The sequence below is a fragment of the Lepisosteus platostomus genome, chromosome 4 (genome assembly GCF_059453375.1).
Source record: "Lepisosteus platostomus isolate fLepPlt1 chromosome 4, fLepPlt1.hap1, whole genome shotgun sequence".
Lineage (NCBI taxonomy): Eukaryota > Metazoa > Chordata > Actinopteri > Semionotiformes > Lepisosteidae > Lepisosteus > Lepisosteus platostomus.
Window position 1 is genome coordinate 61046605 of NC_142614.1, and position 126728 is coordinate 61173332.

Genomic DNA, 126728 nt, shown 5'->3' on the forward strand with positions numbered 1-126728 from the left:
GCTTGACAAAACTAAACCCGGTAGACCATCTTACTTCTAATGCTGTATCAGTGTTACTTCATGTAGCAGTACGGAAACAATAAAGAGAAGCAAACCAAACATTTGCGTGGCCTCAAGAATCTAGAGGAAAGTCAATAAAGAAAGGTGGGTCTTTGACAAATAACTTATAGCTCCAGTCCATTTGAAAACCAACATTATATTCTTTATCTCTGTGTGTCTAAAATATCTGAGTCCTTTCTGAGAACTATCACATTTTCTTAATTAAAAAAAACATTTCGACAACTTGCTGCCCACACAATGAGAGCACTTTGAACACTATACATTTCTTTGTTCCTCTGGTACAGAGCTTTGCCAGGGTCCCTGTAATTATTTGTCATTTACACTCTGATGCAACCACCCTTCAAAGCTTTTATATATTGTACTACCACATTATCATTGCCTGTTCTGTTTATTTAGCATGTGACAAATGCACTGGATGTTACCTGACCTAAAGCTTTTAATTTTGCCTCTGTTTTGCTAATTTATTTGAACAAAGAAAGATGCTGATAAAATTCTTATGATCATTTACAACCTTGAAACACAGTATATGAAAACAAGATAGTAGAAAATAGTGCTGTTGTGGAAGGAGAATGTACCAGTATTTTTGCTTATTGAGGTTAGTACAAAAAGAGCGTGTAGTCATATTAGACATTTGTCATGAGGTTAAGTGTTTTGCACAAAGATACCCACTTACCTTAAGGTCAGGGTTTTAAAACAGACGGCTGGCATTTGGGTGCAAGTAGTGAATTCCCAGGATGGCACAGATACCTGCAGAGGGGTTTCATGGAAACTGTTGACTGGAGGAGTTGTGACTGCCGAGATACAAGGACTATCCCGCCGCACTTCAGTTCTCTGGTTTTAAATGTAACACAGTTCTCCAACATGCCTTTTAATTGAATTGAATATCTCCCAGCTGGTGCTTTGTTGTGATGGCAATGTAGTGACAGTAGGATCCAGACCCGGGGTGCTATCTGCAGGGTTTCCTCCTACAGGCCCTGGTGTGAATGTGTCCGTCTCAGAATCAGAATTCTGAACAAAAAAATATTAAAAGCAGTTAAAATAAATTAAATAAAAACCGTGTTTGACTCATTGGATAGCACCGTTATGTTTATATTTATATGCCCTAATTTCTGCCAGTAAAGCAATCGTTTTGCTGCAATATCTTCATTATCCTAAACACACTATCCTGATGGTTACAGAGCGTTATAACCAGAAATGTGTGTTTCGTTACTAAACATATTTAATGTTTAATTTATACTAAACAAATATTTAATGATTTATTGTAGTCTATTAAAGACTGTGAACATTTTAATTTTCTTCATGCGACGTTTAGGCTAATTTCCCAAATTCAAGGCGTTTGGATCTTCCAAGTTCACCAGCAGTGTCAACTTCGTTTATTCGTGAACGCGCGTGCCATGTGGGACGCGCGTACCCGATTCAATGCTCAGTGCCGACTCCGCGCATAAGACCTCCTCTCTAGTTCCGGTGTGGTTATTTCAGGAAATCTAGATAGTTTCGAGGTTGGCTGACAACATGGTTTCTGTGGAGTGAAGACAGCAACATGGTGTTCGAGTCTGTGGTGGTTGACGTGCTGAACAGGTTTCTCGGCGACTACGTGGTGAATCTGGACAGCTCGCAGCTCAAACTAGGGATATGGGGAGGTAAAACTACATGATATGTAATCGTTTGTGTCCTCAGCGTTTCCAGAGACAGCTTCTTGCCAGCTGTCATTATCACTGCCGCCAATCGCAGTACAGTGTATAGCCTAACGAGTTGGCCACTTTTATTACTAAGTTTGTTTCACTCTGCATGTGCCCATTGTTCCCGTATTTTAACTGTTAATGTCAGACGATCACAGTGTGAAGTATCTTCCATAGATCCTTTTAAATCGGTATGCATTCTTGCTGTCATCATCACTAGTTAACATTGGGCACGCCTGTTTACGGTAGACCGTAATATAATGATAGCAGTGTCTACAGAATACATCTACTGTAGCTTTTCCAGCTCTTTACTATTTAAATGAAGGTTCACAGGATACATTTTGTAAGTGGAGGTGAAAATAAAATCAGAGTCCGAGCGTCTTGTCTTGTAATGCGAAGATGTGTTTGAGATCACGACTTTGAAGCCCGGGGAGTTAAGGTCACTGGAAATTAATTGCTCTGGTGGCCCGGGTGTTGAGCGAGGTACTGTAACGTGCTCGGGAGGAAAAGACGCCAAGTCACCGTCCGAGCCTTTGGCTTATGTTTTTTATTAAGGTTAACATGTTACTTTACACTTCCCTCGCCTATTTCGTCAGTGAATGGTTAGGCTAGTTAGGTTTGCATTCCTGGCTGGTGTTCTTCGACTGTCCATCCTAAATATATCGGGGATATACTGGGGGTGGGTCATTCTGCATGCTATAACCGCACCCTTACAGTGCGGTAGCCTCCTGTGTTACTTAAGCTACTTCACATTGTGAAACTGACAGTACATAATCCCTGTTTTTATGGATAACAGCCACAGAGTAACTGACATGTTATTGTATGCCCATCGCTACATTCTGTATGTAGTTCCTGCTTTATAGTAGTGGTAGTAGTCGGAGTGATGTTAAACTTGATCTTTTTAAGATTGCTATGTGTGTTATTATAACAATGGCCTTAGCAGTTGTGCTATTAATTACTTTGTATGTGGTTAAACATTGCACACTCTCTTTAAAATAGACGTGTGAAACAATATGTGCATTTGGAAAAATGTCCTTGATCTGTGAACGCAAAGATGCGTGCCTTCACATGTTTTGTTGGCATTGAGGGACGTTCTTTGTTTAGAGAAAAAGTGAAATATCAGGTAGAGTTTTTGAAGATTTGTCTTGGTGTAATGGAAGAAAAAACTTGTCCTGTTTAATATCCTATATTAAACAATTATCCTGTTGTTGTGTAGTAAACAGGCTTGAAAATGGACACACCACAGAGGCCGTTTGTGTGGCATTATCCGCAGCTGTAGGAAACGTAAATTGAGAGAGATGGATAGATTTTTACCAAGATAAGTAAAACAGAAAGTGTGCGAACATTATCAACATGAGTACTGCACATCCACTTCTCTGCGTCCTGTATGAACCAGAATGGAGAAACAACAGCACTGTTCCTGTTTAATTGGTATTCTTGTTATAGGTTGATTTTTTTTATGACAGTTAAGATGTTTGGTGTATTATGCTGTGCTGGGAAGCTGTTATAAAAGAGAGTGATTAGTCAACTTTTTGCATTAACTGTTAACTATTAACTGTTAATTTGTTATTTAATGTCTTAATATTTGCTTCCCAGCTGGTATATATAGGTTCTTGGATGATAGACTCTTGTTTTAAGTTGTGCTGCTTGTTTTAATACATGGTGCTTTGTGAACATGTCACAGTGCTTGCATTGTTGAATAATTAACAAGCTGTTTTTATGTAGAAACCTTTACAATTTAATGTTGGTGCTCTAAACAGCTAACTGCGTTCTGTAGGCAGACCGTGCTCAAGTATAGCTACAAGGAGACTCTGAAATCCTATCAGGCTGCATTAAAGAGGCCTAAAGCCAAGAGATTTCAATGGAATCAGCTTGGCGGTGTGCATTTATAGCACACCAGTTTCAAGTACATTAATTGATTCATCTAGCACAGGGCTAAGAAACCATGCTGGTGCATTAAATCTACCCTACTGTGAAATGCTGATGTTATTTAGATGAAGTATTTTATAACAGGACAGCTTCAGTCAGTTTTCTTAAGTGGTTCCTTCTGCTTTGGAGAAGAATTAACCAATACAAATTCAAATTAGCAAAATATTTGCTGAATACACTGTGGTGTGAATTACTATTTGTGGTTACTGTGTCTGATAACCCCAGTTGTTTACTCTGGTATATAATTCAAAAAGTGCGAAATGGAGTCTGTACATCTCGCTTTTGAACAGAATTGATCTTTCATTGTGAGTAGGCTCTATGAAACAGTTAGACGGTATTTCATTGCAAATGCATAAGTACTGTACCTTTCATAAATGGTAAGACTCCAAGAGATCTACAGCAGAAAATTGTTTTTCTTAGTTTTTTAAACCTGTAATTTTAACAAATGTATAGCTAAAATTATTTTCCTTTTAGTGACCACATTTTGCCAGCTGGTTAAGTGTTTATACAGTATATACTGTATGGACATATTTTGTATAGCAGTTAAATAATGTTTGTATTTTCACTGATTTTTAACAGGGCAAAGTGTTGTGCTGCACTGAATTAACACTGTTGTTTGTTAAGCTTTTACGTATTATTTTAAACTACATGAACAATTATCATTTTAAGAAATCTGCCATCATGCCTTGCAGAATTAAAGCATTTGCAACAGAGCCTAACGTGTACAACTACCCTCTTTATTTAGAATTACAGCTCTCCAGGTTCCTGTGCCTGTTCTCCCCGAGTCCATCCCGGGCTGTGAAGCAGGGGGATATTCAGTACTGTGCAGTGGGTTTGGTGCTTTGCTTGTTGCTCCTGTGCAGACTGGGAACTCTGAGCTCATGGCTCAAGTCCAGGGGTCCAGGCACTCTACAATGGCAATGTAGAGTGCTACAATAGCACTCTACAATGGCAATGCTAGACCTAGAAATACTGTTGATTTTCAGGGGTGCAACAGTAGTAAATCTCTGAGCACTGTGTCCCAAAAACTACCATGCAGTAAATTTAAGAAAGAGAAAACAAAGGGTGCTATTGTGAAGCTTAGAAGAAGTGAAGTGGTTAACCGAGCAGAGAAAAAGATATGAAACATTTGTCACTGTGGTAACGAAGCTTTCCCCTGTTGCCATCATATTTGTGTTTCTAAAGGGTGCTCACTTTGCTAAGGTAGGGATTCTGTCAGGAACATGAGTGTGGTGTGGAAAATAGCTGAGCCAAGAGCTACACAAGTATTGCCTCTGTTTTGACTCATGAGTATAATATAATACGTGAGACAGTTTCCCTGATAGGGTCCAGACATTAACTGGCTCCACTTAGCTGAAACACAGTACATCATAACTTAATGAAGTTGGGATTCAGAATGTACAGCGAGCGGGCGCCAGTGATATTTTACAAGATCATAGGAAGCTGGCCTTTATATTAACACCCTTAAAATTCATTTTTGAGTGACTTTCAACTAATCCTGTCAAAATAAAACAACCATGTATTTGATTGCTTATATACCAGTGCATTCTATTATATTTAAAAAACATTTTTTAAATATGACCTCGCTTAGATACTCCATACATGTTGTACATTCATGCTTTCTTAGTGCTGAGTGTACTCATCACGCAAAACACCAGTTTTTATTAAGTTCAAGCAGGTGCCTGAGTCAGCATGTGTAGGCTGGAAAGGAACAGGTACAGTTTTATTCCATGCAGAAAAGAAAAGAGACACTGTTTTGGCTGTGGAGGCTTCGTCAGGCGTGTCTTCTTCAGTGTCACACACCCTAAACTTTGTCTCTCTTTTCTTTTCAGCATGGAATAAACATTTACTTGTATTTATGTTTTATGTTGTTCATTATTTTCAGCTGCATTTGTCAAAACCATTTGTCATAAAAATAGAATGTTTATGTTACCTAAATTAAACATACAAACATGAGAAGGGATATAAGTGAAAAAGGTGGTAAGTACAGTGAGTCCAAACTACTTGGCATAGGATGTGGAAAGTTTTCATCTTCCCAAATTCTTTGGAGTACAAAAAGTACTCCAGTACTATAATTGGTTATGGTTCACTGCAATATTTTATTGTCACATTAGAATAAAATTTGTGTGCCTGTTATTCAGTTTAAGAATTTAAAGAGATAAACTAGCTTACAGTACTGTAGCTATGTTGTAGTGTTTTGAGGTCAGATTTCAAAGTTTCTTTTATGTTAATATTTTAGCATGTGCATGAAGGATGAAGATTTGTTTGATCACTTTATAAAAGAAATAGCATTTAAGCTCTTGAACATGGGCTTAAATGTGTTGTAGTTATGTGAACTTATATTAATGTTCTGAGTAGTATTGTTGAAATTCATTTTGACATACAAGTGAAAGAACCAAGGAACGGACTCATGTACATTTGAATATTGTTTGATAGAGATGTAACTTCCTACTCAAGCTCTACTCAATTTCTTAATTGTTTGGTAAATGTGTTCTGTGGTCTGTTACATTGTGTGTTTGGATTATTTACTACATAACTATATCTATTATAGCAGCAGTGCAGTGTAAAAAAGCCCTAAAAATAATAGAAACATATAACCTTGACTTCTAAGGGAATGAATGCACCCATACCAAGCCCGATCAATGCACTCCATAATATTATGGAACCTCCAGAACTATTCACTGTTGGAACCAAGAACCCAGGGCTGTGGAGCTCTTTAGGTTGGAGCTGCTTGCGCTTTGTCATGAACATGGTAGAGGAAGATGAATCTGATTCTACCTCTGTTCTCCACTGCTGGATAGTTCATTGCTAATGGACTTCGCACCATTGGACAAAAACTTGCATTGCCAAATGAGCTGGTTGTGTACTGCAGCCTGACTATGGTGTCCTGCTCTGTGGATTTCTTGAAGGACCATTGTTAATCCAACTGCCTACTCGCCTTGTTTTGCAGTCAGTTGATCTGCAGTTCTTCACCTGTTTTATCTTGAGCCTCAAATCAACCACACTATTTTTTTTCCCCCCAAAGTCCCTGAATTGTCTTCTTGGAAGCATACTAGCCATACTGTAATTGTGGACAATCAACCATCCAGTGTTTGTATACATCATCCTAAGAATGCTGGGATGACATTTGCTTTATTAACGCATGATCTTTGCCGGTGTAGAAGCCCTTACTTTGGGTATGTTTGCTTTTGTTGTCCTGGATTGGCTTTTCGTTCTGTCCTGTTTCTGTTTTTTTGTCCACTAGCTCAGTAGCACTTATTTGTAAATTATTATAGTTACGTCTTCTGTGTTTGATTATATTAGGTGTGCTGCTAAATGAAATCTGATGAATCATATGTTACCAGCATCGAGACCTTTAATTACAAATTGTGCACACCAGCATTTAAAAACATTCTACTCCACAGGTCCTATCTGGTGCAGTTTTCAGTACTGTAGCAGCAGAGGCTGACAGGACTTAAAGGCAGTAATTTTAGATTCTGGTTTTTGCTTGGCTAAGCAAACACTGTTGCCAGGCAACTAGATCTTGCTTTTCTTGTACATGTTTGCACAGTTTAGAATTTGTAACTGTGATTTTTTTTATAATTGGTGAAAAATGTTATAATCTTCTGGTTTTGTTAAGGACATAAGATTAAATGGTAGAATATTTGGCCTTGAAATGGACCTGGCTAATAAGGGATTTTTTAAGAGCTAGTCTCTGGAACTGATGTTTTGTTCCTATGCAATTAATAGTCCCCTCTTTATTCCCAGTTGAGATGGATAACTCAGTGTAGCTAAAATAAAAACAAATTTTGGAGAACAGATGATAATATAAGTAAAGCACCTTACTAAATCACTAGATTACATCCATAGTTTTACACGCGAAGCATAAGATTTACATTAATTAGGGGTTAGTATTTTAGTGAAAGAAATGTTTGCAGTTTGTAATAGTCGGTTATAGTCTTCATTCGAGTTTTCCTTCCCTCTGAACTGTGCGGAATTGTTGTTCAAGGTTGTTTATGGGATTTACAGCAACAGTCACAGACCTTGAGAAAGCTATCAGTACTGCACATTCACTTAACTTACTACATTATGGTGTAGTTTCAGTTTCATAAGGCTCAGATGCAAAGCATTTTGATTGGTAGTGATGTTTAGACATTCAAATGCTGCAGTATTTTAAAGTATTGTAAAATGCTACAGTATTTTAAAGGTGAATTAATGTGTAATAACTGTTACTTTTATAATTGTTACTTTAAGTACAGCTGGTAGAATACCATAAGCTCTGAAGTTTAAGCATGTACTGTATGTTTTTAGAAAAATAATACATTTTTATTATTATTGTATACAGATTCAGGATATTGATTAAATGGCTTTGGCTTAATTTTGGTTTAATTGATCTTTCATGACTGACTGGAATGTGTTTATTGTATAAGCATGAAATCACCTCATTAATGGTTAAACATTTGATTGGGCACTGGAGATGAGGTAACTTCACCTGCTGAAATGTCAAGACACATGAACTTTACAAAAGAAAATAACCAATATACCTCAGTTATCAAGAGAACGAGTCCATTGTATTTTCAGTACCTTGGAGAAATTCTTCAAATTGATTCATCTTTAGTTGTGCCATGACTTTTTTTTAAATGATGATGATCTGGCCAGGAGTGTCAAATCACTACAGAACTCCACTTGTAGCGATTAATTCTAGGCTGATTTTACAGCACTGTTTTGCTATCAGTTTCTGGTATCTCAATGGCTGCCCTTCTTGCCGGTGTATCCTATTGGGAAACCATGCAGTGCACATCCTCGTGCTGCTTGTGTAAAACCAGCTTCTTGCAAGATGAGAATATGACGGATATGCTCTGGATACCCCATTCATCAGACTTGAGTCTCATGGTAAATCTGTGAGGTTACGTACAGCATCTACTATAGGGCTCAGGGAGCTGTATACAGCTAGTGCTTGTCCAGGCTATAGAAGAGGAAGGTGATGGGACCTTACAAAACAACTTAACCCAGTGCAGAACAAGCTGTGCAGATGAGCAGCTTGTATGGCTTCTGCTAGCGGCCATACCCACACGCACTACTAGCCTGTAGTTTACACTGCTAGTCAATCCTCTTCATGAGAAAACATTTTTAGCAAATGGTAATCAGTTTACCAATGTCTGTTCAATAAAATGGCAGTGCACCTGTCACTTAAAAGATTTTTAATTTTCCTGATAACTTTATGAATTTGCTGTAGGTACAGTATAAACAATGTTTTTTAATAATACATTTTATTAGAAAGATGTCTAGCTCACAAATGTCTATATTGAACTCAAAAGAGGGCAGTGCTCTCTTGTGGCAATGTTGGTCTCTCCTCTCTCACAAAAAGTACAATTTCTGACTTGTCCTAGAGCTGTTACAGTGGAACAACTGTTTTGATTAATCCAGTCATGTATATTGTGTGACACTTCTTCTTACACATTTTACATTTTTTTTCCATTTTCTTTTTTTAGGTGATGCTGTACTCAAAAATCTTGATATCAAAGAAAATGCATTGGTAAGTGTTTAACAGTTTTGGAAATAAACAAAAATTGAATATTACACTAGGTCTTGTATTTGAATACACTTGTTGCTTTCTTTTGTCCCAAACAAGTAGATGTGTATAATTCCATAAGAAGTGTTCAGAAATCAAGTGAAACAAAGCAATATCTTTGTTTATTAGGTTTTACTCTGTGTGTCACAACCACTTTGACGATTGATGTATTTAATATTTAATTGTTTTAATTCTTGTTAATACTTTTCTGTCATAGTGACAAATGCTCTTTTTTGACAAAAAGAAAATCCCCCTTTTTTTTTCTTTCAGAGCCAATTGGATATTCCATTTAAAGTTCGAGCAGGACATATAGGTAAGATAGTTTGGTTGTCGGTAATGTTTTCTTCATCTTAATTGCTTTATATTAATTTTGTTTTGTTTTGTAACTTTTTTGCAGCTTACATTTGGTAAATTAGGGGAATGCCATTACTTAAAAAGTCTTAAATTGGTTTCAACTGTATTATCTGACTATTTGTTTTCTATATGATACATTTAAAAAAATGAAAAAAAATGTTTCTTTTCTTCTTTCAAGAAACATCTGAATATTATCCTCAGGTCACATCTCTTGCTAGCTAGGTTAAATGTCTTCCTACTGTTTGCAAACTCTTACATTCTTAACTGGTGCTGTTCTGCATCTTACTCATGGACTGTGTGTGATGTGTCAATTTAACACCTTTCTTGGTGTTAGACATTTTTTTTTGCTGGATTGAAATTTGACCTTTCAGGAGCATTGTGAATCTTCAGGGATCTGAGCTTAATAACTTTTTTAAATCTTTGATGTCTTGGCTTCTTTAAGGGAAAACACACTGGCCTATTCTAGATTTTAGTTCTTTATATATTATTTCATACCCAGCCAGTTGTTGGTTGGATTATAATCTGTCCATTTCCATTAAAAAAAATGTATTAAAACTGAAAAGTAGCAAAGCAAACAAACTTCACTGATCCCACAGAATGGTGTGTACCTCCAAAAAGATAAGTTGGGTTATAAATGGAAGGCCATTCAAAACATCTAGCCAGTTTGGTTCTGAGTAACCTATTTGTCTGTTTGTTAGGAAATGATTAATGAATGAATTCCACAACAGTGGAAAGTATGAAACTAGACCTCCGGCATTTGCAACACAGAACCCCCAGCACATGAATAAGTGAAATGTTAAGGCTTTTTTTTTTCCAGGAATATGCTAGAAGAAAAAATCTCTGAAAGTCAGTAAGACAAAAAAAGTACATTATAAGTTGTAAGTTTAAAAATGATAAATAGTAAAACAATAGCCGTTTATAACTTAATTTAGTCATCAGAGCACTATATTTTTCTCCTAAATGCTTATTATTAAAGAGGATCAGTGAAAATATGTTTGTGCCATTAATGCCAGTGTTTCAAAGAATATATTAAGAACATAAGACGGATTATAAACAAGGTTTCTGTTTATTTCATCTAGACAATTTTGTTGCTAGTGATGGATTGATCTCATCCAGACGTTTCTTGAAAGACACCAGCTTTTGATGATTCTGATCGATTGATTCATGTTAAGGTTAGGTTTAGTTCTTCTGCCTCTCAGTATAGGACATTTATTTAAGCCAAGTAAGCTGCAATATCTTTCCTTGTGAGCAGTAGACCAAAATAATGACTACAGATTTACAGAATATGCTTAATGGGGTCATACTAGTAAATTGTACAATTATCATAGAGTTTCTCGTTTTTAATTCTGAACGTTTAATCAAATATGCTAACATTGCTTGTCTTAATACTTCCTCTCATGAAGTTATCTTCATAAGTAAAAAGTAAACACAGAAAAAGTACTGTAACTCTTCAAGAGGAGTGTTTTCCATTTTGTATGTATTGTTTGTGGATTTACTATACTACATAACCTGTCCATAATACTCTACTTGTCTTCATTAAATGTAAGTCTTATTATTTTTATAAACTTCGTGAAAAGTTTAATTTACGACAGAGGTAATGTAATACTTTGAAATACATTTGGTACCCTGTTACTAACTATAGGGTTGGAGAACAATCTTTGTCCTTTATACTCCTCATGAGCCCTCTTGATATGAAGTTTAAGTAATCTTGCAACCTTGCAAAGTTTTATTCAAAGTTCAGAGTGTATGGGTGTTAAAAGGCGATAAGGTGTGATGCACTGTTGATCACCAATAAAAATCACATTACACACTTACTATTATTAGGAAAATAACAGGCAATAAAGAAAACTTGAGCTAAAAATTAAACTTCTACACTCTGCAGGCTAGCTTGCACAAATTACATTTCAGTTTATGATTTATTCATACTGCTTTATTGATTACAGCACTAGAAAATATTTTTAAATAGTTTTTATGTATTATGTGATACAGAACGTAGTGTGAGGTGTTTTCTCTCAGGCTTGCAGGTGTAGTAAATATCGCGATGAGGCTTCTCTGATTCCTGACTAATATGTCAGACTTGTTGCCTAACCCTCTGAATCCTCTGGGAACAACTCCTTAAATGAAGGAGACATTGATACTTGACACCTGTAAGAAATCTGCATTGCATCTAGTATTTCAAAAGACATTTCCATGGGTAGATGCTCTCTGTTTAATGATACACATTCATCATTTGAAGTGTACATTTGTGTGGTTGATTGAAGAAACTTTCACCTCAGGCTATTGACACTAGATTTTTCTTCTAGGATGCTGAAGAGGATGCTGTGTCACTTTTTATTAATAACCGTGTATAGTGTATTTCTAGTGATTAAGAGCGGTGTATGTTATTTTTTTAATAGTTGAAAAGATGAATAGAAGTGTTCGCCTAGCTTCTAGGTCTCTGCTATGTGTAATTTTTAATATGGGATTAAAATAGAAAAGGAATACATTAGATCATTTCAGAGTTTTAACACCTCGTGATCACTAGTCTAGGTACATGTAAATTAATGTTGGAAGATGCAGCACAGAAAGGTGGAGAGACTATTTAAAGCTGTGTAGGTTGCCTCCGATATTTATCCTGATCTTTTTAATGCATTTCTTAAAATAGTAAGGCATCCTTACAAAATTGGAGAAGTGGACAAATTACCTGCAGTGTGCATTAAAACAATGAAGAAATGCACATCAGAATTCTCCATTCTAAACATGGTTCAGCATGTTCCTTGTTTCTCATGAAAAGTTCCCTTTCTGATGACTATTGCAATTCTTATGCCTTTTGCTATTGTTATTAGGCTAGATATTTTGTTGCATAACTAAATCCTTCACACAACTTTTAAACGCTTGTTGTTTCTCAGGAAAGCTTGAATTGAAGATACCATGGAAAAATCTATATTCTCAGTCAGTGGAAGCCACTCTTGATGGAGTATACCTTCTGATTGTTCCTACTGCCAGTAAGACTTTGAATATAATATTTGTAAACTAATTTCATTTGGTGTCTGTGTGTCGGGAAGGGATTAGATCTGTTACCTTTTGTTTCCTGCACACCCTTGTATATTGTCAGGTTCTGGCACAAACCGGTTTCTCTGCACTTGATTTGATGAGTCTTATATTAGGAATGTGACAAAAACAAGACTTGCAAAAGAATGTACTTATGAGAAACCTTTTATTCTCTTGAAGTAAATTTATGCAAGAAGGTTGGGCTAATATGTGCCCTATGATTTACTATATTGCTGTATACACAAATACTTAAAATATTACTTTGTAAACAGTATTTCTTTCTTCTGGAGGGGATGCTCTGAAAAAATTAGCATTTACCCATTAACTGTTAAGCTTGATACCTCCATGCACTGTCTTTGAAAAGTCTATATGGAAAAATAAATTTCTTATAAAAATTGATAGCTTCCAAAGAATGGGATCATCAGATGACAAGTTTCAATTTATTTTTCTGAATAGGAGTTTCAGATGTATAATGTATAATGTATAAAGAGCAATCAGATAGTAAACTACATACTGATGTTTCAGTTGCTTTGGTACTAATCCTTATTTTTAATACCTGCCTCTTAGGTATAAAATATGATGCAGAAAAAGAAGAGAAACAGTTACAAGAGGCACGACAAAGGGAGCTGCAAAGAATTGAAGACACTAAACTGAAAGCAGCTGAACAAGGTAGATTTTCGGGCACTGAAGACTTGCTGATGTTTTGTGCTCTTTTCATTTGTTCAGCTGAACCTCAAACATGTTTAACGCTGACGATTTCTGGGGAGCTGTTTCCATGCTCGGTGAACCCAAGATATCAAGTAAAGCTTGTTTGAAGGCTGAGGAAATGCCTTTTAATATTGTGCAATTAATGAATGCATTTTATTTTGCATGCAGAAAATCCCAAATTAGAAAAACAGGACACTTTTGTTGAAAAGCTCGTCACTCAGGTAATTAAAAACCTGCAGGTGAAGATCTCCAACATCCATGTGCGATATGAAGATGATGTAAGTACCTGGACTGTATCTTTTCTAAAACAAATATTTTGTTGTTTTTAGTTTAAATAAGGGATAATTAAAACGCACATTCCTTTTTTTCAGATTACTAATCCCGGTTCCCCTTTGTCATTTGGAGTATCTCTTCAGAATCTCAGCCTTCAGGTGCTGTATGTTTACATTAATTATTGTAAGAATTGCTCTATATAGAAGCTTTAGGGAATCCTCTCTGGTTGGAATAGAATGCACAGATCCTTTGTGTATTCTTTATTTGGGATTTGGAGGGGGAGTTCAGTTTATTAGTAGGCATGTGGTATTTTGGGGTTTTAAATAAACTTCAGTGAAATGCACTGAAACATTGGTTTCTTATTGGTAAATAAATTAGATGCGACAATGTTACATTCAAAGTCGTAACAAGCTTAAAATTGCTTGTAACCCAATGTGTCGCTTGCTACACTTTTATTTGTTTCTTATGTTAAGAAAATAATACAAATGAAAATGATTCATTTATTTGATATTGTGAGATCCAACAAAAGGGTGTTCATAGGAATGACCCTGCAGTATTTACAGCCAGTATACAGGTTTTTCTTTCTTCAACAGAAACTTTGTTGGTTTAATACCCCATAGCTGGCTAGGTTTGTACAACTCATTCCAATATTAGATAAAAATCCCTTTCGAGAAATACCCACCGCTGCAGTGTAGGATAGTGGGATCAGGGCTCAGGACTAGTCAGTGAATGTTGGTGGGTGACTTAGATTGAGCCAGTAAAAGTCTCTCCTGTGTAAAAGGGTATAAATAAAAGTTGGATGAAAGTAACAATGAAAATAAAATAACACAGAAATTGTATATTAACAGTATTACAAAATGTTTTTGGAAGCCAAGGCTAAAGTCAGTGCCTCCCTGGCATTAGATGCAGTTTTCAAGTACGAAAATGCACCACAGTATCCCAAGAGTCTGACCTGCAAATTGGCTGCTCTCTTCTTTTCCTGTCTTCTGCCTAAGAATATATTGCATGTTCTCACTTACTGTGCCTTGTCCCTTCTTGATTACATACAAATATGTAGTGCTATAAATTTCTAATTCCAATAAATGTCCCTCTAGTTTTCTGGCAGTTAATTTTTTCTGATCAACATAAACATTAAAAAATACTTTCCTCTGTCCAAAGTTATTAAATTTACAGTAGAACATTTTAAAGAATGGTTTTAAGCAAGACACGTTATCCAATTCCTATTTCACTGGGGGTATGAATACATCTGGAGAGTATTGTATGTGATTTAATATTAGGATCTTATTTGCATTTCCATTTTCTTTCTCTAAATTTATGACAAGCAGTGTCTTGTCCCCTTAAAAGCAGTATTTAAGTCCCATTAAAACAAAGCAGTGTTGTAATTCAGCTGTCATCTTCCTGCAGACAGCAGATGAGAATTGGAACCCATGTCTACTGGATGAAAAAGCCAAGTTATTTTTTAAGGTGCAGTTGTCTTTTGTTGGTTGGTTAATTGAGCAATTTAATTTGCTTATTGTTATTTCCAGTATTAAATTGCTAAAATTTAAGTAAATAAAAATAGCCTCTAATAAGTCTTTTAATAAGAGATTCAGATTTTGAAAACAGCAAGTAAAAGAAAATTTTACAAAAACTACTTTGTTGTTTTTTCTCGTTTTGAATGGTACTGTTTAACATAACATATATATAGTTTCCAAACCTGTAACTGTAGTCAATAAGTCCTTTTTTAAATTAGATTTTATTTTTGTTCTCCGTGTGACTGCAGCAAGGATTACTTGTAACTCTTTCTGTAAAATACTGTAGATGTTTAATATGTTTATAATGTTAGATGGTGGTTTGTTTGCAGCTTGTTCGTCTGGATAATCTCTTTGCATACTGGAATGTAAATTCAGAACTCTACTCAGTTCACAGCCCTGGAGAAGCCCTGGTGAGTAATCAGTCACGTTGGCATCAGGTTTTGTTTGCTTTTCATGCAACAGATACCATTTTTACTAATAAAACAAACTTTTTTTCCTTTTGATTGTTTAGGATTTTTTTGCAGGAAGACAGGAAGTAGCAGATTGTAATTGTAGCCGCTCACTTTGCACTTTAAAAGAGCAAAGCAAGTTTCCGAACTTTGCACCTTCTTTTATGTTAGAGAACTGATAACCTAATAAATGGATTAAGGCACACAACTGGCAAATAATGACTAGATTATATACTACATTCTATACAGAAGGTGAAGACACCATTCATTTGTTCTTCATGCTCTACATGTGCCACTATTAAGATAATTTAAAATGTTCACAAATGAACAATTTCATGTGACTGAAAACTATTTCAGAAATCTGTGCTCTTAATGTTAAAGGTTCTGTTTCTAATTTCTTATTTGTTCTTTTTCTATTTAGAGAAGTTTGAAGACCAGCATTGCAATGCACAATTTGATACCACAGGACTATGATTTTAGTAAGAAACAGTATCTCTTCGAATTATAGATATACTCTAGTTCCTTCATGTAAAAGAAGTGGTTTGGGAGGCCAATATAAATTCAAAGGAAGGAGTTAGAGATATCCAGTACACCATGTGTCTTCAGGATACAAAGTATTGCAAATTGCCATCTTAAGTTGTCTTCATACATTTTTGCAGGATTATTTAATTATAGTTGGGTTGCAGGAAAAATTGGGAGGACACTGTAATTTGTTTGGGTTGCTTTATTTCTTTATTGCTTTATATATCTCAGAAATATATACTGATGGAAAAAAGCAACACAACCTTTTCTATAATGAGAATACTATTGTTACAGCTTATGTAGTTTCACAAAAAGCCCTCTGACCAGCAATATAGCAATACAGCTTGTGCAGTGAGTCATTGCAACTTGCCAATCACACAAAAGCTCGTTAGGTGAACTTTTACCCAACGAGGTCCAGGTGGAACAATGCATGATCAGGTGACCTTTAAAAAGGCCTTAATTCAAAGCTTAGATCACTGTGAGAAAAGGCCACACTCAGTCAGTTTTCTGTGCATTCCATAATACCTCGAATGTCACCAGAAGCCAGGGAGAGGGACATTGGCATGCTGCAGGCAGACATGTCGTGTGACAGCGTTACCAGACACTATGGAGTAAGCCAGTCCACTGTATCCTGACTGCAGAGAAGGTTTCAATAGCCCGGCAAGATAGATGACCTTCCATGATCTGGTCGCATTAGAGTGACTACACCGACACATCAGACTGGTCCATTTGAGAGATCGTTTCAGATCAGCTCCCTGTACAGCTGCTGAAACTGCCGGCGGACACAATGCCCTAGTGACAGGACAGTGAGGCTCCATGCTGCTGGCCTTAGAACAAGGCAACCTGTCAGAGGCCCTCAGCTCACACCTCCTAGACGTCACACCCGACTGGCTTGGGCCAGACAGAGGCTGCGACGACTCGTCAGCAGTGGCATCAGGTCCTCTTCATGGATGAGACACTCTTTAGCCTGTTCCATTCAGGCGGGAGGGCCAGAGTGTGGAGGAGGAGGTGTTGCGTTTCTTTTTTTCCATCAGTATATATAAAATCATCAGTTAATTTTAGAAATATTTTTCACTTCTTTTTTAAGCAATCAATTAACCAAACGATCCATTGCAAATACTGTTAGAACAAATTTTTTTTTCAAAATGATTTGAAATATTATTTGTTCGTTTATAGTATTTCGTCCAATATCGACCAGAGCTAAACTTCGTATGAATCCACGTGCAGACATTGACTTTTCCTCACCAAAAATGGACTTGGTCGTTAACCTCCCAGAAGTTGCCATTGATCTCAACAGACCTCAGGTAAGTTACTGTATAAGTTGAATTAGATTTAACGTTGTAATCAAATAGAAGAGGCTGAGTGCATAACAGATAGAACTATAGTCATTAACAGATAAAACTATAGTAAATATTAACTAGATTTGGAGGATTAAGTTCTGCTTCAATGGTTTAACTATGGTGAAGAATGTGCAGGGGGAATTCAACAAATAATGAATCTGTTTTTCATTGTTGAAATATTGTATTTCAGTACATAAGCATTTTGGAGCTTCTTGGATCCGTGGATATGATGTCAAGAAATTTGCCATACAGGAAGTACCGACCAGATGTTCCTGTTCACACAAATGCTTACCAATGGTATTCCAGTTTTCTAAATATATACAATACATATGCTTGCTTTCAGTGAAAGTTTTTTATTGCTGTATGCCAGTATGGTCATTTGTATTTCCCAACAGGAGATGTCTTTTTCAATTGAATGTAAATTCATGTTTTCTTTGCAACCAGGTGGCAGTACGTAATAACAGGAATATTGGAGGTGAATGTAAAGCCTGGTCTTCACATGTGGTCATGGCACCACATCCGGAAGCACAGACAGGAAGTGAAGAAGTACAAAGAATTGTATAAAATGAAAATAACCAGCAAGAAGCCAAGTGAGGATCTTTTAAAGAGCCTTGAGGTTTGTAATAATTGTATTGGTAATGCTCCTAAAATCAAATTAATCAAAAACTGCAGTTGATCGGATGTTTTTGTATCTTAAGGCTCTATGTATTGATCTGTTATGTCTTCTCTGCATTTTCAGCAACCTGAAAGAACATTGGATTTATTTAACATTACGCTGGCGCGTCAGCAGGCTGAAATGGAGGTGCGTTCCATACCTTGCTATCATATATATTGATATCGTTGACCTGTTTGGGTTCATCTTTTTGAAAATACAGTGGAATAACAGTCCATTAATCATGAATTACTTCAAGATGGTTTAGAGCAGTGGTTCTCACTGTGGTACACGTACTCAGGTGGTACACCCCCAGGTGGTACACTAGATGACCCTGGAATTTTGGTGTGTGCACTGAAAAATTGGGAATTATTATTATGTAAATTTTTCATCTGTAATTTACTTAATCGGTTTCAGAAAGCTTGAGACAGGTTTTCATATTTTCTGTTTTAATAAAATTAGTTTGTGTCAAATACGCAGCCTATGTACTTAGCTACGTCGATACAGCGCTTATACTCGAGTGTTCATACTCCTCTCGAGCTGTCGGAGACGCAGCTTAGCACCACATTTGCCAACAGAACAAGTGATAGAAAATGAATACTTCACAAAAATCAAGTATTATGTAATGGTTGAAAGGAATAGACGTCAAGAGTTCTGACGCCAGCTAGACTGACGCCGATAGATCATGCACACCCGTTGAGAACGAGGAGGATTATACATCGGCCACTAGGGTTACCATATTTGAACATAAAAAAAAGAGGACACCCTGAGGAACTTTCCTATTGCCTTATCTGGGAAGGGGGTAGGGATGGAGAGGGTTTTCAAAATATCTCACTTTTTATTTTCATTGGTAAAGTAAGTGTGATTATGTTTAATGGTTTGAAATGCATAAGTCCCCTCTGCTGTGATAACAGTATCCTCTGTTTTGCTGCCAGATTTGACTAAATAATCTGTTAATTTGGTTGACAGACTCTCCTTGAATTGCCTTCTTGTGTTTGTCTGAGTCAACATGAGCTTGCAAGTCAAGTACACCTTTATTTGCTACGGAGACAAAAGTACCCGGCTTACACACCAAACATTCAGTTTCCCAGTTTTCTCTGCCACTTCGAAAACACGGAAATTAATTTTTTAGTTGTGCTGTGAATTTGCGCTTTTGCTTTGGCATTGTGTTTGAGGGTAGGAAAACAAGAAACAAAATAGGGAGCCTTTCGAAGGAATGCTTCTGCACTTCACAGACTGAGTAAAGATGCTGATATTGACGCCCAATTTCGCTCTCACATTACAAAATCATCCACATACAGGATGAAAACTGAAAGACAATGTGGGTCGCGAAGCGAACTAGAGAAGTTAAGAAATTCTCTCTTTCTATCTTTATAACTTTTGTAATTATTCTTCATGGTGATGTATATATGGGGTCGAAAATCCGGACATTTTTAGATATTTGAAAATTCCCCCCGGACGGAGATATAAGGATCAAAATAGAGGACATGGCTGGGAAAATCTGGATATATGGTAACCCTATCGGCCACCAACACTAGCTCTTCTGCTGAACCTGACAAAGACAGCACTGCTAGTGTTAGCAAGCGTCGGAAAATGCCTACAAGGCAGTACGATCCAAATTAACTAAGTGCTCAGTGCTATTTTTATTATATATGTGTGTGAGTGTGTGTGCGCATGCACTCATGTTGGTCATTGAGATTTTCTGTGGTTCCTGATGACTTGGAGGTGGTACTTGGATGCTTTGGTTTGATCAGGGGTGGTACTTGGTTCAAAACGTTTGAGAACCACTGGTGTAGAGAACAGAGGCTTAGTGGCACAGAAAATAGAGAAATCTCTTATAGTACAGGAGGCTTTTTACTAATTAAATTATATTTTGAGATTTACTTCCACTTCACCACTGGGGAGTTGATGAGGTTGCAGAATGAAATGTATCCTCAGTAATGGTTTGTGTTGTGGGGAAATCTAATTTCCAAATGTTCCAAACGGTGGCACTTCTGTCCACAGAATTATTTTTAGTTATCCTCTGGAATTCAGAAATAGTCTTGATATTCACACACATGAAAGATCTGGAAAATTGAACACCCATCTTGCTTTTTTGTGATCAAAATGTCATTTTGGTCATTTGTAGGCTACTAAAGCGGGGATGAGGATCTACAGGCCGGGTGTGAAAGTGGAGGAACAAGAATCGGGTGGCTGGCTTGGGTGGATGTGGAGCTGGTCAGGAGAGAAAGAAACTCCCAAAAAAGAAGCCAAATCTGGAGGTAAGTTGCCTTATTGATCTGAGCGAGTCTGACACTCTCCAGTAAGGTTGAAGAAATGGGGAAAAAGTCTCTGTAATATACATAGTCTTCAAGAAGGGTCGTGTTGCTTTTTTGAATACAGCATTCATTAGAGGTACACTAATAATGGATTTAAGGTGGCACAGTTTATGGAATGGGTCTTAATAAATACTTGATCAATCTCATAATATTTACTGTAGAATCACAGCATATCCATTCAGTAGAACTGGAGTGTGTTAAGAATTCCTTTGGGAATGACCCAAAACACAGTACGAGGTAAAGTAGTAATAAAGATAAATATAGGAAGGAATATTGGAAGTAAATATAGTTGTTCATCGTTTCAGACATTGATAAAAGTTCTGCAAGGCAATGAATTATTAATGGTGAAAGATGATAGCAAGCATTAGCAGTACAGATTGTTATGGTTTAATCATGTAAATCTGAGGTATGCAAATGACCTAGTAACATAATTAAAATTTGCTAAGTGAAAGGAGAATTTTCACTAATCTGTCAGTAGAAATCCAGTCCCACGCCTGCATTAACAGGGCATTAACAGATTAAGTCTGACAGTCTTATGTAGTTCTAGTTGGAAAGATCTGATAAGAAATACATGCTTTGTCCTTATTTTGTTTGGCTTCTTTGTTCATCGTGGTAAACCAGTAGAATTCAAACACAATATGCTAAGAATCCTCCAGTCCTTTAAGTGTCATGCCTGAAATCTGTTATGTATTTTCTTTCTTCTCATTTTTGTCTTGGGAAAAGCAACAGTCTTGTAAGTGTTAAGGAATTTCAGTCTTTTAAATTAAGATTGAAATACCAAAGTTTTTCACTTTATAGCTATACTACGGTCTTTATTCAACATTTGTTTAACATTATTCCATTGTAGATTGTGCTCCATTTCATCCCATAAATTACACAACATAACATTAAATTTAGTGAGGTGTGCTTCTCATCCTTTTCAAAAGGATGGTTTCAACCAGGTTGCCATTACCGTCATAAACAGTTCCATTTTGAAAAAAAACAACAAATCAAAGATATTTTTATAACTCTGTTTCAGGGTTTGATGAGCTGATGACACCTGCAGAAAAAGCTAAACTGTACCAAGCAATCGGATACAGTGAAGCTGTTGTTGATCCCACCCTGCCAAAAGATGTGAGTTACTTTTTATGTATCGTCTTTGATTATCTGTTGTCATGAACAGATTTAAGAATATAATACAGTATATTTTAAATACCTATTGAAAACCTGGTACAAAATATCAGGTAACATTTAATGGCCATCTCTCTAAAAGCATTATTCTGTACATAAAACCTTTGTAGACAACTATGATATCATTGTGTACAAAAATTAGCAGAATAAAAGGAACGGCTTAACATTTTGGATCATTTTATTTTTTACAGTTTGAAGACAAGAAGATTTCTTTCCAGTTGTTGAACCTGTCCATTTCAATCAAAGAAAGTCAGAAAAAGGTGGACATCATCAAACTTGCTGTGACTGACTTAAGTGCAATGCTGACACAGAGGCCTGGTGCTCAAGCAATGAAGTATGTGTGAAATTCTCTTGTCTAAATTAGGCTTTTACATCTCATGTAATGATTTCTACATGAATTGTTTATCCAATTAAATGAACCAAACCATGCGAAATGTAGTTTTTTAGTAAAATCTGCAGACCTTAGGTTTTGATAGGGCGGAGTGGTGACTCTGTGGCTAAGGATATGCGCCTGTGACTGGAAGGTTGTCGGTTCAAATCCCGCGGCCGGCAGAGGAATCCTACTCTGTTGGGCCCCTGAGCAAGGCCCTTAACCCTAACTGCTCCAGGGGCGCCGTACAATGGCAGACCTTGCACTCTGACCCCAAGCTTCTACCTGTCTCTGTGTCTGTGTCTCCATGGAGAAAAGCTGGGGTATGTGAAAAGACAAATTCCTAATGCAAGAAATTGTATAGGGCTAATAAAGAAACATTATTATTATTATTAACATTATGATTCTTTTTAAATACATCTCTCGCACACTCAGTCGGTTTCTTTCCCTGGCACTAAACTACAGTACAGTAGATCACATTTTTTATGTTGCATGTTTATTACTCAAGATTACTTTATTGACATCCTGCACATTAATTACAGCCTCTTTAAGCATAACGTATGCTGGAGTGTATTTTCCTTAACTATTTACTGCATTACATTTATTAATGCAGATTGTTAGGCTGCTCTTTTTAACAATGCGTTTCCCAATTTTTTTCACCAGTCATCTTTCACAATGTGCTGTTCTGTAGAGTACAGTTATTGCCTGCAGCTCACCTTTGAAAAGGTATTAGACTAATAAGTATTTAGTGTATCCATTTGAAAACCACCATTTTGAATGGCAATGCATTTTACACACAGTTCAAATGAACAATTAAGGGTTTATTCCATGCTGAAAAGAGACACTTTTGGCTGTGGAGCCTCCTTCAGGTGTCTATGGTTCAAATGCTTCAATAGTTCAAATTATGCTACATTCAGAGTATTTCTGATGGCCAGTTACTTAGTTAATTTGTCACAATGTGCATTTTTCACCAGGATTTGCATATAGAAAGATAAAGTTCTGTTAGAAGTAGTGGGCAATCTGGTTGCTTGGTAGAAGCTTTCAGAACTTTTTTGTGCGCCAAATGTCAAGAAATACCCAATGTCCGTTGAGGTGTATTCCATGTTTGTTCCATGCTGGGTAAGCAACTTGGGAACTCATCTTGGTGTATTTCATGCTTTTTTCTTCTTAAGAAATGTAGAATTCTTCTTCATCGTCTTTATCTTTATAAGGTATAAATACCTTTATATTCTTAAGTTTAAGAATAAAATTGCTTTGATATCTGTATTTTGGAATTTATCCTTTTAGAATATCTGCAAAGTTGAGTTCATTTGAAGTCACCGGGTTGCCAAGGAACAAACTGGTGCCGACCCTGCTGTCGTCACGAAATGTAGCCCTAGAAAACAAGAATCCACTGCTGAGCGTCATGTTTGAGACCAACCCTGTCGATGAGAGTGCAGACCAGAGGTTAAGAATAGAGTCTCAGCCTCTAGAAATTGTGTACGATGCTGTGAGTATCTCTAGGTATATTTATTTGTATTAAAAAGAGGCTCACTCAACTGAATGAGTAAATTAAAAGGTTAATTGTCCTCCAGCACATACAGTACATTAAACATCATATGTTTCAAGAGGAAGTCATATTCATTTATAATGAACACTGATACTAAATGTCTTGCTTGAAAAATATATATACTTTTATTTTATAATCCTCATGAAGGAATATTTTCAATGCATGTTCCATGTATCATGCTAATCATGCTAATTTGTCCTTTTTTTGTTTCAGTTGACAGTGAACAGCATGTCAGACTTTTTCAGGCCACCTGAAGAGTTGCAGCTTGATGAACTGACTTCCGCCACTTTGATGAAATTGGAACAATTCAGGGACAGGACATCAACAGGTGAATGTTGAAAATGTTCAATTCTGAATTCCAGAGACTGAGGAATGATTTTGGTTGTGTTGTTTAACGTGAAGTTATATTTGATTCCTAGTTATGAGGTTAAGGATCAAAATGTGCTACCAAAGCTCTGTACATAATTGCTATTACTAGTCATGCTTTTGATAAACCTTAGACAAAATTAAGATCATATACTCTAGTTTAATGGCAGATGCGTTTTAGTAAAAGTTAAATGTAATTCCGTAGTGAAAAGTAGAAAGAAAATAAAACAGTATTTTGGCTTCAGAGACTATTTAGGTGTGCTGTTCATTCTGTCCATTTTCCTTCTGCTTTTCAGCATGAAAGTAATCTCTATTTGTTCCTCTGTAGCTTGCACACTTCCATAGCTCCGCTCTCAAATCTTTCATTTATACCCACTTTGCAGCTGAAGGTAGTGTAGTAAAAGAGTTACTGCCACAAGGAATCCATAATTATTTGGCTAGCCAATAGACTTCTTCTATGTGGTGAATTTTTTATGTTGAAAAGCACGAAAGGATAAAAGGTTATGAGCCCCAGGTCTCTGACACTTATCCATAAATTGATGACACACTGCTGGAGTCCTTTGAAGCTGTGAGAAGAGAAAAGATTGATGCTCAACCACTGATCTCACTCAGGATGAGGGCTGGATCAACTTCAAGAGCTTTCTACGTCATGTCGGTCGCTACACCACACTTTCTTTTCATTCTGTTGTACTGTATACGTCATCAGTCCCACACAGTGCCATTCATGGAATCTTTAAACAAGAAGTTTCTGGATAGATAAATTACTGTTTATGTTCAGGCCTTTTTGGATCATGTAGTTATTACTAACGGTAACGGTAATGGTCATCCAGCACATTTCTTGGTTTTTATGAGGGCTGTAGCTAAGAGCTGGTTTCGTTAAGCAGCTGATATAAAGCCTATTTGTCCTTATGCAAATTGTTTTTTTTCCTTTGTATGAGTTAAATGGTAGAAAGATTCAAATAAATTAACATGCATCAAACAATGTTCTTGCCTCTAGTGATTTACAGTATATTAAAAAAACAGTAGCAGGTTTGTTTTTTTTTTAATTCCTGTTGCTGTGTTAATGCTTTAGATGTACTTCTTTTGACATTTGATCGGATTTTGCCGTTGGCATTTAATGTAAATTGCTTGCATACACTTGTTACTGGATGAAGCAATACCACCAGTGCAATATCCACTTAATATAATGCAATATTTCCATGTTTGAGCTTGTTTTGTAGTTAGTACTAATGAAAGAAAAACCCAATTACCTTGGTATCATATTTATTTAGCATACATTTAGTAAAAATTATTTTCTATGGACAGTTTTAACTTCTTTGGGGTAAATATTGTGGGTTTCATATAAGATGTATTGTCTTTATCTTTAGGCCTTATGTATGTTATTGAGACACAGAAAGTTTTGGATCTGAAAATAAACCTCATGGCTTCATATGTAATTGTTCCACAAACTGGCTTCTATGATTCTTCTAAAAACCTGGTAGTCTTGGACCTTGGACATTTCAAGGTAAATGGGCTTCATTTTGTTTATCAGAAAGTTTTTAGGAGGTCTTTTCATGAATAATTGGTGTTTATATTTTTATATAGGTCATGTAATTGACTTTAGACATTGTTTAGATGGTTTATGGTTTATGTTGCTTAGAAAAGATAGATACTTTATTGATCCTGTGAGGGAAAAGGGAAGAGTTGTGAACAAATGTAGTCTCTCTAAGAATTAACTTTTCACCTCTTTTTTTGTAAAGGTCACCAGTAAAAGTCGCAAAGATCTGCCCCAGCTAACAGTGGGACAGAGCACTATTGAGGATATTATGTCTAGAGCCTATGACAGCTTTGATGTGCAGCTAAGCAGTTTGCAGTTGCTTTACAGTAAACCAGGTAAGTTTTTGGAAAGCATGCATTTATTTTTAAATGCAAATGCATATTCTATAGTATAAAACGCAGATCTTTGGTTGCAATTTGGTACACAGTTTTTTGCAAAGTCACTGGTGTGCTCATACTGTAAGTGTTTTCTGCAAAGAAATGATCCACTTTGACAGGATGTCAAAAGTGTTTAATGTAGGTTTTCTTATGCAGAGCTTTAGCTTCTCTTCTGATGTTACAAGGTTCATTCTTCACTATTCTAATTCCAGCTTATATAGTGACAGATCCTTCTCCTTATCTGTTGGGCTCTGGAACAAAATGCAGCAAAAAATGTTCCTCACATTGTCTCAAATGTTTGACTCGCCTGTGATCAAGACAGAATCTGGTCTCATTAGACCAAAATACCAGTAGTTGATGGTTCACTGTAGTTGAGCACAATCCTGTGTGAATTATCCCTGGATGCTTTGGCTTTGAAAACATTTTATATCCAGATTTATTTAACCAGGAAAAAGTGCAATATACCGTAAATCACATTCTGTCATAGCAAGTAAGCTAGTAAGGAACAATTGAAAAAATCATAAGCAAAAATGTATAGCATTAGCAACGTGGTCATACATAGTTACTGTTTATATCATTTACAGGCTAGTCAGATGTAAACTATATAATCACAAAGAAAATGTAAAGAATATGGGAATTCCAATATTGAAGTGCCCAAAGATATACTGTACTTCACACTATTTGATCTCAAATTGGGGATCTTGATCCATGGAGCAAAATAAACAGATATAATTACATGCTGTTTATGTAAGTGAACAGTAAATTACACAATTACAATTGTTTATTTTATAAATATGGTAAATAATAAGGTTTTCTTTTCAATCTTTTTAATAATTCATAAAGAGTACAGCTAGGGGACCACAGCTTAAGGATCTTCTGAAGTGCCTCTCAACGATAAGTGATACCTGAGCTGACTGTTTAGAAATTCCTGTTATATTTGGAATGACATTGCTGATTTGTACAGTTCACAAAAGGTCACTTCCAAGGTTATGAGAATATGGTTATATTGCCAGTGGTTTGTTTCTGACTGTACATGCAAAGAGGTCATGATGCTGATGTCCCACTTCCAAGCATCGTTGATGCAACTGCTAATGGCGTCATTACTTGCAATATCTACTATGACTTCTGCCATTGGTTTTCCAGTGTTTTGCACAACGTAAGACAGGGTCATTTTATTTATAATCTGATGTGGCACATAAAATTCACCAAAACATATACATTTTTTAATGAGTGATGAATGCATGCAAAGTGATCAATTAAAGGAGTAGAGACAAATGTAACATGACTGTCACAATCTGAATATTGATCAAAACGCAGAGTTTTACATACCAGTCATATCCAGCTTCTAGTCCTTGAGAACCAGAATATGATGCTGTAGAAAATTATGATTTTTGTGGACCTGTGATGGACTCGCATCTTATCCAGTTAGGGGTGCAAATGTGTGCTCTCGTTTGTCTTGTGCTCTATTCTTCCAAGATTTGGCTTCATGTTGCTGTCATGCTAAGTTCTTTGAATAATCATTGAGATCAAAGCAGCATTTCTATTTAACTGGGTTTCGGAAGTGTTGCTTATTTTGTTAACTGGATTAAATATTTTGCTTATCCCATGGGTAAATTAATGTTTTGTCCATGAGTTAATTTGTGATTGAATTGAATATGCATTATGTTCTTTAAGTGCCATGCACACACAATGTTGATCCACCATTTCAGATTGCAAGGTCAAAGGAAAATAAAAGCTCTCAGAATTTGTTTAAAAAGAACAGTCATTTTTCATAAGTTCTGATGTGAAAATAGTGCTTTGTAACCAGGTGTATACAGTACTTCTCCGTGTCTAAGTAAAATGTACGTTTTCAAGTAATTTTAGTAAATTTGCAGTGTACATATTTTTGTTTCAGATGAAAATTGGAAGAAAGTGCGGAAACTAAAACAATCTCCTCTTCACATTTTGGAACCTGTTGATTTGAAAGTGATCTTCAGCAGAGCTATGGTTGTAACAGATTCAAGAATGCCTAAGTAAGTTCTTACTTGGTGCACCCCTTACCATATATACATATAATTGTGTATGTAAATTAGACATGTAATCGTACTGAACATATCACTTTTAGTCTTCACTGTGTTTTTTTATGGCTAAAAATTTCTGAACATTATTTCAGACTTTTTACACACTTTAAATGTAGAGGTCCGGTTCTGCCACCTAGAATCCGAGTCATAGCACACATGTTTTAGCTCAAAATGATAGTGATAACAATATGGTGGCATAGTTCCAACCTTTGTTTGAATTTCTAAATTAAATTACAGGTATAAACTGGTCAGCTTTTGATGGGAGACATTTTCCATGTCTGACACTAACATGGAAAAATATGCTGTGTCAGTTATTAGTGAGTTAATTAAATGTCTTCAGGTTCTGTCAAAATAACTTAATGAAATCAAAACAATTGTGTTTCCGTTTACCAATGTGGTAAACAGTGTCACAGCTTAAATAAAAACTGGCAAAACCCCTGCCTTGTAAAATATGTTTTCTAACTTGTTTGCTTAGAGATTACAGATCATTTTGATGAATGCATTTTGTCTGCAATAAGGTCATATTTAAAGGTGGTATTTCACTGATATATTTAGTGTTATTTGGAGGTGTATATGAATAGACAACAATTCTATTGAATTCAGTAGTTTCAGTTTATATCTAAAAATCATTGGATATTATGAAACCATAAGGCTTTATAGTTTTGAGTTCAATTGAACCTTATAGTTCAATTGAACTTTATAGTTTATAGTTTTGGTACAATTGAACCTCAGGGTTCAAATATACCATAAACTATTGTGGATTGTCTTGTTGCTGCAGACTTGATCAAACATTCTTAGCCTGATTTGACGACTATGCATCTTTGCAGTTTGGTCTGAGTTTGTATTTCTCTTCCCTGTAGATTCAAAGTGTCGGGCGAGTTGCCCTTGCTTTCGGTTCGCATTTCGGATGAGAAGGTGAGAGGTGTGCTGGCATTAATTGATAGCATCCCATTTCCAGAAAGTCGTCCTGCCCCACGTGCCTCTACATCTCACAGTGCTCCCAAGGTAAACAGAGTTTTTTTGTGTGCTTTTAAAGTACTCCTACTTGCCCTGATATAACATTACAAGAGGTTATTGTCTTAAGTAGCATTATTCTACATGTTACACTGTTGTGCTACAATAGAAATTCTAAGGACCTTACAAGTTAAAAGTAGATTTAGGCTATTGTGTGAAATATTTTGTTTATATCCAGATTAAGCCAAGGTTTCTTTTTTATAACCTTACATTGCCACTTAGTGATCACATTGCACATGTGGTTGACCTTTCTTAAGCTATTTGGAATCCATTTTTTCCTTCAGATTATGTTTGCCTGTTTTGCTGGGGGCATACAGTATGTGTATTGAATGAATGACTTTAGAGACACTGATGTATTCATTAGGGTCTGTAAAATGATAGTGTGTCCTCTTCTTTCACTTTATTGCAGGTTGCCAAACAAACATTTACTCCTCAGTTAACACCAAGAAACCAGCCCATGGCTAGTCTTCGGTCTTCCATAGTTTTTGAGTCAGGTGTGGTTTCATTTTAACGCTGTTTTTCTTTTAAAGATATAATAAGTAATAATTCAGCCTATAGAAGTGATTGTTGTCTGCTTTATTTGTTCAGAGGTCATGCAAGTTGATATAGATTGGTTGGAATTTTTATTTTTATTTTTTAATGTGGTCTCCAGACCTTATTGTTTAAAAAGCATCAGTATACTGAAAAAATGCTGACCATTGCCTGTTCTCAGAATCTGAGGAAGAGTTTTATGATGCCCCAAGCTCTCCCGTTGAGGATTTACCATTTTTTGAAGCAAGAACGGGTTCTCTGGAAAGATCCGTTTCAGTGAAGAAGAAATCGGCAGTGAGGCACGATCCCAAGAAAAACATGACACAGTTCCAGATGTCCTTTGAAATCAATGAAGTATGTTTCTTTCATGTTCTGTAAATGTAAATGGAATTTATCTGCTTGAATTAATCTTAATGTAGATAATGTAGTTAAATTTTAACTTCCATTGCAGTGTGATCTTTTTAGTCTTTGAGAAATATTTAATTAGAGTACTTTTCCATCGGATGCAAAAATGATATAGAGCGGGTCTTTCATTAATGTATTAAGGTTATTACTTTCAGTTTTCTTTTAATGTGCATGGTGGACCTCAATGAGGTTTGTAATTATTGTTCTCTGTGATTTACGCAGCTGTCGGTACAGATATGCCGTCTTTCTGGAGACAAAGAGCTGACAGTCTTGCACCTGGACATCGAGGGACTTGGTACAGAACTTAATTTACGAACATTTGATATGACATCCAACACTTTTCTGAGAGAGATCTGCTTGAAATGTCCAGAATATATGGGTAGGTGAACAAAAGAGAATTGGTTTTCCTTTAACTCTCTGTTGTCTACAGAACACTTGAGGTGGATGTACTTTAGAGTAACCTGTGCCACTCATCACTGTTATTGACAGAATTGTATATAATGCTCAGCTTGGGGCAGAGCTCTGATCATACTTTCCTGAAAGATTTTACTAAGAAGATTGTGATCTTAGTGAAAATCTTACTTCTCTAAAAAATGAAGGTCAGAGGCACAAATTTGCCTGGTGTGTCCCTAGATGGAGAGAATTAGATCAATTACAAATGCCGGATATATGTTATTTGTGAAATTAACATATATGTTAAGGAGTGGCTTGGTGCTTAGATGTGGTGCCACACTGCTCTAAGATGCCGAGTTCAATTCTGGCTTTGAGTTTCTTTCGATATGGAATTTTCATAATCTTTCCAGTAGTCTCCATAATTTTTCCAGTGGCATTTCTACAGGTACTCTTGTTTCCTCAAAGTCCTCAAAACCCAGATAAGTTACTTTCAGTTGTCCCTCACAGGGTTCCATCCCTGGTGTCCAAGAGGAAGGGTGGTGAGCACCCTGCCCCATGAGGCTTTATGAGATGTGGCTCTGGTCATGATCAGGATGCTTGGGTTTGGGATACGTTTCCTTTAGAAAATTCCACACTTTGTGTTTTGAACACAATATCATGCTGGCGATTCTAAATGAAGATCCCACCTGACTCTTTCATAAATGCTATCGGGGTGTACCCACTACTTACAATATACAGGTTTTGGGAGTCTATGATAGCGAGCCTTTGAGTGTACGTATGTGATGAATGAGATTGATGCTAAGATGATGAATTCATTTTTGCATTTTTTATAGATACTGAAGATAAACCAGTTCACATTATCACAACTCTAGACAATACAGAGGACGATCTTCTCACCTTAGAGTATACTAAGGTATCCATCAAAAGTTATGTTGGAAGCATTAATAAGGCTTTTGATCAATGTTAATTTTATACTTACTGTATGGTACAGATAACTGCAAAGTATTGGAAAGTTTTTATCTGTAGGCACTAAACTGCCAAATACTGTAAGCATTTTGAAAATTAGATATTGAAAATTAGCAGTTTAGTTGTAATCTTAGAACTGTCCCAATCAAGCTATCATGTTTTATTCCTAGCATAAAAACGAAATGTGCTGGTTTCCTGTCAGCATCATCTAATACATTATCACTAAAAACAAGATAATATTGCAAAACTGTCTAGTTCAAGTGTCTTTGATCACATATTAGGAATAAAGTTAAACTGATTATTTTAAAGTTTATAAGACTTTTTATCTAAATTTATTTTGATTCAGTACGTTATGTTTTTCCAGTTTTATAGCAGGCTTTTCTGTTTCACTAAAAATGACATTTATGTTCTCTTTTTGCAGGCAGATAAGAATGGGCCAGAATTCAGAACTGCTTATAAAAATACAGAGCAGCTTATAAAGGTAATTCTACATAATTTATTACTTTTTTCAAATTTCCATTACCTGATAAACTGTGCAATAGTTCTACATCAGATTAGTTTTAGGTATTCATTTATTGCTGTTATCTAAATCTTAAAATCTTTCATAATACTTTTTATTCAGAATGAATACTGCTGTATTCTGCTGTATTTGTGAAACTACTACAAGGTGGTGGCTAGCTTTGGAACACAAAGGCATTTTTTCTTTTCAAATTAACCCCTCTGGACTGTAAATTAAGTGGAACAACTTTACAAGCTTCTTTATACAGTGTATTTTTAATACTAAGTTTAATATTAAATATAGTGTGTTTGACAAATATTTTTCCTTCCGATTTTTTAAGGTGAACTTTTCATCATTAGATGTGCATTTGCACATTGAAGCTCTGTTGAATAGCATTAACTTCTTGAACAACCTCCTACCAGTGTCAGAGAAGAAAGACACAATAGAAGAACCAGCCCTTGCTGCAGGAGAGGAGAAGAAAGAAGAGTCTAGTCTAGCCAAAAAACTGAGTATGAGCAATCACTGATTATATTGCCTGTATTGGGACAATGTAAAATGACATACTGTAGTTAGAAGGTAGAACATTCTGATTTTGTAGGTGTTGTTCAATTAATCTATATAAATAATAGGCAGGAAAAATGATATCTCCTTCACTAGTCTGCAGTGCAAGATTTCTGCTGAATACAGTCTTTCTGTTTCAGTCTTTTCATATTCAGTGCTGGATTTTCGTCAAACTTGATTTCAGAACTGCATAGTATGATTATGTGGGGAAATGCCTATTTAGGGCTATGATGGGAACATTATTTTATGTTCTGTTGCAGCGTAATAAACAAATAGATTGCATTAGTTGTTAAACTTAATTATTGTACATCAGTTATAGCACTGCTGTCTCACAGCTCTCTTTGGTTTTGATGCCAGACTGGGGTGCCTTCTGTCTGGCATATGTTCTGCTCATGTTTTATATGGATTTTCATCTGGCCCCTGAAAGTCTTGCTGGCTAGGTATGATTGGCTACTCTAAATTGTCCCTTTCTCTGTGATCCTGTGCTCAACTGGTATCTCATCCAGGGAAAGCTCAGTCATGTGATCTTAGTCCCCCTTCAGCCCCGTGCTCTCAGGATATGGTGTGGTTTTCCTAGACCTCACTAAGACATGAATGTGTCAATTATTTATTAATCTGCATGTGTGCCCAATTTCCTGGTACTAAGGTCCTGTGTTCTACCTGTAGCTACAATAGGGTGGATTATGAAAATGATTTCACTGTGAATTTTGTTTGCTTCATAGCTCCTAAGAAGTCCAAATTTGAAGATGTAATCAGTTTGCATGTCCGTGCAGACTTATCCTGCTTGAAAGTGTTTATCCGAGGACAGAAGGGACACATTTCGGAGATAAGTGTTGAAGGTATGGCAGCAGACTAAATGGTCAAGCACACCAATAACTGAATCATTAATAAAGCATGAACACTTGTTTTTTATTGACTGTTATTTTATGAATTCACATTCACAATCATTGCCAGTTTAAGACATCAAGATGTCTAAGGTAAACAGTTTTTTTATATGTTAATTTGAAATAAGATATACTGGTGATGGAATCTTACAGGTCTGAAAGTGTCTTTACTGCAGATGAACATTTAATAGGATGACTCGTCATACTGCGTCAACTACTGCTGCATGTCTGAACATGGCGCCGGAAAGTGGCGACGTGTTATGTGTTGCTCCTCGTCTGTGTCTTTGTCTGTTTTGTTTTGTGGAATTTGTATCCAGTCTGTCTTTTCAGCAATTATTTATAACCGACAAGTGGTTGTGGACATTGGATCAAGAATCGCTGATTTAAACACAGTAATATCCTATTTGGATCCAAATCTACTATCTTGGGTACCTCTGCATACGGACACCCCCCCCCCCCCCCCCACCTGACTCGGTGCAGAGACAGCGGATGCGACAGATGCAGAAGGACTTCAAGCGAGAGTGAAGCGCCGTGGCTACCGGACCCCACTCCCGAGTGTCTTCCTGGCTAACATGAAGTCCGTGGAGAACAAGATGGATGAGCTAAGGAGAAGGTTAGCCATCAGCAGGACATCAAGGATTGCTGTATTCTCTGTCTCACCGAGACCTGGCTGACCCCCAATACGCCTGACTCAGCCGTTCAACTTGTCGGATACTCCACCAATCTCATGGATCGGTCTGGTTCGGTTGGTAAGAATAAAGGCGGTGGTGTAGTCTAATGATAAACAACTCTTGGTGTTCAGACGTGAAAATTCTGAAGCGATTTTGCTCTCCGGACCTGGAATACCTTACTGTAAAATGTCATCCTTTCTACCTACCTAGAGAATTTTCATCTGTTATTATGTCGGCGGTGTATATTCCATTCGGTCGGACATGAAAACTGCACTCAGTCAATTATATGCCACCATTAACAGCTATGAAACTGTATCCGTTGTTGCGGGGGCCAACCTGCGGAAAGTTCTTCTGAAATATTACCAGCATGCCCAACAAGGGGTGCGAATACTCTTGATCATTGCTACACCGATCTCAAAGACGCCTACCGCTCCATCCCCTGCACAGTCGGATCATCTGTCAGTGCTTCTCCTGCCGGCTTGCAAGCAAAAGCTGAAGTGGAAGAATGTGTCCACAAGAACAGTTCAACACTGGACGGAGGAGACGGCTGAAGTGCTGCTGGACTTCTTTGAATCTGTGGACTGGGTTGTGTTTAAAAGTTCATCAGCAAACCTGAATGAGTACACTGCAGTCATCACTGATTTTACTAAGCAATGCGTGGATGACTGTGCCACAAAGACGGGAAGCTTCTTCCCCAATCAGAAACCATAGTTTAACATCGATATCTGAAATAAGCCGTGGGCACAATTGAAGGCCTTTAACTGGACCTTTATAAGAAGGCAAGGTATGATCTGCGGAGAGGTATCAGGGACACTAAAGGCAACGAGATAGAAATACAAGCTGCCTCTCCTGATGTGCGCCAAATTGGCTGGGTATTCAGACAATAACAAACCATGAAGCCAAAATAAGCAGTGTTACATTCACTGAAAGGGATTTCTCTCTCCCGGATAAGCTGAATGCCTATTACGCTCAATTTGATAAGGGAATCATGGAATTGCCGGTGCTCCTGGCCGCTGATGATACAGGCGTGTCTGTCACGGAGGCTGAAGTCAGGGCAACTTTCGGAGAGGTGAACACGCGGAAAGCAACCGGCCCGGACGGCGTTCCTGGATGGGTCCTTAAGTCTTGTGCAGACCAGTTGGCCACGGTTTTTATGGATTTTTTTACTTTTACAATCTTCCATTCCCATGTGTTTTAAGAAAACTACCATTATTCCAGTGCCAAAGAAAAATACTGCGACCTGTTTTAATGATTACAGACCGGTAGTGCTTACATAATGAAATGCTTTGACAGGTCATGAGGCACATTAACACAATTGTAACTGGGTGCTTAGACCCCCTGTAGTTTGCATACTGGTGTAACAGGTCCACTGACAACGCTATTTCCCTTGCTCTTCACACTGCCCTGGCTCATTTGAATGATTAAGATGCATGTATTTAACACAATAGTTCCTTCCAGACTAGTCAGGAAGCTTAATGGCATCAACACCTCTCTATGCAGGTGTATTATGGTTTTCCTGACTGGCAGACCACAGACTGTGAGGGTCGATGGAAAGCTTTCTTCCATGCTGACCATCAATAAAGGTGTCCCTCAGAGCTCTGTGCTTGGCCCCCTGCTGTTTTTCTTGTTTACCCACGACTGTGCGGCCAGAAACAGCTCCAACTTCATCTACAGATATGCTGAGGACACGACCATCATTGGCAGAATCGGTGCTAATGATGAGACAGCCTATAGGGATGAGGTCAGGAACCTGGTGGAGTGGTGCCTTGACAATAATCTCTCCTTCAATGTCGGCAAAACCAAAGAGCTGGTCATCAATTTTAGAAAGCAGGGTGGGGACCACACCCCTATATAGGAGGTAATCAGGTCAGCCCAGTCCATCATTGGAGTACAGCTCCCCTGTATTTTAGACATTTTCACTACTCGCTGTCTCAGGAAGGTTGGAAGTCTTGCTAAGGGTACCAGTTATCCTGGTTTCTCACCCCTGCCGTCTGGTACGCGTTATAGGAGCATAAAGGCACGAACGTCCCGCAAGCTGTCAGATTACTGAACACTACCTCTACCACTGGCTCACACTGTTTTTTTTTCTAAGACGTATGTTATTAAACTTGTTGTTGCTGTTCTGTTCTGTTCTGTTCTGTTCTGTGTTTGTTTTTTCATTAATGTCTTTGTATTGGAGCATACATGCAAATAAGCATTTCATTGCATTTGTGTATATGACCATAAACTGAACTGAACTCCTTCATATTAAATTCACCTGGAAATAAAATTGTAAAATACTGAAGTCTCAGTCTAATTGTTTACATCTCATGTGTCTTTTGTTTACTTTTAAATTTTATTAAGCTTAGGGAAATACCTAACGGAGCTTTTCGAAGCATCCTGTGGGGAAAAATTGTAAACTTTGCCTAAGTAAAGACAACAGCCAATGAAAAAAATATTTGGAGAGAATTGTATCTGAAAATTTCCTAAAACCTTGAATAAATACCTTAAGAAACTAGAAAAGCAAACAAAGTGATAGGAATAGAACTGAAGATTAGATTATTTGGTCCATTTTTTGCGTGTGGATAACAGACATTCAAAGATGAAAATGTATTGATTCTTTAAGCTAATGGATTTCCCTGTGTTAACAAAGTCACTGTAGTGCCATCTTCTGGAAATTTCTGGTCAGTGCTTATTTCAATGTGCAGCTTCATTAAATCTTGCTACTGTATCTTTTTTGATTTAACAGGTTTGGACTCTGAAGTTATGATGAGAAAAAAATCTGTAGAAGTACTGGCAAAGTTGAAGAACATTGTCATTTTAGATTGTGATAAAGAAGCTCTGTATAAAAAAGTAAGTTTTTTGTTTAAAAATTAAAATGATGTTCTTACTGTGCATGAAACGTTAAGTGTATAGTACTGAATTTGTTTCCTCTGTGTTCCTTGAAGGCTGTATCCATTGTTGGCAAAGAAGTCTTCAGCTTTCGGATGATCTCCCATGTTGATGCTACTGAAGGTGATGCTTACACAGATATGAATATAGTTGACAGCTGTGTCTCCTTAACTGTTGGGTGCATCCAAGTCATCTTTGTAAACAAGTTTGTCTCATCTATACTGGTAAGTGTTTTATTAAAATAATAATGAATCATTCCTTACACTTACATATAGCGCTTTTCTGGACACTCCCCTCAAAGCACTTAACAGGTAATGGGGACTCCCCTTCACCTCTACCAATGTGCAGCATCCACCTGGCTGATGCGACGGCAGCCATAATGCACCAGTATGCTTCCCACACACCAGCCATCAGAGTGATGAAGCCAGTTCATAGATGGGGATTATTGGGAGGCCATGATTGATGAAGGCCAATGGGAAATTGTCCCAGGACACCGGGGTAACATCCCTGCTCTTTTCAATAAACACCCTGGGATTTTTAATGACCAGAGTCAGGACTTCAGTTTTTCGTCTCATCTGAAGGGCAGTGCCTTTTTACAGTATAGTGTCCCCTTCACTATACTGGGGCATTAGGACCCAGATAGACCACAGGGTGAGCACCCCCTGCTGGCCCCACTAACACCTCTTCCAGCAGAAACTTTACTTTTTCCCAGGAGGTCTCTCACCTGCTTAACTTTATTGGGTTGTTAGTTGTGAGTTTCAGGGTGATATGGCTGCTGGATATATCAATTAAACAATTAAAGATTGTTTTAGTTATTTTTTATATCTTAGGTCGTCGTGGTGGCATTATGATTATTGCAGCCTTCTCATACAGTAACTTGAGTTCTGGTCTGCTTGAGATTGTGGTCTGGGCAATGGCCAAGGGTACACTCATTTGTGGACTTCACATGTGGGTTTTTACCAGGTGCTGAGGTTTCCTTCCACTATCCAAACACATTCTGTTCTGGTCAATGGCCTTCTGTACATGTGTTGTTTTTGCCTTCATGGTTAAGGGATTTTCCAAAAATTAATACATGGAGTTATAGTTCAAGACAAATATATAATGTTGTCTATGATCTACAGTATGCAGTATATATAATATATATAGATATATTATATATACTGTACAGTATATACTGTATAATTTTCCTAATGTAAATAATTACAAAAAACATGACAAATATCTTGATTTACAAATAGTGACACATTTGCTGTTGGCCATGAGTTTTATTTACCATAAAAGCCTGCCCATTAATATATGCTGATACACATGCATTATGCATTTGCTGACAAAAAAGGGATTTTAGTTTGTTTCAGGAAACATATTGGATAATTCACAGTACATTTTCTTTAAAAATATTAATAGATCTAATAAATATCATCAAACAAGATAATACATTATATATAATCTACTTGTAAGAAACGATATACTGCTTTAGCTTTGTTGATTTTTGCTGTTATGCATTATAAATGAACCTGTTGTTAGTTTAACAACTAGAGCATTAACTGTCAAAATCTGCTCACCTGACAATTGAACATTTTGTTTTGTCGGTTTTTCAGCCTATTATACAGGCTGTAGGAGCTCTGTATCCATTACTATGGACGTTTGGTCCTTTTGTGAACATTCAAAGCCTTCTTGCCTGTCTCTTCGATGAATGTAATGATTGCTTTCAGCTCAGATATCTTTTTTCATTCACGATACCATTTTAAAGTAGAAATCATAGTCCTATAATGAATGAAGTGGCTGTGGCTCTTGCCTCCACATGGCTAGTGATAGCCTGTCTGCAAGTGAGCACCTCACATACAGTACACATTGTATGTATTGTACATTATACGTGTAATTCATTTTTCATAATACTAATGCAGATACATTGTAGATGGCCCTCCAATTTTTCTAATTATGCTTATGACATTACGGGTTTGTATGATCTCTGACATTTTTGAGCTCTAAGTAGTTTGTGCAGGAAGCCTAAATGTTGTTTGTTTTGAATACAGGCCTTCATAAATAACTTCCAGACGGCTAAGGAGGCATTAACTGAAGTCACAGTTCAAGCAGCAGAAAAGGCTGCTACTGGAGTGCTGGAGCTTGCAGAGAGGAGCACACGGATTTCACTGGACATCGATGTGAAGGCTCCTGTTGTTTTTGTACCTCAGTCTTCAGTCTCGAGGAATGTGATAGTGGCTGATTTTGGTCTTGTGACTGTAAAGAACAGGTTTTCAATGGAAGAAACCAAATCTCAGTTCAAAATTCCACCAGTGATTGACGGCATGAAAGTTGGGCTCAGCAACCTAAAATTATACAGGTATGGTGTCTTTTTTTGTATCATTTTGTAAAGGCTAAATAAGAGCATTTGTTTGGAAGACTGAGACCTCCTGCTGACAAAGAAGGTGTAAGAATGTGCAAAGCCACCTGGAAGTATTCAGACCTTTCCTATGGTGTCCCATTTGATGCCTATCCATTATCCATTTTTTTAAATTAATGTTTTACTCAAGACCTGAATGTTCACACTGAAGACTTCTGATGATGAGATACGTTTCAGTAAATATCAGCATAAACTATAAAAAATGATACAATTTTGATTGCATAAGTATTGTGGCCTATGAATATTGGGCAGAAGCAGCAATTATAGCTGCAAGACTTTTTGAGCAGGTCTCTCCCAGGTTTGCTCACCAGCTTAGTGCTGTTTTTGCACATTGTTCTTGGCAGCTTTACTCAAGCTCCTTCAAGTTGTTTGATCACGTGTGGATAACAGCTTTTAAGTTTTTCCACATATTCTCAATAAGATTCAAGTCTGGACTTCACTGCCCTACTCAAGGACATTCACCGTCTTATTTTTAAGCCACTCCAGTGTAGCTTTATCCTTGTGTTTTGGATTATTATCCTATTAAAAGATGACTTTTTGCCCTTTTGAGTTTGGGTCTCAGGTAAACTTTTCTAGTACTTTGCTCCACCTACTGTACCCATTAGTCTTGAGAAACAGACTATACAGTACTAACCTGTATGATCGGCCCAATATGATATGCTGTGCTGGGCATTGGATCAGATATAACACATTCACATTCTTACTGAAACCTTTTAGTTTTGACTTGTCTGTCCATAAAACACATGTTTGCAGTATCACTTACTCTAGATGCTTTGTTGGAAACCCCATGTGGGATTTCAGATGTGCTGTTTTCAGTTCCATATAAGCCTGCTTTGTGAAAAGCCTGCTTCATCATGATCAAAGAGATATTAAGGGTCTTGATTTTTTTACCCTTCTGAGCTGCGAGTTTATCCTATATATTTTATCCCTGAGTTGTTTAGAAAGCTCCTTGGTCTTCAAGGTTGACACATGACTTCAAATTTGCTACCTGAGGGACCTTTGAGAGACAAGTGTATTTATTCAGAAATCATGTGAAACTCTTATTACTGCACACAGAAAGGGGGCACTTAAGCTCATTAAGGCAATTTTGTGCACCTGTATTAGATTTGCCAAAGCAGAGGGTTTGAATTTATGCAATCATGACTTTTCCATTTTCTATGTTTTCTGTTGACTTCTTTCTGATTTAAGCTTCAAGTGTGTAGAGTAGGTTGTGTATATAACAATATAAACTGCTGTTTCAAAGTGTCATGACTGCACGCTTTAAAACTTCCAAATGTTAAAACTGTACAAGGGTCTGAATACTTTTTAATGATAAGGGCATAGTGGCCAGACAGGAGTCTCTTGTTTCCTGAGGTCTGGCTGAGGTAGAGATAGCTGGAGGTTTTAGGTCATTGCTGACAAATGTACAGAGCCAATTGGCAATTGGAAAATTAAAATGTTTTTGGTAATTCTTGAGTCATTAGGTTCAAGATAAATCTTATTATAATTCCTTTTAAAGAGTCCAAAAGACTGTTTTGAAGGAGGTGTTATAAGGCTTTTTGTTTTTCGAATAGAACAACGTATGAGAACAACAATTTTCAGCATGAAATTCAGTTACTGAAGCCTGTAAACCTGGATTTGGAAATTGAGCGTAATTTGTCTGCATCCTGGTACCACAACATTCCAGACATCAACATAAAAGCTCACCTCAAACCAATGAACGTAAGTGAAAAAATCTTTGATATGTAGTATTACTATCTGCCGGTGTAACAGTATTTGAAATAGCTACATAATACAGTTGTTATTCTGGGCTTTAGGTGATGTGTTTTGACAGATTTTTTATTAATCAGTTGGTTAGTATAAAATATAATTTCTTTATACATTTGAACTGCTATACATTAAATGCATAATTGTCTGTACAAATATCATACTTTAATACTTGCATTCCTGTATGTACATAAATACATTAAATATTGTATATACTTATATAAGATGAACGAGCCTATTTTTACTGTTTATTTTTATTTGTTAGCTTGTACTCGGCCAGGATGACCTGACTGTTGTATTGAGAACTCTGAATGAAAACCTATCAGAAAGTCCTGACAACCCAGCTCTTCCAGGCCCAGTGGATAAGTCAGATACTGTGTCTACAAAGGATTCACAGATATCACAGAATTCTGGAGGTATGCTTTGTCACACCTTTTATGTATTTATAAAACTGGTCAAAGCCAGGTAATAACACCAAAAAGTGTCTGTAAATGAATAAAATAAAAAGGTCATTTAAAATCACTAAAGAGCACCTGTAAAAACAATGGTATGCAATTTTGACAAATTTTTAGAAAAATACAAAAATAAATTACAAATATTGTAACAGCAGCACAAGTAATACAAATCAGGACATGGCAGGCGTTTGGCAAATTGACAGCAGCAGTACTACCCTGTAGCCTGGTCTTGTCAAATCTCCAGAGCTAAAATGTTAAGGCAGATAGAGAGCAGACTGCATGGGGTCCCTCGATTCTAGGCATTTATCTTGAGTACTCAGGGGAGCAATGTAAGAACGCAGGGAAACAAATAACTGATTTCATAGGAGCCTTTAAGAAGGGGATAGATGGGTTTTTTCGGTTATTAAGCTATAGGCAACAACATTAGTATTATTAGTATTTTGGAAAAAAAGGTTCCTGTTTTATCATCATTCTGTAAAATGGAAGTTTGTTTCTAATACCTTATGTGTTGCTTTTTTCTTAATTGTGTTGTGTCATTTTTTTTTCCAGGGAATACAGTTGTTACTGCCGCTGTTGTGGAGTCACAAAAACCTACAAAATTAAAAACCACCCTCAGGCTGGATTTTAAATTTGATTCATTGACATTGGTATTATACAGCCCAAATGGAAGCGAGGTACCAGAAACATCTGATACAAGTTTGATATATGGATATATAAGTTTCTGGAGCATTAAGTGAAATTTAACTTTAATTTCTTGAACCTAGGTTCAGATATTGGATTCAAGAGATGAGCTCCTGAAACTGGCTGAGTTCAAGCTTGGATTGATTTCAACAGCTGTGCAGATGTTTTCTGATAGTTCCATGAAAGCTTCTGTCAAACTTTCTAATTGTCTTCTGGATGATAAGCGGCAGAGAGTAAACAAAATTACTCCAAGGTAAAGATGCTACCTTGTGGTCCTTTTTTTCAGTTGCTGTTTTTTCAGTTCTTCTAGAACAGTTGCCCTAAAAAGGTTTTGGCTTCTTCTGACAATCAGTTTGAAGTGTTGCAGTGTCTTGCAAAGGTGTGGACAAAAGTCCATTGAGGTCCCATTTGATGTACTGTATGAATGATGTACAGTAAAAGTGAATATTTTTAATTTAAACTTGAATTCTCAAACTGAATGCTTTTATAGATGGAAAGGTTAAATTTCAGAAAAGGCAAAATGTTACAATTTTGTGCCGTCTGAACATGAAACACTTTGCTATTTGTTTGCAGTAGTTAAACATTTGTATTCACTATTTGTAATTAAAAAAATAAGACATCATTGGACATGGATGAGGTACTGGTGCTGTGCTGTATGTTCTCATTATATAAAAGTGGGAAACACTTCTTGAAGCTCCTGCATAATGTCCCCCAACAATCACGCCTCTTTCAGAGTCTCTTAAGTCTCCTCTTGCTGCCAAGCTAGACATAATTATTGGCAGCTAGGCCTGTCCAGTATATTTATACATGATCCTAAGAATGATGGCTTATTACTTACTCAATGCATGAGCAACAACTATGTGGAAGTCCTTGCTTTCAATGCACCTGGTGCCTGTCATTTACCCAGCTGTTTCCTTTTTTTTACTACCTATACGTTTACTGAGATCGTCTAGAACCTCTGCATCCTTCATTCATGGTGGTTTTGAAATGTACGTCTTCAGTTTACCAAAACTGCTGTTACTTGATTTTAATGCGCGGTGTATTCTGTCCACTCCTGTTGAATCATTGCATCAAGTACCAGCAGGTACCATTTAAATATGTGTTGTGATATTTCATGTTCTCCAGGATGGTGGAAATGAAGGCCGGTGCTGAGAAGAATGTGATGGTGGAAGTCAACTACAAGCAGGGGAGGGAGGGAACAGTCCTCGACACCATTGTTCAAGACATATACCTCTGCGCTAGCATGGAGTTCTTACTCACTGTCGCCAACATCTTTGTCAAGGCCAGCCAGCAAGGTTTCTCCACACCACAGAAAACCAATAAGCAAACCACCACCACATCTAAAGAACCAGGTTAGCAAGAACTTCCCTCCATCCATTTTCTGTTCAGTCCCCTCCAGGGTAATTCGCAAGCAAATTTATGTCTATAATGAGACAAATTGTCATTTCTTGCATTTACTAAAACCGCAAACATACTGTGTTGTGGATTTTATAATGTAACATTCATGAGAAGCATTTACTTTCAAATGTGATTTTCTAAATGTTTAGTTTTTTTGTCTGCAAGGACTTTCTCACCATTTCACAGATTTATCCTGTAGTTGTTTGCACATAATTCCAGGTAATAATAATAATAATAATAATAATAATAATAATAATTGCTTACAGTTATATAGCGCTTTTCTGGACACTACACTCAAAGCGCTTTACAGGTAATGGGGACTCCCCTCCACCACCACCAATGTGCAGCATCCACCTGGATGATGCGACGGCAGCCATAGTGCGCCAGAACGCTCACCACACATCAGTTATTAGTGGGGAGGAGAGCAGAGTAATGAAGCCAATTCATAGATGGAGATTATTAGGAGGCCATGATTGGTAAGGGCCAATGGGAAATTTGGCCAGGACACCGGGGTTACACCCCTACTCTTTTCGAGAAACGCCCTGGGATTTTTAATGACCACATTAGAGTCAGGACCTCAGTTTTACGTCTCATCCGAAGGACGCCGCCTGTTTTTACAGTATAGTGTCCCCGTCGCTATACTGGGGCATTAGGACCCACATGGACCGCAGGGTGAGCACCCCCTGTTGGCCCCACTAACACCTCTTCCAGCAGCAACCTTAGTTTTCCCCAGGAGGTCTCCCATCAAGGTACTGACCAGGCTCACACCTGCTTAGCTTCAGTGGGTTGCCAGTTGTGAGTTGCAGTTATGAAGGTATGATGTCTGGTGATTAGAATATTGAAATAGATACAATGCCACTTTTAAGAAAGGTAAAATCTAATAAGCACAGATGTGCATTTGTTAAATATCCATTTTTTGACATGAGAATGAGTACTGAAGAATTGTGAATAAGGCTTTGGATGTTTGAAACAATACGGAGACATTTTCATGGTATCAGAAACCTACTTTTGTCTGATTTTTTGCTTTGATTCTAAGTAGAGCCTGCATTTCTTTTTATTTTGTTAGGGTGGCAATATTTCTTAGCATATACTGCATTTTATGTTAACAGCTCCTGCACAACCTCTGGCCAAAACTGAAATGAACGTGCTGGTGAAGAATCCAGAGATAGTGTTTGTTGCAGATCTGACTCGAGCGGATGCCCCAGCTTTAGTGATGACAGCCCAGTGTGAAGTCTGTATGAAGACTGATCCAGAAGTTCAGAAGATGACAGCCGCCATTAAGGATCTAAAGATTGTCGCATGTCCTTTTTTAAGAGAGATCAGGAAAAATAACATCACTACAGTAGGTTTCACAAAATCAAAATTCATGAGAGTTAGATCATAGAAATGTCGAAACGATCAGTTGATGAACAGAATTAAGATATTTGTTTCTTTTTCGGTTTTTAATTCTGCCGATTTAAACTTTGATTCTAAGGTGAAACACAAACTGATGTAATTAAGATTCCACTGGCTTGGGAATAAGTTACAGTTTTATGAAGCACTTTTTTCTGAATTCTTTAGGTTTTTTAGTATTTCCTTTTGTTTTAAGCTTGGGGCTACCCAAATAAAAATGTTTCTTATTAGAGATATACTAAGGAACTTGGCTTCATCTGGATTTGAGGTATTTTTACCGTAACACACACTCTTGAAACCTCCAATTGGTGTAGAACCTTCAACACCCTCCTGTATGAATTGCGGACAACGTTTGTATTTCCTGCTTTCTGATAGTTTGCTGATTCAATTTGTATTAATTATTAATCCTTCTACATAATTGCAAGGCATGTCTCACAACATAAGATAAACAAGACAATATTAAATATTTATTTATTGGAACTACTATACCTTCATCAAAACTGCAGTCTAATAAAATATTTCAAATAAAGACATTACATTATTGGTACAGGTGTTACTGAATCTGGTGAAGCGTGTTCTTCAGCACCCTTTTTTAAATCTCTTGTAATTAAACATTTCTTGTTTTAGGTTCTTCAGCCATGCGAAGTGTTTTTCCAAAGTGTACAGTCACCTTCCACACCACAAAAACTGGAACTCACCATACTGGCTCTTGCACTCAAGGCAAGAATATTCTTTGTTCCTTAGTACTTACTATTCTTAGTCCTTTCTCTTAATAAGCTAATGTGAGCTTTGCGAGTCCAAGCAGGTGTAATCTTTGTATCATTAATTTCCTTGTGAGATATTCATCAATTTGGTATACTGAACCTTAAATGTTCTCTCTGCTTTTGTTTACATGAGTTCTCCGTGACATTAGATTTCAGAAAAGTAAGGCATGTACCTCATCTTTGTTTTTATTGCTATTTTTTTAGGTTTCACCAATTATCATCAACACCGTAATAACAATTACTTCAGCCTTATCCCCCACTGCAGAAACTCCCCAGGAGCTAGAGAGCCCCGTCCCACCCAATCTGTGGGATAAGAAGGAATGGAAAGAGCTGAAACTTTGGTTCCTGGATGAGGAAAATGGTGATGACTCTTATTCTGTGACTCCTCTAGTTCCTCAGGGTGAATCCCTGCAAATGTCTATAAACTCAATATTACTGACTCTGGAAGCTGGAGTTGGACACAGGACTGTCCCTATGCTTCTTGCAAAGTCATCATTTTGTGGAAGTGTGAAAGACTGGAGTACTCTCATTAATCTCCAGAGTCATCTTAAATTAGAGGTAAGAGCCTTTTTGTGTTTGAACAATAATTGGTTCAATTGCCATAATAAAACCTGCTTATTAAAAGGGAACTGAAGTTCCCGTTTCTCAGACCGGTTCTGAAATTTTGGTAACAAAATAAATGTATTGATGTTACAGAACAAAATTAGAAAATGTCAAATTAAATACAAAATCATAAACTTTGTGAAAGTACTGTAAGTCGCCGTGTTGCCGCAAACTTGCATTCAAGTTCCCATGAACTATGACGTTCCTGCTCACTAGTCTCCATAAAGACTAATGCAATATCATGTCCGAGCAAGTAAATACAGGTTGTGCAACAGACATTTCACTGCAGAATTGTTCCAATGTGATCTACATGCAGACATCACAAGTAAGTAAATATTTCCTGGAGGATTGTGTTAATTGTTTAATTGTTGTGACCTCGATACGGGTTACATGAGATGTGTACCATGCTTATAGTGAAGGCAGAAAACGGGGTATGCTTTTAAGTATAAAATTTGAACTAATACCAAAGTAAGGTATGAATGAATTTGACCAGCATTGTGTTTTTAAGTAATTAAGTACTGAAATAGATAATAATAATAATAATTACAGTGCCTTGCGAAAGTATTCGGCCCCCTTGAACTTTTCAACCTTTTGCCACATTTCAGGCTTCAAACATAAAGATATAATTTTTTTATTTTATGTGAAGAATCACCAACAAGTGGGACACAATTGTGAAGTGGAACGAAATCTATTGGATTTTTGAAACTTTTTTAACTAATAAAAAAATGAAAAGTGGGGCGTGCAAAATTATTCGTCCCCCTTGCGTTAATACTTTGTAGAGCCACCTTTTGCTGCGATTACAGCTGCAAGTCGCTTGGGGTATGTCTCTATCAGTTTTGCACATCGAGAGACTGAAATTCTTGCCCATTCTTCCTTGCAAAACAGCTCGAGCTCAGTGAGGTTGGATGGAGAGCGTTTGTGAACAGCAGTTTTCAGCTCTTTCCACAGATTCTCGATTGGATTCAGGTCTGGACTTTGACTTGGCCATTCAAACACCTGGATACGTTTATTTGTGAACCATTCCTTTGTAGATTTTGCTGTATGTTTGGGATCATTGTCTTGTTGGAAGATAAATCTCCGTCCCAGTTTCAGGTCTTTTGCAGACTCCAACAGGTTTTCATCCAGAATGGTCCTGTATTTGGCTGCATCCATCTTCCCCTCAATTTTAACCATCTTCCCTGTCCCTGCTGAAGAAAAGCAGGCCCAAACCATGATGCTGCCACCACCATGTTTGACAGTGGGGATGGTGTGTTGAGGGTGATGAGCTGTGTTGCTTTTACGCCAAACATATCGTTTTGCATTGTGGCCAAAAAGTTCGATTTTGGTTTCATCTGACCAGAGCACCTTCTTCCACATGTTTGGGGTGTCTCCCAGGTGGCTTGTGGCAAACTTTAGACGAGACTTTTTATGGATATCTTTGAGAAATGGCTTTCTTCTTGCCACTCTTCCATAAAGGCCAGATTTGTGCAGTGTAAGACTGATTGTTGTCCTATGGACAGACTCTCCCACCTCAGCTGTAGTTCTCTGCAGTTCATCCAGAGTGATCATGGGCCTCTTGGCTGCATCTCTGATCAGTCTTCTCCTTGTCTGAGCTGAAAGTTTAGAGGGACGGCCAGGTCTTGGTAGATTTGCAGTGGTCTGATACTCCTTCCATTTCAAGATGATCGCTTGCACAGTGCTCCTTGGGATGTTTGAAGCTTGGGAAATCTTTTTGTATCCAAATCCGGCTTTAAACTTCTCCACAACAGTATTACGGACCTGCCTGGTGTGTTCCTTGGTCTTCATGATGCTCTCTGCGCTTTCAACAGAACCTTGAGACTATCACAGAGCAGGTGCATTTATACAGAGACTTGATTACACACAGGTGGATTCTATTTATCACCATCAGTCATTTAGGACAACATTGGATCATTCAGAGATCCTCGCTGAACTTCTGGAGTGAGTTTGCTGCACTGAAAGTAAAGGGGCCGAATAATTTTGCACGCCCCACTTTTCATTTTTTTATTAGTTAAAAAAGTTTCAAAAATCCAATAGATTTCGTTCCACTTCACAATTGTGTCCCACTTGTTGGTGATTCTTCACATAAAATAAAAAATTTATATCTTTATGTTTGAAGCCTGAAATGTGGCAAAAGGTTGAAAAGTTCAAGGGGGCCGAATACTTTCGCAAGGCACTGTATAATAATAATTGCTTACACTTATATAGCGCTTTTCTGGACACTCCACTCAAAGCGCTTTACAGGTAATGGGGACTCCCCTCCACCACCACCAATGTGCAGCATCCACCTGGATGATGCGACGGCAGCCATAGTGCGCCAGAACACTCACCACACACCAGCTACCAGTGGGGAGGAGAGCAGAGTAATGTACCCAATTCATAGAGGGGGATTATTAGGAGGCCATGATTGGTAAGGGCCAATGGGAAATTTGGCCAGGATGACTCTAGTGAAAAATGTGTTGTCTGTTCTGAACTTTCTAAACTGTTTTGTATGAAGTCTGTGTATCAGTGCAGTTGTAAAAGCTTGCTTCTTGCCGGTCTCAGGTCCACTATTACAATGAGGTTATGGGTGTGTGGGAGCCTCTGCTTGAGCCATTGGAGGAAGAGTCTAGTGACGGCTTCCGCCCATGGACCTTGGGGATTAAGGTAACTCCATCATCTGAAGAGTCTTGATAGATTTGTTTTTTAAAAGATACTTTCTGGTGAAATTGAATTTGTAAAGAACAAAAATAATCCTGTATTTTCAGCTTTGTAAAACCTTTCTGCCAATTAATAAAGACTTGAGACTAAAATGTTTATGTGCATTATTACTTTACAGGTGTTTCTGATAACTAAACAAGTTTGCTTCCGATTTGATCTTTGATCTTTGATCTTGATTTTTCAGATGGGTTACAAAACAGTTAGATTCACAATTTTCAGCTGCTGTTTCAAATGACCTTTAGTGTTAATTAAGATGTTTAAGGCTTTTTATAAGAAAAATCCTTTTAATAAGCTTCAAGATATTTTTACATCACTGACGTTTTCCTTATAGACCACACCATATGTCTACACGTGTTTTTTTTTGTATGTTTTAGATGAAAAAGAAGCCTGTCAAGTACACTGCAATATCTGATGAAGTGGATTATAATGTCCCAGATTATAAAACTGTAATCACCATCAATTCAAAAGATCAGTTGAACATTACTCTGTCCAAATGTGGACTGGGAATGCTTAGCAATCTCGGCACGGTAAGAAACGTTCTTTCATCAGCCGATATGGAAACCATTATTGGAATACTGGTAGCCAATGACTTATAAAGGACTGAAAGATAAAGGACTTCTAAAGACTTATAAAGGACTAAAAGAGGCAAAATGTTAACATGGGTTTATATACCATCATGAATATTTTCACCTGAAATTGATAATTTCTTCCAGGAATGGATAGATCTTTCTATTATTTATGTTTTGTTTTAAGGACATTGAAATTCTAAATGTAAAGACTAATGTTTGTATTGTTGTCCTAATGTTCCTTAAAAGATATTAAGTTAAAATCCTTTGTCAAATGCTGTGACTATTTCTAATATTGCAATGTCTTAACAGACTTTAAGTTATACTTAAATGTTATGACACTTTGTTAGGAGCAATCAGCTATGAGCAACCAACACTCAAATGAAATGAATGAAATACTCTTTCATTGTCTTTTTAAAACAGTGTATATATTTGTTGTCCTTTATTACAATGCAATGATAATTTTAACGTTTGCTTATTTCTTGAAGGCCTTTGCAGTAGCAGCTACACAAACAGCAGAAAACTTCCAGAAAGACCAAGCACCATTTGTGATAAACAACTGCTTGGGTCTCCCTGTGACAGTAGCGCATGGTGATGTTTTTAATGCGGTGGGCAAAGATTCAAGAAACAAGACTTTTGAGATGCAGGTCAGAGAGAGTGTTAACATGGATTATGCCAGGACAATGAGTGAACACGACCAGTTCACAGCTATGACCAGCCTGAGTGGAAAGAACTACTACATACAACCTAGTAAGATATTAACATAAATTGCACATACCATGGTTTGAATCTTTTAATGAAATTAAGTGTAGTGGAACAACAATAAGAAGAAAGGCTTGTCAATATACAGAATGCTGTTAATACTAAGTTATAGTAAGGCCTTTTTTGACCATTCTACTGATTCAAGTGAGTGTTTGTAAGGGTTCCATTGAAGTTAAATGGCTCTGGGGGGGAAAAAAAGCTACAAAAGAGAATGAACAACAGAGATTGTCTAATCCTTCAAGAGTAGATCAGTAAAGGTGTACAAATCAGTTAATGGTGCCAAACTAGACATTTGATCTGGTAAATATCAATATTTTAGGGAAAAGGTAACCTACAGTTGCCCTATCGGCGGGCAGACGATATCATGTAATATCACCAAAAAGTGTCTGCTGAAACCTACTGTAATTAAGATCCTAGACTGGGAAAGTTAAGGACCAAACAAGAGTGAAAATGATTAAACACCAGGGGTCTGTGCTTAGTCAGTTATGAAAAGCATAAACATGGCAAAATGCTGGAAATGCTGAAACTCCTGAAAAATGGGAATGTTACAGTATATCCATTCCTGTGTAACTCCATACAACATGCTCGAAATGACCCTGTCCATCTTACTTTATTTGCAGCTCCCCTTGGCCACTCTGCAGCCAGTAGAATTCCTCTCATCAAAGTAGGCCAAGGTCTGTACAGCGTCATGCACAAGGATTCGACAGTGATGCGCTTCATTGTTTGTCAGATCTATTCCGTGGAAGGCAGTAAGGTCATAACAATTCGTTCTCCATTTCAGGTGAGTTCATTTCAGACCGATGAATGTTAATGCATTGTAAATGTCATTAAAGAGCAATATTTCTCAAGCTTTTATAGTGATGGCATCTGTTTTTGTTTTTTTCTTTTGCTTTAGATCAAAAATCATTTTTCCTTGCCATTTCGTGTTTATGAAGGCGACATGTTTTTGGGAACGGCTTCACCTCAGGAAGATTTCTGCATTCCTTTACCATCATACAGGTATTTGTTATACATTGATTAGCGATGGGGTTGATTAGCAATGGGGTTTGTTTATTTTTTTAAATATTTCATTAAACAACATAGTTTTGCTGTGTTTTTGTTTTCAGATCAGTCCTTACTCTACAGCCCATAACCGAAGGTGAAGAAACCTATGAGAAATCTGAAGAATTTACTTACGAACCTGTCACACAACAAACTGGACAATGTGTACCAAAGAAATGTATTTGCTCTGGACACAGTGACCGCCTCATGGTCATTAATATGGTCCCAGTCCAAGACACCTTAACCTCCAGCAGCACAGAGGAGAAGTTTGATGAACCTTACATTTTACACTTGTGGCCTACGGTTCTTCTCCGGAATTTGTTACCTTACCCAATTACCTTCTCCCTTAAGGTTTGTTAATCAATCTATTTTATAACCAGAGCTTTTCAGCCTCCATTGCCATTTCTTGGGGAGCCAGCGGGTGCTTGTTTAAAGTGCTCCTGCCTGTCAGTTTTTATTTATTGTACCATTTTTGTGTATATATCAAGCATCTTTATGCAGCAAAAGCAACATTTCAATTTAGCACATTTAATTTATTTTGGCGGTGTTTTGGAATCATAGTGTTTAACATAATGTTACAGGCACTCATATCTGGTAATTCACTCGTACCCCGGTATAGGAATCTTCGGTATACGAATTTTCGCTTATCCAAACATGAAGAATTTGTATCTTGTAATTTGTTACAAGAACAAAATTTCTCTAATCTGTAGTTTGAAGTTCAAAAGTGACCGACTTTGGCCAAGAACCTTCTGCGAACCTTTGAATTCAGCATCAGCTGTTTGTTACCGCACAGGCTTAAGGACACAATGAGGCACCACTGCTTTGTTTACGATCACAGCCGAAAGCTTGTGATCTCATTTTCAAAGTGTTTTTTGTGTTTGTTTTGTAGTTCCTGTTCTTATCTTATCTCTTATGGTCCCATACTGTAGTTAGAGTTTGGAATGTGTTTTTAATTGCAGTGAAACATTTGGAATGGAAAGGATGGAAAGTTGTATGTAAAGGCTAAACTATGATATCTAATTGAGTTAAGAACCATTTTCAGGGATATTTCTTTCTTTGTAAAGATTAATGCAGCTCCAAAAAAGCCAAAAACTGTTGTAATTTCTCTGCCTTTTTACTTTTTCTCTTTAAGGAGAATGTAAACTCTTCCTCTACCATGCTCGAAGAGGGCCATTCTGCCCAGATTCATAATGCCATAATGGGTCGGTCTAAACTGGAGCTTCACTTGCTGGATTATCTTAATCAGAAATGGAAAGGGGAGTACTTTATTAGAAAACAAGAGGAAGAAATCAGCTTCATTGCTTTCAGCTCTGTCAATGAAGAGGAAAAGATGGAGCTTGATATTGCAGTGCATGTGACATACAACACAGGGCAGACCATTATCGGACTGTACTCTCCTTACTGGATGGTTAATAAAACAGGTCGGCTGTTGCAGTACAAAGCTGACGATGTCCATCGGAAACATCCAAAAGACTACAATAAACCACTCCTTTTCTCTTTCAAACCTCGTAACTTTTTTCAGAATAACAAGGTATAGCCTTACATGTTAATTTTTTTTAGAATTGTTTATTTCTATATTTTCTGAAAGGGTGGTATGAATTTTTTGACTTTACCTTTTCCACATTATAAGTTACTGTACATTTGATACTCTCTTAAAGGTGCAACTCATGGTGTCCGATAGTGAGCTATCTGACGAATTCTCGCTTGATACTGTTGGGAGCTATGGTGATGTGAAATGCAAAGGCAGGAATAAAGACTATTTGGTAAGATCTAACACTATTCCAGTAAAACTAGCAATCTGAAGCATTTCAAAATAAAACAATTCTTCACTGCATGACCTACCTTGCATTTTGCCTTGTTTTGTACTCACAAGTTTTTAGCAATACATTTTAAGACCTGAAAAATTGTAGAAAAAAAGTCTTCACCCTTTCCACTTTTAACTATTTTATTTATTTTAAAAAAGTATTGTACATCCAACCATGCTTATTTAGTAATTCAATCATTCATTAAAAAGGGAAATCTATGGAGTGCCGAAAATTAGAATTGCTATCTCATGTCTAAAATAAAATCAGCTAGACACTATTACTTGATAAGAGGAATCGGTGATCAGTAACATTAGGAAAGGTAACTTTGTTAAGGATATGAGCATTATTCCTTAAACTAAATGAATAATTAAAGTGTTGAAAATGAAGGGTGTCAATGCTATTGCATATGTGTTTAATTTGCTGTGCACTCACCTGTTTAATGTTTGTAATTATTGTAGGTTGGAGTGAAAATTGATGCCAGTAGCTTTAGCCTCACAAGGATTGTTACCTTTGTGCCATTTTACATGCTGGTCAACAGAACAAAGCACCACATTCAAATCACAGAAGAAGGTCAAAAGGAATGGACAGTAGCTGACCCTGATCAGGTAAGATTGATGGAAATGTTATCTACCTGTATAGTTACAGTTCTACTATCTTCAATGTAATGATGATTTCTATTCCACATTCCGCAAAACAAGGAATGTAGCAAAACGTAGGAGCCGTTCAGCATAATCCTATAATTCTCTTGGCTGCCCAATTAATTCTAGAATCTAAAGACTGTTCCTTTTGAAGATTCTGTCTTTTTTGTAAACGGCCATGTATTGTGTTTATTTTAGTATAGAAAACTATTAAAATCCTCTTTCTGCCGGTGAAAAGAATCATCTTAAACTGAATCTTACAGCTTCATTTAAAATAGGAAACATTTGCACTTGAGTTAGAATTGTGACTACTATTTGAAAATCCTTTTCTTTTTTTTTTACAGCAAGGTGTACCATTTTGGCCTGAGAAGGAGTCAAAAAAACTAATGATTAAAGTTAAGGAATGTCTCTCTCCACCACAAACAATAGATTTCCATAAGCAGGAAAACTGTCTACTATTGCACCTGGACAACAAGGTGAGAATTTTAAAGTAAATTAGCAAAAATATTGGAATCTGCTTTCTAAAGCATTTTTCTTTTAGCTTCCTGTTTCTTAGATAAAATATATACATTTGTAATGCAACAATCTTTTTAAAAGTCTTAATTTTTTTAGTTATGTTGTTATATATATATAGTATATACTGTAAATGTATGTTTTCTTATAATGTTTTATTCAGTGTTTCTTTTCATCCACAGCTTGGTGGCATCATTGTTGATGTTAACCTCACTGAACATTCCACTGTCATCAGATTCTCTGACTATCATGATGGTGCGGCACCATTTCTGATCATAAATCACACTAAAGCAGAGACTTTAGAATTCTATCAGAGGTGAGGTTTTATCTGATTGTACTAGTTATTGTGTATTCTAATATATGCCTGGATCATTATTCAGGTTTTCACATTCGCTATCAAGAAAGAACAGCGCAGAGAGTGAATAACATTGGACTGACAAGCATAGTGTGATGTCATATTAATTAATTAAAGATCTTGTTCAGTTTCTCCACACCTGTCCAGTGTTCGATGTGGAGAGCTGAAAGATTCACCCAGCTGGGTTACATGTGACCTTTTGGATAATGGACAATTTAAAAGAAATGAATGATAAAAGATGTAGGAACATAGGATATTGGCTATTTGCCTGCTTCTGATTAGTGGTCAGATGTTCAAGTAACAGATGGAAGATGGTATTGCCTCCCATCTACGGTGAAAGTAATACTCTGTAACACAGTACTGCCAAGCCATGGCAATGCTTTGTTCTTTCTCCTTATTATAGGTGTACTGCTGCGGATTCTTACACATCTGGAATATGGCATTCCTGTTTTTTCCTGATTCACCATAAGGCTCAAACAAGTGCTTACGGAGTCAGCAGTCACTGTTGTCACACATTCAGTTATCTTAATTACACAACTGTGCATAGTGTAGAATCTGGTGTCACAGCTCATGTTGCACACGAAGTGTACAGAAGGAAGTGGGGAGTCATTACTCTTCCCAGTCAGCCAAAACCTGGACATAATGTACATAAAACACTATCACAGACTGGTCTGGGCTGTGTAATCTAGTGTTGGCTGTAGTTTTGCTAGGGCTGTACAGTATGTGCTTCTTTCAGATCCAGATATCGATTTATGACCAGTCCATCTGTAATTGCTTTTTTAAGGAGTGATCCATTCTAGTTTTCAAAATACCTTCAACTGTATTTCCGTGGGCATCATTTTTATCTGAACTGATGTACTGATATCAGTTCTAAGAAGTCATGCAAATATAGTGCACATGCTGATAGAAATGCTGTACTTGCAGTTCTAGAGTTTAGTTCTTATTTGCCCTGCTTAATAACTGAAAAACCTTGTCAGTATATTTGGCAATGAACACAGTTGCACCATTTTAAATAATGGATTGTTTTTAAAAAAAATTGAATTGGCATTGATTTTCTCCTGTCACGCATTGCAGTACCCAGAAAGAAAAGGATGAGCTACAGCCAGGTAACGCTGTGTACTACACCTGGACTGAGCCAACTGGTTCACGGATTCTGAAGTGGAGGTGTGGAAAATACACAGGAGAACTGAAAAATGAAGAGGTGTGCACATAACTCGTTTTTCAGATTTGTTTGTTTTCTCTTTGTTTAAGTTTTCTTTTTCTGTTGTCCCCCTTTTGCTTAGCAATGGGGAGATAAGGCTTCTGTTCTAAATTGGAAAATGTTCTTCGAAAGTAAGAGTTATTTTTTTCCCCCTTGTAGGACAAACTGAATGACTTGGACAGTGAAGGAAAGCTTTTCTTGGTATCGTTCTACGAAGGACTGCAGCGCGTAGCATTGTTCACAGAGGACAACCATGTCTACAAGCTCCTTTGTGAAAGTGAAAAGGCTGAGCTTGCAGAGCAAGAAATCATTCTGTCCTTACAGAATATGGGAGTGTCACTGGTTAATAATAATACTAAACAAGAAGTTTCCTTCATAGGAATAACAAGGCAAGCTGAAACATATCTAGAGATGGTTCTGTACAGTTAAACATTTTCCCTGTTCAGATTCATTCAAGTTTGCAGAAACTATTATTCAACTATCCTTCAGAACTTATTTTACAAAATGAAAAGGTAGATTTTGATAATTTCGTTGCTTTACATAAGTTAACATTATTATTTTAATTAAAAAAATCTAATAGATGCACAAATATTTTTATATTTTAATTTAATTTTTATCTTCCTTTTTACAGTAAGAATAGGAATTATATGGTGGTAATTTTTAGTGTTAAAGTACAGTATTTGTTTGCTAGAAAAAACATGTTGAATATGTTTTGACTGCATGGAATTTAGTCACAAAATACAGGAACCTTTGAGTTATGTCCTTTACCAAGTGTATAACTAGCTATTTACTGACATATTTTTAATGTATCAATTCTACTGAACAGTTCTGACATTGTGTGGGAATCAAAACCCAAAAGCAAGTCCAGATGGAAACCTATGAGTATCAAGTACACAGAGTTGTTGGAGAAGACCTTTCAAGAATATATTGATAAAGGACCTGTTGATTGTCTTATTAAAGACTTGGACCCCAACCTTCAGGTTAGTTTTGAATGTCATGTTTGTTAGATCACAGTTCATTCTGCTTAGTTTCTGTCAAAAGCTTAGGTTCTGTATGTTCTATTTTTTTTGTAGGTTTATTTAACTCCAAATGGCACAGATATGAAAATGTTGGCTCCCCACGAAGCTCCAATCCGGAGAAACTTCTTGCCAGCTGTGAAAGTGGAATACAGTGTGTCTGCTCGCCAGAAAGCTTATAGAGTCCAGATTAACAGAATACAGGTGAAACAGTTTACAACTAAATTTTTAACTTTCAGAAATTAATAGTCTGGTGGGTCTTTGTTGCAGACATTACATTAGCAATCTGAACATTTCAACATAATATGAAATGCTTTTGTTAAACCTCATCTGATTGCATTGGCAAACATTCTGAAACCGAGTTTCAATCAAAAGTGTCATAATTGGGTAAAAAAAGCAATTGTTCTGATATGCACATGGATAATGTAAGCCCTACTTCACATAATGGCACATTCCTTTGAAAAATTAACACGATTTCACATAAATGTCCTTCTGAATATTAAAATTTATGTTGCTGGAACATTCCCAAAACAATAGTCAAACACGTTTGTATCATGCAACATTTTATCGTTCCCTGCAACACTTTTGGTGGAAATCGGCATCTTAACAGAAATTGTTTCATTAACCTGTGACTTCCCAGATTCAAAACCAGCTTCCCGGAGCCATCTTTCCCTTTGTGTTTTACCCCATAAAACCTCCAAAGTCTGTCACAATGGATTCAGGTCAGTAAAGGTTAACTCTGAAATATTTTTAATGTTATCTAAATCCCGCCAAGTAATGCACAACTATATTGATAGAAACAGCCGAGGCAAAATAAAGAAACCGCCGTAAGAAATGTGGCCATCGTAAAAGCAACAGAAAAGAAATTTGAGTACAAAAACATTTGTACAAAATTTGTACATTGAGTACAAAAACATATTTTTTCATTGTTACTCATTTTTATCATCTTTGAACATTTCTTCTTTGAATTTTAAATGCATCTTTACATAAGCCAGTATCTGCATTTTGACTTGACTGTTTTTGTCTTTTGCTTCAGCATAATCTAACGTGGGGGGTCATCATATTAGAATTTATTTAAATGGAAAAGAAAGAAAAAAGAGCCCCGATTTAAGGGAAATACTTTATTTAGACTTTTCTTGTTTATTTAGTTCAGGTCTAAGTAGTATAACTATATCATCCTAAAAAAAATAGATTTTTATATACCCTAAATACATTTTAATTTTACCATTTGTTGCATGTTTTGGTCTAAAAATATTTTCTGGATAGTGAAGTAGTTATGACAAAGAATGAATATGCTTTAATGAATTGGAAACCTGATTGAAATTTGCAAGCTAATTTTGACTGATATTTAATCTCAATTTCAGTCATTTTTCATTTTATTGAGCAGTTCTTCACCATACGTTGTTCTTATATATTTATTGTAATGTAAGGAATTAATGGTGTGATGAGCTGTCATGTAGACTTTTCATGCTTTGTGTGACGCCTTCAGCCAATAATATTTGTTTGAAAAGTCTGCTTGGGGTGTAAAAATAAACTAGAATATAGATCATTATGAAAGGTAATGTGGCTTTTATAGTTGAAAGCTAAAGTACTCCTTCCACCTTTATTTTACCTGATAAGAACTTCATTTGACATTCAGTTTCATTGTCTACCCCTTTGTACAGTATTTATAACTTAATCATCTTCATCTTTACCATGCCAACCTTTTTTATCCTCAGCACAATCACTTTTCTTGTTTTGTATTATTTTTTTAAATACTGTACATACTAGGAGAACTGGAGTTAACTTTGCCTCGAACACCTTCATGTGCACAAATATTCTCTCTTAAAATGAAGTAGCTGATTTTGTATACAGGTACACTATTGCAGTGCCATTAAACATTAAGCTTGGGAGACTTGTGCTTTATCAGTATGATCAGTATGTCTTACAATTGAATGTTTGTCGAGTGTTATACAGTATTTAGCTACATTTACTGTATATGCAGTATGAATAGACCATGGTCAGCCTGTAACAACATATTATTTAAAACAGTCAAAACCTTGGAAAAAATTAAAATAGAGTTTGTTTTCAGGTTATTAATTTGAATTTAGAAGCCTGATCTTAGGATAGTAGTCAATACAATCTGAGAACTATGCTTTATACAGTGTCATTGGTACTTGTATAATACAGATGAAACATTGGATTCACACATGGGCGATGCCCTCAATTGACCTCAAGAAAGCTGCTTGTCAATCAACAGTGGGAGTGTTGGTAGATTTGAATTTTAAATATATTAAAGGATCTGCAGAAGTTTGTAATGGAATTTTTCCAAATGTAAACCTATGAATTTTCTCTATTGTAAAAATTAGCCTTCTATTACTTTTGTAGGCAGAGAGCACTTACCAAAGCAACTTCTTCTTTCATTGTCTTAGTATATTTATGGTCATTAATGCACGGTAATAATTCATGTCTAGCTCTTATATGTAGTGTACAGTTGATGAATTCCATTCAAAGCATGAAGGCAGGAATAGACACAGGAATCTGTTCGTTTTCTGTTTCTTACCCATTTTCTAACGTTGTGCTGTTTTATACAGAACCTAAACCTCTGACTGATGTCAGCATTGTGGCAAGGTCTGCAGGACATTCTGATATATCTCGCATCAAGTGAGTTAGAATTTTTTTTCTTCATAAGGAATTTATATGTTCCTTCTAAATAAAGTATCTTGGGCCATTTTGTGAGGACAAAATCACATGCTTAGTATATAAAGGTACTGTAATTCATTGTGAACTTTGGGCTTGTTTAAACGTCTTTTTTCACACCTAAATTGCATCCAGTTGTACTTTTGATGGCCTATTTATGTCTGGAAGTCTTGGAACTACAACAAAACCCACAATTGCCAAATCTCACCAAAAATGTTATTAGCAAAATGAAAAAGACTCTAAAAGAGAAAACAATCAAAAGATGTAACCAAGATTTGCATTCTTTTTGTGCCTTCCTCCACGTGCTTGTTTAAATGTGTGCTTATGTGGTGATTAATAATTAATATCTTTATTGTGTCAGCTAGTAAAGGTTTGGTCCTTATTTGGGATTGGTTGGCCTTGCAAAATCAGAACCTCTGTTACATCTGGAATGCTTGCCGTGGCATCAGTGAGATATACACCCCATTCACTGTGGGTACTTGACTTTCTATACGATACTGCAGGGCTTGTGGCCTGTTTAAGGATCAGTGGCTCCATGAGGAGGCTGGTCAGAGGAGCTCGGTTACATTCTTTCATTTCCCTTGTATGGATACAGGGACCATCCTTGTGAGCTGAGATATTGACACAACTGGTGACTTTAAATCAGATAGGCAGTATTATTAAAAATAACTGATCATTCAAAATCTATATAAGAATATATGCAAGGAGTAATACACACCTTGGTGAGTTTGTGAAACAAAACAGATGCTTTTGAAAACTGATTAATTGCTAGAATTAATTCAGGGGCATATTTTCAGGTTGTGAATAGTTTTTTCTGGCCTGTACCGGTAATGAGAATTGTGTTTTTTTTCTTTTGTAGATATTTCAAGGTGTTGATTCAAGAAATGGATTTGAAGTTAGATCTGGGATTCTTGTATGCTATTTTAGATCTTTTTACCCAAGAAAATGCCAATGCAGTTTCATCTGAGCAAGAGGTAGGAATAAAGTGTTAGCTGTTTTAAACACCAGTGTATCTGGTCATCAAAAGTTCATTGCACAATGTCACAATTATCTTCAGCATGTTAATGCAATTGGAGTTGCTTATGACAAAGAATCTGATTACAAAGACTTTTTTTTAATTCAGTCTTTTTTTATTCATTCTTTCATAATTTGCATGACTATGGTTGTAGGTATATAAAACTTTGTATACAGTGCTGTGAAAAAGTAAGTACACCCCATGAAAAGGTGTGTATTTTCAACATATTTGCATGTATGGATATTTGATCTTCACTTTACCAATATTGATAGATATGGTTGATCTAATTTAACAAAAATGAAAATTATTCTTTGCAATCATTCATTCAACAAAAAAGTCAAAAATGCAATTGTGTGCTGTGGAAAAAATAGGTACACCCCCTACTTCAATGCCCCCTTTGGCAGAAATCACTTTTTGTAGGCGTTTCTTGTAATTGTCTATCAGTCTCCTACATCAAATGGGATAATTTTTTGCCCAGTCCTCCTTACAGAACTCCTTCAACTGAGTGATGTTTGAGGGCTTTCTTGCAAGTACTGCCCACTTCAAGCCCCCCACAGCATTTCTATGGGGTCAAGTCCTTGTTACGGTTCAGCTTCAGCTTTTTGACAGATGGCCTCATATTCTCCTGTACTCTCTGGTACACTGTGCAATTCATGGTTGACTCTAAGATGGCACACTGGCCAGGCCCTGAGGCAGAAAAGCAGCCCCAAACCATAATGCTTCCACCACAATGCTTTACATTTGGTATGAGGTTCTTTTGGTCAAAGGCAGTTTTTGGTTTTTGCCAAACATGACGTCTGGCATTGTGGCCAAGCAGCTCTACCTTTGTCTCATCCGTCCAAAGCACACTGTTCCAATAGTGCTGATCTTCACCTAGGTGTTGTCTGGCAAACTTCAGTCATGCATCTATATTCTTTTTTTGAGAGCACAGGCTTCTTCCTTCCTCACCCTGCATGCAGGGCAAAGTTGTGCAGTTTCTTTCGGATGGTTGACTTACAGTATGCACTTTGACATTGACTAAGGCAAGACTTAAATCCCTTGATGTTATTATGGGGTTCTTGGAGACTTCCTGCAGCATCTTTCGTTCAGCTCATGGGCTGAATATGGTGCGACGACCTGGCCTGCATAGTTTGCTAGTGGTTTGAAATTTTCTCCATTTGTAGATCTTTTGGACAGTGGAGTGATTGACTACAAATTGCTCGGAATGGCTTTAAAACCCTTCCCAGACTCATAGGCATCAACAGGCTTTCTTCTGAGGGCCTCAGAGAGCTCTTTTGATCTTGGCACGATGTTGCCACACACCTCAATTGCTAAGATCAATCCAGACCTCAGGTTTCTGATGTTTATATAAGGCAGTGTCCTCCAAGTTACTCTCTAATGATGTTCTAATCATTTGCCACCTGTTTTGGTGAACCTGATTCTAATGCCATTTGATGCAGTGATAAAGGTAGGGGTATACTAACTTTTTCCATGCAAGGAAATTGTATTTCTGTTAATTTAAACAGTACAAATTAGTGCAAAATGTAATTTTAAAATGTTATTTTTTTTAAATCAGATCACCTTTATTTATCAGTATTCTTGAAATGACGATCAAATATCCTTTTGTCCAAAACTGTAAAAAAAGACAAACCTTTTACTTTTTCACACCACTGTATACCCTGTATGTACTTGTGTATCCTGATAAGTACAAATTGTTTTGTATACAATATTAAGTACAATGTGCATTCTAGTTTTTTACTCTAGTTATTCTAGTTAATTACTGTTTTAATGAATATATGGTGTATTTTTTCCATATTCTGAAATACAATATACAAAAAATTTGTCAACTCTCCTAATGTATTTTGAATTGATTTTAAAAAATGCAAAACATTTGACGTGCATTTACATGAAGAGTAGTTTTCCAGTGATTCTGTTGTAACTATCTGTATGCACTAATTTCTTTGAATATCTGAAATGCTGAATGACATCTGTCTTAATTAATTTATGTTTCTTAGGTGGAGTTGTTTGGAAAGGATCTTGAGTACCTTAAAACGGAACTGAATCATGTATCGGCCACAGACACTTCAGCAATTAGTCTTTATGAGTATTTTCACATCTCTCCCATCAAAGTGAGCAGAATATTTTTAACTTCTGTTTTGATGGTCAATAGTATGATATTAACTTATGAAAACAAATCCCTCTGACAATAACTTTTATGATGGAGTGAATCAGGAAACCGTGATAATGACAGGGAAGAACAATTTCTTCTTTGAATCAGTTGTTTTGTATAATTACTTATAATTGTGTCAGTGTCTGTTCTGAAATGATTCGTTGCTTTGAAAATATAGTTTGATTTAAAAATCTCTGCTTTGGTTTAACAAAAACCTTAACATGATCATAAGAAAGGTTACCAACAAGATGAAGCCATTTGGTAGTTAGTATATGAAACAGACCTCCAAATGATTTGCATTTAAGGTTTTTCCAAAGAGAATGTTTGGATGTAATAAAGTACTAAATTATTTGAACAATTATGTATTTTGTAGCTCCAGAATGTGTAGCCTTTGATATTTTATGTCACTTATACTGTGAAACTTGCTTAATATTGTCACATTTTGTCTTCTAGCTACATTTAAGTTTTTCACTAAGCAGTGGTGGTGAAGATGGTAATAAAGAAAAGCGAAATTCAGAACTTATTCCCATTCAGTCCCTCAACCTGCTGCTTAAAAGCATTGGAGCCACTTTAACTGATGTCCAGGATGTTGTGTTTAAGTACGAAGTACTTTTACCTCTTACTTAGTGTGCTGTCATTGTCCTGTATGTATACAGTATATGTGGCTAAAATAGTGATTAATTTTTGACAGCATTCTGTAGGGCAGCTGTGTTTTTCTTACATATTTTGTAAAATGTATATATTTCTTTGCAATTAATTCAATTGTACAGTATTGCATTTTGCTAGAGTAAAGAATTTAATATTTATTAGACATATGTATAGATTTCCAAATATCAAACTGTTAACAATATATTGTCACAAGTCTATATGAAAAGTTGTATTTCATATTACATAAACATTATTAATTTGCTGCAAATATTAATCTCAGTCTTTCCTCTTAGACTAGCTTTCTTTGAGATGAACTTTCAGTTCTACACAACCCAGCAGCTACAATCGGGGGTCATCAGACATTACTCTAAACAGGTACAGTAGATCCCATTTCTACACTAATAAGACATTTTAAGGAAACAGAAAGATGGATAAGTGGGTGAAGTGCAGTTCTCTGAAAGTCTATACCTAAAAATGTATAGTGAAACTCCTTTAACAATTGTATAAAGATCCCCCATAATAATAATCATCATCATCATCCTGACACTTGCTACTTCCAGTAAATTTCTGTTTTCATAAACAAGAGATAAGTGACAGAGGGAGGAGATCAGAGGGAGAAAAGATAGGGAAGCTTGTTATAAAGAGAGGGAATTTTATCAGCCTCAGTCAGCCTTGCTGTACTTACAGTGTTTAACCTATTCTGCTGGTCACAACTAGCTAAATGATAAGCTCTTGCAACATACACTTTACCACTGAGCAAAGCCTGACAATAACACAAGATCAAGAAATAAATGAAACTTAGTTGGAAGTGAGACTTAGTTTATAATGTCTCTGGTGAGTCTGGTGCAAGTTTTCAATAAATAATTTCAATTGCAAGTTTTATAATTTAATTTAGAAACATATAAATGTTTATATTAAGGATTTTAAGATAAGTTATTGCCATCTGGGCTGCTCAGGTACATCCAGACACAGATGTTTGTCCCAAAACAATTGAGGGGAACTGTGAGAGTTGCAGGTCTCCATGACAGAGAATTTATAAAGTTATAGTTTCAAAAACAAACTAACCAGTAATACATTTACCAGATGTTGGTTATGGATTTATTGATTTTCCACATACATTTGGATGTACTGTATACTGTATATAATCTGTAAAACTGATACACATTTGAAGAATGTTTTTTTTAATTGCATTTCTTTTTTAAGGCAATCAAGCAAATGTACGTGCTTGTCCTTGGACTGGACGTCTTGGGAAATCCATTCGGGTTAATACGAGACTTGTCGGAAGGAGTTGAAGCTTTTTTCTATGAGCCCTACCAGGTTGTTATTTCGTTTTCATGCATTTTTGCCTCACACTTGGAAAAGAAATGATTTGGATAAGGCAAACAATGCATAATGAAAATGTGTTCCTCAGTGATGAAGTTTGGTGCAATTTAGGCTACATTGAACTGTGTTTTTATAATTCAAATGTGGCAGTTTACGAATTCAAGTCCTTTGTACAGATTAATATTATTTGATCCTACAGCTGTGGTTGAGCATCACATGGAAGACTTTAACTTGCCTTTTGTATAAATATTTCTGTGCTTTACTCCACAGGGAGCTATTCAAGGTCCTGAAGAGTTTGTAGAAGGAATGGCACTAGGAGTTAAAGCCCTAGTGGGAGGGGCCGTAGGTAGGCGTTCTGTTCTGATTAATTCTTTTGCATTTTGTATGAAGGGAAAATTACTGTTGATTTGATCAACATCCCCTACCACCACCACCCTCCCATCTGCACGTTTTGTGTTTACCAGTTTAGATTGCTCTAAATTGAAATATACAAAGATGACAAAAACCAGAGTGGAAGCACTGCATTTTACATCAAAGATCTGGAGTTCTGGAATCTCCATGTGTGTTTAAAGTGGGGCGCTCCTGGGAAGAGCTGACAGACTGCACTGTTGCTTCCCTCAGGCGGTATAGCTGGGGCAGCGTCCAGGATCACTGGCGCCATGGCGAAAGGGGTAGCAGCCATGACTATGGACGAGGAGTACCAGCAGAAACGCAGAGAGGAGATGAACAAAGAGCCAAGCGGCTTCCGAGAGGGTATAACCCGTGGAGGAAAAGGTTTGGTATCGGTAAGTTCTGCAACCATCTTTAACACTTCGGTGTATTTTTTACTGCCTGATCTGTGCTATCTACAGTACATGCAGTGAGTGCTTTTAATATATTTTTTTTATTTTCTTCAGGGATTTGTCAGTGGTATCACAGGGATAGTCACAAAACCCATAAAAGGTGAGAAATGCTCTTATTTTTTTCCCCTCATTTTTTGAATATTCAAAAATATTTAGGCACATTGTTTGAGAAACTTTTTTTAACAGTTTACTTTACAAACACTGGGGAATTATTTAAAAACAAGAAATATCACTCCATCCATTTTCTTACTGTTCCTTCCAGTTCAGGATCACACAGATGCCAGATCCCAGAAAGCAACAGGCGTAAGGCAGGATAAATCCTGGACGTGACGCCAGTCCGTTGCAGGGCAGACACACTCATATGCACACCAGGACCAATTTTTCCAAAAGCCAGTTAATCTACCAGTAGGTCCTTGGTCTCTGGGAGGAAATCAGAATACCCAAAGGAAACCCACGCAAAAAACTGGGAAAAAGAAATATCCAGTAAATAATCAATGAATATGTTCAGCACCTTTTCTCTCTGATTCCAATTGATTATACATATTTTGTACACACCACTGTTTGCTTCTTAAGTTTTCTGATCTGAGTAGAAAATGCATAAGTAGAAGAGTTTATTGCCATACATACTGTACACGTACTTTGGAATTCTTATTTGAGTCAATCTCTCAAGACATACACAGTAAAGCAGACGACACAGTAAGACAAACGCCACACAATGTAGACAGTACATTACAAACATATGTGATAGTGGGGGGGGGAGCCCAAACACATGGTAGTCCATGCAATCAGCGCATAGTGCAGAGGTGCATTGAGTTCTGAGACATTGCAGTTACCTGTTAGGGATGTGCACTGCAGTAGGATAGAGATGGTGAATGTGCAGTGTAATGCATACTGGTCATTTTTAATATGCTCCATATGCAGTAACTTCCTAACTTCTTACTGCAAAAATACATTTTCTGTTGAATTTTCAGGCAAATGAAGTGTGCATACCTGGGATTTCATTTAATTTTTACTACTTAATAATGCAAATTACAAATGAGTAAATTACTAATTAGTTAATTAGTCTTTCCAAGCTTCCCAAGGATTTAGAAATCTAATGATCAGTAATCGCACCTTGCAAGTGACAGAGTCTGTAGGAGCAGTTTATGGGCAGGGATGATGTGGATGTCCTCTGTGCAGGGGCTCAGAAGGAAGGAGCTGCTGGCTTCTTCAAAGGAATGGGCAAAGGACTCGTGGGGGCAGTAACACGACCGACCGGAGGCATCATCGACATGGCTAGCAGCACCTTTCAGGGCATTAAGAGGTACAAAGTGGTTTGTATTCCCACAGGCCCTAATACCTTAGGAGAGTAAGACGATGACTACAGACATTACATGCTCTTCTTCTTCTTCTTCTTCTTCTTTTGGCACAGTATGACATTTTTCAATAACAATCAAATGTATATAGAATTTAGTTACCATGAATTTTAGTAGAATTGGGTTGAATCTTTCTTTCCGTAAAAATACAAGACTTGCCTATCACCATACACAATAGTAAATCCCAAGTAGTAGATGGGGCCTGTTTAGTCCAGTTTTTCCTTTCTAGGTTTCAAACACTCAAAATATGAACAAACAAATCAAAGAATCAGGCTACGTTTTCAGTTTGAAAAGAGACACACTGTGAAAATGAAAACATTACCAAGCTGGATTTGATGTCCTTGAGTGTTAACCCAGTCCTTGCAGGTTTAACATCTGGATGTGAGCTGCCTCTGGACACCCCTCTGTGGTATATTCTAAACTGTTCTGTGTAGCTGCTGCCAGCTGGTGACGTTTGGCAGGTTCACTTTTAACACTGGGCACCTTGTATTTTTAAGAAGACATGATTTACGTTTGTTATTTCAAAAAACAGTACTACTCAGACTCAGCCAGTAAATCCGTATTGAATGTTTTTTTTCACTTGATGAGAGCAGTGTGATGAGGAGCTGCAAACTTAAAAGATAAACATTTATTCAAATTAACTATGAACTAAATGCATTACAGCACAGTCTCCCACACCCTTGGAAAGAGGTTCAGTGTTTGTCAGGATTATCAGAGTGAATTTTCTGATCCTGGCCCCCTACATCTGATTTATTACACCATCACGTGTTCTAGGTCTTAGTGCTAGACTTACAGTATATTTGGTAGGTAGTTGCAGAAAATAATAATAATAATTCTTTACACTTATATGCCGCTTTTCTGGACACTCCACTCAAAGTGCTTTACAGGTAATGGGGACTCTCCTTCACCACCACCAATGTGCAGCCCCACCTGGATGATGCGACAGTAGCTATAGTGCCCCAGTACGCTCACCGCACATCAGCTACTGTATATGTGGGTAGGAGAACAGAGTAATGAAGCCAATTCATAGATGTGGATTGTTAGGAGGCCATGATTGGTAAAGGCCAATGGGAAATCTGGCCAGGATGCCTGTGTAACACCCCTACGCTTTCCAAGAAATTCTCTGGGTTTTTCAATAACCACAGAGAGTCAGGACCTCGGTTTTACATCTCATCCAAAAGACAGCACCTTTTTACAGTGTAGTGTCCCTGTGGAGGTCTCTCATCCAGGTTCTGACCAGTCTCACACCTGCTTAGCTTCAGTGGGTTGTCAGTGGTGAGTTGCAGGGTGATATGGCTGCTGGCCATTAAACAACGTCCAACCTGATGTGGAGCTCTCCAACCTGCATAGCTGTCTAGACAATATAATTGCTCAGCCAGCTGTCTGTCCTTGCCATCTGGCTACTGGTCTGTAATGACTAAATGGTACAGAGTGTTCCAAGGCTAAAGTATGCTCCATATTTGTCTAACTAGTATAATCTCCAGGAGACAGCAATATTATTTGTAAGAACAGTAAAAAAAAGAACACGGGCAGGACTTCACCCTAAATTCCTTATGCAAGTACCTCCTTTTTTCAGTTCCGAACCAAAAAGTCCCAAAGTCATCTTCATTTCAGCAGTGTGATTCAGCTATATTAAAGTGCCTTATAGTTCTCATGTTATCCTGTGCTATGAGTATTGAAAATATTCCTGTTTTTTTTTTTTAAATGAGATAAATGTTTACTACTAGATTTCACACCTTTAGAATGCAAAAAGATCAAAATTTTCATTGGCTCTAGTCTTTAAGAATATTAATCTTTCCTGTCTACATTAATGCCGTCGTCTTTGTAAGGCTGAATTTTGAATAAGTCTGAGTTGTTAAGTTGTTAAAAATTCTAACATGTCCTTTAGTCTTGTTGGTTCATCACATCCTTTATGGAGCAAAAGGTCCAGAAGTGTAACATAACCAAGACTGCCACAGTGATGCAGCTTCACTTTTTTTCTGCATCACTTCCTTGGTTTTAATGCTTTATAGGGCAACAGAAACATCCCAAGATGTGGAGAGTCTGCGTCCTCCACGCTTCATCCATGAAGACGGAGTCATCAGGCCTTACAAGGAGAGAGAGGGGGTTGGCAGCCAGATGTTACAGGTGATTTCTTCATGTCCTTTTCCTGTGATCCAAGAGAGAAGGTAGGCTACTGTATATTATCCTCTTCGGGCACAAAGGAACCTGGTGCATTTGTCCAGTTGAACTGAAGGCTTTGATGCCAAAACATCATCAAGACTGCGAACTGTGGTGTGTTCTTTGGGCTGTCCATTGTAATTGGTAACATTTTGAATATTTGCACTGCTAGTGCTTGCTTTTATAACGCATGAGAAGTCTGAAAACAAATCAAGCTTACAACTACGTGTGTCCCTTGAATGATGTTCTTAGCAAGAATTAATACCATTGTTTATATTCCTTAAGTCATCTATTTGTCAAATTATGATAGCTGTTGTTTAAGGCTCCTCTTGTTCATTCAATAAAACATAATTAATATATTTAAGGGTTCAGTTTTTTAATTTAGTTTCTCCTAATTTATTAGGTATTTAGTAAGTCTTAACATCTGAAGCCAGTAATAAATCAGTTTTCACACATTTAAAGTGTTTAATTTTAGAACCAATAGAGCATTGAACTAAGTTTCATGTGCTGTAAGGATGGTGTGTGCTCATTGGCTAGTTCCTTCAATGTTTCCCTCCAAATGTAATGCCAGGATCATGCCTTTCACTGCTCTTGTGATGATAGTTCTGTGACTTTGTTTGCTTGCCATTATTAACTGATAAAGATGTCAGTAACTCTGCGTTGCTGTTGGGGGCAGCCTGTCCTTTATTGCTCCAGTTTCTGCTTTTAAATTGCATTTAAATAAAGCACCTTCACACGCAAACGGATCCCAGTGCTCAAATTCAGTACCTGGGTGATCCAGTATCAGAATAAATGATAGCAGTGTTCATTTTGGCACTTTTGGCATCTGATAGAAAATGGAGCAAGTAAATTAGCAACGTCCTACCATGCTCTGCTTACAGTATATCCAGTTTGTGCTGTGAATCAGCAAACTAAACTGCAAACAGAAAATAATTGTGTGTTAAACAAATCCTTGTTGCTCAGTTTAAAAAATTGCAAAAGTACCCTTTGCCTAGAAAACTTAAAAGCCCAGGCTTTTTTGTTGTTTACCAGCTTATTGTAGAAGTGAATTTTAAGGCAGTTAGCAAACAAAAATAAAGTCAGTGTTTCAAACCATACGGCATATTTTTATAATTTTCTTATTTACAAAAGGTCAAATATTTTGTTTTTAAACTGAACCCTTAAATAGAAATGTAATATAAAATGTATAACATTTCTGTTAATGTTTCTTTACTAATTGGCTATTGTTATTTTTCTCACCATATGTCATATATAATTTCATGTTGATTGAAAACAGGAGCTTAATTAACTTTCACTCAGTTGCCTCAAAGCTTTATTTATCATATCATCTTTAGGATAAAAATCATGTTTTAATCTTTGACCATTCTAAATGGCAAACTTTAGGAGCAAAATTTTAAAAAATTCCAAACCATTGATTATATGTATCTTCTTTAATGCCATTTGCACCCTATGACTGCAAAGCCCGCATGATTGAACTTACATTGGTTATGTTTTCTCTTTCCTCTTTTGTCATGCTTGCAGAAAAGAATGGCCTGCACTCAGTGGATTAGGACTGACAGTGATGATGATGATGAGGACAGCTAGAATAAGATTGCTAAGTGCTAGCGGTGCATGCATTCAACATAGCTTTCAGTGGTAGCTGTCACTCATACAGTCAGTTTGTGCTATCCATTGTATGATTGTAATGTCCTCAACTCTGCACCATAAAAGACTGCCAAGGGACTCTTTAACAGAGAATGTTAAGTGTCTGTTATAGATGTTTTATAAGAAAAAAACTTGGTTTGGAAAAAATTTTGGATTTGATCTACATAACATTTGTCATTTCCTCTGTAGTGAGTCTTTGTCTCCTATGATTTTTAAAGAATCCCTTTGCTTTTCCGTCACTCATTCTCATGTCACTTCTATGCCGTTTCCTTTTGGGCTGTAATTTTCTGCTCATGAAAACATTGATTTGTGAATTTAAACTTAATAAAATGCATTTTGAAACACTGCTTTTTAATTGTTTACTGTTTTCAGGACACAAATCTCAGGAATAAAGCTTTTATTTTTAAAAATGTTTTGAAACAACTATGGACACGCTGTTGTATTTTGTTTTTTGCAGGAAAGCCTGTAATATTACCTTTTAAGAATTTCTTAAATATGTTCTCACTACCAAGCTTTTTCCAAGCTGTCTGTTGTGTAAATAGATGTTTTTGTGATCAATGGTAGATTTGCTTTAGGACTCTGCTTATGGTAGTTTTGTCATGTAAATATGAACATAAAAGAAAAATGAACACTGGAGAGCAATGCTGAGCTCAGTCCTCCAAGAAGTTTTGGTTTGTTCAGAGACTGTTCATCAACACATTTTCATGAATGTGTTGAACAAGAGGTTACCTGTAGTTAGTAAGTGTTGGTGACGATGAATTATATTCAGACTATTCAATATGTTGTATCTGTAAACAGTTTAAACTGGTTGTGCCAGAGTATTCTGGAAGGTTTCAGATGTTGACATTAATCTTCTGAGCACATTTCTAATTTTCCATTGATGAAGACGAAGTACAGTTTTGTTTAACGTATGACTGCTTCATTGGATTATGTAGGACAACACACACACTACGCATTTGGCAGTGTCTCTCTATTTTCATCAGATCTACAGAGGTTCAGGTTTGTGTTCAGAAATAATTCATTACAGGTAAAAAATGGAAGGTATGATTTAATTATTACATGACTAATAATAAAACTAAAAAAATAAACACTATATAAAAAATCTTTTTACACTTCTTTAAGTCTGTTATAATAATATGTGATACTATTAAATTATGAGTTTAAAAACGTTTTATAATACTATTAAAAGGAGTAGTTGCCAAAATATAGAATAGATTTATATACATTTACTACAGCAGTTTTTAAAATGCAATTGGTATTCCACCACACCACTCCAAAGGGGACAATGTAGAACTTTTCTTACTATTCGTGTGTGTTCAGAATATAACTGATAAAAAAAATCCCTGTACACTCATCATGTCTCCATTTCCTTTCTTTAATTTAGAAAATAGAAAATGGAAGATTTGCCAAATATAAATACTTTGCTCATGCCAAGGTGAATGATTCAGACATTTTAATGATCACAAAAAGGTAATTGATTTTTTCCTCTTTGCTATGTAATTTTTTGCAGTATTTTCAGATGTAAACGAATATGTACTGTATAATGACATTACAGATATCAAAAATGAAATTACATCATTTTGTATTTCTTACATTACCTGTTTGAACATTTTTGTTATAAATTACTTTCTAAATTTAAGTATTCGAAACTACATTTGATTTACTTTTGATTAGCTGAATTTTTATTTCTGCTTTTCAAATGATGTTTTATATCCGTTTTTAATCAAGGCATGCACTGTAAATAAAATATTTTCTTCTGAAATTTCAAGATTACGTTTTGTGGATATCAACATCTCAACTATTTTTTTTTGTAGCTGCATATTCTTTGTGACAAAAGGAACGTTTGGACAGCTGACCTGCGAGTGGCAGTACTGCTTTGATGAATTTACCAAAGAGCCCATAATTGTTGATGGAAGGAGGCTGCGTATCGAAGCAAAGGTAATTATTGAGTTACCTTATGTATTTGTAATTTGTAAGTTACCTTACATATTTATAATTTCTTGAATGATGCTTAACATAAAAGTTTTCTCCTTTAACTGATAAATCAGTAGAACATTTTCTGTAGATTCTGTGCACCGCTAACAGAGTGGATACTCATAACTCCTTTACTATGTATTGGGGAAGAGAAACTGTAAAGGTGCATTTTGGTGAACACTGGAGAGATGTAAAATATCCCCATTCTCGATAACATCTTTAGTCAGGGTTGTTAAACTTGAGTAGAGTAGGATCTTTTGAATTTTATTATTTAAACCCTAAGTTAATGTATTTTCTTTTTAGCAGTTTAGCCCATTACAATTTTCAGAAGAATGCATTTGTTTCTGGGAGATGTACTTTTAAGAAGTTGAACACTGGCAAAAACTGTTCAATTTGTCCAGTTTGTCAGGCTGTTTTGCTAGCTCAATAACTGAGAGCTTGAGTTGAACAAGGCCAGAACACACTACAGTCATCACGCAGCTGAACTTGACAGTCCTTTTCTGGATTGTTCGGTGCTCTTTCTTCACTGTAGACTTTTCTCCTGAGTTATTGTCTGGTGTAAAGCAAAACATGTGTCCCTGAAGAGGTACAGCATCTTTACTGCAATTGCATGTGTCTATATAATACAAAACCAGTAGGTACAACACTAGTATAAGATCAGGTTTTATATTTGTTCTTGATATATGTAAGAAGTAATGTCACTATATAAACTTAAAATTGTTATTTAAATTTTTTAACATTTAAAAAAAAAAATCGTTTTCAAGGGTTTTGTAAATGGTACACGTACTTGTCCAAAGCACTGAATATCTAATGTTTCTGTTGTTTTTTTTTTAAAAATGCTACCTAGGAGAGAGTGAAATCTGTGTTTCATGCCAAAGAGTTTGGGAAGATAATAAACTTCAAAACACCTGAAATTGCCAAGGTATTTAGTTATTTCCTTACTTTATGTATTTTGTCCGATAGCAAACAATTTAGTGATGTCCTAGGTAGAGCAAATTAGAACTGATTTAAGAACTTTACACATGTACAGACTATATTAGTATAGAAATAGAATCATATATACAAGCAGGGTTTAAATACTACTTTGTATACATCTTAGAAAATGTGCCCACAACATTTTTGCATGTATTCCTAGTTATGTTGTCTAAATGCAGACTTTTTTAACAGTGGGTACTTGCCAAATTAGAAGATGCGAGAGAGAGCCTGCCCAAATGCTGAAAGCTCCCAGCAGAAGAGTGCTTGATGAAAAATGAACATCAAATCCACATTTCTCCCTTTTAGTGCCTTTGATGTTCCTGCATGAATGAGATGGATAACCATGCTGTGCAAAATGTTTAATGTTATACTTACTGAGTTTGTAAACAGTAAATTTTACTTAGTGCATTTTATTTCTAATCTGTTTATATGCGATTTCAGGAGGTTGTGCCTAATTTTCTAGTCTTCTTTGCAAAGTGCGCAGTTTCTTGGTATTAAAATGAATGGCCCTGGTGCTGTCACAACATCAACAACAGCACTATGGTTTCACATTGAATTTTAATAGCAGTCGCTCTTGACACTACCAGTTAATCAAGTGCCACACTTATTATTGTCCAGATGAAAGTGCCAGCAAATTTTCCCTTTACACCTCCATTTTTATTTTTTAAATATAATTCTGAAGTCTTTTCTAATTGCTGATGTTATGAGTAGCATTTCAGAGAGCTTTATCCCATTACGGATGTTTTCTATTGAATGTATTTCAATTTAATCCCATAAAGAGAAAACTCCTTGTTTTCATATCTGTTTAATTATTTTCTGTTAAGGCAAAAGTTCCTGCATGTTGATACTGTTATCAATAGCAGTATGCTATGTACAGAAGCATGTTATTTTTATAGCCCACAAGATGCATCTTTTCTTCTTTGGAGTTTTTACTGGTTTTGTTGTATATTGTTCCAATTTATCAAAAATATAACAATATCAAAAAGGTTCTTTTGGGTTTTCCATAGTACTATTGGACTGTACATTCAGTCCTAATTAAAAAATGTGTATATTAAGAACATCTCTTAAGTTGTAATTTACAAAGCTGTAAAATTAAAAGTGATAAGATTTAATCGGCTACTTCTCAGAGTTATACATTAATAGCCATAACAGACAAAAGTGTGTTATTTTTTTGTTTTTGTTCATTGAACCTAACAGTGGGGACATTTTTCATAAAGCTCATAATCGTTGAATGTTCCTTTGCTTTAAGTGTTCAGAAATAAACAGGCAAAGTGAAGTGTATTGTGTACTATAATGGTGATCACTGGTGATGTCTGGACTGTTCCCAACAATTGTTCCTTAACCTTGCATTTTTTAATAAAGACTGAATTAATCTATCGATCTGCTCTTCAATTGTTGTTTATACTAAAATGCATTTGTGATTGTTTACATTACAACATTTTCCAATTGCAACCACAATTTAGTTAAAGCCAGAAATGAACGAAAAAAACAACTTAAATTGCACTTAGGTAGTTAGGTAGTTTATAATAATAAACTATTATTATTATTTCTCCATTAATATATCATCCAAATTGTTATAGTCTACTAGACAAAATAAACAATTTAGCTGTCTGTGCCATCTGGTTAGTGGAGGGATTTGTGTAAAATGTTGAGTTAAACTGTTTTACGTTCTGAAACACAAGCAGCACAGTAACAAAATCCAAAACTAATGTTAACCGAGTGGCACTCTATTTATCTATTTCTATTGCACTCCAGGAATTTAAATATAGTATATCCACCTACAATTTCTATAATGCCATTGTCTGAAATTGAGGCAAATGGCAACACACTACATTGATAAAAAATCAACTGGACACAACTGTACGTTCTTACAAATACATTAAGACTGCATGCCAGACCTTTTATGTATAATAGAAAATGATGAGTCAAACAGTTATCATGTTTTATCATTTTACTGTAAAGGTATAGAATGACCATTTCACAGTTGAGACAGTTGAGATCAGTATCAGAAAATAGCATTTTATTCTCAAAATTGCAATTGCAAAATAGTCCTCTCGTCCACATTTAAGAAACAAGAGTCAATGTACAGTACATCATACTTCGGTAAAGAACTGTATCAGATGACAATATAGTAATATACAAATTAATTTAGAACTAACAGTATTTCAAGAATCTAGACAATTTAATGCAATACAGTATATATAGAAATACATATTTACATCTGAAATAGAAACAGCATACTACTGTTTACAGAAATTGCATCATTAAAGTCTCTTTTCACACAAAGTGTAAGCTATTATTTGGTACCATAACATTTTTTTTTGCAGATTCTGAGGTTAATCTTTTTAAACAGTTCCCGTTTATCCACTGGAATGTGCCTAAATTAACATTCAGAAAACAGACATTAAGACAACCACAGTAAGTAGACGCAAGCTCCCAACAACATGCCAATTTTATACTTTCTACCCTGAGTTCCTTTAACAGATATTAAGGAGTTTTCATGTATTTGTAAACTATACTGGAATACACCGTCATAACAGAAAAAAGTGAAGACCTGTAAAAATCTGTAATAAAACACAGTAGTTAATTTTCCGGTATTTTCTTTTCAATGGTACAAGGAGATCACCAGAAAAATGCTGATTTAGGATCTTATTGGAAGTGAAAGTATTACCTTTCTGCGCCCCACCTCAATTTTTAAATCTTGAACAACTAAAAACATCTTAAATGGCGGTTAATCAATATCTTAATTAACATCTCGGGTACAACAAAAATTTGGTTGCCGAGGAGCAGTGCTGAATTACCCTTACCCCAACCAAACACTAATCCAATCTCCTGTGTAATTACTGATTTAGTACAAAAAACAGCTGCCATTAAATTTAGAGTTATTGTTATTACTTTTCTGAAGAATTTTAATAATATTATTGACAACAGATCCAAATATCAATCAAATCTTTTTTTTTTACTTTCCACATCTGTAAAAAATGTTCTGCACTGAGCAAAAATTATAAGAGATTTGCCATTAAAATGCAACATCATTAATGAGTCAGGGTAATATGAACATGTCTAAAATTTGTCTTCCTCAAAGTGGAAAGAACTGTACCTACAGATCAATTCATTATTTTATGCCAGGGAGGTTAATTTCATAATGGAAGGTGGGAAGGGTAGAACTGAGTTTGGTCTGTGGAGTTTTCTTCAAACATTGTTTTTTACTGCACTTTCTAGCATAGAATTACCCTCTACTTATTTTTTTGTTGTTGTTGATAGCACAATGGAGCAGGTTTTCACACTAACCTATTATTATTATTATTATTATGATTAAAAATAATATTTTTTAATGTCGTATTCTTGCAGAGGGTTGCCCATCAGATCCTCAGACCTTTGCATTTCGTATTGGCCATTTCTGCAGCAGATACTTCTTTGCACAGAATTGATGGGATTATTTGGAAACAGCTTAAAGTTTGAGGGTGTTTATGCTTTGAGGCATTTAAATATATATTGTACATATAAATAAACATAAATATTCCTACATACCAAAGTTAGGAAAACCAGCTCACCAAAACAATAAAGAGTGTTTTGTAAACTAAAACTTTGTATTTCGTTTCAATAACTAATCAGTCTTTAGGACTTCATAAAATTATATTACTTTCATAATTCTACTTACAGTTAATTGACCAAGAAGAGGTAATCCTTATACATGTCTGTCCTTTTCAAGCATTTTTGCTATTTTTTTTTCAAAAAGAGGAAATTCTACAAAATTACAGAGCAACTGAGTTCTTCCTCACTTTAGAAAGAATATTTGGCTTCAGCTCTTAAGTAAAAAGCAAAGTAAAAGTTTTGCATTTGTTTTCAGTTTTTATACTTATATTTTAAATATTGAACAATATACCTACATTACAAAATGAGTTTAGAAAGGATAAAAAAGTAAACTTAGACCCCTCACAAGAGACCAGATTGAGTTTTTCTTCTTCCAGAAGTCAATATTGTTCTCAACCTTTTTTTGCAAAAACAAAGACAACTGGTGTTCTGGTGACAACGCAGCAAATGATTGCAATGAGTCGACAACTGCAGGAGCATATTTTGTACTTCTGTCTTCACTAGGCTCAGCCCAGGGCAGTGACTTTACACCAGGCTGAACTCTTTGAGGTTCTGCTGGAGGATCGTATCCTTAACAGCAATAAAGACAAAGCGAATGTTCTCTGTGTCTGTGGCACATGTGAAATGAGAATAGATAGCTTTATCTTTATCTGAATTTTGTTCCCGGTACATGCTCAAAATGAACTTTTTGGCAGCCTCAGAATCTTGCTTGGGACCTATAAATTCACAGAAAGCAAACACAATCATGTCACATGTCATAGTATTGTGTGCAGGTCATAATATTTCAGTGTTATTTTGTTAGATGCAGTTAGATTTGACCAGTTAAAAAATTTACATTTGTGTTAAATACAGTATTCTTCAATAGTATCATTTTGGCTTATTTCAGGCTGTAATGTCGGTTAATAACAGCTGTTTTTAGACTGGGTTTATGGATATGCAGCACCAAAACAGAAAATTACTAAATGGATACTGTTATGCATGCCAAAATGGAAAACAGTATGTAAACGAGCACAGATTACTTACCAGTAAACTCAGGAAAATATTCCACTATATGGGAGTAAATAATCTTCTCTTCAAGGATATCTGTTTTATTTAAGAACAGAATGACTGAAGACTGCTGGAACCAGGGGTAAGTGATAATAGTCTTAAACAGGGCTTTGCTCTCTTCCATACGATTCTGGAAAGAATCCATTATATACATCAAATAAGATGCAATGTTACACGATTATTTAGATTTATTGAAGATGGGTTTAACATTCCTGAGCATAATCACATTTATTGTCCTGGAGTGTTTTTTTCTTGTTATTTTCTTTACGTTTTCAATCACGTTGTCAGAATTGTTGTTATTCTCCACCTCATTTCTAGACACAAGATAGTATTATGAAAATAAAAGGTTATTTTCAAGCAGATGTAACTGAATATAGACACCTTGACAGTCACTCTAGGGATCTGTTATCAAGACTGAATTAACTTTTAACTCACACACCCAGTAGTGGTTAGCATTGCTGGGAGACTAAGCTGTAATAGACTAGTATCCTTTGTACAGGACAGTAATACAATCTGACTCCACTTCAACAGAAATGCTTAAGCTCTAGGCTTAGGAAAGAACTCCTACTTTTGACTACTGCACCTATATATAAACTAAACATTACACTTGCTTTGTTGTCCACATCTCAAACAGGATTATTTCTATCATTTCATACAAATACAGTTGTACAGATAGTTCCTCATTTGTGAGCTGATTGGGCTTAATTCTTTTGAAAATCAACAAAAAGGGACAGATAAAAATACAATATCTCACCTCATTGTCACATTCTGCTAAGACTTGGTCATATTCACTGAGTGCAACTAAGAAAATGATGGAAGTTACATTTTCAAAACAGTGAATCCACTTCCTTCTTTCAGATCGCTGGCCACCAACGTCCACCATTCTACAAGGTAAGACAATTTTACCCCACTCACGTTAATGAACATCAAACAATCCGCTTCAGGCATGCACAGGGGTGAAGTGTCAAAACGTGGCATAACAGTTGAAATACTGAAATCAAACTCAACCGAAGGTTCAGTTATAATGGAGTCCTATTTGAAGAGGACCTGTAATTATTTGTAAAAAATACATTGGAAACAGATTTACAGCTCCTAAAAGTTAATAAAAAGGGAACAATAAGGATAAGCGTGGAAGTACAGTAAAAGTAAAAATGCCCTTGGCTTAGGCAAACTAGGCAATTGCCTAGGGCCTGGTGGATACCAGTGGACCCCCTCGATGAGCAACACAACACATTTTTAATCAAGTTCAAGTATGTACAGTAGCTGCTTGACCACCGGCATCTCTTTCTGTTCTTGATCTGTTCATCTAGGCTGTTAAAGTTTGTTAGTGATAAATTATAATATTAACAGTTGCACTTACAGTGCCTTGCGAAAGTATTCGGCCCCCTTGAACTTTTCAACCTTTTGCCACATTTCAGGCTTCAAACATAAAGATATAAATTTTTTATTTTATGTGAAGAATCACCAACAAGTGGGACACAATTGTGAAGTGGAACGAAATCTATTGGATTTTTGAAACTTTAACTAATAAAAAAATGAAAAGTGGGGCGTGCAAAATTATTCGGTGTCTTCCTTGGTCTTCATGATGCTCTCTGCGCTTTCAACAGAACCTTGAGACTATCACAGAGCAGGTGCATTTATACAGAGACTTGATTACACACAGGTGGATTCTATTTATCACCATCAGTCATTTAGGACAACATTGGATCATTCAGAGATCCTCGCTGAACTTCTGGAGTGAGTTTGCTGCACTGAAAGTAAAGGGGCCGAATAATTTTGCACGCCCCACTTTTCATTTTTTTATTAGTTAAAAAAGTTTCAAAAATCCAATAGATTTCGTTCCACTTCACAATTGTGTCCCACTTGTTGGTGATTCTTCACATAAAATAAAAAAATTATATCTTTATGTTTGAAGCCTGAAATGTGGCAAAAGGTTGAAAAGTTCAAGGGGGCCAAATACTTTCGCAAGGCACTGTATCTTCACTGTAAGATGACAATATCAGTGTGGTTTCAGCTGCTGCTGCGTAGTTAATGTTGTGATGATCGATTTCATTAATCTTTCATCGCGTCAAACACGTAATGAAACATTACAAGTGACCCTTTCTTGCGTTCAAAAAACTATGTTGGAATGGTTTAAAATTAAAATTATGTAGCTGCAAAGGTACGTCGAATCATGTCACTGTAATAATGCACTGTATTTCATTTGGATTTCAGTCTGTCAGATCCATGTACTGTAACTAGCGAATGGTAGACAAGCCACATTTTCCAACTAGACACGTAAGCTACTTGAGTTAACAGTTTCACATTTCTCATTACTTCTTATACAGTTATACAGTTAATTTATTTAATAGTTCTAACCAGTTAAATAAGTTTGGGGTGGGAGCTGACAATAGTAGTGTATGCGCAAATTGTGACTTGGAGGGGCCCCCTTCCAAGATCTTGCCTAGGGTCTCCTAGGGCCGGCCCCGGATATGGGGATATGAGTTGAGGAGACTGCAGAAACATTTTCATGCCTACAAGTTTAGAACCACTGAAATGACACATCAGAGTAAAACATTATTTTAGTCTACCATTCCATCTCTGAAGAGCATAATGAAGGTAGTGACTCCCCAACATTTTTTTCTGTAAATGTTAGGATAGTTTTTAATGTACCTTAATATACTTTTAAAGTGCTGTAATAACAATTTGTAGTTAATGTCTATATTTTGTGTGAAAAGCTCAGAGACAAATGTTAAATGGCCTAACAGATGTGCACACTATAATATGTATATAGACACCAGTAAACTAAGCTAAAGTTTGGATATAACTTTGCATGCTATATGTGCATGCATGCAGGACTTAATACTACCTACAGATGTGAGATTATACCTGAAGATGACATTTTCTAGATCAAAGGGGTATTCTATGATTCCAGTTGTTGGTACTCTGACGCGTAGGATGTCCTGCTGTGTGGGCAAATATGAAGGATCTGAAATGCGGTCTAAGTCACCAAGGTAACTGGAAAACATAAGATAACAAACATTACAGTTCTAGAAGCACTTAATATAAAGAAATAATCTATTAGACACCAAGCAAAAATGCTGTGGTATAAAACATACTGTATGCACATTTAGCTAGACAAGGGAAAGGAGAATAAATAAAAATAGCTGTGTGCTTACTATTTAGCTGAATCAGACAACTGATATTCCCGTCTTCTGTCATAGCATTCCTGGATTCCAGGATCATTCCATAACTTTCTGACGGCTTCTACATGTTTTGTCTCTAATGTAATCACCTTGTCAACTTCAACTTCATCAATCATGTGTGCGTTTTGCTACACAGAAGAAAAAGATGCATTAACAGATGTTTTAATGAATAATGGGAATAAAGATTTTTGTTTACCATTACACAAAGCTTTAACATAGCAGACATATACATAGAGGGTCTTTTATTTCTAGATCTCATTTTTATTTTTTTCTTGACGTTTCAAACTGTACATACTATTATTATGAAAATGGATTTTTCAACACATAATTCCTTATCACTAGGTAAACCAAGAATACAGTACTTTACAGACTGCCAGAAAAGAGAGTTCCTAACTACTAATTCAACACTTAACCATGTCTAACTCAGGGAAAAAATTCTCAATACATTTGCTATGCAAATCTGACCAAGCTCAGGTGTTTGTATGTTTGATTTTACTGTGTTTCACTGTGTCATTACAGAGATATCTGCTCCTCAGGATAATCAACTCTTTACAGGAGTTTATATGTTACAAAACAAGACCTAAGATACCCAAAATATCTGAACCTGGTCACACAGAAGTGTGTCTGATCATTGGAAAATAAACCTGAAAAATGTTTGTAAAGCACTCAGGTTTGAGATGTACTGCCTTCCAGTTTTAGAGGACAGAGGTAATTGTGGCTCTGCAGGACCAAGTTATTTACAAGCCACTCAAACCACATTCTGACACAAACCACACTTGAGGAACTGAGACCTCTGTAATGTTTTTAGGCAACCACAATTTATTTCTTACTCCTGACTCATTACTTGCAGATGAATCTGAAAAAGGAGTGTTAAAGGACAACAATTGATAAACAAGTAAACTATCTGAATGTCAGGTACTGTATGTACTGTACAGTGCAATCAATTAAGTATAAATCAGTCATAGTGAGTGAAAGTATTGTATGCCTATTGCTAAATCAACTACAACAGATACAATGCCCAGCCAATTCCAACTAACAAGGTATTAGCCATAGCAAAATAAGAAAATTCCAGGCATTCTCAATTTTACAGCACAGGATAAGCGTTGAGAAAAATATTGTTAGAACAGAATTAAGCAATACAGTTAAATGGAGTTAAATTGGACATTGCTTCAAGCATAAAATGAAATACTCAAGCAAATATAATTTATATTATGTCAAGCAACAATTTTTACATTAGTATCATATTTGATTTCTATCATTAAAAGTGAGATTAAAACACATGAGATTAACTTCTAAAAAAGAAAATGATGTCTGGAACATCCATGTGAAATGCAAACTTCAATTCTTTTAAAAAAATAAAAGTGAGAGATATTTGCTTATCTTCCATTAACGTCTTGCAAATGAGACATCTGATGATCCTGAGTCAAGACAACCACTAGATTTAGAAGCCAAGGGAAATAGGGTGCAAAACTTCACTTATTTGCAAGGGCAATGAATGGATATGGCTCTAGATGTATTAACAAAAGTCTGAAATTGGAAAAAAGGCCAATAGTCATGACAAGGGCTAAACATTATTAGCATGTAAAATGAAATATTGTTCCCATGGAACAGTCGGAAACAGTCAGTTTTGATTTCATCACACACTGACACAGCATAGCTACAGTTTTAAAATAGAATATGATATATTTCCCTTCACTGCAAATATCTTCACCCCTTCCAGTGAAATCCCAGATGGCATATACACAGTTTTTAAAGTAAATAATCTTAATCAAACCTGAATCCTCAAACTGAAACTTTTTTATGGGTGGATCTTAAATGTACTCAAAACCAGCTAAGAAAATAATTTTCTAAAATATCTTGATTGCATAAGTATTCACACCAGCTGCTAAAAGAAAAGCAAAATTAGTTCAGGGGCAAAAAATCACTTTGTCAAGTGAATTTAAAGCAAATATTCAAACACAAAGATCAGTTAGCATTGAACTCAATGGTGTTTTAAGGCACAGAGCAGAAAAGGGTAGAACATTTTTAACAATTCTGAAATACCAAGTATCTTTGAGAATGGTGAAGTCATTCACTTAAAAATGGGAGGTCGATCATACCAGCTTAGAAACAGCTAGACAATCGAGCTGCCCCTCCAAACAGAGCAAGGAGGAAAATGGTAAATTATGACACTGTGAGGCTAACATCTTTTTGTTATTTCTTCCTTGGTGAATACCTGATATTATAAAATCATCATTATCTAAACATTTTATGTCACTTTAATTTATTAATACTCATTTGCTGTTTTAATACTTAAAACACATTTCTTACCTTTTTCAGCCTTGATTGCAATATTTCTATCCCTCTCTTGGTCTTCCTAATATCATTTTGAACTTGTCCTTACATCGCATTACACACTTTACCTGGACTCGTTTTACAGAACTTTTTTTTCTTATATTCTTGTAATTACTGCATTTAATGGGTGACATGGTAGTGACACAGGGATTGCTGCTGCCTGAGGGGACGTTTTGTGTGGAGTTTGCATACTCCTCTCATTGCTGTGTGGGTGCCCCAATTTCTCCCTACAGTCCAAAGACAACGTTCTAGGTTAACTTACAGTACATTTCCATAAGCTCTCTCGTTTTAGTGAATGTGTGTGCTCTGTGATGGACTGGCATCTTATTAAGATATGTTTTTCCGTATGCCCATTGTCTGACTGACTCAGCTTAGGCTCTGGGTCAATATGGCCACGTAGTGGACTAGGCAGTGATAGAAGATGGAGAATTTAATTATCTGAAAAATGGTTATTCTGACTTGTTTATAAGTGAGATTAATCTGTCCTGTGCTTCAAGAAGACTCATTCCAGATTAATGAAGAGTGATATATTTCTGTAACATGGTGACAAAATTGAATGCAGTATTCAACTGTAAAGTAGTACAAAGAATGTAAAGGAATATAAAGGAGGCCTAACCAGTGTTATATACAATTCTATCATAACATCCCTTTCTTTGAATTCTACACTTTTGACTGGTTTAACATTTTGGTTGCCTTTTTTATTGCTTTCTCACATTGTCCTCAAGATAATCTCCCAAGTCTTTTTCATAAGTAGCCTCTTCTAGCTTAGGGTTTCCCATTTTGTATTTGACAGTTCATGTTTTAACCATTTAACCTAAACTGCTTTATGATTGTTCTGATTTGATATCAAACATGGCTAGTTTATTATTCCAGAATCTTGGTTATTCATAACAAAATTGGCAGTGGTCCTAGTATAGATCCTGGCAGAACTCCACTAAATACTGTACATCACTTCACTTTGAGTATTAACACCTAATCTCTCCCCTCTTTTTTCTATTTAAGAACCAATTCTCAATCCAAACACTTGCATTTCCCTGGATGCCTACCACCTACAATTTCAGAATTTATCATTTCGGCAGAATCTTATCAGAATCCTTCTGCAAATCTAAATGCAAATCTGTTACCCATCTCATTTAGATGTCATCAGTTACTGTACATCTGTACAGATGTGCTTTGCCATAGAAAGGTTTGTAGTGGTCAGAATCCTGAACCATTTTTCTTCTATGGATTAATCATCGTGGTTCATTAATCATTATAACAGTTATTAATGCTAAACCAGGATGAGTACATTTTAAATAAATAACACGACAGTATGTAATGGTTGTGCCTAGTATTGCACTAATGCTGAATGCAGCAGTCACCCATGACCACAATTTCAGTTTTACTTGCAGACATTTCTATTGGTAATTTCCAATCAGTGGGAGAAAAGTTAAGTGAAAGTCACTTCGTCCTTGATTTATTTACACAAGACTCCATTATAAGTGCTACCTGAGTTCTATAGGTCTACAGGTCTATTGCATACTACTATCACGATACTATGCCTTGACACAACTATGTCTGGCCAATCTTTATTCATCTAGGTTAAATTCTTGTATCTACATTCTCTTTTTATATATATGGTTCCCCCTCTTTCTTTTCTTCTGTTTGGAAACAGTGTATCCACTAAAATTGTATTTGTCATGACAAATCCTTCTCATGATACAATTCTATAGTAATAATAATAATAATAATAATAATAATAATAATAATAATAATAATAATAATAATAATAGTTGTTCTAATACTCATAGATTTGAGATATAAGTATTTAATTATTGCACTGTGGTATGGTGGTTAGTACTACTGATTCACAACAGTAGGTCCTGGATTTGATATCAGACTCAAGCACTTTCTAATCAAATGTCTTTTGACATTATTTTGCAGTTTGCATTTTCCTCAGGAAGATCAGTTTGTTTTGCTTTTAATCATGATTTCTGTCATTCTGCTTCTATTTCAAATGACAAAATTAGGGAACTAAGAATTTAAACTGAAAACGCTTCAGCATAAGGCCAGTACATTCTTGCATGATCAGCATATTCTAATACTAAAAATGGAAAAACTTTCTCTTGGCTTTTTATTTGCATACAATATTCATGCTATGTTGAGAAAGTACAAATCATTTATTTTTTGCACAGGAACTACATAACTGCTTGGTTGCTGTTTGAAATAGTTGTAATGATTTACTGTATCATGACAGCTAAAGAGCAGGAATTCATACTTTAGATGTTTCCTAACACTCAAGTCTCATTTGTCATCAGGTTTGCCGACAGCATAAGTAGACTCCAGTTTATGTTCAAACACTTCTGAGGCATTATTTTTTTACGTGTTAAATTGTTGAAATTAGTAACAAAAATAATCTGATACTTCTGGTGTATTAATCATTGAGTTAATGATCTTATTCAGTATGTTGCTTAACCATATATGTATAAGAACTTCTGGTCAAAGAGGTAAATGGATAAAAAATACATTAAATTTTAAAATTACCAAGATTGTGATTTATAGGGTTGAGACAGAGAAATTTCTAGTAACACAAACAAAAAAAGTTGATTGAAATGTCCATGGAATGCTGTCACACTGTTCCCCAGAGAACAGATGTAGCCTGTCTAAGCAGTACTTTGTAAACTTTGGGGACCCGTGCTTTAGATAAATCAGGTCATAGATACTCTACAGTTGTACAGTACATTGTAGGGCTCACGGTATCTAGTATTTAAAGTGAAAACTAAGGCCCTAAGTATTCTTTTTAAAACTTCATTATAACACTTTTCAGTTCATCAAAGATAGTTACTTATGATATCATACATCAAACTCTTTGGTTCTTTGATGTGATGTGAAGAAACACATAAGCAAAGAAATAAAATGCTATTACATTTTAGCTAACAACTTTTAAATTCTTTCCTTAATGCTTATTTTGGTGTTTGTTTAATTAAAAGCAGAGATTACTGGACAATAAAACAGAGCAGATCATCCTGCAGTTTTTAAACTTTTTAAAGAGACACACCCGATAACCTTTTCATGAACCAGATACTCAAGTTGTACAGGTTTTGGAAAAGATATCTGTCTAAAGTGATACCTGTCTAAAGCTTACTGTCTGCTTTTTACCCATAAAATAGATAAGTCCTTTTGATGCCTGTTTTTTTTCATCTAGAGACTTGAAAAACAGAGATGAGGTGTGGAAAAGTGATTGGGTAGTATAAAACAAGTACCTTTGAACTTTTTCCTAGGGGGAAAAACAAAAACTGTACAAATCAAAATTCCAAAGATATTTGTACATTAGGAAACATGTACATTTTTGCATGGTATAATTCATCTTTAAAAATGAAGATTCTGGCTGCATGGGGCTGCAGCAGCTTTATATAGAAGACTAATAGGCAAAATGATGGGGGATTTTCTTTACAGAAATAAAATCTTGGTATTAAGTTTGTTGGTATTTATGAAAGTTCCCTATTCTTGTGATTCTGCTATCACTATAACCTTTAGGATATAATATGGGTGCTAGGGTCTAATCCGATAATACACGTATAGCAATAAAACAGCAACAGTAATAATATAACTATAATGTCAATAGCTACATTTAAAAAAACAGTGGAGGAAAAAGTAAAATACTGAACGAGTCTAAAGCAATTTGAACAACTATATTTCCTTCTTGAATGATGATGTGAATCAATGAACAGATTTACTGTACCAACAATATTTTGCATGAGTCATCTTGCTTTCAGGCAACAGACAAGACAAATGTGCATGTCAAGCCATGTTTACTTATGGAAACAGGCTAGCAAAACTGCTTAAAAATCTCTTCACAATTAAGCTCTTTAATTTGAAAAGCAAACTGCTGAGCTTACAGGATGTCTCTATATGGAAGCACCATTTACACATAAGCAAATGTAAACCAAATTTTGTTAGTGACTTTCAATACGTAGCCTTTTTCTAAAATCTAAACCATTTCTTCTCATTTTTAAATTCTAGTTTAGAATGTTACACAAAAAAACACAAGGATCTTGTTTTCAGTAATTACCAGTTCAAACTGCTATTTCGGCACTGGATTTCTCAACAGTAAAATAAATACACCCTTTAGTTTCCTAAATAAAAGTTGTCTGTAACAGAACACACAAAAATAACAACTTCATACAGATTCCATCCAAAAACACCCTTTCCTGCATGAACTTCCCCAGCGGGCAAGGACACACAAGGATTAGCAAGACAGACATATTAAAACAGCCCCTATTGTAAGATCTGACTGTTTATACACTTTACTAATAATGTATCCATAATGTAGGATAAAGGCAGTACTAGTCTTTGCCACAGCACTGACGATAGCTGTGGAAATGGCTACAGGCTTTGAAAGGGGAAATCAAACACCAGGGACAGAGTCTCTCTCCTGATACAGTACCTCAAATACCAGATCACGATACAGCACCTGATAGCAATTTCATGGAGTCAGTTCTCACAGTATTAATAAAGACAGAAAGGGATAGTATTCATGGTGATAGTAAAGGCTTAAGAAGTACAGTAACTACTGGTGTTGCAGTTGCACTTTACTGTGCTGTTTAGGCCACCACATGTTAGAAATAACTTACATTTGTATCAGTAGGACAGAAAAAATAAACACTGGCAAAATTTAGTATTGAGGACAACAGTCATTAAAGCAAAACCTGGTATGCATTGCTTGAAGAGAAAGACAATCTCAATAAGCAGTTTTTAAAGCTCCATGTATTAGATTCATAAATATATTTCGATCTCTTTACTTAAGTGTAGTAAATCCTGGCAGCATGTTTACTTTGTACTGTACCTCCCTCCACTGAAGAAGAAATCATAGTCAGAGCTCTTACTATGTTCTGTTCATCCTTGTACTGTATCTTTAGAGCCTCCATTGCCCTGATCATGGACTGCATGGCAGTGAATATGTTCTGATACACCAGCTTGGTGTAGTCCTTCTTGTCTTCATCCGTGTATCCAGACCCATGGATGATTCTCATCTGCTTGATGAAAGTGCTTTTGCCACTTTCTCCAGTGCCTACAACAAAATCAGACAAAACTGTGAAATTAGTATGAAATAATCACAAAGCACTTTCAAAGTATCTGACAAGGCACACAAGATGCCAGATAACTTTTCAACATCTTTTTTTTATATTTTTTAATATTTCTGAATGTGTTATTACTGAAATCTTGACAACAACAACAAAATGTCTCTTTTCATGCAATGTAGCCTTATTTCAAAGTGAAATGAGTTGTAACACTTTTGAGTATAAACTGGCCAGGCTGTGTCAGCACAGTAAGCTTTGGTCTGGTCTAAAAAGCCTTCAGTCTCCATTTAAAATGTCATGTCATTTGCCAAACCGCTTTATACCATACGGTGTCGCGGGAAGCCAGAGCCTACCCGTCAAGCAATGAGCCAAGGCAGGGTACAACTTGGACGGGGCACCAGTCCTTCAAAGGGCATGTGCAAGCCAATCATACATGTGGACAATTGAGGACAATTTGGAGACCATGGTAAAGGCTGAGGGGGGGGCCGATTTGGCCCGGACACTGGCCAAACACCCCCCCCCTACTCCCTACTCTTAGAGAAAATGCCCAGGGATCTTTAATGACCACTGAGAGTCAGGACCTCGCTTAAACGCCTCTTTTGAAAGACAGTACCCACTGCAGTATAGTGTCCCCGCCACTATACTGGGGCCTTAGGACCCACACAGACTGCTGATCCCACTAACACCTCTTCCAGCGGCAACCATAGCTTCCCAGGAGGCCTCTTATATCCAGGTACTGACCAGGCTCAACCCTGCTGAGCTTTAGTTTTAAAAACAACAATGCAATAATTTTTGCAGAAGCTCTGTTTAGTTGATACAAGACAAATGTGCCAGATATAAGTTAATCACAATACAACCATGTGAAACCACAAAAATTACATTACAAAGATGGAAATAACAATAGTTTTTTTACATATGATCACATACTAATAGAGTATTCAACACATTTAATAAAATAACAAGTAAGCATTGTTATATTTGACATTTAGTTGTGATAAACCTTCACTACTGTGATTTAAGAGCTGTAAACACTGTAAATAGCACATCACACCGATATCTTACTAATATACTGATAGTACAACTGATGTTATAGACTCTATACTGTATTTGTACTGTACATGTATGCAATTGTGAGCATGCACATTGCTAGCACTACCCTGCAGTAAACTAAAGGATAAGAGACTTTAATTCAGGCTGCAGTCAACACAAGCGTTTCACTAATGCATGTATTAAGAAATTAAGGCTTTTTTAAAGGTCGCTGCTGTTTGGAGCTTACCTCCTTCACTTAATTTGTGTTTTAAAAAGAGAAACAAGAATGTGTTAAAATCACTTATATAGACATTTTTCAAGAAAGTGCCCAGGTTAACTTTAGCCTTTCCAGACATCAGAAATATCAAACTCTCTGGAAAATGGAAGCTAATGCAATGGCCATGCAATATCAACGGGAACCATAAATTAATTCAACAACTCTGAATTCTGAAACAAACACTGGTAAAATCGAGAGAAATTGTTATGAAAGCATTGGTTGGTATGTATTGCTGCTTGAAGAGAAGGACAACCTTGATAGCAGTTTTGAAGATTGCATGCATCTGATCTTGCATTCTTACTACCATTGCAGAAGCAGAAATTTAAGTTTAATTACATTTCTCAAATTTAAGATTTATTTTCACAGCTTTTAAATTACTGGTTGGAAATGAAATAAAAATAAAAATCATAGAGCATCAACTCTTATACTGTAAATAAAAATGGCAACTACTGTACCTGTAATGTACAGTACATGGGAATAAGTAATAGGTTTATTCCATGCTGAAAAAAAGAAGAAAGAAAACACAACAGGTCACCCGAAGAAGACTCCACGGCCGAAACATTGTGTTTTCTTTCTTCTTTTTTTCAGCATGGAATAAACCTATTACTTGTTCCTTTGCAGCCTACTCATGCTGACGCAGCTACCCACCTGAACATGTACAGTACATGCAAATATACAATGAATATTTTATGAAGTTTAAATTACAAGTCATGATTTGAAAGACAAAAATGTTCATATTGAACTACAGTATATTGAACTCTGTAAATGCTGTATCATAAGATCTTCTTTGGTAGAACACTGAAAAATGGTTGTTTTATACAGTACAGATAAGAATGCCATGAAAGCTCCTATGACAACACTGTGACAGTCCTATAATGGCAGAATTCTTAATACAACATGCTGTTGAATGTACTGTCTGGCAGAAGCAGGGAAGAGAATTTACATTTACGTGAATGCATGCCAAACAAAAAGAAGAGAGAATGTTTTAAGAAAGCCAAGACAGTTCCTTCCAGTGTTAAGCCATATATCCAAGACATACTGGAAATGTTGTTCATCTCTTTGGAGAGTCCAAATCCAAATCAACTATTTGGTAGCATTATTAGTCCAGTTATACCGTATATGGTAAACTGTACAAATAAATTACGTGTACTGCATATGCATCCTGTTGACCAGGCAAATTCTTTACCAATTAACTTCATAGGTTTCAACCAATTCTATCTAAGGCCAAATCACCAAAGTTAGAACTTTGGAAAATCTTTTAAAAAACAATTACCTTGTTATACCCACCCAATCTGGAAGAGCTAGGTTCGTGTTTTAACACATCACAAGCATCACAGCCTCAGACTGGAGGTTCAACACCAGCTGGAGGAGAGACGCAAACCCAAGTGCAAGTAACTGATGACTGCAGAGGTAACACTGCCCACTGTGTCTTTCAGAGTTCAGACAGCCATGAGCAAATACGTTACTACTACTCGGTGGCACTCAGCCATTTGAGACTCTCAGTCAAAGTTGGCTAGTAACACGAACCAGTCTTCAATCCACAATGACAGAGCTCAGCCTGCACTAATACTTAATACATTAATACAATGCTTGCATTAACACATCACACAGGAATGAAGGTTTAATACTGTACGTATATTCAAAGGTAAAACAGCTTCCACTAGGGGGCAGGTCCCCTCCAGATGCTGTTGACTGTAATTCTGGTCCTTGATTACTAACCATTCCTAGAATACTTATTTCACCAAAATAAATCTGTGTCTTTGACTACAACTTTAGTTCTTGTATTTTGCCATTGTTATATATGGCTTCCAAATAAACATGGGTTCTTTCCAAAATGTCTTTCTAAATACTGATATTCAAGAGAAGCTGATTAAACTCTCATTAACAAGGAGATCCAGTCCCATCTTCAATATCTGAATTTAGATTGCACCTTTGCTCTTTAAAGTGCTGGGAAGTCCAGAAACACTGTCATAAATCTCCAGAAGAGATGACAGACATCCACGAAACCTGTGGTGCAAAAAGTCCTCTGCAAAGATTTGAATATGAATATCTATGGCTTCCGGGTGCAGCCAGGGTGTGGTGGCTGTGGTGACCCAGATTTGAAAAGACAAATACCATTCAGATTCAGATTAAGGTATTGCCACAAAACCTCTATTTGAGATCCTGCCTTTGGCCAGTTTAGGGTGCTTTATATTTTCTTGTGAACATGTTTTTATTGTAGGAGCTTAAAAAAGCTTAATAAATGAATGAAGGAAGCCAGTGGCTGGAATGAACTGGTTTACAACAACATTAAAGGGAAAACTAAGCCTTTTGGAAGTCCTGAAATTTGCTGTATTATGGAATATATCATGTCAGCATTAGAAATCCTAAATATTTAAAAGCCATAATAAATAAAAATACAAAATGAAAAGCTGCTACCAAATTTTTCCTGCTTATTTTTGCTTGTGCAGGAGCAAGGGTTTTCATGCGTAGCAGGTACTGTAGGTGGTCAGAAGTAAACACATTTTAATTACTGTAACAGGGTGTTACATAAGCCTGTGTTTACCTGCTTCAGCTGTATACTTGCCAGCTGATTCATGTAGCACAGGTTCTAAGACTGATACTAAGGAGGAAGCCATTTAGTCTTTCTAGCTTATTTGGTAGTAGCTAAATAATCCAAGGACCTCATGCAGCTCTTTCTTGAAATAATCATTTTTTCTACCTCTCACATAGTTTTTAGACAACATAAAGTATATAGCTCTTGCTACTTGGTTATTAATAATAATAATAATAATAATAATAATAATAATAATATTATTACTATTATTACTATTATTACTATGGGGGGTCTTGGTCTTTATACAATTAACCCAGGACTTTTACTGTATATTTGTAGGTACAAACTAAATAATCTGTTCTTAATGTTGTTCTCTAACTCTGTCTATTACAGTGTCCACTTGTATTCCAAGTCCCTCATTTCCATTGAAATCATTGTTATTGGTTTCGTTTACTTACTGTACACTGTACTGCATGTTTGAAGTCTAGTGCTTTAATGTTGTCTTGACTTCCAATACTAACTTCTAACAGTGCCTTCCCAATGTATTGGGACAGCAAAGTCAAAACTATTATTTGAATCTGTGCAAGAAGAAGGTCTCTATTCCTTTTATGATCATGTAAATTCATTTTTTTTCTCTTTTGAGAAAAAGGGATCTGTGTGTTTATGCAGATTCGTCTATGTCCTCTTCAACATCACGTGGGGAAGCAATAAGGAAAAGCAAACAGAACGCTCCAGTAGGGTACAAAACCAAATGTGTATAAAGTAATCTAGGGAAGTTGTGCTTTACATTAACAGTGCACAAGTAAGACCTCACTTAATTAACAATATGGTGTTCCTTTTTGGTAACTATAACAGAAAAAGGGTATTGTAGCTTTACAAAGTATTTCAAGAAAAGCAAAAACAAAGATTTCACATATGGACAGGTTTAGGAAGATCAATGTATTCAGTACAGAACAAAGGAGATTGACAAGAGATTTGATTCAAGTACTGTATATAGGATGGTAAGGGGTATACAGTAGTAAGGATTATCCAATAGGGCAGTTTCAGTCAGAAGTAAAACAAGGAAACTAGGTCATATCTGGTACCTAAAAAGAAATGTATTTAGGACAGAGAATAGGAAACTCTTTAGACATAGAGTTGTATACAGGCTTCCCTACCAGTGACTGGACAAAATCTTATATCCACTTAGCTAATAAACTTCCTAATGAGCAAGATGGGGCAAACAGTGTCTTTTCATTTGCAGCCTTTCTTGAGTTCTTATGTTTGATTTTTGAATCTCATCAATAGTAGAAGATCGTAAAGGGTGTTTTAAAACTACTTCTTTCACATGCTGTATGATCATTATCACAAACATTATGAACATTTATTCCTAACTGAAACTTTAGAGACGATCACCTTTTAAGCTGCCTTAAAATATTCTTAAAAATACATGCTATACAAAAAGGATTACGATTTAAGTTATTGTCAAATGATCGTCGATTAGACAGAACCCTTTTCAATGACAAGAAAATAATATTTAAAGGGAAATGTAAATCTCTTTAGGGGCATCATTATGTGGCACATCCACAATGTGGTAACATCATATCAAACATTAAATCCCAAAGCAATGTTCAAAACGCATTAAAATAACAAAAGTATGTGCTTGAGTTATGCGAGTCCCTATTACTGAAAAAATGTTAGTGTTTGTTCCACTCCACTTTCTGATTTGTAGTTTTGATGGGTATACTACTGTGATATCTAATAAATTTTCCCTGTATTATGTCTTGTCTGACAAAAACTAAAATTAAACATTGAATATATTTAAAAAGCACTATGTAAGGTAACTTTTTATTGTGTAATTTAGAATGGACAAGGGTAAAGGATCTCTAAAGTATGTATTTGTATCTGTAACAGCTTGGTTTGAAAAAAGCGATGGAATATGTTACCTTTCCCTACATATTTTCAAACCCCACAGTAATACAGACAACAAATCCAGTCTATATTACAGTATATTGCAATGTCCAGATTCCTTCTTTTCTGAGTGTAGATTCTCAATGAACTGAAACATTCTGGTTATGAATGTGTCTTAATGCAATGCACAGGATCAATAAGAAAATGTGTATATGGTTGTTAGCTTGAATGTAAAGTGCAATGGATTTTATGTTAAAAAAGCATATTGAATGTTTGTTTGCTTCGATGTCCCTGATAGAAGGTGTGGGTAGGATAGGGGGTTAATGTGTTGTGAACATTAATTGTTTACAAGGCTTGTAATTAGAACTGACATTATGAGTAACATTATTGTTCAATTATATAAATCCATATAAACTGAATTACAGGGAACAGTTTAAAAACTAATTTAGCTTCACATTAATAGTACTGGTCTGTTTTTCTAATTAAATCCTTCATCCCCTGACTGAGAATGCAGGTTTTCCAACTTGGACAGACCCTCCCAGAGGGAGGGAATGACTCACCCGAGACTTAAGACTCTTTGGAACACTTTTGGCTGTTTTCTGCAGTAAGTTATGATGTTTTTGTGTGCCTTCCACAGCAGGGAGCTGCTATTTGCAGGAGTGTTTCAAGAAAAACAATGTCTTTTCCATCCAGAGTTTAGGGAAACTTTTAAGTCTCAGGGAAGTAGTAGAGAAAGCTGCCTCTGTAGCTAGGTGACATTGAATCTAAGCCATAATACTGGGAAAGTCCATATCCCACATCTCCAAGGGAAACGTTAAAACAACACAAATAAAGCAGAAATCAGAGAGATCTGAAAACAGAAATCTGATAAGTCTAAGCACTACCCTTATGACAGAATACTGTGGTAAATTTACCATAGGATTTCTGTTCCTTTACCATTAGTTTAACTGTGATTTGACCAGGGATTTTCCATGATTTCCTATGTCTTACCTATGCTTCACAGTGCATGTACCTTAGTAAACATTCCTTAGACATATTTATCATGGTATTCCCATGGTCCAATATAGCAAAGTCAACATTCACAGTGTCCAGGTTAATAAACAGACACTACGAACAAGTAATGTAGTTAAAAATAAATATAAGATTTGAATTAAATTGACTAACCTGCACATTATAATACACATGGTGTACAGAAAACCTGCTTATATTAGCTGTCATTTGGGATTATTATGTTTCATAACAGCCCTTTCAGATAACCTATAATTGATACTAGTCTAATAAACAAATTCAAAATGCACAACTAAGGTACTTTTACCAACCTAATTACTTGACAGCATTATCATAATCTGGTATAATTCAGATGAAAGGTGGAAAAACAGACTTTTAGCAAACACAGTTACCAGGATACCAGAAAGCACTCCATTTTGGCATATTCTAGAATTCACTTCTAGACCTTTGGTGAGGTTAATTCCACAGTCAATACAATACATTTTGCCCTTACTTACAGTACGTGTTGTCCAGCAGTGTATTAAGCATACCTGACCTTGGTGACATGCCTAAAATCATTGTCTTCCTTCGTTTGAATTTGACTGGATATAAATGAATTACTCTACCAGCTTTTCTGTGTTTTGGCAAGCACCTGGCACACATTGTGCTATGTACTGTAGTCTATTAACGAAGGAGCCAGAGTGCCACATCTGCTTTGATCCATGCCTCCCACATTTCACTACAACGCTCCTTTCATCAGACCCAGACGCTTATCACCCTAGCTGTCAATCTCTAGGAGAAATGAGAGAGATATGAAAGAATTTCCTTCCCTGAAAGAGAACATATTTTACACTACAAAAGATAAGCCTGTCGTAAAACTCTCTGGATGTAACTGAACCCCACGAAGAATTCTCCTTGATGGTTATCAGAAATATTCTATATGCAGAAAGGTCTACACTAAAAAAATGACAATGTTGCATCTCACAAAAGCAATGGGCCACAGTGTGTTACCCAAATAAAAATACCTCATGGAACATTAACAAAACTAAAATAAAATAAAAAAAATAAATAACTGATAAATGGTCTTTGTCAGACCAGAGCTTGCTCACATAGAAGCTACAGTAGTAATGGTAAGCCACAACTGCACAATGCAGTTCTCGTTGTCATTACCTATTGATAAGACTTCAAGGAAACAAAAGACGATTTGTTAGCTCTGATAATATCCCTAGGAAACAGAGAGAGGGAAAGAGTGGCTGTACAGAGAGGATTCTAATGTGTGACGCACCTTGCTATTTAAAGAGGGGTCAACTGGAAATAGGCTTTTCTACCTTTTTCATTATTCCCTCAGTTTTGTCAACAGCTGATGGAGTATGTATTTTCCAGTGTGCCCATTTCAACAGTCCTGTTTGCATCTGCACCCTTAGCATGACTTGGACGACAACAAAAAAGTGCAGGACAATCTTACAGAGCAACTAAGTGATTTGTGGGTTGGTTCAATTTCCAGTGATGAAGGCATCTCAATGCAAAAGGCAAAAAACACCTTTATTGTCATTCTGAATTAGTGCTATTCTCATAAATGAAACAAGGGCAGCGCAGCAAACTGATCATTGGTACTTCTGCCTCTCAGCTCTTGGGTTCTGGGTTCAATTCTGGGCTGGGGTTCCTTCTGTGTGGAGTTTGCATGTAATCCCTGTGTTTGCAGGCCTTTTTGCCATGCCCTCCAGTTTATTAGTGCCTTCCAAAGACATTTTAATTCATGTGTCTAAACTGTCCATGTGTGTGTGTGCCCCCTGTGTTGGACTGAAGTCTAATCCAAGTTGTAAAGTTTGCCACAACCCTTATCAGGAATTATCAGCTTTCTGATTATGGATGGGTGAACATGTGTCTATATACTGTATATACAGATATATTTTCATATATCCCAGTATATAAAAATGTCTCTTAATATGAAACAGGATGTATTAATGATACCATACTACAAATGCAAGTTATATGGAGCAGAATATACTGTGGAAAACAGGATGTGTATTTACAGGAACAACTGCAAGTGCAAACTACTTTGGGATGATCCCGATTCCACAGGAAATATTCTGATTATGGCATCTTTAGCACTGTTTGAATGAACACTGTACATAATCACTAATTAGCCTTAGACACCAGCTTCTCCTAAATTTATTAGTGAAAAACAGAACATCCTATTATATACGTCTGACATACTATTAATTTGAAAATGTTTAAATGATTGGGAGGTCAACTTAGCACTAATTATTGCAATATGCAAATGTTTGTTTTTAATTATATGGTAGGCTGGCATGCATATTTCTATTTACTATGACTAAACACATTTTTAGTTATTTTTGTTTTAAAATATGCATAATAACAATACAATTTCCTCCTTTTTAAAAAAATAAATCAATAAGGAAGCATACTTTTAGCGATGCCCCTTAAAATACAGATAAATCCACCTGTTTCTATTTTTCATTGCATCACATCAGAATACCAAGAGCTATTGTTTTAATCTATGGTACCACAGTAGTACACACTGTGGGTCTTACAAGAGTTAACTTGCTTACTTTTTCTTTCAATTCAAACTGAAAGTAGCAGTAATTTTGAAACTGCGGTACTTTCTGACTGGTATGTGTTCAACAAGCAGCCAGTTTAAACTGCTCTATAATCCTGACCATCCTGAAAGAAAAACAGAAATGCCAACAGTTCAGAATTTCTTTGTCTAAGTGCAATTTTTAATATTTGATTTGGAGTGTTTTTTTTTTATCAACAGAGACATTCATATCTATTGGTTGTGACAAAATAGACAACGCTGTGACTGCACAACTAAGGATGAATTTGAATACAAAAACTATGTAATAAGACAGTTCTCTTCATTTATTTTAAATTTTTATTGAAAATACTGAGGTTTATCCCTGACAATGTACAGATAGCGAGTCACAATTTGCCAAGCACAATTTACATTATGATTGCTGATCTACTGTGTTTCAGAAACTTGACAAGCAGGGCAAAGCACTACAATCATATAAGCAGGAAGTTCACTTCCTTGTGAGACTGGACTGGAATGAACCTTGACTCGCAATGGACTTACAAAGCACACTTTGTAACTGTGTGTTGATTTGAATACTACTTGTTTATTTAAATTCCACCAGAAATACTTTTGATTCATTTCTAGATTACACATTTCTCTTACAAAAGGCAGCCCAAATTAATGTCTTGCACTGTCTACAATTCTCCCTAGAACTTCATATCATTTGCATTTCTTTTTCGTCTCTGAATTTCACATTAACAACACTTTTAGAAAAAATCTTTAACTTCTGTTTTGTGCACCTTTTCTAGCTTGCCTTCTTCCACCACATCTTCACCCATGCAGCTGCCTCCTTGGCTCATTCCTCGCAAGTGAGGGGATCTTGGCAGCCCTGACCTTCCGACCAAATCTGTAATTTCCTTAGCCAGGGGAGTTAACACCAAACACTAAAAATAGCAAATATGTTATCCCTTTAAAATTTCATCTCATATTCATCATAAGAATCTGGACAATCTACTGAAATATTGGTTTGGTGCAAAAAATGACAAATGCAATGAAAATGTCTTGACATTTTACAGTACAAGTAGTTCTGAGTCAGTAAAATACTTTTTTGGTAGAAGAAATGTAATTAATTTCAGTATTGTCAAAGACTGATCTTGGTCAATAGTACGAATGTTCACAATGGTATTTAATTGGACGGACATTGTCGAACATGAGGTGTAGAATTAGAAATGGAATTGGCTACCTGGCATGCATCTACAGTACCTTAACAAAATGGTGCAATAAAATCTCAGTATGCTGGCACAGTGGTAGGGAATGGTTATTTAAAAATACAGGTCCAAATACAGGTCCCCTGTGGCAATAGCTGCACAAGAAATGCTGCAATTACTGTCAGTTAATTTTTTACCTTAGTTTTACTTTGAATGGGTTTTAATACATTCTGTAAAAAGTATTTTGGAATGTGTCATTATGTGGATTGGTTATAATCCTGTATTTTCTTTAAAGCAAATTTATAGTAGAAATAAGTGTTTGAAATTATAAACAAGGAACAATAAAAAGCTAAAGTTGCATAAGTAAAACAAGCCAACAATAGAATATTGCCCACCATATTGGTCATTATGTACAGTAACAGTAAAACAGTAAAAAAAAAAGATGATTTGGCATTAGTCCCAAGCACTTACTTTGATACTGTATATTCCTGGGCTCAATGGAATGCTCTACACTGATAAGTTACAAGGGGATATGACTCAAGTCAACTCAATTGACTTCTTCAGAATTAAAGCAAAAAAAATACCAGAGGACACATATAGAAACTATGGGGAAAAGCATTTCAAATTAAGAAGAGTAGGCACTTTTTATATAAAGGGTTGTGCAGGTCTGTACCAACCCAGACATTCTTATTAAATAAAGCCTCGATATACTGTATAAGTGCCTGGCAGGTGAGACAGTGAAGTTTTCTTTAAGATTCAGTATCTTTTCCAATACAACAAATCAATCCATCCATCCATTTGCAAACCGATTTATCCAATATAGCATTGCAGAGGACCCTGAGCCTATCCAAGCAAGTGAAAAGTTCAAGGAAGTATACACCCTGAGCGGGACACCAGGCCATCACAGGGCCAACTAAGACACACTCACACCAGGGCCTGTTTTCCCAAGACAATTAACCTACCAGTATGTCTTTGGACTGTTAGAGGTAAATGGAGCTCCTGGAGGAATCATATGGAAACACAGGGAGAACATACAAACTCCACATAGATTGCAACCTGGGAACTGAACCCAGGGCCACAGTTTTGCGAGACAGAAATATTAATACAACAGATATAAATAAAAACTGCAATATAACAAAACTAATCCAGTAATGATAAATACAACCTGACAAACAAAGCTTGAGCCCTGACTTCTTATGTTCTTATTGACTATTTAGCATTCACATTACTCACAAAAATGATTACAAAATTACATAACACTATGTATAGACTTAGTTATCTCTTTAACCATCCTTATGGTGGTCAACGGAATCATATAGTAGCTGATAAAAAATGATTCCAGACTGTGGTATTTCCTGAGTTTTCAGTTTTAATACATTTCTTTATGAATTGACATTCTTGGCTGTATTTGATCTGTGAAAATAATTAAAAGTGAACATACAACTTCCAAAAAATAACATTCAAATTCGAATTGTGCTAGAATACTTTTAAATAGAAAAGTTAAATGTTTTATGTAAAACACTCAAAAAAAGGGTAATACTATCTTGCAAGAGATCCAACACCAAAGTGTTTTGCAGTCCTGCCTCATAGCTCTTGTCCAGGGCTTGATTTCAGTCTGGGACACCTCCTGGGTGGAACTTACATGTTCCTCAGTGACCCTGTGGGTTTTTGTGATAGGTGCGGCGGTTTCTTCAAACTCTCCAAAGACATGCTGTCTGTGTTAATTAGCACCTCTAAATGCACGGGTTCTCTGTTTTGGACCAACATTCCATTCACCAGGTACTTTGCCCCTACTGTCTTCTGGGTTAGGATGGAAGTCACTGACGTGAGGTCCGACAATGACAGAGCTTGAGGCGCTCATGTTTTTGGTTGATCAGGAAGGTTTGGAAATGTGTTCAGAGGAACACATCTTGGGTTTGATTAAAAAATGGGCTGCGGAAAAGGCTGTGTCAACTTGTAAGGAGTAACCCAAAGCAATGATGCTGCGGTTAACTTTGGTCAGGCAAGTGCAGGAGATGGTAATGACTAACCTCTTGCTGAATTGATGGAATGGCAAACTGAGAAAAGTAAAGGGAGTAATAAAAATGAAGACAGTCATAGGACCGATGGCAGTATAAGATCTGAAGTATTGAATGTACAGTAAATGTTCTGGTCCCTTTACTGCAACATAATGAATTAGGACAGATTCCAGGCAGGACCCCAAAAGACTGGCTAAAGTGATGAACCTTGAGGGCAAGTAAGAGTCCAGTATGCTTGAGAAGGTCTCAAGATAGTGAAGTAGAACCTTGGAGGCTGGGGAAGAGAGACGAATGGAATATTTGAAATATTTATCAATATGTCTTTTCCAGAAATACGGGATTTAGGTTAGCAGAACTTGTGAAAGAAACTAATTTTAGAAGTTCTACGTCCTGAAAACAAAAAGAAACTTCTGGCCTAAGAAAAACACATCATCTTCGGGGGCAGCATCCTCTAGTTGAACAGATGCAATGGTGTGCTGCAACCATGGTCATGTTGCTTTTCACGTGCTATATCAACGGTTTCAATTCTAAGATTCAAAGTGATCCACTCTAGAATTGGAAACATTCATAGTATACATGGAAAGAGGGATTCAAAGCTGCAGAAAGATATACACAACGGGGATCTTAGTAAAAAAGTGTGGAATTCAAATCCAGTGAAGTTGTGCTGAAGCTTTATATTGCAGTAGTAAACTTCCACTTGGAATGAGCACATTCAGTTTTGGTCACCATACCTCAAAAACAATCTGACAGCCTTGAAAGACTTTAAAGAAGAGCAAAAACAATGATTTCTGGTCACAGGGATTTGTTATATACTGTATGGTGGGGTCAAGAAAGATCAGTCTGTTCAGTCTAGATATATATCTGAATATAAAATCCTAAGGGGTGTCAAAGAGGTTAAGACAGGAGATTATTTCACACTCAGTTGTAAAACTAGCCATTGCCTTCACTGTATGGATACTTCCAAGCCTGTCTGTGGACTCCACTACCCTGGGCTTTAAAACCAACAGTCAACAGGGGAGTTGGAGCAAAATCTGTCTGCAAAGAAATATTTTTATAATATCTCTGCAAAAAGCCCTTTCACCAGCTAGTTGGAAACCCCTTTTCCTTTTAACTTGATGTACAGTATGCCCATATACTTGACCCACGTATATGCCCAGCAAGACCACTCAACTAGCCAATTGCTGGTCGGAGAAATTTCCATTTCCTTCAATTTTATATTCATCCATCCATACCAAAGTCAGACTTTGAGAACCTTCCTTCATCGTGTAATCTTAACCTACAGTCATCTAAGCAAGTTTATGTGATTTATGATTAGGCCAGCAAAATATTGTGTCTCTACCACAGTAGATATTCACAAAAACTTAATGCAAAAGAGGTATGGAATGGAAGTAGTTCATTATCATTCACGGGTAAAATCAATTAGGGGAACAAAAATGTACTGTATAACAATTCCATAAATTGGATTGCCAGGTATTTAATATATTAAATATATAAAAATATTTGTAAGATTACAGTATATAATGTATAATGTTTCTTTATTAGCCCTATACAATTTCTTGCATTAGGAATTCGTCTTTTCGCATACCCCAGCTTTTTTTTCTCCAAGGAGACACAGACACACAGACAGGGAGAGAAGCTTGGGGTCAGAGCGCAGGGTCTGCCATTGTACGGCGCCCCTGGAGCAGTTAGGGTTAAGGGCCTTGCTCAGGGGCCCAACGGAGTAGGATTCCTCTGCCGGCCGCGGGATTTGAACTGGCAACCTTCCAGTCACAGACGCAGATCCTTAGCCACAGAGCCACCGCTCTATGCTGTACTAAACACCCAGAAAACCAAAAAAAGACAAAGAAAGGTATTTGTTTGCACTCAAAGAAGTTAAATTAATCCCAGACAGGGTGAGAGAAAACAGATTGGAGATGCACTTGAATCATCTACTGTAGATATGGAAATAAGCAGCCCTTGTTGCTGTCCCCTGTGGAATGCTCCAGCATTGCACTCCATTGACAGTTACAATTTGCATATCTGACACATGTGGTTGTGGTAAAGAGGTACAGGAAATAAAACTACAAGTTTTCCCTGTTCATCAGCTTACTTTCATATTGTTTGCAATCTACAACTCCAGAACATATTCGGTTAGTTAATACTGCTGAAAAACGCACGGATCGTGCAAGGTTATGCTGGCATCTTTTGAGTATGAACTTCTGAGCGAAGCACAATTCGGATTTCAAAAGGTATGCTGAGCAAATACATGTAGATACATTCAATGCTGATTATAGTACAGTACTGTGTGACTGGTGTGATGGATGCACCAACAGTAATGTGCTTTTAGAAAAAAACTATAACATTTAAAAGCACTTCTGCCAAGACACAGACTTGCTGATCTATGACAATGTTTTTACAATCATGACAGTTCACAAACAGGCTGAATTTAGGCTTGGGCTCTTCTTCCAGCTGCCAGATGATGAAAATTAAAAAGTACTTGGATGTCAGATTAAATCAAACTGCAGTGCTAACGAGCAGCAGAGTGGAGCAGCGGTTAGGGTGCTGCACTCATAACAGCAATGTTGTGGGCCCAAATACTGGGTGTGGCAAAGGACTTTTCTTAGAAGGCTGTGGGAAAAATGTCCACCTTCTTTGGACAGAAGCATTAGCAAAATAAACTAATAATAATGATGAAGGATATGCTGGCTAAGAAGCTTGCAGTTATATAAGAGCAAAAGATACATTTTAATATAGCACCACAGTTTAACACTGGTACAAACATTGTGTTGCGATTAATAATTCATTATGAGCTGAGTAAATTGTTTTAAAAATCAGGTAGAGATAATAAGCTACGAGGCAAAGAGTGTATTTGTAAAGATCACCCATATTGTAAAAGCACAACACGTTTTTTTTCCCTTAGATCTGCTTCCAAACAGTAAAAAAAAAGAAATTCTAACAAACATTTCAAAGAAAAAAAAACTCTGATAGAGGTTTTATATTTTGATGTTAGCGCGAAGCAATTACTTTTGCTTACCATCAATCTAAAAAATGTGTGTATCTCATATTCAGAGATATAATATTGCACAATTCGGATTTCTAGAGCACACCAGGTGCGTTGCTTTCAGGTTTGTAGTTGTGGTGTTGCAGGTGTGGCATGACGTGGGGTCGTGTCCAGTGTGGAGACTGAGCCCTGGTAGAAGGGCGATGCCTCTTTGTAGTCCCAGCTGTCCTGGCTACAAGATGATGAGCCACAGGAGGGGCGGGTCCTATAAAGGCACACTGGTCCACTTAAGGCGCTCTTTTTCTTTTTTCATTTTGCCTGTTCCGTCACGTGTTCTCACCGGGGCGGGAACGCCTTTTTCACAGGCTAAGTTTTTGTTTAATTTTTGCCTCACGCGCCCTGCTCTACCAGACTGGTCCCATTATATTGGGTAAGTTCAGTCTGGTCACCGCTGTGCTGGCGGGTCTGCACGAGGCACAGCGGTACACCTTTCATTTTGCTTTGTGTTTATTTTTTAACCCTTTTTGTGTTATTTTCGGTCCCTGCTAACCTCACACCGGTGCCTCAATCCCCTCACCCGGGACGTTGACTTTTTACCGGTGCTCGCTGTGGCGCCTCCCACGCCGAACTGTCACAGAGGGGAACAGCCTATTACTCAAAAAAGAATAATATGAAACACTGAAAAAGTTGACATACCAAATTATGTTGATGCAGATTTTTTTTATAATACCTTCAGGCCTTCTTCAGTACAGATATTACTTTTAACTGAAAAATTAGGGAAAGAAAATGTACACAAAAGTGCAACCGATTTAAGCTTCTTAAAACTGGATACGTTTTAAAATATTTGCCATCTATACTGCAGTTATTTTACATTTGCATTATATCTCATGTTATGAAAGCTAGGAATTGTCATTTATATCTTTCACAAATCAAACTTTACTGGGGACACTACAGAACATAAAAAAGTCAAAATTTCACAAAAATTGTCATTTAACAAAGGTCGAATAATACAAACTACTGTACAGTACGTAAAGCCCTATTTAAACAAATCTTTCTCTCGCCTACATATGGTTGCAAGAAAGCCACAACCCTGTGCTCTTTCTTTTACATAAATTTGACTTCCAAAATCAGTCATGTCCTCCATATTCGAATTTATATTACCTTTCCTAACTTATTTCAGTTTAATGATATAGCCTTAATTGTTTATTTGTAGTTTCATAAACAGGAAAGGTAGTTGTACACTCCATCCCCAACCTTTTCTTATCTTTAAGCATTCATGTCTGACCTTGGGAAAATATTCTGGTGTAACAGGCGGCCATTTTATCACCACTAGAAAATCTCAATAATTAAAATGAAAACGTTATGTAAGAACAAATAACTTCATGAAACCTCATAGAGTTTAAACTACACAAATGGGCATTGCATATTAAAACAATATGGTTCAGTGATAGGCCAGCAGACATTCTCATGTTTCAGAAGGAACTAGTCTTTGTCTTTTATCATAAACATGTCTCTAAAAGGCCTGGTAATAGGCTGGCCCCAGGAATTAATAGGTATGTATAATGTATAAACTGACAGACATTGATTAAATTAAATCAGCAAAGAATTGTACTTGTCTTTGCATTAGTTTATACAGCAGCACAGAAGGTATACTTAATTTGATGTCTCCAATTTTAATGCACAGAGCACTTCTTCTGAACATTTGAATTCAGCATTGCAAAAATGTACTGTACAGATACAGCTCCAGAGAATTGGCTAGTTTATTTTGACAGTGAAAGGGGGAACAGACCTTGAAAAGCTCTGCATATCAACCAGTATATTAAGCAAATTCTGCAGACATACAGTATAGAGAAAATAATAAAATGGAAACTAGTTTAATTGGAAGGCAATTTTTAATGCACATTGTGAAAATAACAAAATATATTCACTATATTGAGGTATATTCACTCACTAACAATTTGAATACTCCTTTAAAATAATGAGATTACTTTTCCTGGTGGCATTTTCCACATTCCTATGAAATATACCATCTCAAATTCAAAACTCCTATACAATCTCCATCTGTTTTAAACGTCTGTGATGATGCTAACTCCTGTATCTTCACCTGAATTTAATTAGCTGATGACATGAATTCTAAAGATGTTTCTGTCTATAAAGAGTGCATCAAGGTTGTCTCTTAGTGTAGTAAAATATCACCAGGCGGAGAAAGGAAGTATCTATAATAATTGAGATTCCAAATATAATTTCGTTTTTACTCAGGGAAAAATAGTTGCTGTCTCTATCTGTATTGTATTGTGTTTCCTCATGTTTCTGCAATATGCATTAAAAATCATTTTCTTAGGTATTGCTGATTTCAATTGCATTTCTCACAATAGCTGTCCCGGAGAAACATAAAAAAAAAGTCCTCAATTTCATATGCCTTTTACTTCCTTACGATATGCTTTAAAAAGTGGCCTTGGGAACAAAAAGAAATAATTGAAACAGCGTTTCGACTAACAGCCAGAAAGAATGGTATCAGGACTCAAAATAATAGAAAATGTAGATGGCATGAACTTATATTAAGTGTGTGGAACGTGATCTCACAGGTTACAAACCAGAAAGACACCTGGATTATTTTGCAGTGAGAGGGGGAAACAGACTTCAAATGCCTCAGACCACTCTTCACATGTTCTCATCAATGCATAAAGGCTTCATGGCTAGCTGTGCAGGCAGGGACTGTCGAAATTGTGTTACCTTAGATCTAGTCTTATCACTGGTGTTACTACCTTCTATTCAAATGTATCTTAGGAAATGTACATTTTAGGAATATAGGAAGGACATTTGTAGGAAAAGTTAAATACTGTATGAGAGGATGTAGCCTGTTAGTTTCTTAGAAGTTAACTGATCCAAAGACCTCATCCATGGCTTTCTACTGAATCCAGGGTACTGGCCTCAATCACATAGCTGGTTAGCCTATTCCAGACTCCTGCAAATTCTGGGGTACAGAAATGCCTCAGTGTTTCACATGATGGTTGCATTCAGGTTCAACATAACCATCATATCTACCATTTTCAAAGGCTCTTGCCTCAGGTAAACAGTATTTACATGAGAAAAGGTCATACATTTTGCAAACTTTCCCTCCTTTAATTGTAACAGGTAAAATGCTCTGTACAAGGTTTATACAGAAAATTAAAGAAATTGCACAGCCATAAAATGCTGTTTAACCTGTCCAACACTTAGAGGATCCTGTGACAGCCACATTATTATTAATGTTCTGTAGCTGATCAATTTGTTTATCCCAAGTGACTTATATTAAGACTCATTTATTACAGATGAACATTTTACTAAAGCAACCTGAGTGTCCCCACCTGGGATTTCAGTCTGCAATCTTCCACTTAGGCATGGAGACGAAGCCCCTCCTCCACATTAATGCTTACATAAGAGCCTGCATTTGCTTAGGCCGAAAATAATCTCTGAACACTGCTGTTGCTCTTTGAGATTTGGAAGCATGAAGTCCAAGAAATTTAAAAAAGGAAATGTAGTGAGCTCAGCAGGGTGATTTGCTAAGCAAATCATAGATGTACAATATGCAGTAAAAAAACTTTAAGTGATCAGCACAATTATTTACATAAAGAAATTACAGTCTGCATCAGTGCTGTGAGACAGAGGTTAGATGGCTTTCACACTACAGTATTCATAAGTCCGATAGATCAGAGAAGTGAAACAAACCATTGCCAAACTTGTTTATAAAAAGCTTAGGAAACCTCCACAGTTCTGCCTCTCTAGACTTCACGTCATATTGTGTAGCTTCAGCCAATTTCAATACCAGAAAAGAAGTACCAGGAGGACATCTAAGAGGTTACAGACTATTGATAAATAACAAGATAAAGAACTACTCAAGATAGAAAGTGTATGAGGTAATGTCTTGAATATTTTCATGCTTTCTCCGTGCGTCACTTGTTGGGATAAAACAGCTGCTGGCCATTGCAAACAATCATACAGTATGTATTTCACGTATACTTTCTTAATTCAATTACCTAAAACTGACAGACACTACTCATTAGCTATGCTAGAAAAGGGGGTTTCTAGCTTTTTAATAGGCCAAAACCTTCATTTTTATCATCTATTTCTGTAACTGTTCAGTAAGTCAATTTACCAATATGATTCTCAAAAAAGTCTCAGGATTTTAGACCCAGATTTACAAACTAAAGTCTTAATCTACTGTAAATCACTCACATCAGTCAGTGTTGTTCAATCTAAAAGTGGCAGCAGGATGGCCACAATTTTGAGGGCACAAAGCTATCAGGCCTTCCAGACATTTGAAAAACCAGAGAGAAGGTAACATTAAATCTAGTGTTGAATAAAATGCTAGCAACAGTTTTCATTTGTTTGAAATGGAGCAGGGAGGCACAAACAATGTCTTAAATATTCATTTTTGGTTACATTTGGGCAGCAAATAAATCCTGAAATATTCCCTTTATACTATAAAAATGCATTGGAACATTACACATAAATCGTACCCATAATACTACGAAAATATTTGTACTGTACACCCTGATTAGCACTTCAAAAACACTGGGCTCACATTTGCAACCATTCTACAGAGCAATCAGCAAGCTGATTATATTTTGAAAATTATTTTGATATTGATGCACAAGTTACTCAATACAGGATTGTACTTCAGGGATACTACCTGACACAAAGGCAATTACCAGAGGCTGACTAGTTTTCCATAGTAATAAGTGCAGAGGGCAAGAGCAGAAATCTCAATGGAGGTAAATGGCTCATATTCTGAAGGTAATGAGGAATACAAAAAGGTGACAGATGCACTTACATTTTCAACAGGCATACTACACTTTCATATCATACTCTATTAGTTGTTTTAGTATTTTTAGCAGGATTAAATTACATGCATTTCTATAGTATTGCAATACATATGTTAAAGACTATGATGGAATCTGATATAATACGAGACATCAACGTCAAAATAACATCAACATTAAAACCCAAATCAAAATAGTTTTAAATGGTGCGTCATATGTTAGAAAATCTAAACTTTCCTTATTCGATTGAAGTAAAGAGCACATACTGTACATTCCAAAAATGCACCATGTAAAGATTCCGCTGTTAAAAGAGACACACACCATTTTTCTTCTCATTGTTCACATTCCAGCAACTTTTAGAAAGAACACAAGACAGTTTACAAATGAGATGAGCTCATTCTGTTCATCTAGGTCGTTTGGATTTTAGTGCCCAAGTCATCCGAGGCCATTTCATTAAAGAAATGTTCTTATCGGCTTGCACAATATGACTGTGTAGCTTGTTTCAGACACCCTCAACCCTTGATGAATGTATAATAAAAGTGTATCATGTTCACGTCCCCTTTTTTAAACTTGCATGCCCTCCACACTAAATTTTAACGTCTCATCTTGCAGCAGAGGGACATACATACTGTATACTGTATAGAACATTATTGACCAAGCAAGCTCCCTGACAATGAAATGTATTTATACTTCAAAAATTGCAATTATAATAGCATGAAACACTTCACAGAATTAAACATTTAGGGTACAATATTGTAGATTATCCTCGTGCAAATAACATCAAGTGGCATAAGGACGTGGTCAAATAAAAAGGTCCTGAAAAGACTAAACATTTACATTTTACTGAGTAACAAGATGATGACCAGTAGTTAAGAACAGCAGTTTCCTTGCCATCTGTTATTCTTAGTCATCTTTTTTTATACTCAGATATTCTTCCTGTGATTTTAAATGGCCTAGGAATTGGAGTTTGCAAGAAACTTGAATGAATTAGCATCCATGCAAATGTCATAACAGTTTCGCAAGCCTTTATGTGACACTGAATGGATTTAAATGGATTTCAACAAACATTCAACTGGTGACACCATCCACCTTGAACTGCCATTCCAAAAGGCTTAACTTTTCTAAACATCATTTCCAAACTATCATTCCTTAAGTGTGTGTGGAAACATGATATGTACAACATATTAAGAATCAGTTTAAAAATTAAAAGACTTATTAAGTTACTTAAAATAAGGTAATCTGGTCAGCCAACATGACACTAAAAATAACATTCAATTAAAAAATTGAACTCGCATGCAACTTCAAACTATTTTTAATAACTGTTACTTTCTAAACCATGTCTATAGTTAAAATTCAAAATAATCTTTTTAAAACCACAGACTGCAGCAAGCCAGTACTCAAGGACTTTAAGGCTGTTATCACTGACAAACACTGCCTTTCTGCTTCTGGATGACAGACTGGTTTCTCTTATACGGTATACTGAGTTGAATACAGAGGCCTAGCAGGGTGCAATGCAGAAGTCCATAGTAAAGGTGACCTCTGGAAAAGAGAAAGCATTAGACAGTATTAGACAATACAAAAAGGCTGGCTCCACTATCTACACTGTATTTTCTGTCTCTTTCTCTTACAAAGTAATGGGGTTTGTAAAACAAATGTGTCAAGAATGAAAATCAGCCCACAGCAACAGAAATAAAGGAAGTTTAGAACGTGAAAAGTTGCTCTACTTATTACCAATCACTACAGATCTAAGAAATGCATTGCCAGTCTGAATCAGACTAGATAAAAAAGGTCTAATGCTTATCTTTGACACCACCTACAACAGGAAAAACAGGTTTAAAGAAATATGTCTGGTATCTTGTCTCAAGTTACTAAGCATAAAGTAATTACTCTGCTTGCCAACTGGCTCCTAAAAGCTACATGACTGAGGACAGGGATGACTGAAACTGATATATTATACAACCATCATACTTACACCTCAGCACTTCCTGTGTTTCTCTTATCATACTGAAAGTAACCAGCCGTCCATGTTCTAACTGGGGGGGTCTGTGTACTGTGGGAGGAAACTAGAGCAACCAGAGGAAACCCACATGAACAAAGGGAAGAATATACAAACCCCACAAATTTTAACCCAGGAATTCAACACTGGGCCCCGGCGCTGCAAGGCGGCAATGCTAACCACTGGACCAACTTGCCATCTTTACACTGGAACTAATAGCATTAAAAATAATATTTTAGATTTCACAGATTTACTACATTTCTAATAATCATTGTCATGACCACAAAAAAAAAGTGATGTTACAAAATCTTGTAGGCTATATCACTGGTCATTACAGGTCAACTAGACAAATATTCAAAAATTCCACATCTGATCATCACAAATGTTTTCAGCAGAGACATTTACAGTACATGCAGTAAAGTATGAGACTTCTGACAAAATGTCTACTTAACTTCCATAGAGCAGGTACTATAATTTCAATGTGTTTTTTAAGGAGCTTGTACAGTAAATGTGTTCAGAAAGGTCATTTGGAGAAAATTGGAAAATAACACCAAGTGTTCATTTTTGTTTTGTAAACATTTCTAAAAACTGAAAACATTTACAAGCAACTTTAAACAAAGGAAATCTGGTTTTAAATCTAAAATGAAGATGCTAATCCACCCCCTAGATTTAAACTGATCTGCAAAATTCACTAATTTACTAACTACTGAATACCAGAACCTAGATTATGGATATGAATAAAGAAGAGCAGTGGTCCTAGTACAGATCCCTGTTGCACTCACTAATTACATCACCCCAATCTGAGCAATCAGCTTTTCTCACAGGTTTCTGTTAGCTAAATATTAACCCAGACAAACAGATTTCCCCAAATGCTTACTACCTGTAATTTGAGAATTAACCTTTTATGAGGAACTGTATCAAAAGTCTTCCGATAATCTTAATACAAAATATTCTGTAGTGTGCTCTGCAAAGTGTCCATTACAAATGTTAGTTGTTCAAAGAACTCCATTCAATCCATTCTTACTATTCCCTGACTGATTATTTTACAGATTTCTCAAATGCTTCTGTTTTTAGCACACTTAGATCAATATAGTTTGCAGCACACTACACTATATTTTCATTATTTTATTTCTGAATGTTAAAAACACTCATACTTATTTACAGTATTTCAGTCTCGAAATGTATAGCCACTTTATCCCAGCAGAAACTGATGAAAGTGAAACACAGAGCTCATGCTCAGCCACTTTTAGATGTTTAGTTCTTTTTGCGTCCATCAAAGTTGAAAAATCACACAATATTCTCACATGAACACTTTTAGAGCATGGCCTCTGTATCATGTATGTATACAATATACACCTTAAGTGCAGTTTAACACTTTGGTTACTCAAAGTGTTTTATAATAAGTAAACTTAATCTATACATATTCTGTTTTTTCAAATTTTCCAAAATTCCACAGCTCAGCCGTTAATGTCTGAAAGTACAATTCTGAGCCACAGCACATCAGCTGGGTAATGCTGACCTAGGATCCTATTTTTATATAGGTGTTGCTCCAGTTTAGTTCTAATAATTGTTTTCTTAACTTACATGAATTAGAAGTTACTGTAAATATATTGGTCTATAATTCATTAGTTCAGTTTTCTCAACGTTTCATATGGATGAGACATTAGCAATTCTCCAGTGCATGTACAGTATACCATCCCTGTTGAGAGTTAGATTAAAGTCTTATGGCTAACACCTCTTGTTTCTGAAAGAATAATAGGTAGGATAACATCTTAAGTGCTTCTAGTGCTTAATACACTTCTGACCCTTCTATGTGAATGCTATTTCATACAAAAACACTTCTATACTTCTGAATCTGAAGAATCTGTTTTGAATGTTGCTATCCATTCCCCACCAATTCCACAATAATACTGTTCCATTCTACTTCTAAAACTCTCCCATTCCTTCACAGACATTTGTCCTCAAACAGTAAACGACTGTTTTGGATAAAATCTGTAGTGATTCAAAATATGATTAAAAAGACCTGTTCCAGCATTTCTTCTAAAGCTACCATTTTAGGTTTTGCTGATGACACTCCTTTGCTGATGACAACAACAACTTCTTCTTTTGTATATAAATTCTTAATTTAATTTTTATAATCAACATCTGGATGTGGTGGTCATTAGAATATGCCTGTAAACACTTCCTTTACTACTCTATCACACCCACAAGACATTACTCCCATATAGAAAAGAAATTTGAACTTTGCTTCCCTCTTTAAGTAATATAAATGGTTAACATATAGACATGTCCATATAAACCATCCTAAAAGATAAATAACCATTCTTATAATTAAAACTCACCTCAAAGACAGTTTTGTATTTCCTCACTTACAAAAGCACAGATGTCTGAACAGATACAATTTTTTTTCTAATTTCTTTCCCTTTTCTCACCTATATTCTAATTGAATTAGATTTCAAGAAGATCATTCTGTGGAATGATCTAGACTTCTTGTAAGGAGTCCTCCTAATTTCCAGGAAAGATGCATCATTTCATTTTGGTTTTGTTCATATCACATACTGTAAGTATGCCGGTCAACTTTTCATTTTCATGATCAATTACCCAGTTTTCAATTTTCAATTTTAAACTCTATGCTAATAAGGTCCTCCCTTCTCTTCAATTTTATGAAAAGACATTATGATAAAAAAGTGTCTTTTACCTGACATTTGTAATAAACTTTGTCACATCAATCGATAACAAAACAAACTAATAATGACAGCCTCAGCCAGGATATTTTTAACAAACCAATCAAAATATAATACACAAATTAAAAAGTCACAGCATCTTTCAGAAAAAGAAAAAAAATTAAGCTTCCTACTTTAGACTTGTACAGCACATTCATATCAAAGGGGATATTCAAGTCTTAATTAATAAGATACATAAAATTGATGGCAAGCAAAACTGTTTAAATTTGCTCTGAACAACACATTATATATTGTATTTCATTTGTGAAGTAAAACAATAGTTTTGTGTGTACTATTAATGTGTAATTACTTGCACACTTCTTGTAAACTAGCGACAGAAGATGTTTCTTTTAAATTTTACATTACTGTATGTCCATATATTTCCACAATTTATTAATCTTAGATTTCTTTGTGTACACTGCTTTCTTCCATAGCAGAGAATAATCTGACATCTTATCAGCTGTTCAAACATTGCCATCCTGAACAGTCACATGACCTGTGAGTCACTGAATTCCCCTACAATGACCAAAGGCAAAATGAGTCTGAAAACAGGCTTCTCAAATGAAACCTTGGTCTACTCCAGAAATGAGAATTGATTGTTCAGGAAAGCCCTACACCAAGAAATATGATCCACTGAGAATCTCTCCTTCTTGTGCCAACATAGATATTTTTCAAAGAATGCACTCTTTCAAAGTTTATCTGATGACCTAGTCCTCCTTTTTTCATTTTCATTTTTTCATTTTTTAACTTTGAGATGCAATTTACCATTCCATTTGACAACATACTCTCTCACTCATTTTGTGCTGAGCACTATAACCATTTGCAATTCATTAATATATTTTTAATAAACCAAGAGACTACCTTTCTGGTTTCTAGTGTTTTGTGCATTTTGTTCCAATTCATTATGCACAAACATGTTATTGCATGCTGGAAAATGTCAATATTTTATTTAATTGAATCCTACTTAGAGCATTAAGATGATGAGTCATCTACAAAAGCCTATTAACCTCAAATATATTCAAGTAAACCAAAATGTTCCTAGGTGTGGTAACAATCTGGTCTACAATATTTCTCAAGCAGTATTTATCTGGAAAGATGCTGCCCTGACTCAAACAGGCTATGGAATTATAACAAAATGCAAAGTTAGAGGTGTTTAAAAGTGCCATTTTTCAAATACTGATTTTAAGATTTAAGTTTAGATCTAAATTTAGATTTAATTAGATTTAAACTAAGATTAACATTAAGGGTATACTTATATCAAGTCTATCAGAGCTCCACAAGTTACAAGGATTACAGATTGTCCTCTCTTTTTAACATGCTATTGAAAAATGATTATCATAATGTATTTGGTAGATGTCTTTATATATGACCATTTCAGGACCAACAAAAAAAAAAGAACCTGAGCACACATGTGAAAATGAAGAGGGAGTGCATTTAGTGCAATCAGGAAGCTCTTTTTAGACCAAAGTGAGCAGCCGTGTTATTGAAACAGATGCCCCGAAATCCCCAAGAAATAACAAGTTCCCTAGGTCATAAGCTACTTAGCAACCAAAAATCAGTTGGATGGGCCAAATGTCTCTTTACTTTATGACCTCTCTTTTGTTCTAGTTGGAGAAGAATAGGGCAGCGATGGAGGTAAGAAGAAACCAATATGATGAGCGTCAAGTAAAATCGCCTAACAGAATGAGATGAGCAGACAAAGTGGTGAGAAACGCGAAAGGTCAAGTTCATCTGAAGAATGACTTACTAGTCCAAGATGTCAAAGAAAAACAAAGCAGAGACATTGGGAAGTTAGGAGCCCCCCTTTCCAATGATCCCTAGTGAACGATGTGACCCCGAGCTAGGATATTTCAACACTCACAGAGTGGCAGCAGTGAAAGTGGTCCAGACAAGGACCAGGTCACTATTGACTAATGAATTGTACGTCTGCTACAGAGAGGTTGGAAAATGACAAAGTTAGATTGGAAGGAAATTAATGTTTGTTTGTACAAACATAGTTGAACAAACTATATCTTACAACATAATACATTTCAACTTCCAGAAAACATAAGACAAGTCCCCTCATGGTTGATTCCCAAAAACCAGAGGAATCCAAGGCAGTTTTGTTCACAAGGATCATGAACCGGATAACAAAGGAGAAACCGCATGTCATCTTAAGGGGAACAATGTCTAATTGTGCCAATATACTGTAATAACACTATATCAGCAACAACAGAACCAAAACAATCTAAATTTCACTTAATATTGGAAGAAATGCACTCTACTTGAAATCTGTAAATAGTTGATGCTTCGTACTTTAAGTTATTTTATATAGATTACTGATAAGATATATTAAAATATTTTAAGCAGATGTAGTATACAGTACAGTATATACTAAGGACTACAGATTCTAAGGGCAAGGGAAAACTAAAATGAATGCTGATTATGCAATAATACAAAATAATCCATTTTGAATCCAGTGTGATATAATATCACTCTTTGCCAGCTAAGGGAAACTAGCTGAAGAACCCTCATAAAAAGTGGCTATTGATCCTGATCAACTTGTAGAACACTGCATGTTAATAAAAGTACTGTACTGTACAGTATATCATCAAGGCAATCATTAGGAATGTCAATTTATCCATGACTACAACATTACTGGTCAACTTAGTAAACATAAATTCCAATAGCATTCCAGCACTTGATTAAAAAATGTGGTCAGACAACCATACCACCTTCCTAGAAAAGGTAGGATTTTCTTTTTGACAAAACTCATAGTGAATAACACTAATGAGAAGAAAAGACTATCACAGACATTAAGGAACAAGTGGGGGTTTATTCCACACTGTAAGGTAACTGAAGAACTCAAAATCTGAAGTGATGTGTTTTTTCTTTCTACTTTTCAGCATGGAATGAACCTGTACTGGTCCTGTACAGCCAGCATGCAGACACAGCTCAGCATTTAAACCTAGACAAAATGCACAAACCTAGCCTAATGCACAAACCAACAATTCCTCCAAAAGTACAGTATCTTCTGAGCTAAAGCAGTGCCTTGCTTTTCTTCAAATAATACCTATACTGTGCTTATTTTGACAAACATTTTTAGTCATCATGTGCTCACCCACAACACAGAGGGAGTTTATCACTTTGAGAGAACCCTGTAACCATACTGATTAGTAATGGGGAAAAAAATAAAGAAAACAGACTCTATTGATTTGAAACCATTAACATAACCTTTAAGTTTCAATTCTGTCAGCAAACCCCAAAGAACCCACATTCCATGTGAACAAACAGCAATCATAGTTCTCATCTAACATATTTACTTTAAAGTGGACAGAGTGCTCAGCTTCCCAAAGAATAAAACTTAGGCCAAAAGCTAACTTCAGTTTAACTCAGTGTGACATAAGCAAACATGAACATAAATAAACTCCCCTCCATATTGTTGGTTTGATTTATTCTCTTTGTATAAAAATGAGAGATGTATCTTAACACATCCAAATAATAGCAAACCAAAACAGAAAATTCCCATATTGTGTTGTCTTAAGTCTTTCAGAAGCATGCTGTGTAAAAATATATATATAATGGGTCTCAAAGCACAATTTCTGCAGTACACTAGCAATGTTTTTCTACCCCTGCCTGTTTCAGGGATCACACTAGAAGCAGATCTAGAATAAAGCGAGTTTGGGAATACTTTCTAAATAGTTAATGATACTGATATATTACCGGCAGTACTGGTAGTACTGGTACTACCGGCAGTACTGGTAGTACTGATGAGTAATTGTACCTCACCATGGTCATATATTGGGCACAACTAAAGCTTGTATATGACACACCACAAACTGCAAATCACTAGAATTAATGACTATGTTGCTACTGTAACAATTATATCTGCCAAAGAGTATTTGTCAGCATAATAGAAGGTCCCTGTGATTAACAGAGCGATCACTTCCTAAGCCAGCTGAACAAAAATTTGACAACTAAATCTTGACACACTGAGTTAGAAATGGAAGAGAACCGAAAAGATGCATCTTTGAATTTTATTGATAACAAGACTTAAAAAACAGACAGAGAAAAATAAACAGATTAAACATCACATCATATGAAATCTATCCATCCATTTTCTAAACCACTTTATCCAATACAGAGCCACAGGGGAGCCAGAGAACTACTGAGCCAAGAATCAAGGCAGGCTACACCCTGGATGGTATGCCAGTCCATCGCAGGGGCACACATACAACACAAACACACACACTCACACCAAGGCCGATTTTCCCAGAACATACCACACTTTTTCTGAAAACAGCTGAGCCAAAGGTGTACTTATTCCTGGTCAAGTCTTTTCACATTGAATAGCTCAGTTATGCCTAGGCTGACATACTGCAAATAATGTGTTTTTTGTTTCTAAGTTATTCTCCCAAAATATTTGCAGTTAACATCACGGTTATGATTAAATGAATGGAAACAGCCACTACCTACACCCATAATGATTTCCAACAAAAACCCTTCCACAGATGTGAAGGAGTAATTTTATAGTTCGCCTGTCAAACATCTATATTGACATAGTTAATCATCATGACTTAATTTACTCTCATGTATAAAGTGCTGATTTCTTTATGTTTCTGGAAACATTTCTATGAATATAGATGAATCCACAAATCTTCAAAGCACAAAAACATACTGTACGATGCCATTTATTTTACAACAGCAACATGGTTTGGTCATCCTTTTAATTAGACAATAGATATATAAAATATGTCCTATATTTTATTTGAGCATAAACACTTAATTCATACTTTGGTCATTTAATTTTTCTACATTAAAATGTTTAATTATTATCTTTATTGGAGACTGTGTCCTTATGCAAAGAAAATTGCACATAGATCAAATGAGTCACCCGTGCCCTCTGTGTCTGAATTCAGCCCTTGTACATCTGGTAAAAAAAAAAGTACTTTACTGCTCCCAACCTATGCAAAATCAAACAAACCACCAAATACAGTACGTGCTGTATGAAAGCAAATGAAACCGGGCTGTTCAACAACACCACACCCAGCCTACCTGTCTAGTTAGAGGAGTACAGCTTAAAATTGGCCTCAGAACAGAAAACTCTGTCATGTGACTGAAAGCAGCACATTCTTCAAGCGCAGAGCTGTGGCTCCAGTGAAGGGCTATTCTTAACAAAGAAACTGACTCGAATCCAAGGAAATGCAAATCCAAACCACATTTCATGTTATGACTAAACCCATAGACCAGTACACCTGTTGATAGAAAAAAACCTTACCGTTTTAATAGTTTTACAAAAATTATCGGTCTTACGTACTTTGAGGCGCTGGAGGTCCATACAGTATTTGACCTAGATCTTTTCTGCATTGTGATATGGAATGTTGTGTTATGTAGCGATAGTTTGTTTTTTTCCTTGATATAACAAGACATCTCCATTCCCAAGCTTCTATAGATAAGTAAATAAACTTGCACGTTCTGCTGCATTAAATGGCGTACATTAGACAGTATATATCTAAATGTTCAGTCGTGCTAAGAGAATTATCTTTTGGCGGAAAGCACCTCGTGTGTAATACATACTGTCCAAACCATTACACATAACAAACGGGTGGTTTCTTGGCAGCAGAACGTAACATAGACTTCGGATCTGTAGCAGATCCCCAAAAATTACATTTTCAATGTTTTCCAAGTTGGCTTCATTGTGGGTTTATTTCAATGTTAAAATGTTTGAATCACTGTGACATTGGAACAGGGGGCAAGCAAATTCCCTTGTGTCTATCTACTGTAAGCAGTAATTAACCCTACCAGTAACTAGAAAAGGGAAGGCGACTCACCGAGTAAAAGCAATTTAAGCTCTCTGCGAGCATCCTTTTTGTCCCGACGAAGCTGTCGTTCAATTTCTTGATTTATCCTTTGACATTCCCTGTCTTCAGCAGACAGACAGCATCCCGCCATCATAGTTAAAACTAAAATCGAAGCCTGTCTGTGACAGACAAAAATATACTTAATACAAAAATATTTCTTACAAATGTAGTGATTACTCTTATATTACTCCTGGAACACGCTTTCCTCTTATTTAGTGAAAACTCTCACTCCTGTCACCAATGGATGTTTGCAGGAAGTTTCCTCTCCAGGAAAAAAAAAAGTCAATATATTTTATATGAATATATTTAAAACTAGTATCCCTGTTACGGCTGATATTAGAGGGCTGTTAAGTTGTTGTAAGTCCCTTTGTTCTGTGTATTGAAGCTGTTGACAGGCTGTTGGTAAAGTTACTCCACAGACTAGCTGACAGTTCAGTCAGTGAAGTGAATGAACTGCTGCGTGTTGGCAAAGGCTATATCCTGGGTTTTTTTTTCCTGTTGGAATTACATGGAGGCGGGGCGCAGACTACTTTTTTCTTTTCTAGGGTTGGGCGGTGTGAGGCAATGGCGATGACTGTGAAGTAAACTCGGTAAATGTGCACACATCGAGTGCTGAAGCCCAAGTAAAAAATAAAATGAGAGAGTCAGGTTTACAGATAATGATCTCTGTTGTCTGTGATTGATAATCTCACGGTTGAATTTATACCCACGAACCTTTGGTTGTTTGGGTAGTAAATTGTTAATGTACAGTATTTTAAACCTTTTTAATGTAGTCCTTCATAACGGAATTGCAATTTAAAATCTGATTTATTTTTAATTATGATATCCATCTGGTTATCCATCTGGTTCTTATTATCTAATGAAATACTCTGTGCAATTTATTTTTCCCACTCAGCAGGGTAATGCAAATGTTTTCTATTACAGGGGTAAACGGATCTTTTAAACAAAAATAATGCAAACTAGCATATTACACGGAATTAGATCATCGATCTGAAATAGTAAAAAGTAAAATGAAATAACCACATACATGTTTATGAAAGCTCACAATTTTTTCTTGAATACCATGACCATTTTCAAATTACTTACGGCGTCAATACAATTAAGGAATACTAAATAAACACGAGGGAAATATATTAAGCGTACAAAACTATAAACTACCTAGCCATGGGGGGCTTAAGGAAGTAATTCTTTCCTATCGCAGAAATGTTGAGATATTCAGCAGAAGTCGAAAGAAAAAACATCAATGTACAATAAAGACGGCTGGCATTAGAGGGTAGAAATAAACAAAAGTAGAACTAAAAAAGCACAAACTGGTATCTTTATTATCAGGGAGCCACTAAATGCAGAGCACAAAAAAGACAAGATTTCAATATACTGTAGTTTATATGGTCTATAGTTAAGACTTCCACTTGAACATCAGAGCAAAGGTTTTAAAATCTTGAAAATTCAGAATCCAGATTTGATTGTGCTATGCATAGCTACTGCACATGTGATGTGAAATAATTAATACATAATTAGATACTGCAAAGCGATACTGTACTTTCAGAAATATTCAAGCAACAAATTCGTAGTTACTATAGTAAACGTGTTTTAGAGCAGAGCTACACAAAGTCTTTTTTCAGGCACGGAAGATTTAGGAGGTGCTGTACAGTAGCGATCAGGTGGGAGAACAGATAATGAATTTAATGAATTACAGCAAAGGCAAAGAAATCTGAATTGTGATACTGTAGAAAGATAGAAGATAATCTCTATGTAGAAAAAAAAAAACACCTTGAAGCCAAAGAAAAAGTCTTGTAGGTATTATGGCTTCTCGGTCAAAATGCTGCATCCCAAAAAGAAAATGTGAAGATACTGTATCAGTTTATTGCCTTAGATTTGTTTATGCTTTTCCTGGATCTGAAGCACAGTTTCAAATGATTTACAAATTTATTCAATACTGGTCACGGGGAATCCAGAACCTATCCTGGCTAGCAACATGTGCAAGTTTTCCATACTGAAAAGTACAAAGAAAGAAATTTTGAAGAGATAAAAAGAATTAAGGTTTTGGAAAATGTTTTCTTTCTACTTTTCATGGATGATTTACTTAAAAGAACATTTACGGTATCTGTTGCAAGCCATAAATGTAAAAGTAATAAAGTACAATAAAATACCTTCTTGTGCTCATAGCTGCACAATTCTTTTATTTCTAACAAGTTTTAAGAACATTGGAAATTTTTACAAATGCAAGGAGGCTACTGTAAGTCATTTGGTTGCCAATTGATGTGAGGATCTCATTCAACCATTTCTTGAAAGAAAACAATGTTACTAGCTATGAGGTAATGGCTGAGTAGCTTGTTTCAGACATCTAAAACCCTTTGCATAAAGAAGGCCCTCATACTATCATGCTTAAATGCCCTTCCAGATTCCACTTGGTGTCATCTGGTTTGTTTTTCATTGTTAATTATGACGAAGTCCATTGGGCTAACTTTGTCAAAGTCCTCGAGTGTCTTGAACACTGAAATCAAGTCCACTCATAGTCTGCCCTGTTCAAAGATGAAAAGGCTTGAAAAACAAATGACAGGAGGCCATTCAGCCCATCTTAACCGATCTCAACCAGCAATTGCATGAAACAACCCAGGGTATCAGCTTCAACGTTCTGGCTAGGTTGTTCCACACTCGCGCAATCCACAAGTGCTGTTCTTGGTTTTAAATGCACTTTCAGATTGTTCTTTTTGTTCCTCTTTATTCTAAAGAAGTCCAGAGTGTTGAATTTCCCGATGCCTTTGAGGACATTGAGTATTTGGATCAGGTTCTTTCATTATGCTCGCTGTACAAGACTAAAAAGATTCAGATTCTTCAGCCTGTCAGTTTAGAAAACTCCCTTAAATCCCTAGCTCTCTCTGGGCTTATTCCTTATTAGTGACAAATGCAGTTGACTCGCCCCGGACTAGACTTGGAGCTGTGTGGAATAGTTGGTCAGGGAGAAGTGCATTCTGCAAATGTTACCAAGGAAAAAGCAGGTGTGTAAGAAAAGAGATGCGTAGGGAATGGTTGGTGATCAGGAACGGCTTCCAAGGTTTCTGGCAATATCTGGAGTTCAATGGAACGGGAGGAGGAAGGCCCTTAAAGGGGTTCAAATTTAAAGAGGTTGAACTTGAGACGAAGAAACTGCACCCAGGAAAAGGTGGGGGAGAGACAAGAAGATGAGGAAAGAAATACTGGAAGACCTTTTATGGAAGAAAGATTTGGGGATCAGCAGTGTAGAGGTGGTAGGAGAAGCCATGTGAGGGGATTAGAGAACCCAGGAAGTGCATGCAGAGAACAGGAGGGGTCCCAAAACTGAGACATGTGGAACACCTGTGGAGAAGCACTGGGGGGCACCAAGTGATCTACACCAGGAAATAAACTGACTAGACACATATAAGACAGGGACAACAAACAGCCTACATACCATACATCATTCCAGCTCATCCCACACATGTTCAATGGGATTCAAGTCTTTCAAGTGCAGTTTCCTCTGCAATAACAGTCACATTCCCACCCTGCAAGAAAACTGTTGTGCCCCAGGACTTGGCATCACCACTGATACGTCCACTGGTGATGTAGTCCCAGCAGACCGATGGCACAGCGATTTTCTTTCTGGTAATTTTAACCAGGCTTGGCATTGAACAGGTTTCAAAACCTGTGTCAGTCCAACTCTCTCTAATAAGGCCAAATGATGCAAAAACCCATTTAAATGATTTATGAAACCTACATGCTATATTCTTCAGCAAAATAATGCAAAAAAAGTTACAAGTTTCCTTTGACGCTCATTGTATTTTTGGATTTGATATTTTTTTAATTAATGTCATCTTAAATTGTTGTAGTATAAGTAAATGCAGAAACAGCATCACTTAAGAGTGATGTGCTCAAAAAGTAGATTAAGGCAACAGATAGCAACTAAAGTATACTATACTTTATAAAGTTTCAAAATATAACACAAAGTATTGCAGGATCTTTGTGACAGTTTTTCAAATATGTCACATTAAGCAGCTTGTGGAAAGTCCAATGTGTATAGCCTTTTACTCTTTACCAGCCAGTTTTTCCAATGACTAAAACTGTTCTGCAGCAAAATCCCAGTCTGTTTCACCCAGATCACAACTTGGCACTACTTGTGAAGAAAAAGTAAACTTCTGTCTGATGAAGAGTCATAAATACCATGCATTTATTTTCTCAGCTGGTAAAAAAAGTTCTGCAGTTAATAAGAATAACAGGGTTCTGAACTGCATACAGTACTTGGCGGTGATATTTGTAACCATCAAAAATGATCAGTCAAGAAAATGTGGAGTAGAAGATGAGAGAAGAGGTAGTAAGAACACAAAATATTCTCATTTATTACCCATGATTCATGCACTATTGCAAAAGATGATGTTCCCTTCTTTAAATAAAGTGATCATAGAGAACATTGTTTTCCTCCCACATTGTCTTTTAAAGGTTTGCTAAAAGTAACAGTTTATGCTGTGCCTTCCATTTTTAATGAAATGGCACATTTGCTGTAAATGCTACAACTACTGGGCGCTTTAGTGCATCTCTTAATATCCACAATACATCAGTTGCTTCAACTCCAAATTACTGCATTCACCAAAGGCTTAGCCACAAAGACAAATAAGCTTCTTTAAGCATGTAAAGCTTTATACAGTATTATTAGCTGCTAACCATGATCAGTATAGCCCATTTCAAAATAGTGGATGAAAAAATGTTACAAAGCACTTTAAATTATCACAGGGGAAGCAGTGAACAAAACAGGAACACACTTCTATTGGCGACCCTTTGCAAAATGTGAACATTATTTCGTCATTTCCTATTCAGAATAATGCATATCCATAAGAAGCATCTCATAATTCTTGTTTAAGCAAACAGTAGGGGGTTAAAAAGAGCTTCTCTCAAATTTAACTTTTGGTAGTTGCTAGAAAATCTTCCTCTATTCTAAATACAATTATATATTACACCCTTTATATATTTCCTTCAGATGCTTATATTACAAATGTAAGAATCATTACACATTCCACCTGCTGTATATTAAACTCCAATAAATATATATCACAAAAAGCACTAAAAAAACATCGTGCCACTCCTTTACTGTAATTGTTACTGTAGCCGATTCCCTTGTATTGGAAAAGCTGGAAGGCACACCCTGCTTAATGACTTCATGAAAGGGTAAATATCCTGAAAGTGTCACTTCTGAAAACCACAGCTGCTTGTGGCAGGAGCAGATATTAGATATACACATTACTAAGCTCAAACATTTGCTTATTCACTGTTCCACATTCAACATGCAGCCCAGTAAAAGGATGTCATTCCTCGATGTTAGGAGTGTTCCACTGTTAATGAAGGGGACCCGCATCTTCATATCTGACCATACTTGACCATCTCCATGTCTCTTTCCAGATACCAGAGCTCAGACATACTAATGACCACACACATACCACTAAACACTTTTAAGGCTGTCCATTAAGAGTAGAATACATCTGCTTCCTCATGGGCCAAGCAGTGTGGGCAGTAAGACCATTTGCACTTTACTGGCATGATGTGCACCTACTGTATACAGGTGTGCATTCTCAAGAGTCAGGAAGCACAATGTTCCTGAAGTTCTATTGAACCTATGTTTGGTTCTGAACTGAACAAATAAAATAATCTCAAAACTAGAACATCCTTTAAATTAAGCCTCTGTGGCATAAACTGCCAAGAGAACATGATGGATCATTCTACTTGAACCACAGGTGCCTTAGCACTTACAGTATACAGACACACATACAGGGAAAAACTGTGCAGGAGTGTTTGTTCATTTTATGATGACAAAAACTGGACATCAGAACATCAGAATTGGTTAAAAATTGCATAAGCAGCAAATGGCATAATCTTATGGTGTGGATAAGTCATCTCCCCTTACAAAGACAGCTCACTTATTTTGGATTCTCTGAACAATGTCTCTTCTTTACAAATACAGTACATTATCAAAACTAAGGAACAGTATCTTGCATTCATGATGCAGAGACTTACTTCCCTCCTGGTAATTTAATATTGGGACATTCTTCAGAAGATAAGAATCAAAATTGTGGGGTACTATGCCAATGAGCACATAGCCGAGTATAGCTCTACAGCTTTTAGATAAACTGCATGAATGGTGCACTCAGGGAGCTCACAGAGAAACAAAAAGTACTTTACCTTGAGTCAACAAAATTGTAAATAATCAAACAACAGCTTTGCACACTGTGCTTTTTAATATAAAATGGACAATAAATGCATTTGTTCAATCAGACAGTTTGCAGTATCACCATCTATTACTCCTGCTGCTGCTGTGGAGGCAGTACAAAGGAGATCAGGTAGACTTATGACATGAGGGAATGTCACCTGAATTTCTTTCAGTCCCGGAGCAGAGACGCGATTCAAATATTCAGAATCCTGGAAGGTGTTGATCAAGTCAGTTCTGGGGACTTCTTCACAATCAGCAGCAAAAGAAGAAAAAAAGTTTGAGTTCACGGTCATTCAAGAAAAAAAACAGGATTTTAGGACTCTGAAATCAACTCCAATGTCATATGGGTGAAGCTGATTGCGTGGGATGCTTTGAAAAAGAGAAAGATAGTATTCTCGGAACGTTAAACTATGAACAACCTAATGAGCAAAATGGCCCACATGACCTCTTCTTATTTTAACCCTTTGTAGCAAAAACATTAAATACAATTAAGCAGGTGGGAGTGCAACGAAAACTGAGGACAGGAGGGCCATCTTTATGCAAAGAGCTGTAGGAGCATGGAACAAGCTACCAAACCATATTAAAACCAATACCCTGACTACTTTCAAGAAACCGCTACATCAGATCATAGGATCATTACCAAACTATCCAGATGGACAGAAAGGCCTTCTCTAGAAAAAAAGCACTACCAGCAAAATGTTCTATAGCAACGGTCAGCAAGCATTACTATCCAGTGTCAGCACTGCCTAAAACTAAATACTCGTGCATGTAATGCATTTCTTAAAAACGAAACAAACTTTACGAATGCACATTGATAATGTTTAAAAGTGTTAATACATAGACATTCCATCATAATGCTCGACACATTCCACTTGTTTAAAAGTCAAGCAGGCATCAATTTTTCAAGGTTTCACTCCCACAAAATGATAAAAAATACCTCATATATGGTACACTTATTTTAGCTTTGCATTCATATGTATTTAACAACAGGCTGATTTTATATCCAAAAGTGAAATACACCTACACAAAGAAAAGAAAAATAAGACCATGCTGGAGTGAGTTATTTTATTATTT

General features: G+C 36.3%; 2 protein-coding genes across 3 annotated transcripts; one reads left to right on the forward strand and one right to left on the reverse strand.

The window, feature by feature from the left end:
- Positions 1–1514: 1514 nt before the first annotated feature.
- vps13a (vacuolar protein sorting 13 homolog A) lies at positions 1515–74779 on the forward strand. 2 transcript variants are annotated; one of them, XM_088630158.1, is made up of 72 exons: positions 1515–1700; positions 9140–9183; positions 9490–9532; positions 12462–12557; positions 13171–13272; positions 13480–13589; positions 13683–13742; positions 14989–15048; positions 15428–15508; positions 15969–16026; positions 17246–17373; positions 17600–17706; positions 17854–18025; positions 18149–18211; positions 20190–20322; positions 21398–21492; positions 21741–21883; positions 23207–23408; positions 23682–23796; positions 25202–25338; positions 25574–25706; positions 27643–27760; positions 28669–28813; positions 29232–29316; positions 29535–29707; positions 29981–30137; positions 30985–31064; positions 31539–31598; positions 31957–32125; positions 32900–33016; positions 36461–36564; positions 36660–36827; positions 38637–38944; positions 40558–40705; positions 41016–41166; positions 41755–41879; positions 41970–42139; positions 43012–43238; positions 44394–44626; positions 45304–45396; positions 45645–45998; positions 48585–48686; positions 49115–49267; positions 49795–50056; positions 50689–50849; positions 50964–51067; positions 51175–51460; positions 52242–52640; positions 52768–52872; positions 53373–53519; positions 53897–54028; positions 54248–54381; positions 55495–55621; positions 55781–56010; positions 56448–56601; positions 56695–56841; positions 57278–57359; positions 59211–59280; positions 60176–60290; positions 62326–62439; positions 62934–63079; positions 63422–63503; positions 64332–64445; positions 64722–64797; positions 65073–65236; positions 65348–65393; positions 66473–66596; positions 68661–68775; positions 71837–71922; positions 72267–72390; positions 73274–73348; positions 73594–74779. In XM_088630158.1, the coding sequence occupies exons 1-72, from the start codon at positions 1601–1603 to the stop codon at positions 73642–73644; spliced, it is 9594 nt and encodes a 3197-aa protein (XP_088486284.1). In that variant the 5' UTR covers positions 1515–1600; the 3' UTR covers positions 73645–74779. The 2 variants fall into 2 exon arrangements, with proteins under 2 accessions (XP_088486284.1, XP_088486285.1); XM_088630159.1 differs by lacking the exons at positions 71837–71922; positions 72267–72390; positions 73274–73348; positions 73594–74779 and adding an exon at positions 70330–70794.
- A 555-nt stretch (positions 74780–75334) lies between these two features.
- Positions 75335–119909, reverse strand: LOC148673555 (guanine nucleotide-binding protein subunit alpha-14-like). The gene is made up of 7 exons (XM_088630161.1): positions 119414–119909; positions 88427–88611; positions 81201–81355; positions 80911–81039; positions 78797–78926; positions 78019–78172; positions 75335–77711 (listed from the first exon to the last, which is right to left on the reverse strand). Exons 1-7 carry the CDS (start codon positions 119535–119537, stop codon positions 77521–77523), a joined length of 1068 nt encoding a protein of 355 aa, XP_088486287.1. The 5' UTR covers positions 119538–119909; the 3' UTR covers positions 75335–77520.
- Between the last annotated feature and the right edge of the window lie 6819 nt (positions 119910–126728).

Coding starts and splice junctions, on each gene's coding strand:
- LOC148673555 (XM_088630161.1), bottom strand. CDS start 119,537: ATGATGGCGGGATGCTGTCTGTCTGCTGAAGACAGGGAATGTCAAAGG. Junction 81,356..88,426: donor ACAAGGATGAACAGAACATA/GTAAGAGCTCTG, acceptor TCTTCTGTGTAG/CAAAACGCACACATGATTGA. Junction 81,040..81,200: donor TTGTCTGATTCAGCTAAATA/GTAAGCACACAG, acceptor TATGTTTTCCAG/TTACCTTGGTGACTTAGACC.
- vps13a (XM_088630158.1), top strand. CDS start 1,601: ATGGTGTTCGAGTCTGTGGTGGTTGACGTGCTGAACAGGTTTCTCGGC. Junction 33,017..36,460: donor TTCGGAGATAAGTGTTGAAG/GTATGGCAGCAG, acceptor TTGATTTAACAG/GTTTGGACTCTGAAGTTATG. Junction 60,291..62,325: donor CAGTTTCATCTGAGCAAGAG/GTAGGAATAAAG, acceptor TATGTTTCTTAG/GTGGAGTTGTTTGGAAAGGA.